General features: G+C 43.1%; 3 protein-coding genes across 6 annotated transcripts; all 3 read left to right on the plus strand.

Moving 5' to 3' along the window:
* Positions 1 to 10,430: 10,430 nt before the first annotated feature.
* lrrn1 (leucine rich repeat neuronal 1) lies at positions 10,431 to 22,606 on the plus strand. The gene is made up of 2 exons (XM_034533207.1): positions 10,431 to 10,901; positions 19,365 to 22,606. Exon 2 carries the CDS (start codon positions 19,536 to 19,538, stop codon positions 21,687 to 21,689), a length of 2,154 nt encoding a protein of 717 aa, XP_034389098.1. The 5' UTR covers positions 10,431 to 10,901; positions 19,365 to 19,535; the 3' UTR covers positions 21,690 to 22,606.
* A 14,359-nt stretch (positions 22,607 to 36,965) lies between these two features.
* setmar (SET domain and mariner transposase fusion gene) lies at positions 36,966 to 39,045 on the plus strand. The gene is made up of 2 exons (XM_034533946.1): positions 36,966 to 37,138; positions 38,143 to 39,045. Exons 1-2 carry the CDS (start codon positions 37,040 to 37,042, stop codon positions 38,944 to 38,946), a joined length of 903 nt encoding a protein of 300 aa, XP_034389837.1. The 5' UTR covers positions 36,966 to 37,039; the 3' UTR covers positions 38,947 to 39,045.
* Positions 39,046 to 46,427: 7,382 nt separating this feature from the next.
* On the plus strand, positions 46,428 to 121,570 carry itpr1b (inositol 1,4,5-trisphosphate receptor, type 1b). Of its 4 annotated transcripts, XM_034531915.1 has the most exons (62): positions 46,428 to 46,623; positions 48,004 to 48,117; positions 51,567 to 51,637; positions 59,164 to 59,279; positions 59,447 to 59,533; positions 60,382 to 60,540; positions 61,641 to 61,739; positions 61,835 to 61,918; positions 62,104 to 62,250; positions 62,496 to 62,600; positions 62,806 to 62,850; positions 62,961 to 62,990; positions 63,542 to 63,696; positions 66,126 to 66,225; positions 66,292 to 66,452; positions 66,572 to 66,713; positions 66,823 to 66,981; positions 67,071 to 67,243; positions 67,939 to 68,058; positions 68,153 to 68,344; positions 68,483 to 68,734; positions 68,816 to 68,957; positions 69,050 to 69,203; positions 70,366 to 70,559; positions 70,663 to 70,789; positions 70,995 to 71,049; positions 71,147 to 71,312; positions 71,407 to 71,574; positions 71,711 to 71,782; positions 71,875 to 72,012; positions 72,549 to 72,674; positions 72,834 to 73,034; positions 73,155 to 73,406; positions 74,225 to 74,350; positions 74,567 to 74,695; positions 75,710 to 75,830; positions 75,948 to 76,132; positions 77,879 to 78,027; positions 78,991 to 79,102; positions 80,696 to 80,731; positions 85,901 to 85,936; positions 86,871 to 86,918; positions 87,617 to 87,746; positions 89,800 to 89,984; positions 96,080 to 96,263; positions 96,456 to 96,712; positions 97,339 to 97,539; positions 98,644 to 98,754; positions 99,226 to 99,321; positions 99,393 to 99,527; positions 99,906 to 100,013; positions 100,462 to 100,693; positions 103,984 to 104,106; positions 108,025 to 108,200; positions 108,622 to 108,786; positions 109,030 to 109,219; positions 109,475 to 109,567; positions 110,423 to 110,571; positions 111,547 to 111,712; positions 112,706 to 112,866; positions 118,939 to 119,100; positions 120,228 to 121,570. In XM_034531915.1, exons 2-62 carry the CDS (start codon positions 48,026 to 48,028, stop codon positions 120,312 to 120,314), a joined length of 8,337 nt encoding a protein of 2,778 aa, XP_034387806.1. In that variant the 5' UTR covers positions 46,428 to 46,623; positions 48,004 to 48,025; the 3' UTR covers positions 120,315 to 121,570. The 4 variants fall into 4 exon arrangements, with proteins under 4 accessions (XP_034387806.1, XP_034387807.1, XP_034387804.1 ...); XM_034531913.1 differs by lacking the exons at positions 80,696 to 80,731; positions 85,901 to 85,936; positions 86,871 to 86,918 and adding an exon at positions 75,354 to 75,380 and having other exon boundaries at positions 46,457 to 46,623; XM_034531914.1 differs by lacking the exons at positions 80,696 to 80,731; positions 85,901 to 85,936; positions 86,871 to 86,918 and having other exon boundaries at positions 46,457 to 46,623.
* The last annotated feature ends 1,075 nt before the right edge of the window (positions 121,571 to 122,645 follow it).

The raw sequence follows: 122,645 nt of genomic DNA on the forward strand, positions 1-122,645 counted from the left end.
AGGCTGGAGCACAAATGCTCTTTTCCAGGAACACTCTGCTACACACTCACACTTGGCGACCGCCCAGCACACCCAATATCTGATTTGTTTGCTGCTGAGCAGCTAGGCTGGAGTATTTGGAGGTTAAGTGCCTTGCTCGATGGCGAGTCGAGCAAGGCACTTAACCCCCCCCTCCCCCCCTCCCCCCTGGTATTCAACAGTGAAGACAATGGCTGCAATAAAGCTTCTAAAGCTAATTCTGTGTCAGACATTGTCAACTAATAAGGGGATCTTTAGTGAACCAGTATCTGCACCATATTTGCTTCAGATTGATATTATTGTCCACCAGCATGAAACTATTCCATAACTGCACATGTTTTTGTGAGTACCGTGTTTTTCTTTTTTTTTTTCTTTTTTTTTTAACCATTTATCTCAATCAGCCGGTCGTTTTTTTCCTCTGACTGAGATTATAGAATGGATACCATAAGGCTTCATAGAGGCATTCGTGAGATTCATTCATCTAGTAAAATATAATAATCTAGCATGATAACGCACTTTACTAAGAGGCTGAACATGGTTAACATCTGTTAGCATCTTTATTGTGAGCATTTAGCTCGACACACTACAGCCTTTGTAGATATATAGAGCATTTAGCTTTAGACGTTTAGCCTTGTTATTGAGCGAAGAATTATAAACTACACTGATACAACTGTAAGTTCATTTCTTTTCAAATTGATTGTTTGACACAATGTAAAGAGCCAAGAATCAACAACAAAAGTGAGAGTAGGGAAAATAGGGAACATATATTGAAGTACTGTGCCAACGTATTTGACCTTTTAGCTCTGCCAAAAAACTCAATATTAATTGCCTGATTGTTAATTGATGATTTCGTGGCCATCCAATTACAGTATTAGAGTGTTCAGATGCCCTTTAAGGAATTAACAGCTAATCAACTGTTAATTAATCTGTTATGTTTACTTTGTTATGCGGTTGAAATCAGATCGGTGTTAGCAGATCAGCATTAATAATCATCAGCAGGTCATATTTCCAATAACATATTATGCATATAGACACAAATAAAAAAAAGAGCAAGAAAGGGTGATGGTGTGTATTTGAGAGCAGTATGACGGTATTGTTAATGAAGAGCCTTTTAATGGCCTGCCGGGTGACGGGAGCCAATCTCCCTGCGCCCATGGTGAGATCTCATGCTGTTAGACAGGCTGCTACTCGGTCCATAGACTCTATGTTTGATCCCCATGAGGTCGGCCTTTAAGCTCCTTCTGTCTGTGCCAGTCATGGGGTGGGGGGAGAGGGGGTGGGAGGCTGAGCATTTACTCAATCCTCTTTTGAAAATGTGTTTAAAAGAGCCACATTGTGCCCTGCCCACCGAGGGGCCAGCAGGTGTAATAACCACTTTTGTGTAGCCTTTACAGCCTGCTTAATGGCAGCAGGCGCTGGCTATTTATCGAATACAATACGCAACCTCAGGCGCCTTTGAGCCGCTATACCGCACATGGCTGAGCGCTTGTTTTCATACGAGATCCGGTGGAGAGTTGACATTTAGTTTTTCTTGTCTTGGCAGGTGGCGGTGGGGAGGAGTAAAGACACTCAGCCACGAGTATGGATTCGGCGGTGGTATTTCAGCCTGAACGATTCTGTCTCGTCTTAACTCGAAAAACGTTTCATTAAAGCGTCGATTCTGTAATGACGATGTCCGATTGCTCGTTGCTCAGTGGAGGAGAAAACACACTCTCCAGCACTGAATAAAAAGCGCCCACAGTCAGGCTCAGGACAGGGAGATCGAGGCCCAGAGAAGGACAACAAAGCCTCAGAGAGCCACTCTGCATGACCTTGAGAAAACCTGAATGTCACTTTGACCTGCTGAGTCAGAGTTGGAAAGTTATTTTTGCAGTCTCATACAGCTACTATTTACATGCTTTAGGTAGTGAGGATGAATATACTGTACGCGTATAGAATAGGGGCAGAATGGATCGAGTTCTGTGGTTATTTTTTACTAGTAAGAACTATTGTTTTAGTTGTTATGGTGACCGCTCTGACCGTCATGCTACATTGATTTGAATGGGAACGTCTGTTCGACACCTTTTCTCTTTCTCTGACTTTGTCTTATCTCCTTCTATTTAGCACTTGTACGCAGTATATAAACGCTTACAGTTGTAAATTGAAACATTTACATATTGAATATAGCCGCTTTAATGACTTTCAAAGAAGTCGCCACCGCAGCAGCTGATGTAATTCTGATTTGAGAAATTGAGAGGTCTATTATTGGAATAAAGTCCATAATATGGGTGTGGCAGCGGGGTGTGGCTAAGGCTGAGCTGCAGAGTGGGTGGAGCGGGGGTGTGGTTCAGGGAACGGTGTCGTGATGTGTAAATCAGCCTCAGCTGGGATCAATTGTGTGTGTGTTTTGTTTTCCATATAAGAGCAGGAGTAGCTGGAGAGGAGAGAAGAGCGGGTAGCGGATGCCTGGATCGTTCGCCAGCAGAAGCGTAATCAACACAAATAAAACCTGTTACTGCCCTCACGATTGTGTGTGTTGCCCTCTTTGGTGCCTGCCCGAGACTCAAACCTGTCAATGGGACATCAAGATCGGACATTTACAGCAGTTAGTCATTTTATTGCCTTTAGATTCTGTGGGACTCAAATTGCAAATCCTGTCGGTGCAGATTGTTGAGTGTTAATTGAAGTAGATCACACTTGATATCAGCATTCAAACTTGATTTGTATTTCCTTTGCTATATATATATATATATATATATATATATATATATATATTGTCAAGTTCAACAAAGTAGAAGGACAGTGACACAATAATGTCAAACAAAGCAATGTTTACAACTGGAGTCTGAGCAGCTCTAACATCACACTGATCAGATTATTCGGATTAACGTGTTTCCACGACATTTGGCTGCAAAAGAGGATTTGGGCTTAAATAACTACAATTGTATTTCTTTTTCAATTTCTTTTTTACATTTTTTTTTTAAGTATGCAATAATACTAACATACATAAACATACAAGTATAGCTGTGGCTTCGCAGAAACTTTTGAGTATTTTGTAACGATCAATGTAAATATCTACCGGAAATAATACATAAGCAGCAAACGGAAATTAAAAGATATTTCGAGTGAGAACACTTCCTCGAACTGGGAAGAGATTCTCATCTTTACAGCTGCAGCCCTGGTCGATCACCTCCCTGCTCTCTGGCTCCTGATTATGAATCTTAGAAGTGATTCACACGAGAGCGTCCCGGCACATTCACACGTCAGTTGTACTTCTAGCTTTACCTTGCATGTGCTCAGTGCTCAGGAGGATAGCCACTACTACAGTAATTATAAAAGCCTATTATGTATTAGATTGTGAGAATAAATAAATTGTCTACAATGTCCACCTCTGGAGTTCCCCTTCATAAATCCATCCGTTTGGGTGAACTGATGACCTCTCTCTCAGACGTCATATGTCTTCGCTGCTCTGTGGGAAACAGCGGCTGAGCATCCCACGGAGAGCTGATATTTGGTTACCAGGCAGATGCTATTAATATTTAAAGACAGTGTTCTTGTGCATGTTGCGGCGTAAATTCACTTCTTCAGTAATGCAAAGGCTGCACGCTCTCTTGGGATAAGACGGGGACTCCTCCTGAGTCAGGATTGTTCCTCTGCCGCTGTCACACACGGTTGACAGAGTACAGAGAAACCCTCTTACTATGTGTTTGCTTATTCATATTGCAAAGCTCAAGAATCCCCAAGAACAGATAGACAACTGCTTATTTGTCAGTGGAGTTTTTTCCTTCAACTGTGTGCCATATGTAGGAGTCTGAATGATTATTTACAGCTCGGTTTGGATGGGTGCATATGCATGACTTATTGCATGTGATGCGTGACTGATAGCCAGAAAGGGATGTGACTGAGTAATGAAACACCTCTCAAAATATGTTACACGGAGAACAGGCTGCTACAAGGGAGGGGAAGGAGGTGGGGAAAAAAAACGGACGAAAAAAGATAAAGTGCGAAAGTGATTGGGCTGTCAAGCCAATGTGAAGCAGCCAAATCTGCCCGGCAACCACAGTTAGTTTAGCAACCATCAGCTGACTAACCGGGAGCTCACAGCCGTTCCTCCCCCTGACCTTCTCACCCTCAAACCTGTAATGTCACGGTCTATGTCGCCGGTAAAAGTCGAGATGATGTCTTAGCTCCGGGAGCTGGTTGTAAACAGACTGTGCATGAGTGTAAGTCATATCGCTTGTGTATATTTATACAAGGCGGAGGAAAGAGGCCAGCGTGGGTGCTCATTTCTAGAACATGTCCGTGCATGCATATCTTGAGTTGTTGATTATTGACTGCAAAGATGTGCCGCATTGGCAGATAAGTAGATCACTAAATTACCTCCAGTGTGTCAGGGACGCAGAGCATATAAACACACACATGCAGCTGATTTAAGAGGCTTTCATAAAGAAAACTTTGGATGTGGGCTGCTATTAAATTTATTGCTGGCACCATTGTGACGGTATATTCAACATCTCACCAACTGCCTGCTATACTACTCCTGCTATAGATGAAAGTCTTTTCAACTGTTTGGTCGAGCTACATTTTTTAATTGTGGTATTCAGGCCCAAAATAATTCCCAGGATGCAGTGCAGCTTGTCATAAACCTCACAGGAAGTAAGCACTCTATGCATGGCATGGGCAGTCCATGCTTCTGGAGGAATTGTCAAGTAATCGTGTTGAGTTTCAGAGGATTATGTAAATTAATCATTTTTTTTGGGGGGGGGGGGGGGGGGGTATTATAAGTGTCTGACAACTTTGTAGAACGGACCCGACAGAGTAATAAAACATTTTGCTTTCTGTTTGTTGTTGTGTCATGTGACTTGTTGGCGGAAGAGGAGTGCCGGTGACTTTGTTGTGTTGGAGAACAGAAAGTGTATAGCTTTAAGTTATCTAAAAGATTCTCAGTGAATATCTAAATGATTTTGACACCGTGGAAGAGGCCTAACCCTCACATGAGACTCACATGTCCTCCAACCAATCGGTTAAGATGTCCACTAATGGGATTGCAAACTTTTTTCCTTTTTTTGTATAAAACTAGATAATACCACATCGTTATTCCATTTGGGGAAGTACGACCTCAACATGATTTGTCCCATTGTTTTTAGATTTAGTTTTATATCAAGATTCTTTTATATTAAGTTTTTTTGTGAATTATTTCATGTCTCTTTTTTTTAATGTCATTTTATGCATTACTCTTGTCTTTTATTTCCCTTGTTTCACATCCAAAGTGCACCCACACGGGTGTTTTAACTCTTCTCCAGCATGCGTACGCGTCCAACTGGTCTCGATTGACGTCAGTCGTTTGGTGACGTCACCTTATTCCCAGCGCAGCTCCGCCCACTTTACGCCTGACCAGAGGCCTAATTAGGCAGAGTGATTGAAAACACCTGTGTGGGTGTGCAGAGCCTCTCGTGAAGGAAAATGGAAACAGATTGTTGAAAGTCTACTTTAACTTTACATGGAGGCTAAAAGATAAATAATAACAATAAAAAGAGTTGAAAATTATTGATGTATTATTAACAGGAGGTGAAAGCTTGACAGCAGGGTGTCTGTGATTTGCACCAGCACAGCCTCCGGCAACCGATTAAAGGACAAATTGGTCCCCGCATCCTTCGGCGGCTCAGCCTCCTGCACTGTCTCGCTCCCCCGTCTGTCGTCTAAAAGTCAAATCAGAAGAGAAAAACTTTCAGCGATCGGCGAGGTGCATTCTCGGTGCATTATGGAGGCGAAAATCAATGCGAAGCAGAAGAACACACTTGAATAAGCGTAGCCTGGCTCGCCAGAGGAAATAGCAATGTGAAGCTCTAAGGCTAACTGGTGATAAACAGAACAGAGAGGGAGGCAGATGAAGAAATCATCATCTTGAGGCAAATGTTTTTATAAAAGAATTGAGCCTCGGGAACATGGTTGGGTAAAGGTTTGGTACACAATGCAAGCACCAAACTGTGAGCTCAAAATAAGCAGAAAAACAAACAGCAACAACAACTAAAAGACAATTTCATTCTGTTTTCACTTCCCTAACTGTGTACACATTTGGCCGGCGTGTGTGCCATTTCCTTCTTCCTCCCGCGTCCCCCAATGAGTCTCGCTAAATGAGAGTTGGGAGCGCGTGGTTCTGGCGAGCGAGCGTCTCCGTCTGCTCCTGCCTCCCCTCAGCACCATCACCTGGCTCGTGCTCAGCTGACTGTCAGCTCTTCTGACAGCCTGACCTCCCGGCGGCTCGCCGGCCAAATGCCACGTCACATCGGACTCGGCTTCGCCCCGCGTCTGGCCCTCAATCATCCTCACGCCCGCAACTCTAACAACACCCTCCCGCCTTCTGTTTGACACTACCTGAAAAAGAGAAGCATTTGTTTGTTTGCCTCTATTTATAGCCCTCTCTGCTTCTGCGGTGTAGGCTGGGGAGGACCAGTGCTGTAGTGTTGGAGGATTGAAATGCTAATATTAAACAATATACTGCCATTATTTTACACCCGGCCTCCACTGGGAGATTATCCTTATTTGTTATCCGCCTCGAAACAAGAACTTGTACTGCCTGCATAAGCATTCCCATCACACAGTCTAATTTCATCAATGTTTCTCCTCACTATGCTGCCATAAAACAAAGCTATCATTTGATTGCACCTGGCATGTCATGAGAGTGAAAGGTTTTTTTGTTCAATCCAGCTCCTGAGAGATTAAAGTTTTCCGGAAACTGAGAGACACACACACACACACACACACACACATATGCACGCACACACACACACACATGCACGCGCATGGAGCACAGAATGAGTTAGTTGCCGGCACTCGGAGGCTCTTTTAAAGCTGGTTATGTTATCTAAAGCTTAGCATGCACAGTGTCTCATCCTGTGAGGAGATGACAAGGCCTGATAAACCACTGTGTTCACTGCACAAGTTAACAGAGGCAATCAATGGCGGCGCTCGATACTCTGAATACAGAATGGCTGCGGAAATAATATCACCACCTGGGGGGACAAGGAGGAGGGGGACGTCTTCATAAATAATAAAGCACATGCCATGATAAAGTGTCAATAATGATAATGACCAGTAATAACAAGAGAGATATAGCAGCCCTAGATGGTCCCAACACAAGAGTAAGACAATCATTCACATTCAAATCAAAGTTAATGATTTACTCTCCCAAATAGATTTTCTTTGTTGTTGTTGTTGTTGTTGTTGTTGTTTTTGCCTGACTTCATTCAAAAAGTGACAGATGTGAAAAGAGCACAGCACACTGCTGATGGCTGAAAAGGACGACGGCGGCAACGTTTTACATCATGAAGGGAATGCAGAAAAAGACTGAGCAAGCATCTTATTTTAAACATGTGTCGCAAGGTTTATGAGGGATTGAAAGACTCGTTGGCTGACTCACAGCATGTTGTTTTTAGCGTTACATTCGCCACCATTGGAGCCCTATGTGGTAAGTTCAAAGGAGGGTAACTTTTTGAAGCTTAATGGGGGCGAACACGTGCTGATGCAAGCCCAGTGTCTGTCCAGCGTGTCGGTGCCTGCTCATAGACTAATTCAAAAGCATTCTCTGACACTCTTGAGATATTATGCAGGCTCTTGTTTTCCCAGCCATACAAATCTCAAGAGGAGTAGATCTAACAACTGGAAGAGGACTGAGAGAGAAAAGACTAATTGTAATACTGGGGGGATCTCCAGCATGCAAGTTAAGCGGGATTTGCTATTGGCCCAAAAAAAGTTTGAAATCAAGCTGTTGGTTTAGTTTTAGTTTAGTTTGTTAATGCAAAATAGCTCTGTGCACTTGAAACAGGTTATTCAGGGGACCACCACTTAATTGAATGCATGGTTGTAAGATACAAATAATTATTTATTGATTTAGATAAACCCTTTAAGTTACAAAGATTATTTTTGTGAGTTGTGTTGACATAATAATAGTGTTAATTAATCAACTTAATAATGTGGGTAGTCTAAACTCAAAGGGAATTTCCTGATCTCAATGTAATGAGATGTGATAACTCAGTTATTTCTCTATTTCTCTATTTTTAGTGCTAGAAGTGAACAACAAGCTTAACATGATAGACGCTGGCATGGAGCAGGTGAACGAGATAAGCTGATGGTATCATTTATTTGACTCATTGCCAACAAATCTGCAAATCAACAAGTCCCTCGCTTTATAGACTTTCTGACTTCCCCAGCCCATTTTTAGAACTAGTCACAAATATATACTTTCATTTTTAAAAAGAGTAAAGCAATGTCCTAAAACAGCTGGGTTTTTACAAATGTTACTCAAACAGGAGTACATTTTAGTTTGCTGCATGGGGACTATTTATCATGTATCAATACACATTGGGTGTTTGTGCATTGACTCAGATATGTTCAGATTTTTTATTTCTGAATATAGTGGACAGATATTTTTGTGTACTTTACGCCTCGATCCATGACATGTGAATGAGGAATTTCCAAATAAATTCAAACATTCTACATATGCAAGAGAGAGAGAGAGAGAGTGGGGGTATTGTGCTTGTCAGGTTGCCCATGAGGAAAATGGAGAAGAAAACTATCATGCATCATAGTTCAGTTCTCCCTCTGCAGCCTTGTATGGCAACACTGCCACAGGTGAGCTACTGTATGTGCGCTGTCCATGGTGCTGAACTAGCTGCCGGAATGGTGTGGTCTGAGAATAACACTTTACTCAAATGCAGACGTAGGGACCTGAAATCACAAAACCTAGAGCCCTTACCAATATGCCACTCTTAATCATTCGGGAAAACACTGTTTTGAGCTCATGCAAAAGCACAGTTGGCGTATCTCTTCTGGCTGATATTCCTCGATATGCTCGAGGCTCTGTGTCTGTAGGGGTCTGAGAATTTGTGTGCAACCTTGTGACTCTGACGGGGCCAGAGCGAGCCATTTGTCTTCATCTTTCTCAGAGACAAGGTGGTGTACAGATTAGAGTTTTACTCCCCACCTGCCTCATACCCACACACCCTACTCCTCACCTCACCAAGGGCGCCTTTGAAGCCAGCCATACGTACCTCCTGGTTGACAGCTCTGACTGTGTGAAAATTAACCCAACAAAACATTCCCTGCACCGCACGGTGTGGTCTGCTCGCATGGTAATGACCATTTGGCTGATGTGTCAAAAAGAGAAAGACAGAAGCCATGAGCAGATAAGAACACGCAGCTCGGTGAAGGAGCGCATTGAGACGATGGCGCTTCAAAGTGAAGGACACTCGTGGGACAAATACATTCCAGGGGACAGTGAATGCAGCTTTCCAACATGGGCTGTGTCAAGACAAAAGCAGGCATTCAATGGGAAAGGTGTGTTTTAATTGTACAAAAATACTTGTAAGACATTCCACCGCTTGTGTTCATGCCATACACTTTTTAAAAAGAGAGGTTCCATGGGAGGTGGATTTGAAGGGAGGATTTGGTTCGTAGGTTGTGGACTGGAGCGCAAATGTTTATTGGGTGTCTCTACTTCAAGCCCTTCACGTCTCATTTTTGCTTCGCTGCAGTTGCCATGCACTTTGGGATGCGGTAACATTGCAACGGGGAGCAGCACATTAGGCTGCGGCAAGTACTATAACGCCAACCACCGAGTTCATAATCTCCTCGTCTCAACTGTGAGCAAATGGATTCTTCAAATAGCGCTAATGCTCTACGGATGTCATAATACACGGTCGCACGAATGCTAACGGTGCCAGGTTGCTTTTCAGCCTGAGCTCCAGTTTAATGTAATCCTAGTATTCAGCTGAATATATATTTAAAGGTCACTGCATGATATTGCCTACCTTCATAGCCTATGCCTATTTCTCATGTGTGTTCTTATGCCATTTGATTATGGCATTTCCCTTTTAGTTCAACTGCCAGCTGGAGAAAGATGGACTCTTCTATCAAGTGGAAATATGTCATTGTGTTATATTGCCCTATAATGTTTAGAATGTTTATAATCTCTTTTAAAGATTTTTTTTCCCACCAGAGTTCAAAAGGAAGTCCTGATAAGGACTTGTGATGGTCAAGCCAATGCACGTGAACTTTGGGCCTCAAATAAGAGACAATGTTAGTTGTAACATGTGTGGAAACGTTATGTGGCAGAGTTTGCTAAACATCTATATGTTTCAAGGTAAACAGAAAATGGGAAATCTTTTTTTTTTTTTTTTTTTCAACAAGATTATAAGAGAAACAAACAATGGGAATGATTACAAAACAATATTAACACAGGGATCACAGAAGTCTCATTTATGATGTTTTCCTGACATAAAGTATATTATCCTTAAGGTTCATGCAAAGAGGAGGAGGTCTTATTTTTTTCAGCAGTAATGCCATGTACCACCCCCCAGTCCCCCCCTTCCCCCTTTCGCCCCATGCCCCGCCGCCCTCTCCTGCCTTTGTTCTCATCACAACAAGCCCGGAGCAGATGGTGCTCTGCTTTGCTTGGCCGACAGTGACAGACAGGCGCTCCCAGCCAATAGCCTGTTGGGGAATCAGCTGACTGGTCTGGACAGCGCCAGGTGTTTTTTTTTTCTTCTCTTCATCATTTTTTTCTTCTCCATCCGTTGGAGGAGCAGGCAGGCAGGCAGGCAGGCAGACGGCGGCGGCACAGCGGAGGAATATCTGGGAGACAAAACCGGTCGGTGGTGAGTTGCAGCAGGTCGGAGATCTCCGCTCAAGACCGCACCATGCCTCTCTCCGAGGCGCCTTGTGACTGATCGGGATACGCGGAGCGACACATCTGAACCCCCGCTAGGAGACAGGAATATGTGTTCTTACTCTGTTTGAGAACGCCGTGCACTCCGCACAATAACCTCGGTCTCATTTATCTCGTGTGTTCTGGATAAAAAAAAGACCCGTGCGCCTCGGGAACGTCGGACCGGAATGCCAACAAGGTGAGAGACCCCTCAGGAGACGAAAGGCATGCTTTACCACATGTCTGTTAGTTTCTTTACAAGCTGCATTTTTGTTGTTTGTGTGATTTGTTTTCACGTGTAAAACATTGCACACTTTGTGAATATGTTCCCATTCATTACACATCTCCCTGCGATGGATACATTGAGGATGGAGACACAGTCAAGGGCATGATCAGTTTTTTTGGTGTTTTTTTTGGGTGTTTTTCTGAATGTATCACTTGAAGGCTTGAAACCCCTTCTGGTTTCACAGGAGAACATTTAGGTCCCCGTTTGGGTCCCAAATGCATCAAACCGGTTCAATGCGTCAAAACGGGGAAACAAAAACTTTGATCTCGTTGCGGTATACTTGGCGCGCCATGCCGCGGGAGCTGCGTGCGCGACGTTCGTCCAATTATGTGTGATTTGCATATTAATGCTTTAAGTGTGTCGGCAGATGTCTCGATCCCTGCGAGCAAAAAGAAGACAAAAAAAGTCTCCGTGTTCTTGAGACAGACACAAGGCCCCTCTGTCGGAGATGCCGCGGTGAGAATGGGGCTCATTGGCAGGGGGTCTATTGTGGTTCTCCGACGCTGCAGCTGTTGCGCTTTTGTGATGTGGAGACTGCTGACTTGCATCACTCAACTTCAGGCACGAGGGCACACACTGTGGAAAGGTCAGGAAGAAAAAGGGATTTGTTCTTAATGTGCGTTTTTTTCTTATTTGTTTTGCTTGCCCTGCTCAGTGTCCGTGCCCACTGGACCTCTTTTAACAACAAAAGTGCTGAGAGTCCATATTTCCTCTGTGGACCCCATGGGTCAAATGAAATGCCTCGCAGTATAAAGAGCAGGAAAAAGAAAACGGCTTCAGTGGCAGCGTGTGCGGCTGTTTCTCACATCAAGACTTTCTTGAGGTTTTGCATTCTGCCAAAATCATCGGATCATCATCGGATCAAAAGCTGTCTAGTTAATTAATTCTCTATTTATTTAATTCTCTCACACTTGGTCTCTGTTGGTGCTGCATGCTGTCTGAGCACATCTGTAAGCGAGCAGCAGACGGAATCACTCTTTAAAAGTGACTGAATAAGAAAGAGCACCTTGATTGGTTTCTTTTTTTTTCTTCTCAAGAGGGCATCCTGCCTCACATGGACAAAGCAGGCCAACACACACACACACACACACACACACACACACACACGGCATGCACACACTCAGGCACACCACTCAATGTCTATTTTCTTTGGAACTTGATCATGACGATTTAGTGTGACAAATGGGCGTGTGTGTTGCAGGCAGGTGTCTGCGTATGTGTGGTGAGGGGGTTGTTAGGAGACAGAAGGGCTCAGGGGAGAGGGGGGAGGGGTAAAGGGCTTCACCCCCACCACCACCAACATTTAGGTCCCGAGGGTATAAGGCATGGCGTGGAGGGGGCGGGTGGGTTATTGAGCTCAGGCCTCGCACCATTATTCCTATAGAAGAAGGGCTGAGGCATTAACCCTTTGTCCTCTGTGGGCTTCCAGACAGACACAGCAACAGCTCAGCTCACCCTGCTGTTATGACATTTTGACAGATATTTCAGAGACACACCTGTGTTTCACACACCTCCGGCTCTGGGGAACTGGGGGTTATGTGTTTGTGTGTGCGTGTGGTTACAGCAGGAGCCCACTGTGGGCAGGACTACGTGGACCTTAACACCCAGGCAGGTGAAGGAGTGGATCGGGCTCAGCCACCTGCATCGGAACCCTCAAGGACATTTACCTCATGTATAAACCATTATGCAATAAATACACAAGTAAACTTTATATGTAAATACTACAGGAACATTGGTAGTTTGAACCTGAAAAGCTCACAAGCGAAACCTAGTTAAGGCAGGATGGAAGCTGTATTTATGGAAAGCCCATAAGAGGACGTGTCAGGAGATTAAGTAGAAGATGCATTTGGCCATTTATTGTTGCTGGTTGGTAGTAATTTCTGATGATTCATTCCCCAATTCCTCCTGCCCACAAGTGTCCTTGACCAAGACACTGGGCCCTGAAGTACTCCCCCGATCTATATTGTTTTAATCTAAATGCACGAAGCCTCATTTATGAAAAAAGCTGCTATACCCATTCCCATTTAATCTGGTTCAGTTCCACCCTTGTTTTAGGCACAAAAAAAAAACTCCTGTTATGGTCCTCGCCATTAAAAGTGAATGGCTTTACCATGAAATCTATGACGAATTACTTACATTTTGTTGTTGTGTTATTTTGAGCTTTAAAAGCCCTCTGTCTGTGATCTTTTAGGAGTGATAGCAGGTTGCACTCGAATACATTTACACTGCAGTTTGACGTTCTCACCATAAAACGGTTGTTCCTCCAAGGCGTCGTGGTATAATTCCGTTGATACGTATGCTTCCCAGTTGAACTAGTTTGAGAGGTGCGGCAAACGAGCAACTGTAGAACCAATGCCACGGCATGTCGCCGATGACCAAGAGGCCCAGCTCCTCCAACCAAGGGAAGACCTAACGTGAATCATTCAATTTGAAAGCAGCCAGCATGCACACCTCACTCTTGCTCATACCCGCACAAGAAAGACAAGAGGGTTAGAGGCAGGTGTGAGCACAAGCGGGGAAAAAAAGGATCGCGACAACCTATTTTGGGCACACCGAAGTCCTGATTACCTCATCGCCCATAGGAGGAAAAGAAATATGGCTTACATGACTAGAGTCCCCGAGCGAGGTGTAACGAGGTGTAATGTGTCTGACTGGATACATGGTTTCCCAAGAGGCTGTAATATGAAGGTTTCTCTATTCATGCTGGTGTTCAGATGGACACCGATAAAGAAATAAGAGAGACAGTTGTGTTTTCACTTCATTTAGCCTTCTTGTCCCAGCACCGGTCTGTCTCTGTTCTCCGTATTCCCCTTCGTTGAGCCGTTGTCAGGTTCTGTCAACTAATTCAGGAGTGTTTTTTTAATATCTTTTTTTATCACCTCCATTTTGTTCAATTTGTGACAAGATGTGTTGATAGGCTCTCTGGGGTTGTTTATCTCACTCGCGCCACCTGTAATCTGTTTTCCCTCATTTATGTTTTTATCTTTTCTTTTTTTATAAATGTGTGTTCAGACGAGGAGACTAAAGCTCGAAGGCAAACCAGGGCCGGCGGAGTTATACACGCGTCTCCCGAGGGAGCCCTAATGCAAGACTCTTGTTATCCAGTTGAAATCAAGTTTTCATTTTCTCATGTCACTCTCAGTTCTTATTACATTTGAGGGAGGATTTCCTTGACGATGAGCTTGAGTGTCCTCAGACTGACATTGAGAAGTATTGGACTTCATATGGTGACTTAAAGGCACATCTACCATCCCTCACACATCAATGGATTATTCAAAGTTTGATACGTAGGAGAACATGATGACTGTCCTCTCATTAGTAATCATTACAGATGTGTTTTCTATAGTTCAGAAGAAAACTGTATGTTCAATTCCTCTCTCTCTGGTAAAGATGGTAACCATTATCATATACTGGCACAACGGCAGGTTATATTATAAGCTGTTGTTCTGGCAAGTAATAAGAACAGGTCTGATCACCAACCTGATTGGATATTTTTAGGCCATGTCTTGATGAAGTGACATCTTTTGAACTTTTGCCAGGATGCCAATTAACAAGCTGGATCACTATAAGTGGCAGTTTCTCAAGTGGACACGACAGGAATCCGGCATGCGACAAAAGTGGCTACATGGCTGCCAGGTTTGTTCAGGGCTGCTGTCCATGTGTATGTGCGATCACCTTAACGTTATCCATTCATTCCAGGAAAAGTTTCCCAGCTAAGGCCTAAATCAAGGCTGTTTTAATGCTGTTGCTTTGGGAGAAAAATATATTTTCTAAATCTACTACCGTGAATAAAAATGTTGACTTTTAATTCAGGAAAAGCATGGTCTCCTTACAGCACTGTGTGTGCAGCACCTGCAGCCATGAAACGCCATGCCATTACACAATGGATGATAGGTGGTGGTTCTTCAGTAGTCAATACTTCACCTACCTCTAGATTATCAAGACTAATCTTGGCTTGTGTGAGAATAGTATTCATCAACGGCTCACTGATAGATCGTCCGCCCTGTTTTTCTGTCACCACCAACATCCAGTGTGATACTTCACAAGGGTTGCATCTATTAACTATGGATTTTCAATGGAAACATAATGGAACTGTTGGTGTTTATTTCAAGTATCCCATGTACAGGTTCAGGCCGTGGTGACAACCTCTGGGTTGTTTCCTGTTTCCTGCCTTTGGTGTTGTGTTCAGTGTTTTTCCACCACCTGCTGTGTGTTTTAAGCTCTCCTGTTGCTCTGGGACTCCGATCACAATGGACCTGTGAAGCCCATGTCAGGGTGTCTCAGACAGCTTTTAGTGGTTCAAATCAACCAGTGTCAAGAGGATGTTGACACAAGGTTTTTTTTAGCTCTTTTAAGTGCTCATAGTTACATCAGAGCAGCATTCTTTTGTTATTTTTCACTTTAAAAAGTGTGTCATAATTTGTGTGTTTAGTATTAAATGGGATCAGAAATGGTTTAATCTTACCCTGAAATAAGGGGAGCACAGACAAAGCTGTTAGCATTTACCGAATGGGGAGAATCTAAGATTAACCCCATTTGTGGTAAATAGTGTGCTGCAGAAATGAGTCCTAAAACACGGAAATGTGTTGGCACTTTGACACTTCTTTATCCCTCGTCCCAAAGTCAATGGTTTTTTGGTTAGATGCCTGAAATAAGGTCTGTGGTTAAAACAAGCTTAAGAGATTTTAATGTTTTGATCTACGATATAAGTAAATACCCCTCTGGGGAATTTTAAAGCTTTTATGTGTCCTAGAAAAGGCGGTTGCCACCTTTTAGCTTAGTGGTGAGGTAAAGTCACGTGACCGAAAAATACTAAAGTGGTGCTCATTTATGAAAATTAACAAAATGTGTAAGTAACATAACTTTTGCAATAATTCAAAACCTAATGGAAAAATCCCATTTTTGTTATGAGAACCTCATACTTCCAGGTTGGCCTATACAAATATGTCGTCCCTACAGCACTCTTTGGATGAGGAAGATTGCGAGAGCAGAATAATTGTGTATTTATATATCCGACTCATAATCTTAATGCATTGTATATTTTTAAAGCCAATTGAACCAACAATGTAAGAACAAGTCTCAATTAAAACAATAATGTTGTTATAGTACATTGATTCAATTCTGTTAATCATTTACTTCCTGAATCTGCCTTTTTGTTTGACTTCAGTCAGCTAAAAATAGGTAAATTATCATCAATGAAAATGCAGTCACTTTATCAGTCCAAAAGAAAGCCAATAAAAGACATTCTTTTAAAAGTAAATTATGCAAAGTTTTAGAAAAGTTGTTTCATTTGCTTTGTATTTTTTTCCATTATTATTTTGAAAACGATGTCAGAAATGTGGTTAATTTGTACGGGATGACTGTGGTGCACTGACAGATCACTGATTACAATAATTTTGAAACGTTTTTGTCAACACTGTAACAAAATTAAATTATTTTATATTATATTATTTTGTAATGGGAGAGAATATTTAGTCATTGATACAAATTACATACAAGTGCATAAGGAATTATTTTCATAATGAGATTACCAATGAATTAACACTCCATCTCTATGCTGTATTTGCCTCAGATTGCACTGATATGTTGCTTTTAATTAAAGTGCTAAGTGACCCGTTTCTTTCCTCTGGGTTTAAATCCAGTACACCGCCTCAAGCTAATCTCCACTTCAGTATCGGCATCCACTAATCCTGACTGGCACAGCGATCATCACAATATACAGTGCTTTACCTTAAAGACAAGGTACTGTGCTATCCCTGTTTCACCCATGCTCCGCCCTGTCCCATAGGGAATCCCCAATATAGGAGGAGCAGAAACATCTCCCTGGTGCTGTTGCCAGGCAGTTTGCATTGAGATGAATTAGTCAGTCTCTTGTTTGAAAGCCTCTTAAGTGCTATCTTCCTAAGCTGGTGTGGTCCATATAAAGCTGTGTGGTGGAGAAGGCCGTGGTACTGTGGTGTTGCCGTATGGCTCTGCAGAGGGTGGGTTGCCTCCTTAAGTAAATAGACCTAATTGAGTATTGGGATCTATGTGGCTATAGGACACTGAGTGCACAGGCTTGTTAAAGACATGCTGGCAACCTAATCATGTTAATAAACAATGGCAAGGGATAAAACTGTTGCATGGAAACAGTATGTCTAAATACAGTATGTGCACGTGAATAGAATTATTGACTGACTGAAACCCATATCTCATGCAAATGAGATAAAAGGCATATAAAAGGAACATCCAGAGTTCTGAGTTTGTACTCATGGTTGAATGCACTTATTGTAAGTCACTTTGTATAAAAGCGTCAGCTAAATTATATGTAATGTTATGTAATGCATATGAAAAGCATGGGTTACTTCAAATCCTCCTAACAGGATGGAGAATGAAGCACTGTAAAGGGGTTTGGGCACAGTGGTTCTTCGAGCAAAATTCTAATGTAAGCGTGCTAAAATGCTTATAATAACGATGCCGACATGCTGATGTTTAGCGGGTATAATGTTTACTATGTTCACCATCTTAGTTTTATCATGCAAACATGCCAACATTAGCATATTAGCACTAGAACAAAGTACAGCTGAGGGTGATGGCAATGTTAATAGTTTTGCAGATATTAGTCGGAATCCAAAGTGGACAAGGTGAGATTTTGACTTGATGATAAAAATAGTTAAACGATTGCCAAATATATTACAATTCATCCTAAGCAAAGTTAATAGCAATCCATCAAGTGGTTGTTGAGATATTTCACTTCAAATGTAGAGTTAGAAATCAGGAGGCTTCGTCGTCTGGGGTCCATGACTGTCTGTGAATTATCGATGTGAAGAGTAAAAGCTGCACACTGACACCAAACCACACAGTAATTTACAGTAAATGTCTCAATCCCAGACAGATCTTCTTAAAATCAAAATGTTTAAAAGTGGTCACAGGCACTATGATGACAGCTGTGGTTAACTGTCAAACCAATAAACATATCCAAAATAATTAGAAATTCAAGTACACAAAGACAACCCTCTCAAAAACACATAAATCCCAAATTGTGGTAGTGCAGAGACAATAATACACCCAAGTGTGGTAGTGCAGAGACAATAATACACCCAAAGTAAACCAGAACATATCATGAATATATGAAAGGAAACATTCAAATAGTTGACAAACTATCTTGAAAAAGTTACATGGCAATCCGTCCAATAGTTGCTGTGGTATTTCAGTCTGGACCAAAGGAGTGGACTGACAGACCTACTGCCAACCCTAAAAGAATATATGACTGTGATGATTTTCTAGACGGTTAAGAGTGTTTGAGAGTAGCAGTGGCATTGAGTACAAGCTGTCTTCCAGAATGAATGCTTCATCTTCCTTGTCACTCCAGTAAGGAGGGCAAACAGATGCCTGTTGTACCTCTCAGGAGTTTGCGTATGATGAACTAGACCAGAGTCTCTTGTCCTTCCACAGCCCTCTCCTGAAATCCCGCTTTGCTGTCACAAGTACTAGAGTTAAAGAATGCTGCTCAAAGTTTTGACACTTTTCCTTCAGTTCCCAATCATCCCAGAAAAAAATCTCAGGCCTGCTGAAAACTTCTTTTTCATGTTTGCCCTAAATTCAGAATGCTGAAGACGTTGCATTAAAAATGAAGAAGTGCATCTTTTTTCTTTGCTTTCTCTGAGGCATGGCACACACAAATATCTCATAGTGTTTAATGATGTTCGGGAAGCTAATGATCAAGTCCTTATGGGCCTGTTGGATAGATGAAAGCCCTCAATGGAATCTGATTTCTTTCCAAGTCGTTCAGAGCAGTGTGTTGTGCAAGCATTGTAATGAGCTGAACTTGCATTTTCTCAAAACTGTTGATGTTGCACATAACTCAGTCTCTCAAGGATAGTGGAGAAGCAATTGTCGTTCTTAGACAGTTTGTTGTCTTACATAATTGCTTCATTTACAAGAAACATGAAAGATTATGTTATAATCCAGTAATTGTTACACACATAAATACTAAGAGTCTACACTCATGCTAGCTGCTTTGTAAGGCTGTACTTAGAAGTCAACATGCGAACATGTTCACAATAACAGCGGTAGCATTCTGATGTTAGGCAGGTATTTGATGATAAGCTAAAGTATGAGACAAATTAGCATTGTGAAACAATGGTCGTGATAAATGGCAATACATTCAATAGTTGCTGAGAGATAAACCACAAATGTCAAGCTGAAGCTGACACAAGAGGAAAAGTAAGGGGACCACCACAGTTCTGAGGATTTATTCTCTAAAAACCACGACTGTCTATAGAATTTCAAGGCAATCCATCCAAAAATAATTACGTATTATATACACTTGTTATTATAAATATGGGGCAAACGCTTTTTGTATAATGACATTTATGTTTTGTCTTTCTTTTCCAGATTACTCTGGCGCTCCAATATCTTGAACTCTCCAAGAAAAATTCTACCCTCTGCTTCAACCCCCGACTGGACTTCACTGGACTGAAAGATCTAATAAGCAGAAAGTCTGGTTGATGAATGTAACGCATTCTCTCCCAAATTCATCTGCCCCTCCTCCTGTTCTACCCCAGCATGGCTAGACGGAGGTTAGACTGCTTGCTTCTGGGCCAGGTGTTTGCTAGCCTGATGCTGGTATCGATAGGACTATCCTACGTCCAGAGCAATGATTGTCCCCAGCTATGTGTATGTGAGATCCGGCCCTGGTTTACCCCCCAGTCCACCTACAGAGAGGCCATCACTGTGGACTGCAATGACCTTCGCTTAACACGTATCCCGGGAAACCTCTCCAGTGACACTCAGGTTCTCCTCCTACAAAGCAACTACATTGCCAGGACCAATGATGAGCTTGAACAGCTCTTCAACCTGACTGAGCTGGACTTGTCCCAGAACAATTTCAGTATTATTCGAGATGTTGGCCTTTTCAATATGTCCCAGCTCACCACGCTTCATCTGGAGGAGAACCAGATCACGGAAATGCCAGATTACTGTTTGCAGGACCTCAGTAACCTGCAGGAGCTCTACATCAATCACAATCAGATCAACACAATCTCTGCCAATGCCTTCTTTGGGCTCCACAACCTACTCAGGCTTCACCTCAACTCCAACAAAATTAAGACCATCAGCAGCCAGTGGTTTGAATCCACACCCAACCTGGAAATCCTCATGATTGGGGAGAATCCTGTTGTTGGAATAATGGACTTTAACTTTAAGCCACTGGGCAATCTTAGAAGTCTGGTTTTGGCTGGGATGGATTTGACAGACGTCCCTGGAAATGCCTTTGTGGGACTTGACAATCTTGAAAGCCTCTCTTTCTATGACAATAAGCTGGTCCGAATTCCCCAGAGAGCCCTCCAGAAACTACCGAACCTCAAGTTCTTGGATTTGAACAAAAACCCAGTGCACAAGATTCAGGAAGGAGATTTCAAGAACATGGTGAGACTGAAGGAGTTGGGTATAAACAACATGGGAGAGCTGGTTTCTGTCGACCGGTACGCGCTGGACAATCTTCCTGAGCTCACAAAGCTGGAGGCAACAAACAATCCCAAGTTCTCTTACATCAACCGTCAGGCTTTTCGGGATGTCCCGGCCTTGGAGAGTCTAATGCTGAACAACAACGCCCTGAATGCCCTCTATGAGTCCACGGTGGACTCTCTCCCCAACTTGCGTGAGATCAGTATCCACAGCAATCCTCTGCGCTGTGACTGCGTCATTCAGTGGATGAGCTCCAACAAAACCACTGTCCGTTTCATGGAGCCTCTGTCCATGTTTTGTGCCATGCCAACAGAAGTAAGGGGTTTGCATGTGCGGGAGGTGCTGCAGAATAATTTAGCAAACCAGTGCCTGCCCCTGATTTCCCATGATACATTTCCTAGCCACCTCAACCTTGACATCGGCATGACCTTGGACTTGGACTGCAGAGCCATGTCTCAGCCTGAACCTGAAATCTACTGGGTGACACCAATGGGGAACAAGGTAATGATGGACACCCTATCTGACAAGTATAGCCTCAGCAATGAAGGGACATTGAGAATTTCTCATATTCAAGTTGAAGACTCTGGCAGATACACCTGTGTGGCTCAAAACTCAGAGGGAGCTGACACAAGAGTGACAGCTATACGGGTGAACGGCACTCTGTTAGACAGCACTCAGCTAATAAAGATCTACGTCAAACAAACACAATCTCACTCTATCCTTGTCTCCTGGAAAATAAATTCCAATGTGATGACCTCTAACCTCAAGTGGTCCTCTGCCATCATGAAAATAGACAACCCACATATTACTTACACTGCCAGGGTACCCGTTGATGTCCATGAGTACAACCTTACACATTTACAACCAGCAACTGAGTACGAGGTGTGCCTCACCGTCTCCAACATCCACCAACAAACACAGAAGTCGTGCGTGAATGTGACGACGAAGCAGGCAACCTTCGCTGTGGAAATATCCGACCAGGGGACCAACACTGCTCTGGCAGCAGTCATGGGAACGATGTTTGCCATCATCAGTCTGGCCTCTCTGGGAGTGTACATTGCCAAAAGGTGGAAGAGGAAAAACTATCACCATTCCCTGAAAAAATACATGCAGAAAACCTCGTCAATACCGCTAAACGAGTTGTACCCTCCTCTTATCAACTTGTGGGAGGCCGACAGTGAGAAGGAGAAAGAGGGCTCAGCCGAGACCAAAGCCAGTCAGGTGGACACCACACGCAGCTATTACATGTGGTGAGAGCTACAACCCATCGGGAGATACAGAGACATGTTTCTTTCGGGAGCACAACTATACATACTTGCTTCTTTGTGTAATTGAACAAATTTCTTTCATGTTTCTTATTTGTTTTCTTCGGTTCTCTGAGACTTGCTCTTTAAAGCGACTGACGAACCGAGATCTTCACATCTTTAGTTTAGCATATTGCCTTTTTACCTCTCGCTCATTTCGACACACAATATGGCAGTTTTGGCTAGCTTCCTCGACTTAGTAGTCACTGTACTTTATTTTTAGTACTTGTTTTAATAAACACAGCATGAGCATTGTCACGGATTCAGCATACAGTAGCAACGGAAAAGCTGAAAATCAACCTGTTTTTGACATCTTTCTTTGGCAGAACTGTTAGATACTGCCTTTTTCTTTCTCTTGTAAAACAGTTTCACTGTTGACTATTGTGCACTGAAATATATATATATACTAATTTGTCTATCAACTCAAATATAAGCTGACAAAGTATGTTTAGACTTGATATACTGTCTATTGAATAATGTTAGCAATTCCTCTGTAATGTTCTATCAGCGATGACTTAATTTACTTTTTGTACATTAAATAATTATAATAACATAATAAGTATGTTTGATTTAGACTTTAAGTTTGCAGATCAGCTACTGTAAACCAGCAATAGAAATATGAATGTTATGAACTAGGTCAATAGATGTAAAGCTTTTTCAATTTCTTAAATATTTCTTTTCTTATTTTGCTATAATATGTCTACAATCACTGGTTTTGTTGTGGTTTACACACACAAACATGTTGTTTATTGGGGAGCAAGTTAAATACAATCTTCTTTCCTCATATTTTCTAAACCATGATTTTAACACTAAGTGTCATTTCTATAAAGAAAGTGTATTCTGTATATTCAATAAATTTTCTTTGGCAAAAACAGACATTTAGAGGTTGAAAGTAAAGCTTTGAATTGTTGTTGCAGGGAAAACCCATCATCTCATATTAATTTTCTTAATTCCAGTGTGATGAGCGTAGCTGTAGGTGTTTGGTTACAACCTTACTGAAGATAAAGAGAGAATGGAAGATGCAGACTGCAGTGTCCTGGCCTATGCAAAAGCAATTATCAAAGAATAATTAAAATTCTAGTCCCTGTACAATATAGTCTCTGCACAACATGCCTCATGCCTCAGAACTCACATACAGTAACTTCAAAAACAAAGAATGTTGTCACTCAAAACCAAAAGAGTGGATGTGTCACTGTCTGTTTAATTATTGCAGACATACCTCTGTATCTCCGAAGCTGTAGAAAGGGAGCAACACGGGGAGTATAATTCAGCTGAGACATGATTGAAGGATATGGTGATTACAGACAATACAGTTACAGCAAGTACAGACTGCAGCGATATTTGGCACCAAGCAACAACGCTATAATCCGCCAAATGTTTCAAATTCTCATAATTTTTGTGGAATGGAATTCATAGTAGTATTCCCGTCTAATGACATGACACAACCGTCGGCTTTCTCTTTAATATCTACTGAGACAGTAATATGTTGAGTCCGCCACAATGCAAATCCCAATCCCAGTGGCTCAGTGTCTGGAAAAGTGGATCTCCAGCGGTGGCCCAGATGTTGACGGACAGATCTGGGCTTTGCGGTGCAATCAAACGATGTCCGTTTAGTCTCGCCTGACAACATGGTTATTCTCGTGCATGATGTCTCCTGTGAAGTAACGGCAGTATAAGCAGTTAATAAATGATTATCGATATAATATACAAATAATACAACACACTGGTAATGGCATCTTTTGTTCACGTACCCATTTTTAAACCCAACCACATAATCTGTTGACAAATTCTAAACATTTTAAAAGTCAGCTTAAAGCTGCATAATAGTGTGTTATAAACAACGAATGTTGTTCATAAATGCTTATAAATGATATGCTAATTAGGTGGTACATTTAAATGCGGTACTGATACACATTACACAAACTGATAAGGCTTTGTGTGCATTGTGCATAAAGAAACGCTGTCTCATTGCTACTGCTTTTCATCGCGTATAGTGATGTCAGGAGATGCTGCAATAAAAATGCCAGTGGATGTCATGCACCCCTGTGTCCTGTGCTGAGAATGATGGACAGCGAGGGACAATACAGCAGTAGGCTGGCCTTTGTTGGACATTGAAACCGCCACTTTGAAAAGTCCGCTGCCGTCCTTTCATCTGCACAGAGCGGACGAGCATTCACACGGTCTCAGTGGGTAGCCTAGTAACAGACCGGAAATCAGCTCATTGGGACAGCTATCAATGAAAGCTTTTCAAAGCGTGTGCTGGAGCCTGCACCGTGTACCATCCCAGTGGCCTGTTTCCATGACAACCCCTCCCTCCATCCTCCTGCAGGTGCTTGCAGCCAAGTGAGAGAAGTCCCCAGAGCCTGAAATAACACTGACAAGGTCAACACCCCGCAGGGTGGAAACCACTAAGACATCATGTCCGCTTTCAAAGGTGTGGAGCGAGAAAAGCTGCATCTTTGCATTAAAAGGTGAAGTAGAACGGCACAGAGAGCTTCTCAGCTGGACTTTACACCTTTCTTTTCTTCCGCCATGCTAAAGGTGAACTATGTTAAAACGGTGGCTGAAGAGGATGGATACTGTACGAGAGGGGAGACGCCGTATTTGCACTTTCTCTCAATATTCCGCTGATTTCCAACAAACCTAATGCAGTCGCTGGCAGAAAATTAATCGCAATTTAATCTCTGCCCAGTGAGAAGGATGGAGGCAAGTCTGAGCCAGAAAGATTGAGCGCCCACTTTAAGAGCAGAAGATAAAACCAGACAGAGGGTGAAGGAGTAGTTGAACATTGAGCACAGGAGAATGAATTCAAATGAAATCCATCACTGTTAACCTGCATACACTGCTAGCAGCACAGCTCTTCTGCTCCTGACACTCAGTGCAGTGGGAAGTTCCTAATGTGATTGTTAGTGACCATTTGCTGAGCTCTGACCCCCTTAGTTACTGTTGCTATGCCTGTTAAGCGTTCCTTTCTCAAACAGCAAACAACAAACCATGCAATTTACAGATGTAATTACCACTCAGTTCTCAATGAGGTCCTTGACATCAGGAAGGTGCAGAAAAAAGCGGCTCCTTATTTCTAGCTGATGAGTTTTTTTTGCTGTTGCCAGCTATGACTTGGTTTTAAAACGCAGACATTTTTTAAAATATTTCAAGCTGAACGCATTTGATGAAAATGGGTCTTGAATATGCACTATATGACTATACGTGCAACACATTGTGACGCCAACGCGCCAAATGATGCAGCTTGGCCAGTTGCCTTTAGCTTCAAACTATGACGCTCTATGACGCTCTCGCTACCCCTCTAGCGTCAGTTTTGCCCCCCCCCCGTCAGGGATAGCGTTTCCATATCCAGTCATTACATGCGTTGCATTTCAAGAAACTTCCATCTTCACAGGAAGTTCGGTTGAGGCAACAAAACCACTTGGTTGACATAGTGACTTGTGTGACTACCGAGTGACGAACAACACATGTGACTCCAGCGACTGTTTTAACCAATCCTTGTATTTCACTAAAAAAGTTTTTGACAGGCCCGCTGTGCCTCGTTAGTCAGTTAGAAAGACAACATCCTGCTCGGGTGAATATTGACAGTCAGTGAAACACTGTTGTTGCCAGCAGGGGAATACATGGTGCCTGCTGGGACCGTACTTAAAATGATCTGGTAGGCAAAGAAAAAAAGGCTATACTGACAATCCCAAAAATATGTGATTAATACGTCTTGTTATTAGATCCACAGGCATGCACATGCACCTTCATGTGATGCAGTCAGCAGCTGAGTAAATCCCACGCACTGGAATCCGCTTTTAAAATCAGATATCTATAAGAATTTAACTAATACCAGCCCCTGTAAGTGAAACCCAAATAGCCACTCTGCGTGACTCCTACTCAAAGGAGAGGGAAACATCCTCTGATAAATACACCAATGACTTGCATCAAGGTCACTTTTGAAAGCAAAGCTGGTGACATATTCCTCTCCCTAATTGACAGGTGCTTCTTCTCTGTCTGGGGCGGGGTGGAAAGTGAAGTGATGATGATGATGATGATGATGATGATGTGATGACACCACTCTAGGTATTGGGGAGACTTCTAATGCAGGTTGACGATCCAGTATTCGCAATTTGTCTATCGTGTTTAAGGCTAAACATCTTGCTGAGGTTCACAGTTACAAGGAAGTATACACTGTGCCGAAAGCATTGTTGTGAATGTATTTCTTCAGCACCGTACGCCCTCGCATGAATAGATCTGCCGTAACCATAGAAGTTGAAATTGTAATCTTACATAAAAAGAGCCTCCTCCAAAGCTGAGTGCCGCTATAGTCGGCTAAGTACGTGAGTCGGCAAGTGAGAAAAGCAGAAAGCATTCCCCTGCCTCTGGTAATCCACACGGCACTCAGCTTCTGATGGCTCAGAGTGCCCCGGCTTCTCGCTCCCCGTGTTTGGATGAGGTGCACCTCTGAAAGAAGAGGCGATCACCAACACGGTTCAACAGCAGGGTCGTCTCACGTAGATGTTTTTTTTTTACGAGACAGCGAGGAAGCATGCATAACCCAAGTTATCTTAGCTCGTTGGTGGCTGCGACGATCACGCCAGCCCTGCCCCGGTTATTTTCGTCGTTGTGGGGGGGGGAGAGTGTGGGTGTGACCTCACACCTCTTCCTGAGGAGCTACCGGCCAACCCCGCAGAGACCGTAGGCCCGTTCTGTTATTATTGACTCTCACGCAAAGACAAATTGAAAGACTCACAAACAGTGCTTGTTACCCAGCGAGCATTTGACGGTTGACGCTGTGTTGACGGTGGTGAAGTTAAAGCTACTGAGTTCTCTTGACATCAGGACCACAACCTTTCATGGTGAACCCTAAGCATGAAATCAAGGGTTTTCTTACCGTATATATATATATATATATCCCAATCTCCACATTAACGGACTTTTCATAAATCGCACCCCAAAGTCCTTGAGGGTTTAGGGTGGCCGCGCTGTCAAATCATCAAGTGTTTGAAGGCTCTCTCGCAGACATATTGAGCCCTTAATGAAGACTTTCCATGAGTTTGCATTTTCTGCAGACTGCCTGAAGGGAATGAATCAAAATTCATAGCATTGTGACGTTAAACACGGGTTTACCAGCAGGAAGCCCGGCGAGCATGAAAAAAAAAAAGGGCTAATAAAGAAAGATTAAGGCACATGTGTGTCCAGCCTGGCATATTGAATCCACACAGAAACATCGACACTAAGGGTTTAAGATGGAACATAAAAACACATGGAAGCAGAGGAATGCAAGCAGAGACTACATTGGTAATTCAGTAATTTTGTTATAAGACCTGTTCTGACATTAAGTCACTAACTAGATTATTTAACACGGCTGACTGTTCGCCTGCTGCGTCGGACTTTAGCAGATTAATTACGTGTACATGGGTTCTCACCATTGGTGCAGACCAATGTCTCAAAATGTTTGATGCTTCTGGGAGAAGTACTTTCCTGGCACAGTTTGATGGCATGGAAATCATTTCCCTGGGTTGGTAAACACCAATCGAGACAAAGATATGTGCACATTAGTTTTTCTATCAGAATGCAATCAGTGTATTCCAGGAATGGTGACCGAACAGTGGAAACGATCATGAAAATGGTGAGGAGGAGAAAAAAAAGCAGTTTCTGCAGCACCGGGGCAATGAGGCAATGAGTTCCACCAGTGTGTCAACAAGACATACCTCATTGGAGAGTGGTGGGACGTCTCTCTTCCGCCTGGAGAATCTGATCCAGAATCGGAGCTGGTTGGGGCGTGCGACGCCGTTGCTTATTTTTGGCCTTGACTAACACAAGAATTCAGCCCGGGTAATGGAGAAGATGCTTGTTTTACTTGTTGTTGTGTGTCTCTTTCACTTGCAGGACTTTATTGTGGTAAGATAATTGCTTCTATACTATCTGAATAATGGAGGCGTAATGCATAATGCATTTCGGTAATCTCAATCATCTGTTAAGTGTGTGATGAATTGTTGTACCGATTGTTCTGGTGTATTCTCCCAGGGCCCAATTAAACAGCTTCGCTTTTTTGCCTGCAGCATACTGTAAATGTGAATGTGTGTTAAGTCTCACTTGTGACACAACGGCTCGGCGTTCATTTCCATCTCCTACTGTCAGGGCTGTCTAAAGGAAGTCACATGGCAAAGATATACGAGACTATTCAAGTCTGCGGAATAAACAAAAGACTATTACAATAAGCAAGCTTGTTCTGGTTTCGATTGGGAAAAACAACTTTACCCGACAACGCTCCATTTAGTCTGTCATGAAGGTTGAAACAATAACGGGACAATTCAATCAGAGGTGGCCTCGCTCCATTCCTTTATTGATTGCCCAGCTATCAAAATACGACATGTTGTCTACGTGTGTGTGTGTGTGTATGTACGTGTGTGTGTGTGTGTGTGTGTGTGGCAATATTAAGGGGCCACACACATGCATGTGCTATGTTTGTATTTCTGCCTTGCATAGCAATATTTTCAACATACCCGACCTTCTGATGCCTCTGACTTTTCCTCCAGCACAACGGTGACATTAGAAAGCAGTGCAGAAAAGGTCGACCATCTGTTGACTTAAGAAATCCCAAACGGGTCTCGTTCCTCATTTACAATAAAACATGAGTTTATTCTATTAGGCAGACCATGTGCAACTTTTATGACGCGACGAAGTATCGTGTACGTCTCAAGTTCTGAGACAAAAAGGCCTCGATTTATGGTATCTCAACAACTATTGGATGAATTGAAAGAGCACTTAGTGCAGACACACGTGGTGCCCAGGGGATGAATCCTCATGACTTCAGTGAGCCCATGAGTTTCTGTCTAGCGCCACCGGATGGTCAAAGTTTGAACTTTCCCAGTCAAATATATCAACATGTAATATGGAATGGCTCAGGCACTTGAACAAACCTAGAGTCCAGACAGAATCCTAATGACTTGGTGAACCCCGGACCTTTTTCTGGAGTGCCACCTCAGGTCAAAATGTACATTGTTTTCCAATACAATGGTTATATTATGTGGTACGGCTGCATTCACTAACCCTACACTTGATACTGTATTCACTTGCAGAATATGGCAGCATTCCCCACCACATTAACAAGATAATGGCTTTAGACTCTTATCTTGTTTACTTGTGGAGGAACATGCAACCATTCAGATTAACTATTTTAAGTAGAATGTACAGTATATTGAATGGTGAAATGTGGCTTCATATATCTTTATTATAATACATTTCTTTCTGACTATATGGCCTTTCCAATAGCAAATATTTGCACGAATGATCACATTAACTAGGTTACATTTTATGTGCGGAACAAAATAAAGTTGCCATCCATTGTTAAAAAGTATTCTTTTCCATTTTCCATGATGATGTCACGCCATTAAAAGACGCTCATTGCCTGCGTGTTGTAATCATTTTATATTGTTGCCGGTTGGGACAAATAGACTTCTTATTGACAGCCCATTTCAATGCATGCTGAAGGCAGAATGTAGCAACCGCTCGCTAAAATATGCAAGCCAGTTTGGTTGCATGATCATTACTGATGACGGGGCTCGAAAAAGGGCAGTGAACAGTGAGTGCACACACAGCGTTTGCTATTACCACTGCTAACAGTTACAGATGATGTGACATCTGTGCCTTTCGTACCTCAGTGATCCAAAGGGTATGCAGTGCTGTTCATAACCCACGACTGACAGGTTGTCCTGCTACTAGACCTGAACTCACCAGCAAGATTTTAAATGAAAACGACGTTTAACACTGATTTAATTTAAGTTCCAGCCGAGTTTGACAAGGCGCAGCGAACGTGCCTTTGGAACAAAGCTGAATGCAACCCGATTGTGCGAGACTCGAGGAGAGACTCTTTAGTCTCTCTACAGCACGACGGGTCCCGTGTTATTATTACACCTCATTTGAAACACACAGACACTGACCCACAGCTGGCTAATTGGGAACAGACAATTGGTATTGATTGGATCGGGAGAGCAGAACCTCTTGAGAGATTCAACATCTTTACGGGGAACACGTCTGGATGACTTGATACGCAAAAGCTGTGCATTGATCGCTGGAGATTAATGCGCTGCTGTTATTCCCTTTTTAGTCCGTAAAACCTTGCAAGACTTTTGTTTCTGCACGTCGTAATTGTGAGAGCAAATAGGAGAGTGAAGCAGGAAATGTGATACGGTATTAAACAAGTCCTGAATTTGACCTGGCCATTTGTAATCTTGTTTGTCATTTTGTGCTAGTCATTTGATTTTAGCAAAATTCATCAAAATAACTGTCTTTCGACGCTTATTTCTGCGATGTTACGTAATGACACCTTATAGATTTAAAAAAGGGACAGTAGTTGGCGCCATCTAGCGGTGTGGTTTCAGACTGCAACGACCTGAATACCCCTCCAGTCACGCCTACCTTTCCAAGACTGGTAACGTGAGCCAGTAAATGCAAAAACGGGGTAACGCCGTTCGACCTCGATCCGACGCCATCCTTACCATGATAACACTACTTCAGGAGCAATGGAAGTCAGGTGGCGGCCGACGGTACCGTGGTTTTTGGACTCCGCGACTTACGTTACCGTAATTTTACAAGCCCGTCAGAGAACTATGGTGGCCTACAGGTAATGTAAAGATGTGAAAGACTCTATCCAGGGCCAGTGTTATATTTGTCCGTTCTGGGCTACTGTGGCAGTATGGGGCAAAACATAGTAAAGAGGACCCGACCCGTTCCATACTGGATACCAGTGTAATGTTAAGTCTGCCACATGCTAATCATGTTGTCACCTTCATGTTCCTTTGAAAATCTTCCATATGTGTACATGTTTTGTGGTGGGGAGTGTGAAATACTGTTTGACACAAACCAAGTCCAGTTGCCTCGAACTAATAATTATGGCGTCATATAAAGATCGACTGTGGTTCAGGGGATAAAGAGTGGAATCAGAAGCTCCTCCAGTACACATGTCGAAGTGTCCTTGGGCAAGAAATTCACCCCCAAATTTCTCCTGAACGCTGTGCTATCGGAGTGTGAGAGTGAGTGTGAGTGTGTGTGTGCATTAGATTAGATCCTGATGAGCAGGTGGCAGCCTCATGCCATCAGTGGTTAGGATGTGTGTGTAGATTGATGAATGTTGACATGTACTGTAAAGCACGACATGAAATCCATTTAGCAATACAATTTTAGGCTTTTAATAATAATATCCACAAATAATCTCAAATGACACAAAGACAGAGTGTCAAATTTCAAGATATCATTCGATATTTTTTGGGTAGTGAACCAGCATCCTGTGGTGCCCTGTTATAGTATATATAGTTGCCTTTTTTCATTTTAAAAAAGGAACTTCACACTAAATGATCAGTTTTTCCCCCACTGTACTCATACTCACATAGATTATTGTTGGCATATGATTATATCACAGGTGTTGTGTTAAGTGTCACTGCTGCGGAATAGATAGAAGTTAATTTTGAACAGAAAAGCAGTTTGTTACCCACAATGGGTTTTGCAGGAAAGATCATCTGTATTAAAATCATATTCCAACAAGAATCTATGCGATCACACCGGTGCTTTTGTTTGTGTCCTTTTAAAAGTTTCAAAAAAGAAATAAAAAAAAAAAAATCGTAATATCTGTTTACGGCTATTTTCCATCAAACTTCATTCATTCTTCAAACTCGTAGTGAAGAGCTAAATATGTTGCTTTGCCTCAGGAGGCTCGAGTCCGCGCCTAATTGCTTCGCGAGCTCTAGTCATGTGAGTGAATCACACTGTCACTGCAGTTGCCTGGCAGCAAAAGGAAGGCACCCAGGGGAGTCTCATGGGATGACTGCTGCAGGGGGGGGGGGGCGCGTCCCGTTTTCACTCAAAAGTTTTGAACGCAGTGAAATCTTGTCTCTTTGTGTATTTGAATCTTTCTCTCTCGTGTTTTCTCACCTTGATTTTCAAAATGCAAATCGCTTGAGTTTTTCCGATCCTCTCCGTCTCCCTGTTTGTTTTTTCGCCGCCTTTGATGGCCTTTGATGAACCCAGTGGAGTTGTCAGAATAAAGAGCTCCTTGGAAACCTCTGGGGTCAACTCATTATAATCATGCCTACTCAGGCTGACGAAGGCAGAGGAGGGAAACCTTTGAAATTCCCTTTGTTCCCCGCTGTCAGACCAGGCACGAGTGCATCCGCTAGGCCGCGGCGCAGTTCTCCTCACAAGCTGTGTGAGGCATCGCAGCCAATTTGAGGCCAAGTCAATCAGCACAGTAGCAGAGGGAGTGCTGGACTGTTGTTGATAATCTCCCCCGAGAACTTGCTCTATCACGCCTCTGGTTCATTAACTCCCCAACCAGCAACTTCAGCTCCTTTCTTTCTGTGTACGTGTGTGTGTGTGTGTGTGTGTGTGTGTGTGTGTGTGTGTGTGAGTGTTCTCTCATTAAAGCCAGAGGATCCCTGACAACGGGGCCGAGTAAAGACCCCCCAACAACCTGCCTTCGTGTGGAGCAAGGGGAAGCTGTTTCACCCCATTGTCAGGCGACACAAGGGGAACCACGACGTCAAGTCACACTGTATACACCAGGAGAGGCCATTTTAAAAGACCACATGAAAACAAGTGGACATCTGTTAGATCATTCAATTAAGGGACTCGCTCGAAATTAACGTTGCATCTTCAAAAAGCTGTTAAAAATCACATCCTGAGTGTTTAGCTAGAGCAATGGAAAATACAGTGTGTTATCACTGCTCTAAAATAGGGGGGCACACGAGGCAGATTATGCAACTCTTTCACCAAATCCTTTAGAATGCACTCATCAGAATTAGCATTTAGGCCTTAATTAAAGGCCCAGAGAAATTAATGAACACAATAATTTGTGGGTGGAATGGTTTCATGCTCTGAGCCCATTTGAAAATGTGTTTTTTTGTAAGTTTCTTTAAAATTAGGTTTCACAAAAAATCTCAATAGATGTATTTTTCAATATTTACTACTACTACAATACTATAAATTGGAGCATGTATGAACTAAAGTCTGATTAGGCGACAACCTCCGGGTCGGCAATGTGAAACCAATGTGGGAGTGCCTTAAACTTGCATTTCTTTCTAACGGCCATCGAGGGTCGATTCCTCTGGTTGCAAAAAGAAGTCACATTGCATTGAAGTCTATAAGAAAATTACTTTAATTCTCACTTGATTTATTACCTCACTAAACATTGTGAACATGAGTTTTGGTCTCAATTGCTAGTTACAAGTCTTCTTTACTGCAGCATGATGTTCATTTACTAAATTATGATCTCATTCAGAGTAAAATAGATAATAAAGGGCAGTGATTCTCAACGGGTGTGCCTGGGCAAAAACTATTTAATTAAATAAAAGAAACAAGCTAAAAAATGCAGCAGAGTATCGTCTATTCACACTTCTATTCACACAGCTCTGGTTTCGACTAGTTTTGCACTTGTTTTCAGCAACATTGCTGCTACGTTTCAGCCACTCATTGTTTGAGTTTTTCAAGGCGGCAGTGATTGACAGGTGACGACAGGTGGCGTGTGCCAGGTTGGGTCAAACCATCCTGATATGGGGGAGACTCTGGGTTTTTTAGGATAATGAAATTGAATATAAAATTCAGCTTATGAACTGATATTTTATTGAAAATGTATTAAATAAATATTTTTAAAGGATTTTTTAATCAATGCTAATTTTAAATATATATATATTTTTAATCTTAACGCACCCCCGCCATTTTACAGCATAGAAGAACACCGTCACCCGCATAAAAATAGTTTTCTAATCAAACATGGCGAAAAGTCAGTATGAAACATAAGATATGGGGTTTCTTATATTGAGGACAAAAGAGGACACAAACCTCAGTGTGTTTTGTGCAGCGAGGTTCTGGCACAAGCAAGCAGGAAGCTGTCAAATGACACTAGAAAAGGCGAATTGAAGACATGACATCAAAGAACAGACCACAGCTCGAATTAAGGCAAATGGTCATTTTGCATTACAAATGGACGAATCTACAGACATAACAAATAAAGCAGTGTTACTCGTTTACGTGAAACATGTGTGGGACGGGGACTTACAGGAACAAGAGAGCTCCCAAGGACATGTTCAGCTCCGTGGACTTGTACTTGGGCCTCAGCTGGGACATGTGCGTCGGTATCACAACTGATGGCGCTGCCTGCATGACGGGAAAAAATTCGGGGGGGTCGTGAGGAGAATTCTTTAGAAAGCTCCGAATGCAACTTGGCACCATTGTTTTTTTTGGCGAGGCCCTGGCAGCAAAGGATATGGTCCCAGTGCTTTATGGAACATTAAAAGATGTCATCCGAGTGAAGTGCAAAGAACACCCAATGTTTTTCAAAAACCGTGCCAAGATCTTGGTAGTGAGCATGTACAGGTGTTTTATCATGCCGAGGTACGCTGGAAAGGTACTGTCCTGTTTTTATGAACTACGAGCTGAAATCGCAGCCTTTCTTGTCCAGAACAAGTCACCTTTTGCAGACATCGCTGATGTGTTTGAACAATTAAACACATTAAATCTGTCTATGCAGAGCAGGGGGAACAACATTTTTGAACAGCATGACAAAAAAAAAGAGTAATGTTTCCCAATGCCTGTCAAGAATGTAATGGAGAAAAGAATCACGACGCATCTGAATAATCCTCTGGAGCGGTTTAATGATTACTTTCCCGAGAAGCAGAGGGATGACGACTGGATACGTGACCCGTTTTGGAATCGACATAGAAAGCGTCACGTTGCCAAGCAACGAAGAGAGTCAGCTGGTGGAGCTGTCATGTGACCGCAAGCTGAAAAAGAAATTCCCGGGAGGTAAGCCTCTCCCAGTTGTGGTGAAGCAGCGTGATCAGCGAGTATCCTTCCCAGTAAAAGCCCTGCTAGCTCTGGTTCAGCTGAAGACTAAAAACGGAAATAGACTGGACATTGAGCATGACCTCACTACTCACTACTATGACCTCAGAGTGGCCTTATCAAGTCCAGACTTTGAGAGTCTTGCCAAGAGCAAAAAAAACATTCTCCCATTAGAAATTCCTCCAGACTCAGGTGCTGCGTAACTTTCTGTAAAGCACAATGTTTTTCAGTATTACTGATAAGGTAATCACAAGAAAAGTTAATTTTGTAAATGAATCCTTTTGAATTGCACTTTTTGTTTAATTTCTTTTGAGTTTGCGGAAAAGCTGCTCCTCAAGACACTGACTTTTTCCATAGTGAAGTGTTTGTCATAGATTCAGTGAGTGAGTATTCTCAGTTAAAGTTAGGTCATTTGAGTCTTTTTAAAAACTACTTGAGTCTGTTTAAAAAAAGTGTATTATGTATGTTGTAATACCTTGTGTCCTGAAGATGCACTTTAATTTTTTTATTAAAATGCAGCTAATTGAGCGTAAAAGGGAACAGTTCCCTCTCTAGCGTCGCCACCAGCTGGTCGTTTTGGTTTATCATTAAACTTGTTTTTGTGTCGGCATACATATTCTGTACCATCTCAGGTTCAAACTGCACCATCTGTTCATTAAATAAATTTGAGAAGTTGAAAATGTTCCTCGATTTGGGTCGCGGCTCTTCATTTATTGGTGATGGTGGGTCTCACAGCCAGACCAGTTGAGAACCATTGCTTTAGGGCATTTGTGAATGGCAGGTCGCTACCACGCCATTGTCCGTTCTGGGAGTTGTCTTAGAATCTTTTGTGTGTGTTGATTGTTTTAAATCATGAAAGTTAATTGGAATAGGTCATTCCCTGACTTTTCCTCTATAGCAGCAACATGAGATTGACACTTGTGGGTGCGATTGCTATGAAATCTGGTATAAGATAAGTAATAATTTTGACGATCCCCTGAGTTATCAACTAACGCCACCATTAGGTCAACATTTGAATTATTCCACTACTCTTTGATTAGATAAAACAAACACATTCCTGTCAGCCTCAGCAGTACCTCACATTATACATTTGTGCAATCTCTTTAGTGTATTAGCATTCAAACTAATTTGCACTGTCGTGTATTTTGAAAGCTTTTTTTCTTCTTTGTATATCTCATAATGGAGCACAACAGTTGAGTAATGAAGCCCACATTCCTTCCAGCAACAACCTCTGTTGTTGTCAAATCTGTCGAGCGAACTGTCAATCAAGCTCTTTGTCAAATACTCGTATCATTTTCTTGAGCTTGAGATTCAGTATGCATAAGGAGAAACTCAGCCGCAGGACAAACAACTGACAGCGCTAATGTTGCCCAAGGACAAAGATGAGGGATGCTTATCAAAGGAAAATCCTTGGTCACTTGTGTGCAGCCTGAAAAATGCCAGCTGACAATGTGACCTCCCCTACATCTGCCTCAGATGGCCACCAGAGAATAAACACCATAGAAAGGTTACATGGAAACACACTCGACATAGCGTTCAGTGTCTCCCTGTGAAGAATAAAAAGTGACGAGATGACTATTCATTCTCCACTCTGGAGAACATTCAGCGCTCAAATAACTGAACACCAGTCAGGAGTCATCTGACCGTATAGACGCCACAGTTCAACACACACAGCTGAATTGTGGAACTGAACTTCAGTGTGAAAAGGACTTGAATCTTCACTTTTCATGTCTTTGTTTTTTAGTCTGGGTTTCTATGAATCCACAGCATCACATGGCCAATGTTTCAATTTTGTTTGCCCATGTGGGTTGTCGGAATATGCTCTCTGGCATTTAATGTGCTCCTTCTTGAGAAAAGAAGCGTGAAAGAGGGCTTCGTCAATAAGGAAGACTTAGGTATAGCCTTCTAAGAGGATACCACATTGCATCCACTTTAATGCAATTTCAAGTGTTTGCCATTTGTTTTAAATGATACTGTCTATTGATCAAAACGATCTATCTCTCTCTCATTTCAATTGTGTCTTCACAGGAGGAGTACCAGCGTTTTGCCTAACTAGTCCTGCCATCTTCAGGCCGCATGATGCAGTTGTCTGAATACCCTTTTGAATGCTGTAACGCTGCTCGGGCCTATAAAAGAAAACAGAATAAAGTTACTGTGAGATCACTCGTATCGTTTCGAATGCTCTCCAGCTTCGTCCTCCCAGTAGTCGAGATGAAACAAGCATCTCGTGCTGGGCTGTATTTGTCTTTAATGAGCTGCTGCTGCCCATTTTGTCCTGAGTGACACCAGATGGCCAGACCACGCGGTTCATAATTAGAGGGGTGTAATAACACAGACGCGCCTCTAGAGGGAGCTAGCGTGACGTTAAACTACCGGAAGTTACAGCTTCTTGGTGTGTTTTTCTTCTTTTTTTTGTTGCACATCCCAGTTGACCAGCCGCTGTTTCATGTAAACAAAACAGTAACTTCGGATATGAGTATCGACAGACGTGTGGATTTGAGCAACTGCCTCGAGGATGTTCCGGTTTTAATTGAGCCCACTTCCGCCGCCACGACGTTTCCCAAATTTCAGGTAATATTTAGTTCCGTGTAGCATGTCTCTCTCTCTCTCTCTCTCTCTCTCTCTCTCTCTCTCTCTCTCTCTCTCTCTCTCTCTCTCTCTCTCTCTCTCTCTCTCTCTCTCTCTCTCTCTGGATGAATTATCTTGCTGCAATTCAAATGACCTACGTCTGTGTATAACACATTTCAAACAACAAGCCAAGTTGACGCTGACAGTTCTTCTCACAGGTGTTACATGTGCATGTGTAATAACAGCAACCAGAAACTGTAGCAAAGGGGAATCCAGCCATAGTTCATTGTAGTAATATTATTAGTAATATTGTTATTGTCACTATAGCCTCAGTGTTGTAGCCTAGGATTGTCATAAATGCATTGCAATTAAAGACATAATTGACTAGTGTGTGTGTGTGTGGAAACATATGATATAATATAACAGGTGACCATGTTGAAATAATAATCTCCTGTTTAGGCTTTGTCCCAGAAAACCTCTGGTTATGGCAATAACAAACCAACCTGCAGGCGATGAAATTCTATCAAATGAAATGCACTGTTTTACCAGCAGATGACAGCAAATCATTACAGACACATCCTCTGACGACAATACAGATCAAATAAAATAAGATAGTCCTTTATTAGTCCTGCAGTTCTGTCCTAGTTAACACTTTTTGCTCACGATGCTCTATAAGACTGTTCTGACTGCTTTAAAAAGAATGTTAATGGTCCGTTAAAATGTTAAACTTCCCATGCACATGGACTTTATCTTCACCGCTAAAAGTGTGAGTAGAAACTTGCATGTGGTGATGTGGTTGTTTAAGTTGGTTTTGTTTTACCTGGAAAACATTCCACAACTATGACACAAGAAAAATAAACAAGTAGCAGAACCTCACAATGTAGAAGCTGGAGCCTGCAAAATTGACTTAATGATTGTCAGAAACTTTTGATATTTGATAGACATTTTTTTGTTATTTCCCAGTTCCAAAATGTAAACTTTAACTGCTCTTTGTTGTCACTCTTCAGTATTCCCCAGATAACATTCAGGGACCAGGGTGCACCACTGACCCCAGTGAAGTCACCCTTCCTGGATGCTCCTGCCGTTCCCACTCCTGCTGCACTGAGAACTGCCCCTGCCCGCGGACACGTGGCCCTGCGTACGATGGCGCTGGCGCGCTGCTGAACCTCAGCCCGACGGATTCTGGTTACTGCTCGCCTGTGTTCGAGTGCAACGCCCTCTGCGCCTGCAGCGAGGCCTGCTCCAACCGGGTGGTGCAGGGAGGGTTAAGGCTCCGGCTGGAGGTGTACAGCACCGGGAACAAGGGCTGGGGAGTGCGAGCGCTGGAGGCAATCCCACATGGGACGTTTGTGTGCGAGTACGCCGGAGAGGTGATCGGCCTCGAGGAGGCCAGGCGGCGACAGCTCGCCCAGAGAGCCGGGGAAAACAACTACATCATCGCCGTGAGGGAGCACGCGGGCGCAGGCCCCGTCGCCGAGACATTCGTGGACCCCGCCGCGGTGGGGAACGTAGGCCGCTTCCTCAACCACTCCTGCCAGCCCAACCTGTTCATGCAGCCGGTCCGCGTGCACTCCGTGGTTCCTCGGCTGGCGCTGTTTGCCGGGCGGAACATTGACGCGCAGGAGGAGCTGACGTTTGACTACACGGGGGGATACAGTAACCAACTCCCCGTCGAGCTGCTGTCCACCCAAAGGGACGCCGACATACAGGCCAGTCGGACAGATGGACTCCAGAGGAAAGAGTGCCACTGCGGTGCCACCAACTGTATTCAGTTTCTTCCATTGGATTTATCTATTATCAACCGGGAATGAACGACACTCCATCTTACATCACGTTTTTAGGTTTTTATCTGAATGTCAAGAGGTGGATGTGTCCAAAAAATACTTTCTATTAAAACTATCTCCACTTAATTCTGTCTGTTTTTCAGTTTCCACAATGCAACTGGTTGATGGCTCCGTTAACACAATGAGTCGTGTCATGAGCCCGTCAGCGCGTCCTGTTTGGTCCCGCCGGTGTCTCCCGATGCGTCGCTGTCTCCCACTCAATGTAAGGCGATGCGGGGAAATCTAAAACAGGGGTTTTAAAGTAAACCTTCCTGTCTGTTTTTGTACAGTTCTTTCCATCCACCAGGGGATGTTTGCTCTGTGTAAGACGTTTCCCACCATATTTACAGTCTTGCGGCTGTCATCGTGTCCTGGCACATTTTAAATCCCGTTTCTCACACCAAATCCAGAAGGAGCCCGAAATATCATTTGCACTGACGGAGATCGAAGGAGGGATGTTCAATAGGTGTCTTTCAAAAGCTACACACATGGCTACAGAATTGATCACGACACCTTCACAGTTGCCGAAGCGTTTTGCAATAAGAAGATGACACTGAAATGCTCAGTTAAAGAAATGACTTTAATATGTTTCCATCAACTTGACATTTCTCGTCTATCTTCAATCAATGCAGCTTCTTCTTGTAGATATTCTCAGCTTCTCATTTCTCTCAAACCTCAAGAGAGGTGGGACCAATTAAAAAGGGCCGCGGGGTATTTTTTAAATATAGAAACTTGACGAAGGAGGGGCGAAGGTGTCCCACTTCAGTGTGACCATTCTGAAACCAGGACTTGCTCCGCTCAATCTGCCCCGTTTCTAGTCTAGACCTGCTTTCATCTTATTAATACCCACATCTGGGTTAATGAGGATGGAGACCGTGTTTCATCCAGAATTGGGACCAGTGCTGCAGCCACAGTGGGCCTGAGAGAGACCCGAATCGGAGACTACTGTCAAGTTTATTGTTTTTTTTTGTGTCATCTGGTGTGGAGGCGAATGGCGCAGGTTGTTATTTTGGCCTACTTTTCTTGCCTCCACGAGGGTTACCTGAGTTTTTTTGTTGTTGTTTTTTTTTCTTTTTAAATGGGCTCTTCTATGCATTGTACATGATGAGTTCTACGCTCAGGAATTCAACAACTCTATTGAAATGGAATAGTATGACAAATGCACTTATTCTCTGTCTTGCCGAGAGTTCGATGACTAGACTGATCCAATTCTCATGTTTGTACTTTTTAATCGGAGAGAAAGAACAGCCAGAGCATCTGTAGGAAATATATATTTAGAATAGATGAAATTATCAGGGGAAAAAAAGGATGTTCTCTGTGGCTTTGGGGAAAACTAGGGCAACACCTAGGCTTTTCTCAAACCAAAGTATAGAATGTTCTGGGTCACGGTTTCTCTCTCCGCCATCATCTAAATCTTGTGTGCAAGGGTACCTACAGATCTATCAATTGAAAACAAGAGGCAACCATGAATCCTTTCAATGTGTGGCCCCGGTTGTTTTGCCTTTGGTCACAAATCAGATCGCGCGGTCCTACTACGAGTGTGAGAAAACGCACGACTCGTGGCAATTGTGAGTCAGATGTCCCTGAGATCCCTATGGCAACCGACTATGCGTGCAGGAGGTGATTTGGACAGCAGCGGTTGGTTCGGAGGTGCAACGAAGGCTGTTCTCAGATCCTGACTGTCGGAGAGAGCCGGGCTGTAAATGAATGGCTCCTTTCCAGGATGGTCACCTAGCAACCGGTAGTTAATCACATGAGGTGTGCCTCCCCGTCGAACCCGCTCCGCGGTCCCTCCGCACAAAAACAAGCAAGTGTCAGTGATGCCTTGAAGTGCCTGAGCGTCGTATTTTGAGAGTCTTGCATCTCAGAAAAAGACATCCTGGTGGTTTCAATTGCAGCTTAAATGAACACCCAGAAATATTGCCACATGGTGTTTCATGCAAAAAATTTTTTAATTCTGGCCTCCTTTTGACAGACCTCATTGCAATCTTGGAACTCATCGGCATATCTGGTCTGACAACCATTTAGCCTCTGTGGGCAACGGACGTTATTTCCAACACGTTTGTAGTTTAATGCTTGAGGTCTCACTCTACTGGTTGCCTCAGGATGATTAGATGAGAGGATTGATACCGCTCTCATGTCTGTCTGTCAAATTTGAGGCGAAAGCCATCATTCCTTTAGCTTATCTGAGCATGTTAAAGACTGGAAACGGCTAACCTGACATCGTCCAAAGGTCAGCACCTTTTTTTAAAGCTCACAAATTGACTCCTTTTATATATTGTTTGTTTAATCCGGGCCCCACTTTGATTTCGGCTCATAAGACTTCTGCCTGAATGTCTCGCCAAGTGAAGCTTGAAAGGACAAAAGATACAAAGATACACTTTCATGAGAAGCATCACATCGATAAAGGAGCCACTATTTCAGGATGAGTGACCGGTGGAGAAATTACAACCGGCGGTCCATTTGTTCAGAAATAGAGCAGCTCTCTGATGAGGGAGCAGATGTGTCTTGAATCCTGCAGCCAAGTCGAGAAAAAAAAATAGAAATTGAAAAAACGGCAGCTATCTGCTGGGTCTCAGTTGGCAAAGCATTTTAAAGTCCTATTTGACTTTGTTGTGAATGTATAAAATGTTTTTTTGGGGGGGTTTTACCAAGCAGTACTTGCTGTTTTGAATGACCTATTCCTGTTTCTGTTGTATTGAACAGATTAAACAGCACATTTTTAATTGGTCTTGGAACCTGTAGTTACTGAAACCTATCCTGTTCCGACAGGCTTTCTCATGGAGTAGTTGCATTTTGCAACTTCACTTCAGTGTTAGAGGAAGGGGATGTCAATGGGTTTTATGGGGGTGGGGGGGAGGGATCAAACTGGCTCCTCCCATCACAGATGTTTAGTTATATTTGGCCCATAACATCTGCAGCGGGCTCAGCAGGAAGTTCTGGAGCCCAAGAAGCATCCACCTCCACAGCTGCCCTCACCACCGATCAGACACACAAACACACACACACACACACGCACACACACTACATGCATATCCTTCTATGTACAGCACACTTATTCTTAACTAAGCAGTTTTGGAGTGCACAGTAGCAGTCTGCAGTGTGCTTGAAAGTGGCAGAGTGGAATTAAGAAGGTGTCAATAAAAGGGAAACACAGGTAAGAATGAGTATACGCTATAATTTTCTTCAGAACCTGGTAATGATGGGTGCAAAAAAAGTTAATCAAGACAATTATGCATATTCAGTTTCTTCACGTTGTATATGTCCTATTTCGTACTTGTCTGCAAAAAAAAGTGATTTAGATAACCAGGTAGGTTATGGTGAAGTGTAGTGAAAGTGAGACGAGGAGTCCAACCCTGCTGATCCTAATGGATTACGTGCCGTTCAAGCAGCTTACAGATCATGTTCTGCAGGTTAAACAGGTGACCTCCAACAACCACAGTCACTCTCCTTCGGTGGGATTAGCTCAAACGGGAAGTCTACTAGCTTCTAGTTCCCCCCTCTCTCATTTGTATATGGTCTGGCATGTTGATTATGCCGTAACCAAGAGGATATGCGATGGAGTGATCCTCCTCCTTGTGCACAGTGCTTATGAATAGTGCACACACGAAATGTCACCATTAACACTTATTATCAATAAACTTCTTCACGCAGAGTGGCATACACGGTCCAATTGGAACTTGTATTATTTCTACACTGGTAACAAGTTCTACCATAAAACCACAAGGCCTAATTAGAATATTTCTGCAGCTGGTCTAATCATACTATTTCCATTGGGAATACGCAGGCCATTACGCCAGCATAATTGTCTTTTATTTTTAGGGAGGTAGATTTCTACCTTATACCAGGGTACTGTTCCAATATCTGTTGCAGGCAAGTTAAAGTAAAAAAAAAAGGAGGAACACAAAAAAAGCCTTAACTGTTTTCTTATCTCATCGTTGCCTGCAGTCTGCAAAAGGAGAAGATACCTGATGTATGGTAAACCGCTTTAAGCTTGCGACTGACCCGGCCCTCCAGGGAGGTGATGTGCAGTCTGCGCTTACGTCACAGGCTCAAACAGGGCTGGCAGACACAGAGAGAGAAAGAGGGCGAGAGGGGATAATAGACTGTTGTTTTCAAGCCTTGAGTCATTCTTCCTTTTGTCGGAGCGCCAATAATAGAGCCTAAATTGCCAAGTGGAACAATCTGTGTCGAATATATGTGGCTATCGGTTGAAAGATATTCCACATTTAGCTTGAAATCGCTAATAAGCCATTATCTATGGCGCTCCCTCCCAGTGGCATAATTGTCTTCGGTGGTTCACTGTCCCAGATCCAGAGCCACAGTTTAAGGGCCGCCATGTTGTTCATAGAGTTACAGAGCCGCCCCACACCCATCTCTCCTCTTAACAAAGTCATGATGGGAAATCGAGACTTTAATATTGCTTCCAAAGGGGAATAAAGAAAACACAGAAGACTCTGTGTTCCTGATGGATGCTCTTGACATTTCTGATGAATGCCAGGATTAAATGGCCCACACACAGGACGATGGGAGCCTCAGACAAGAGAACTACCAACCATTGTGCCCACTCATCGGCGCTCTGGGAAGGCCTGGATCTGCACACGACAATACTCTAACACATGCACAATGACGAATCTCGCAATCTGTGCACCCACGCGGGATGGCAGCTGCATTGTTGTCGTCCGTCCGCCGCTGGTTCATTTCCGGGCGTGCAGATGGCGTATTCACTCGTTCGTTAGTTATGCGTTAATTCAGTGCAGAAAAGCCGGCCCTTGCCTTTTAAGTCAGTCGGCCTTTTCATGACCCTTGCTGTATTTCTTTGGGGGAAGAAAACGAAGCAACCAATCTGTCGCGGTCACGCATTGTGTTGGGGAAGCCTTCTGGCAGCAGACAAGCTCTTCACGTTCGGTGAAGGTGCTGTAACGACCCGAAATATTTTGGGGCGGGGAGCGTTGTGTTTTCTTCAAGCCACAGCTGCAATCCACAGACACAGCAGTAGTTGTGTATAGTTGTATTTATGTATACAAACCATTTTTTTATGTTTTGCTCCTTGGTAGAATGGTAGCCAGTCATCTGTACACTGTATCCATGACAACTGAGTACTCAGTGATCTGCATTCAACTTCACTTCAATTTATCCAAAGCCTGGAAATACTTTCAGTGGAGTAAAAGGTTATTCTCGTAGACATCGTGATGTTGTGACTTTGACATCATCGCATTTAGAATGATGCTCCGAGACGGAGCGCTTTTCCTTCATTCTTCTCTTCACAACAATAATGACTCGAAAAAAAGAGAGTGGCTTATCGTATGTTTGTTTTACTTATTTTAATGCTCTTTTGATATAATTTGTTGACAGATTGCAGAACCCTTTAGAGGCAGGCAGAACGGAGAGTGGTGTCGCATGAATAATATTTTTTCCCCTTCATCATATTAGAGCCGTGGTTTTATGTCAACACCGGGAATGTAGCACATTAAAGTGTTTTTTTGTTTAGCCTCAGACTATATATAACATAGCAATCTGCAATAATTTACATCTCAAAGACCTTGCTATGCCCGATGACAAGCAGATGTGGAATGTGGAAAAAGGGGAGAAGCACTTTTATGGTAAGGAACACTTTTGTAGGCTTCACTTACTCCCCTCTTATCGGCCCTCTTAGAGTCTGTAGCTAAGAAACCAAATTAACAGCTCATAATGCCACTCAGCCCATTTTAGGGATGAAAGTGCTCTTTCTCTTCCTTTACCCTCCCCCATCTCTCTCTCATTCAGCTTGCAATTAGGAATGATTAGGAATAATTAAGCTTTTACACAATTTCAAATGCAACCTCCTACCATGTGCAGGCTTTAAATTGGAGGTGAGCCTCGTCCATGTTTTAGAAGAACTACTCTTGGATTCCTGTAAGGGCGGTCAGCCTACACTTTGTCTTCAGCACATGGCAAGTTATTTATGAGTTCATAGTATCGTACAATGATAATTCTGAATTTTTCCTTCCACCAGTGTGTTCCAATTCTAGTAGCTGAAGATGTCACTGTGGGATTTTAATGGGTCAACTCCGAATAAACCAGATCACTCAAAGTTGTGAGGCTGAGGTTTCCAAACGCTTATGATACAAACTTGGAAACCTGGTGCTCCATTAGCAATACTCTGTAAGAGTATGGTAAAAAAAAAAGAAAAGAAGGTAAACAAAAGCAGAAAAAATATACAACAAACATGGCCTCAACTAAACAAACAGGCTTGTCCTCGTCACAAACCGGCAAATCTGACCGCCGTTGGTCAAGTCAGTGTTTTTTGACAGGAGGCTGCACACAAACAACTGATGTCTTTATCTCACGTCCTTTCACACTTTGACACGCACAGCACGAGTTCCCTATTTGTATGGGCAGTATGTGTGCTTCTGTATTTGACATTCTATATAAGTGAACAACTGCAGACATTGACAACAAAAAAATACTCCAGTCACACAGATTCGATCATTCAGAGGCAGCTTCACAGCAGTCTGCAACATGTGATGCGCCTCAAGGAGATGGTAGCGGACATGATGGTCTCGATCTAACGGAGCTGGGGAGTTTTCTATTTGATCAGTCAAGTATCAGCTACTGGGGGTTCAAACAAGACCAAGAGCTGACAGCCACACTAAATGCTCTGAACTTAGGCACAGTGTTGCGTTGATGTATGCTATCTTCCACAGGCTAACATGGTCACAATGGATGACAAACATCTTAGTTTGTGTGTCTAGGTGCACAATTTAAATCGGTACCATACTGATTGATCATAAATAAATTACAATGACGATAAAGTATTATGACCCATGGAAACTTTGAGCTGATGATGGCAATATAAAGATCCCTGCAGTCACAGCACGATAAAGCAGTATTTTGTGACAATCAATCTAGGTGATGTAGAGATATCCATCAGAATACATGGAACCGACGTTAGTGCATCGCCTTAGACAATGGGACTCGTCCTCTGGGGAGCATGATTATCTGTATACATAATTTCATGGCAATCCATAGTTGTCAAAATCTGTCTGTATGAGTACACCACTGTGGTTATTGCTTATAGTACTATGACTATTCCTAGTTACTAGTTTTGTAATGATACTAGTCACCTGAGAAGAACAAAACGCAATTTATATTGTATAATTTTGTCACATGTGTTTTATTGAGATGTGTGCTCTGTCAGGGAAGAAGAAAGTATGCTAATTGAATTGATTTGAATTGAATAAGGCCAGCAGTCAAGATAAAATAAATAAATAAATATATATATTTTTTAATTAAAATTGTAAATGATCAAATAAAGCAAGCTCATTTATATCAAGTTGGAGTATCAGATACCAGTTGAAAGCGCTGCATGTGAAAGCCTTTTCTTTAAAAAAAAAAAAAAAAACCCTGAAGAACGACATTACCCAGAAAGCTGCGCTGCAATATAAATAGTAACGAAAAGGGGCGTTTCCACTGTGACATGTGGAGGAGGTAAGAAGCGGATTGTTGCCGAGGACGCATTCAGCTGTCAGAGATAACGCCGCTCAGCCTGCTCTTACCTGGAGTTTCACCACCATGGACTTAACCGAGGATAGCGCTGTGGAAATTATCCTGTGCTGACCCACTTCGTTCACGCACTTCTCTCTCTCCCTCTCTGTCGTTGACGCCTGCTTTAATTTCTGCCAGGTAAAAGTCCTCATCCGTCTGTAGTTTTGCGGCTCGAGCGTTGTTCATTGTCTCAACTGAGCTGTAAGCATCCCTGTCAAGGAAGTAGCCCACGCGCGTATTTGTTGCTGTTGTTTTGCTGCAGCTCGTGCGTTGAAAAGTGAAGGCGCCTTGACATATTTAGTTTAGCTAGCTGAAGATGTGTGTGGTGTGTGTGTGTGTGCGTGCGTGCGTGTGTGTGTGTGTGTGTGTGTGTGTGTGTGTGTGTGCGCGCGCGCGCCCGTGTGCGTGTGTCACAAGACGGGTCACTTCACTTCCCATGTGGCAACGGGCTCTAAATTGAACAAAACGCACACTTCGTGTCGCAGTAAAGCACGGAGTGGCGTGGGGACATCTCAACCTGGGTAAATATGACCTTCAACTTCACGCGGACCAATCTATATTTTGTGAAAACGAACGTCAAATGCAGTGTGACACATGTGTCATATTGTGTGCTTTCCTCCTTTTCAAGACATTAGTTTTTTTGTTTTTTTTTTGTCGTTCCAAAGCTGCACACTGTATGCTTGTACCAAGTTTTAAGCTAAAAACTAAAAGAAAACATGTTGCCCGCCCCTCTAACTTCGTTCAGTGCATGCTCTCAAGCTGGACACAGACTGAAGAAAAGGTGACCTACATTTAAGATGCTCATGTGCAGGCTGTTGGCGTGACACGGCTAACGATAGCACGGTGCACAGAGACATTTTAGCTTAGGGTTCCTGGCAGGTTGATTGTTTTTCTCTCTCCATTGTTTCAGTCCTAAATAATTATATGCATTATAATAATAATGCATAGAATTAGTTATTATAATTAATATAATAACACGCACACACACACACACACACACACACACACACACGTGTCCACACTTTTTAAGCTGTAATTCTTGAGCAGTTTATCAACTCATACAACTCTGTCATGGTATTTGTCTTCTCAATGTAGGCATCGAACCCATGCTTACACAAACACACAGGCCACATCCATACAAGAACAAATCTTTATAGCCTCATGTCCAATGTTGATGTGATTTGAATGTCACTTCTCTACTTGCAAATCGTCACTCATGATCTGACAGCAGTATGGTGCTCTGAGGACGAGCAACAACAAAACAATTATACTTTGGCCCCAAACTAATCACCCACTGCAGCAGAAGCAAAGTGTGTGTGTCTTAAAACTAACTCAACTTATTCAGCGATGGCTAGACACCCTGCGTGTGCAGGAATGTGGAGCTGCAAGATGCATTACTGTGAATTCACTTTTCTGGTAATCGCTTAATTGACAAGCTGAGTGAAACGTGTGGTTTGATTGAGCTCTGCAGTATGTGGGCGACTGCTCTAAAAGCCCTTTGGTGTCAATCTTTTGCAGGTGGAGTCGACCCTGAGGAGCCATGTCGGACAAGATGTCCAGTTTCCTCCACATCGGGGATGTTTGTTCCCTGTATGCGGAGGGCTCCACCAATGGATTTATTAGCACTTTAGGGTAAGTCTGTTTTTTAATGTTTTCTCCACCTCCACGCCACAGGGTTCCAGGTGAGCTGGGTTATATTGCCCCTTGTGCAGAATACACATCTATAAAATGGCATGGGCTGCAAAGTACACACAGTTAGTCATGTAATGATCCATATGATTGCCGTTATTGAGTTGATGGGCTGAGTATAATGGATGGATTTAATGCCCCTGTTTGGTTGGTGGCAGTTAGTGTCAACATAAGAGTTACCCATTTGTTCCTCCCCACTTGATGGTGAATAATAAGTGATATGAATTCTGTGGCAACAAAGAAATAAAGGGAAACAAAAGTTGTATTAATAGTTAAACTAGACAGGGAAATGAAGGTTTGTCACCTCCTCACTCAAGCTTATTTTGACCATAGTAAAAAAATGACACATTCAGCGCATATGAATCATTTATATCAAATGCACTGAATGTGTTGTAACTTGTTATGTTGGTCATTCTTTTCACATGGCGTCTATTGCACTTCTGACTTTCTTTTTTTTTTGGAGGTGGGGGGTTCAACATTGAAATGAAAGGCCAAGCCAATTTTCTCTGCTGTAATTTGTCCCAGTAATTAAATTTAAAAACATTCTTGGCCCTGTCTTGTGTATTTTATTAGTAAGAAGGTCATATTTAACGCAGATGACTGCTCCATACCGTACGCAAGTGTTGTAAAATAGCAGTGTCTTGTAATCCCATGTGGGTCAGATGTTTGGCATGACACAGAAGTAGGAAAAATACTTAACTGCTGTACAGAGTATAGAAGAAGAAGAAGAAGAAGAATTGGAGCCTTTCACAGCTGAACCGGATGAACCGTGTTTCTTTTCAACTTTAAGTTTCAAGTTAATGAATCCCACATACATGTGCTTCTTGCCGTTGCGCTCCGCTAATAAATGGGAAAATTGGATCTAGTCAAATGTCCATTTTCCTAATAACCTTATGGTTATGTCTTTATCTAGGAGCAGAATACCGATTCGCCCTAGAAAACATTGTCTGACAAATCTAGATACCTTGAGAAGTGGTGGATCCTGTTTAAGTCATTGCTCTCGTATTCTCGTTTTTTTTTTTAAACTTCCTCGATGTTCTGTGCTCAGTTGGTAGTCTGGCCTCAGATTTCCCCGTCTACTCTCTTCCTGCTGCACGCTGAGCACAATTTACTAAGGTGCTTGATTTCTTCCCTCCTCCCTAACGTGCATGTCGTTATGAGCAATTTTAGCAAATCTTGACATGCTATCGACAGTCACAGTATCGAGGGAGAGGGGGAGAGAGAAAGGGAGGGGAGAGGGAGAGAGAGAATATCTGACATGTCAGACTCAGTTTTCCTGCGTCAAGCTTGTCTTTTTCCTTGCTGTTTTCCAGCCACACGCTGTTTGTGTTTTGTTCTTTTTTTGAAGTGCTACAATCTTCCTCCTCTCGCCATGTCATTCCTCTACTTGTCACTCACCACAGGCCGTGCAGAGCCCTCCTCCTCGCCCAGTTCTCAGAAAACCACGCTCTCTCACAGTCCAGTGTTCCGCATCATCCGCCATGGCAACAAATGCGTGCGCGTCATTGAAGACTGCCACTATGACGGAACTCGTTTGTCACAATTTCCCGTCAAGCGTTGTTATGCCTAGTAATCATTCCCCCCCCCCCCCCACCCACTCGCCGTTATAGAGAAGAGCTTAGATGACGCGGCTATAAATAGCTTTGTTGTATTAGGTGTTTCTTTAGCTTCCAGCACGCTGAATGTGACCCTGAGAGGCAGCTGCAGCCCCATGGACCACGGCCGCCTCAGAGAGGATGGAACGTCCCCTTGATGCTGGGGAGACGGGATACGGCCGCGTTGCAGTGTCCCAGAATGCAAGAGGAGGTTTCTTCTTGACCTTGGAGACGGATGAGCCTTTAAACTCATGTTCTTTTTGGACCTTGGCCAATCGTTGTGATACAGGTTCCTATAGAGGAGCACTCTCACACCATGTGCTTTTCTTCCTTCATCACCAGTGCTCCTGCAGTGTAGAGTGTACCGCATGAGCTATAAAAAGATGTAACTGACTGGACTCACGAGAGCCTCCCACTGAATTGCATTACATGTGCTGCTCTACTATCCGCTAGTATTCCCATGGGGTTGCTCAGAGTTCTTGAGTATGATGGAGCTATTAATTTTAAAAAACAAAACTTGTTTTACCAACATAATTTGTATATTAATTGGAGTAACACAGTGGTTGCACCTTTTTGTTTCTAAAGGTACTAGTGCTGTGTATTGGCAATACGATACGTACCATGATAGAGTCGTCGCGATTGCTATTAATATTCTAGTGTTATAATCAAAATGTTCTTACACCCCTAACAGGTGCCAGTCCAGAAATCGTTATCCTCATCCTCTCAGTCCTTGATTTACATTGTCTCCCATCATGCATACTTCCTTTCATAATCTTTAAAATATTAATTGCCGGGCAGAGGGAACCTGTTAATCCCCGCTCCACTCACTTTAAGCACCAGATAGCCTTATTTTTGCAGGATGCATTCAGCACCAGCGGCGAGTCCGCTTCGTGTGATAAACAAAATAAATGCACAAAATGCTAATGAAGGAGATATACTTACTGTATACCTTTTTTGAATTCAAGTTTCTCTTTACGCTGAACTAAGACAGGCTTAACTGCCTTTTTAACTAAAACACACTGACAGAAACAAAGTAAAACTCATCAAAACCGGCCTCTTGATACTGTGCTGCAGCAACTCATTGGCGGGTCTTGCTAACGTCTTTAAGTGCACACTATTAAATTAGCAAATTACAATGACAAAAATAGCCCTAAATCACTGTGCTGGTGTTAAATGTCTTTTCCAGTTTATCTTTGGGATCCTGGAAAAGGTCTGCAGCACTCCGCTTTCACAATGAGAAGGAAAAATTCAATTTACTGCACAAAACGACTTACACGTTCCCTTTTTAAATGGCGAAGTGTGTCTCCAAATGTTCATCGTTCACGAAACGTGTCTTAATCCTGCTATTCATGTGCTACGAATGAGCTGACAATCCTCATCAAATCAAGCAGGTGCTATGTCCAGTTGAACTTTTTCACAGCTGACATTTTGACTTGAGGAAAAGCACGAGTGTTAATAATGGCTCTGTTCCATTTAGATGTCCCAGTAAGCGAGGGCCAACACCAGGACCCTGGAACTGACCCACTTACATGAAAAGCAGCCGTTAATGTTTCATACACCTGTGATCTTCATGCCTATGACACGTCAAACATCTGTGTACGATTTATGGGTACATAGTGATCATAATGGTTTATCAATGTTTTATTTTGATACATTGTTGTGAACAAAGTTACTTGAAATGAACGTGATAGAAACTCAATGCCTTACTGACATTGTCTTCCTAAAATCAGTTTATAATGTTAATGTCTATTAAAGCTGCATGTGATTGACTCATCACAATGGTGGCTGTGTTCCCAGGCTTGTGGATGACCGCTGTGTGGTACAACCAGACACAGGTGACCTCAACAACCCCCCCAAGAAATTCAGAGGTAAGGCCTCAAAATCACTTGTTTCTCACTTGATGATATTTGAATGAAGTCAGTAATTCCAGCAGCTTAAGTGTATTATGTTAAACATCATTTGTATTTTGTCACTGCAGTAGTTACTCAGTTTGGGTAAAACATTTTGTTTTGTTGTCTTTACCGGTACTTATTTTAAATTCCCTACATTTCAAAAGGTCTCCATCAAGTGGCTGCTGTATGATTCCCAACTGTTTTGGCCATTGCTAACTATTGCAACAAAGACACTTTTGAAATGCATATTTTAAAGTATTTTGTATTCGATAAATCAAGGCTACATACAGGGTTTGTGTCTATGATAGGATAGCCACGAACAACACACCACTGGCTTGTGCCAGGTGTAGCTGGTGTAGTCGCCAGCAAGTGTTTAAAATTGGCTGCCATTTCCAAGCAAATTAGTTAAGAGGGAAATGACTTGCTTGGATCAGTGCTCTGTCCAAATTGATTGAATTAAATCAATCTTTTGTATGCATGGTAAGCCCTGCAGTAGTTTATTAACTATATCATCATTTATGCTTTCTTGAGTTTCGTCCATGAGTGAGTATATCAAAGAAGAGGATACTACATAAACGGATAGATCCATTTGAACATTGTTTGATTTGTCTCCGAATCAGAATTCTGTTGTATGCAGCAATTCATGACTGGAAATGCAGATAATACTAAAAGCTTTTGTCTATTTGACTTGAGGCCAAAAAAGAGAGTGACTTGGAAGTCCTTTTGCATAGTTGGTTAATATCAGTGGGATATACTTGAGAAAAGGCTCTAAATGTGTGTGTGTGTGTGTGTGTGTGTGTGTGTGTGTGTGTGTGTATATGTATGTATGTATGTATGTATATATATGTATATATATATATATATATATATGTGTATATATATGTGTATATATATATATATATATATATATATATATATATATATATATATATATATATATATATATATATATATATATATATATATATTGTTTGTAGTTTCAGGCAGAATGCCAGGCGTTTCAGAGATGAGTATAAGACCCATGACGGCAACCTTCCATTACGTCTCAACATCTAATAACAGGCTTGAACCTGACGGCGTGAACATTTACACAGATTAGCTAGCAGCGATGTGGCTAAAAATAGTCTTTTGTGAAGTTTGTTGATTTGCTCTCCTTACCCCCTTTAAACTAGCGAACTCCACGACAAGCATGTATTGCATTGCATACGGGCTGCTTAGAAGAATGTCTTCCTTGGGCTTGGTGACCCAATAATGTGATAGCTGGTCATGAAAAAAGGTCAACATTTGTATGAGGGCGTGGAGCTGGGGAGGGATGCGCATTGCTGCCTCCTCTATCCTGACAGGTCGCCATGGTGGGAACTTGGTCATAAGGTGCCCCAAATCCACATCCTGCCTCAATTGTCTATTTTACTCTAAATGGGACCATACAGAATGAACATTATGCCGTATTGAAGAAGACTTGAAACTAGAGATTGAGACCATAAACTCATGTTTGCAACGTTTACTTAGGGATTAAATCTAGTGAGAAGAGAAAAAAAAATGTCATAGACTTCTATACAATCAGACTTCATTTTGTATGGTAGAATTCATGGTGTGATCATCAAGCTACATCCTGGGTGCTCGCACTGTAAGCATAAAATAGAAAAACAAATAACCCGTCGCTAATGACAATTGTCAATAAAGATTTGAAAAACTTGGTAGGTAGGGAGAAGTTGGTTTGCCAGCGGAGGTCTGTAATGTAACACCAGTACGGTTCACAATAGTACTGGGCGGTATGACCTTAACGGTATATTCGTTTTTCCTAAAAAGTAAATATAACTGCCTCTGAAGGGGGTAGAGCATCATAATGTCCACCATTCCGAAGTCAATGTAAAGCAATTAAATTATACAAATTCAAATTTATTGCCAAAAAATACATTTCATAAGATTACATCATGTGAGTTATAATTTATCTTTGCCCAATACTCATTTTTATTAAGTAGAGCTTGAACGCAGCGTGTAAGTCAACGCAACTTCGGTTAGCTGTTTAGCTCCGCGGTGTCGGCAGGAGATTCGGGCGCAGTTATAACTCGGAGCAGCATGCATGGGAATGAATTACAAAATGTCAAGTTAGCTGTTCCAAATGTTTCTATGGTTGTTCCACAGCTTATTTTGGACTTGCCGTTGTCTTCTTCACTCACCGATACATGTGGTGTGTGTGGATGCGACGTCACTGTCTGGGCCGCGCTGTGCAGACGTAAAACAATCATGGGGCGGCAGCACAACTGTGTAAATGTGACCGGGCAAAATCTAAGAAATATGAAACTGATCAGCTGAAAACCCACCCCCATTGTTATTCATACGCGGAGAGGGGAAAAAAAGGAACCGAATCCAATCCTGGCTCTGCTACAATAGTGCAAGAGCCGGAGACTGGTGACTCAAATGTTTCATATATCAGAAATCCAAAATGTCTGCCGGTCGGTCTGGAGCATTTTTCCAGGCCATGATTGGTCCTCGCTCGGCCCTCCACTGCATGGCAATCGCAGCCCTACGAGGCTGAACATCTGTTCAATAAGCGGTATTACATTGTACAGTGTATTTTACAGCTTTTACGGTACTGGTTCTACACAGGACCCACTCAAGGACCCCCTTGTAACAAGTTGCAAAAGGTCTCGAGCTGTGACCAATTATCCAATGATTCCTGGGTGGTTTCATTTGTAGAGCGTCAGAGGCCCAAAGAGGTCAAACTCTTAATATATCTGAAGAAAAAAGATACTACTTTATTAGGCAGAACTTTGTTTTTCTTCTTCTGTCCCATATAACCCTTCAGGTTGGGAACCGGCATTTAAAGATAAACATCAGCCAAGAACTAACATTAATACAGCTTTCAAGACAGACATGTCGTGATGGATGATAAGTGTCCCCTGTATAAACAGACACTGCCTTAACATAGGTGAAGCAGGAAGATAGCAAGAGTGGTGGAATAAAATGCAACCGTTTGTCAGACTGTAGAAGTCCTAACAGAACATGAAAAAGTCCTGAATGAAGTGCTAATTGTTGATGCTTTTATTTTGTGTTTTTTATTATATTTCTTCGTTAATACACTTTTTAACACCACCTCGGCACAAACAGCCTCGGCACAAACCGCAGAACTGACTGTAGCGCATCAAATCGCCGTTCACGCCATGTTCCATCTGGAATTTGTTATTTACCAGAGCAGCTGTTGTGCTGATTGGTCTGTTGTGACAGTATGTCAGCGCGTGTCCCGTTCGTACGATCTTTGCTGCTCGCCGGTTCACAGCAGGTGCAGAGCGCGCGGCTTATTATCGGTAGCGGGATTTGTACTTTTCTTAGAACTGAGACGGACGCTTGCACAGAGCAGAAGACACCGTTGGTGTTTGAACAGCACGATGTGCTGTGGCCGGAGGGCTCGACCAACACAGGTGTAAACAACATTATTTTCAACAATCTCGGGAGTGTTCTCTGAAGTGAGAAGCATTTCTTTGTTCAGTCAAATTGCTGTTGCACCTCACAGATTTTGTTCAACTCATCCAGACATGTTAACGTAGCCTTTTTTTATTTAATTTTCTTTTAACAACAACAAGTCAACAAATTAAATCAAGAGCAAAAGAAAGATCATTTGAAGCACACTCCAGCAAGAGGGGATTGTTCTATAATACACAATAAACATGACTTCCTGGTCTAAACCTTTTGAGAAAGGGACTTGTTGGCTATGATACAAATCATTATCTTTTAATCGGATTGATTTAATGTCATGGGAATGAGTGGGGCGATTCTATTTTCTCTGATTTTTAAATTTGTACGTTGAAATTGAGACAAGGATTCAATACTGAGACGCATTCATGACTTCAGGCCTGATAATTGTGAAATCTGAATTTTAAGACATTGACCCCTAAAGACATCCAAGATAATTCATTCAGAATTTGTTTTTGGACCGATGCCCCTGTGCGCCAGTCTTCAAGCACAGCTGATATGACCTATTGAACCTATTGGATGTCCATATCATATTATTATTTACCACAAATTGATGCTCTAGGCACAAATGCAAACTATAAAACGATAAACTGTCATCTCCTGCTAGTTGTACAGGCAGAGGCCTACGCACCGATTCTTCTTACCAAGACGAGTTCTATATATCGGGTGAACCGTAGATACTTCTGCATGGGTTTAAACAAAACGAAACAAAATGCTGCCTTTCTATTTGGGGATGCAAAGAAACGACTTCACTTGTCCGTTTCTAACTGAACTATTCAAATCATATTCAAAGCAGAGTAACTCATGGCCATGCAAAAGTAGAACATGTCAGATATGAAAGTAATAATAAAAGCGTGCTGCCACATGTTGCACTGTTTCTATTATTATTGCTTGTGTTTATTATGATAGACACTTTTATTCAAGGGCATTATGCCACATTTAGTACAGAATGTTAAACAGAAGCCAAGTGTACGAGGACTAAATCCTAACATCCTTGTTGATTATTAATAGCACACTTAAGCGGGTGCGTGTGCGCGTGTGCGTGTGTGTATACAGGTTGATTGCATGTCGACTGCTTTTTTTTTTCCCCGGCTGCACACAAAGCTCTGAGAGATCAAGTGAGACTAAATATGCAGGAGTCTGTTGCACGTCTCTGTGCTCAACATAAACTCATCCAGAAATCGATAGCTATTCTAGAGTACCCTGTTAGCAAAGAAATTGCATTTTTAAGCTGTGATGCAAGTTGTGTGTGTGGCACTGCATTTTGGGACCTTTGCTGCAATGCTGTCTGAGTAAAAAGGACTATTTTCTTTAGTTTATTTTGTGCCGCCGATACTCATTGCCTATCGTCGATTCCCTCATTTTATAATGCTGTCAAAACATCTCCTTCAAACGGCTGCACTTATTCAGGTTTCTCGTTAAGTAAATTTTAAATGATCAAATTTGAACACATCACGATACGCTATGATTTACCTTTCGCCCAATACTCATTCTGCTGAATGGCGTGCTTGACTCAATGCAGCTTCTGTGAACGCTGTTAGCTGTTAGCTCCGTTATTTTAGCCAAGCGGAACTGTGTGCTGCACACCGGCGTGTTTCGTTTTGGTGGCGTGTCTCATGCCTGAGCGACCACATGTGCAGCTCCTGCACGATAACGATCGGCGGCCGATCAATAAGGGCATCCAATACTTTCTACAGTAACAAAGATGTTGTTTCTTGTAAAAGACATGGTTGCTGAGTTGTACTCTGCATGGTGGTGGCAGAAAACTCACAGACGGAGCTCTAAAAAACACAAAACAATCGGCATGGCTACATACCACTATACTACACGTCATTTCTTTTAGTCAAGCAACCCTGTATTTATTAGATGTTTGAACTACCCGAAATGTAGATAAAAATCAATACAAATAATTTGATGACATTTGTCATCGTTTGAACAAAACATAATTGTGGCATCACTCAGAGATACCGCTCCAGCATCCGCTCATTATTGAATGATAAAGGCTAAACAGAATACAAAGGGTTAAACCGATTAATTATTCACAGCGGGTTCTTCTGGAGGACACAAATGACTGAACAAAGCAGGGCACTTTAAAAAATAAATTAAAAAAAATAGCTCATCCCAGTCTTGTATCAACAGAAAGGAATCTACTCATCAATTAGAAAAAAACTAAATACATTTTTGTTTCAGAATACGAGCTTAATCTCTGCAGTTGATGAATTTTGGGAGATCAGTTACGCAAGAGTTAGCGCCACTGACACACTGGTTTTGCTTACTGACTCTTTAGTGGAATGTGGCCATCTTTGATGTTATTAAATCGACCTGTGCTTTTTCCCAGTTTACATAAGTCCCAATGACGCCAAATACAGTTACGGTCGCTTCAAAATGTTAATCCCTTAAATTCCAACTAGGTGTGCAGAAAGAGCACAAATAGATGGGTCAGATGTGTAGGTCGGGTAAGAAATAAATGGGATTTGTGCAAATTCAACGCAATATGTTCCGGAATTGTCAGCAGAAAGCATTGTACTTCCTTGTAAAGTGTGTTTAGGCAGATCAAACTAAGCTATATTTGACCACAGAACTACATTTTTCACTGTTGACCGCCAAATACCTCCCTGTGCATGAAATTCACATGCATACCCGGTTTATTTTCTTCTTTGTGCCATCACCCCAATTGCTCATCCCGGTCAGACAGATGTTCTCCGTCGGTCCTTGGCCTCCTCTCTGCCTGTCCTCCACCCCCATCCATGATGGCTAACCGCTGGAGACACTTGTGTTGGCCACAATTTGAAAGGATGCAGCCACCGTGGCTGTTTTTAGCCTGGTTATGGCTCATCAGAATTGGAGTTGGCTGTAGCTCATGGGGGAGAAGAGTGGTCGTCCCGTAACCACAAGGTACCCGGTTCGATCCCCGCTCTCGCCATAGTTTCATGTTGAAGTGTCCTGGAGCAAGACACTGAACCCCAGTTGTTCCCCGGGCACTTCACTGCAGCCTACTGCTCCTTAATAACTAAGGATGCAGAGATGAATTTCCCCACTGTGGGATTGATAAAGTGTTTATTATTATTATTATTATTATTATTATTATTATTATTATTATTATTATTATTAATAATAAACGTCATTAAAGCTGTCGCCATCTTTACCATTCTATAGTGTCTCCATTCAGTAGGCAACAAATTATTGAGAAGGAAACATTTTGATATATTCATGAATAAATATAATTCAGAAAAAAGCTACTTGGCTGTGCTATTTGCCCTTTGGTGGTCCAGCTCCTTTGTCCCCCCCAAAGAGCAGACGCTGCTCAGCCCAGCAGGTAGTCTATCCCTGGTGCCCTTTGATCTGCAACATTTCATTGACAATTTTCATAGGGTCAAGTAGAACAATGCATTTTACACTGTTTTTAGTGAGAAAGAAGCACAAGAGAGGAGAGGCCACAAATGTTGATGTTTCTTCCGGTCGGGATAATGGCTCCATTAGAATTTTGATATTTTGTGTGTAGGTGGATATTTTTGTTCAGTAGTGCCTAGGAGGAAGAGGGACAACGTTTTTATAATCCCTACCCCTAATATAGATACGCTATTGTATAAAGTAAATCGTGTAGAACCCCGGGAGAATATGAGGCAGTACCATTTGTCCAGATAGTCATGAGCCGATACTTTTTATCATTACTCTAAAGCCAGGTCCGAGGGTAAATGGGGTCTGACTGGTTCCAATTTTTCTAATCTTGTTGTTGTTGAATTTGTGCAGGATGTACTGCTTTCTGTTGCCAACTGAATCACACATGCGTTACATTGACAGAGTGGCGAGCTAACACAGATGGACATAGTGCATGACCGCTAAAGTACTGTAAAGTTTTAGTGTCTATTTTCCCGTTAATATATAAATAATATTACCAGGGGACCAATTCCACCAAATTGATGTACTCTTTTATTTTTCTGATGAGGTGAGGCAGCCTCGTATTTTGTCAAAAAGAACACATTCTAAATGATGATGTTTGGCTCTTCCTGTCTTTTCTTTCCCCCTAGACTGCCTTTTCAAACTGTGCCCTATGAACAGATACTCCGCACAGAAACAGTTCTGGAAGGCGGCAAAACCTGGCGGCAACAGCACCACTGACACACTCCTCCTCACTAAACTTCATGTAAGTGTCCTCCTCACCTCAGTGTGGCTTTTGTCGTGGTGAATACGACGGACTGGTGTATTCGTGACACACAGCTACAGTCTTGTATTCAAGTGAAATGTCAATGCAACATCACTTCTCCCATAAATAGCAGTGTTTCCCTCTGTCTTCCCTCATCTGTGTTTTAGCATGCCGCTGACCTGGAGAAGAAGCAGAATGATTCTGAAAACCGCAAGCTGCTGGGATCCGTCATCCAGTATGGAAATGTCATTCAGGTGTGTTCAGGAACCTATGAGATAAGGCGCTTTGGTTAAACAGATCTGCAGCAACATTCCACACTAGATACGACACTGTGTGCTTGGTGATAATGACTACAAGTCTGTTGTAATCGTGGGACCAGTTTTAAATAATTGCTACAGCACAAAGGCGCGCTTCAGTGTTGTCCGTTGTACCGTCTTATCGTGCTTCGCTCGTTGCACAGGAGTGGTTCGCTCACAGGTATGAGATCATCTGAAACCAAGGATCCAATATCACGCATTCCTGCTCAGTGACACACGCGAGGGACATTCTGTACAATGTAGGATGTCCTAGTTCGAGTAATAATGACCACTAATTGGTTCCTGGTCTTGTCATTGGAAATAGTTTTTTTTTTTTAAATCAACAATTATCTAACACTGAGAGGCGCAGTAGGCATTTTGCGTCGTCGGGCCGACGCCTCTGCGGGGCCTACCCTGCGGTGCCAACTCACCGGTTCTAACACAATGCATCACGCTGTAGGATTAAGTTGGGCTTTTAGCTAAATCTGCCGTGGGCCCCAATAACTACACAGAGCTTATATGATGCTGGTCTCGTCAGTAATAGATTATTTTTGACAGGGTGGGAACTGTTTGGTAAAACAGGTGAACCAACAGAGGTCATGAGAAACATTTAAGGAGAAGAGGTTTCAAGTAGTAAGAAATGTAGAAACTAAACACATATTTTCAACGTTCCCTTGACACCAGTTGTACCAGACTGACATCTTTCTATCTCTGTTCCAACCCTTAATGGTGTCCCCTTTTTGCATTGTGTTTTCGAAGGTAGCCATGTGTCTTAATGCTGTTTTTTGTTTTGTTTTTGCCAACAGTTGCTGCACTTGAAAAGCAATAAATACCTGACAGTGAACAAGCGGCTACCCGCACTGTTGGAGAAGAACGCCATGAGAGTGACTCTGGACTCCGCGGGAAACGAGGGATCCTGGTTCTACATCCAGCCCTTCTACAAGCTGCGATCCCTGGGCGACAGTGTGGGTAGAGCGGGGTGCGGGAAATTAAGGATGCATTTTAAAGCTTTTCATTGGGTTTGAAAAACGGAAATCGGTAAGCTCACATGAAGCTTGTTTTTAGGAGACAGAATTCATTCAAGGATGACAATTAGTCCAATCTGAGCACCAGGTCAGGAAATAGCACACACTTTCTGCTAGTGGCTGACGAAAGTTGAAAGTCCCACTTTATTAATCCCCTCGGGGAAATGTGTCATCTGCGTTTCACACATCTTAACCTTTTTAATTACAAGGGCAGTCCAATGTCCACGGGCCGGGGACCACTTCCAGTGTTGAGGCCAGTGGCTTAGACAAGGTCAATAGAGAGAGATGCTAACGTGCTAGGTAATGATTTAGTGAGAACACAAAGGTTAATGTGCACTTTCTCTTGCCATCGGTGGCAATCGCCTCGCATGCACGTTGATCGATGAGGTCACTGGACTGAAACAAGTGTTTGGACGAAACCCTCAGTTGCTTGCCAGCACACTGGATCTCTTTTATAGAGTTTCTCATAAAGCGTGCACTCTCAAAGGAAAGTAATTTACTGATGCTCTCTGAGGCTAATTTGGGGATTTTGAGTCTTCAAAAGAAATTGAATTGAATTGATGATTAGATTCAGAACCAAACTTATTTTTTCTCGCTGCTTGAGTGATTCATCATTCATTGAGTGACGCTCGGTGTCGGGCCTGCACCTCAGTGACTCTCACCTTGACCCCGGGGTCGTTTCACTCACAATATGGTCCAGGGTCCACGACTCCCCCTAGTGCTTATCTGGAGGCGTGCATGACCTCCCATTGGTGTTCACCTTGTGAAGAAAAGGAATTGAGGAATGATGGCTGATATCTTGGGACGTGACATACTTTTGGTCTGTAAAAATAAATTGTGCTCAGTCAGTGTCTCTTAGAGCTCCAGTTTAATCTTGTTCAAAGATTTTCTTTTGCACTTTTAGAGATGGAGTCTGTATTTAAGGATGTTAATTGACACTTAATTTCTAGTCCATACTGCACCATGGTTACGTATTCCTTTTGATTTTTTGTTGAATGCATGCAGTGTGTTCTGTGTATTTATTTGTTCTGCTCCTGCAGGTGGTGATTGGAGATAAAGTGGTTCTTAACCCTGTGAATGCAGGCCAGCCTCTTCACGCCAGCAGCCACCAGCTAGTCGACAACCCCGGATGCAATGAGGTCAATAAGACACTTCATTAAAGTGGAAACAGAAGCTCAGGTTTGAAAGCCATTATTATGTGTCTGAGACATTCACACACTCCTCTGCCTGGCAGGTTAATTCCGTTAATTGCAACACGAGTTGGAAAGTTGTTCTGTTCATGAAATGGAGTGACAACAAGGAAACAATACTCAAAGGGGTAGGTACCTCCAGGTTTTTGTGCAACATTAAATTACAATAATTCTGAAATGCATCTTCTAAGCCAACATGTTAAAACACATTGTCAAAATAAAAATTAAAAACTAAAACATTGACATACGTGAGAAAAAATTAACTTTTTAATCCTTCACACACTTTGCGTGTGTGTTTTGTATGTAACGGCAGGGAGATGTCGTCCGGTTGTTCCATGCAGAGCAAGAGAAGTTCCTCACTTGTGACGACCACAGGAAGAAGCAGTATGTTTTCCTTCGCACAACCGGCCGGCAGTCGGCCACTTCTGCCACCAGCAGCAAAGCACTGTGGGAAGTAGAGGTTAGCGCAACACGTTCTCCGGGATAAAACGCTGCTTCACTCTTTGGTGTTTTATTAACTAGATAACTTAAATGCCTATTTTTTAGAAGCACAGTGCCCTTACATTCCATAACATAATGTAACAAAACAGACAGTTGTTTATGTTTCTGTTTGTAGAAACAAGATGACACTAGTAATGCAGCATTATAGGAATTTGGCAGGCGACTTATTAATGTCTTCTTTTCCATGTCTTTTGCCATTTCCAGGTGGTCCACCATGACCCATGTAGGGGAGGTGCAGGCTACTGGAACAGCCTGTTCAGGTTTAAACACTTGGCCACAGGGTGTTATATGGCTGCTGAGATGGGTGAGGTGTGTGTCAACCTTTTTATCTCTGTACCCATGCATACGATTATTTGCCTTTTCATATACTGTGTTTCTAACATGGCAGCATAAAGGCCAGTTATAAACGGCAAAGTACATCAGCTAGAGCCATGTAGCGTTAGACGGGTAAATTGGATGCCTAGCTGCAGTGACTACAATTTTGAAATGACTGAAGCCCGAGTGTGTTTCCCAGGTGAATGCCGAATTTGAGGAGGAGAGCGCTGAGCTGCGGTCCTCGGTAAGACTTCCCTTCTGCTCCTGAGTGCTTAGCAACTTCACACCGGTTGCCCCCGCTTCTATTAATCTAACCCGTTCAATTATGTGCTGAATCTTTGCTCTCTGCTCCAGGTGGTGGACTTTACACCCTTTAATTTCCAGGTACTGTCACAAAAATCTTTACTTGGCTGCTGCGCAAAGAAAAGTAATTGGCATGTCTGCACACGCTGTCTCCTGCCGTCCAGTTTCTCTCTCGCCACCCTCAGGCATCACAACGCCGCTTGTGCCTTCAGTTTAGTGGCAGTAGATAACCACTGGGTGTCACTGAGGCGTCATCCCTCAGCTGATGTGTGTCTCCATGAAATTCACCATAAGGCGGCAGCGTTGTACAAACCACTCTGAACCCAACAGGGACGTGGTGTCCGCCTGTTGCTCTCGACGACACGCGCCAACAAGGCCCAACAGTCTTCATTGATGACTGAAGGGCAGCTCACTGGTTTGCTCTCCTTCAGTTAAGAGTGTGAAATCAGCTTCAGTGGTGACTTGTAGCTCAAAGTGAAAACATGCACCCTGCTTGGCCTCATAGTGGTTCAGGATTGATAGCGTGGCTTTATATACGTGTAAACATCACTCTTTGTATCCAGTGCTTTGCCCTATCGCTCTATCTCTCTTTCTCTCTTTTTCCTCTCTCACTGCGTGTTTTCTCGCTCTAGCTGGATGCAGATAATGAAGCTTTACGAGCCCGTCTGCGAGCTCCGCAGGAGAAGATCATGTACACTTTGGTGCCAGTTCCCGACGGCATGGACATCTCCTCCATCTTTGAGCTGGACCCCACCACTCTGAGAGGCGGAGACTCCATGGTGCCCAGGTATAATGCAGAGTATACCCACACACCAAGGAGTACTTCTTCTGAGGGGGCAAAACCCCATTTGTTTTTTTAATGTAAATTGTAATTGTATTGCTGTATATAGTGTTACCCAAGGCTCTTTAATACCCGGACCAGTGTACAAACATGCCCAGGAAGTGATACTTGAGACAAAGTCAGAGAAGCTCTCAGGGGAAACCATGTTTCTGCCCGTTAGTGGAAAAAAAAAATAATATCAGCGATGCTGGAACATATGGGAGGGAAATGGGTGGAATGACAAACAACACCTCACAACCACAGTGATGTCAAAACTACAACAAATCAGAGGTAATGATTTGACGAAGGGGGAATTTTGAGCATTACTAGGAAGGCAGTTTCTGTGGCGATGAGTTTGTTTGCTTTTGCAACTATGGACATGGACACTGTGTGTGTGTGTGTGTGTGGTGTGTGTGTGTTGTCTAGGTTGTCTAGGTTACCAACATTTTTTTATTGTCAATTATTGACTTGACATTCAAGATCGTTCTTCTTTTTTTGGTTGAATCACAGACAACAGTATAATACACTGTTAGTGGCCTATGGGTTTTCTTTATTTAAATTTTTTTACAGGGATCAAAAGTGAATTACTGTTGTGTGTCTTTATTGGGTATATTGTTTGGCTTTTATGTAGACTTTGCCCAGTGTTAGGTCAGATTAGTGTTGCTTTTCTTAAGATATAATGTGACTGAAGTGGAAAGTCTGTGGGCTTGTGTTATCACGTGTGTGCGTGAGAATGTACTGGTCACCTTGTTTTTGGGATGTTGTGATACCAGCCACAGAGGTCAAGGAAAATCCCCAGCACTGAGTCATACTTGGTTATATATTTGATTGTTAAAACAAAGCCCTCTGTCTGTTCCTTTTTATATTTGTGTTGGCATTACAATGGTACGCTTGTCCCTGTCACCGCTCATTGGATGAAAGCGGAGGCTCTCCGCCTCGTGTCAAAGCCTCATTTGTTTCACATAGTCAGGTGCGTGCCTGCGTGCTGCAGGCTACGACTGCTGGCTCCTCCCATTCCTACCTTTTTAGCCAGGGGGCTAATCAAACTGTAAGCCTGTTAGCTTCAGTAGGTGTTAACGTAGTGCCTGCCAAGGATATGACTACGGTCTGCTGTCTGTCCTAAAGGGCTAACAAGCTTCACACACACACCTACTTTTCCACACGTGCAGCAGTTATGAATGACGTCAGTGGCTCAGACTTTACTATGTGTTAAGGTTTAGTGCTTAATGGAGGGGAGATGATACTGTACGGGTCAATGCTGGCTAATCTGTAATGCCACACACTTGAGGAAGCCTTTGTAAGCAGCCTCTTCCCTACCATGGAAGTCTGATTGTATACCGGCTACCTCTGAGTAACAACAATAAAAACTTATATACCAATATACACATCCCACTTTATTAGTTGCACCAATGCAAACATGCAATAAATAACCGTCTGTTTTTATAGCCACTGTTTCTCAGAGGTGTTGCTTTGCAATCATACTATCATCGTTTATGAAACCCTAGAATATTGGACACTCAAGCACCCTTTTCTGTTTCATTCATCAATGTTTGTGGGGATATTCATCATGTTCTAGGGAATTATGTTGAATCAAGTCCACCAAATCAAGTCTGTTACTCGTGACACTGTTTAAACCAAGTGGAGACTATAGGTATCGTCATTTCTTTGTCCTTGCTGCTCGTTCTTGTTGTGCTCCATGAATACAATCAATCCTGTCAAACTTGTAGCTGCTGACCTTTGAGACACAGATATTGGTGTTTCTTTACTGTTTGAAGACCAGCAGATGGTTTAGTGGGCCTGGACTCTAAACTGGGGGTTTTCAGAGTCTGTGACTGTGTGCCTTGCCTCAGACAAAGCTTTGAAAAAAAGACGCCACCTTGCTACCCCTTGCTTAGTTTTGCCCAGTACGCTTATGGGATCATGATTACGTTATTTGATCCCATAGCTGCTAAATAATTGAGCCAAAATAGCTGTTGACATAATTCAGACTACACTAAATATGTAAAAAAATAAATAAATACAACGGTCTGTCCGAAGGCATGTATTAATTTCTGACTGGGGAATCTGGGGAAAACGGTAACATTTCCCAAAAGGATTTGATCTCTTTACCAAATCCCACACATTTAGGCTATTCTATATGATCTTATTTTCAAAGCTAATTAGGTAGGACCTAATATTTTTTCACGTCCATTCCCTGAGGTGGACAGTGGCCCTCAAAAACAATATCAACCCTCCCATGGAGGTACCCTTCTTCATGAGCCTGTCTGAATGTGCCTTCTGAAAAGTAGCGCACACACACGGGAATGGTGCTAAAACTATGCTCTGATAAGACAAACCTGCACGTTGATTTATTTTTGTAATCATCTCCGCCAATCTCCTCTGTCCCTCTATTGTAGGAGCTCCTATGTGAGGCTAAGACACTTGTGCACCAACACGTGGGTTCACAGCACCAACAACCCCATCGACCAAGAGGAGGAGAAACCGGTTATGTTACGGGTGAGTGCAGCTCATGCCGCGGTGAAGACGTTTCCTGAACAGATATACTTATACTGAATTTTCCAGATTGGAACATCAGCGGTAAAAGAGGACAAGGAAGCGTTTGCCATCGTACCAGTGCCACCAGCAGAAGTGCGTGATTTAGACTTTGCCAATGATGCGAGTAAAGTGTTGGCGTCCATCGCTGGCAAGCTTGAAAAGGGCACCATTACCCAAAATGAAAGAAGGTACAGTATGTGTATATTCGGAAATATTTGATGAAAGGACGACCACCAAGTGGCTGCTGAAATTCTTCAAAGTTTTCAAAGTGGTCCGTAAAGTGTTTGACTTGTACACTCACACTCAGGTTTGTGACCAAGCTCCTGGAGGATCTAGTATTCTTTGTGGTGGACATCCCCAACAGTGGGCAGGATGTTTTGGAGATCATGGTGAACAAACCCAACAGAGAGAGACAGAAACTCATGAGAGAGCAGAATATCCTGAAGCAGGTTGGCATTAAACCTCTGAGACTGTAACTGCACTGATTTTGTTAGAGCGTACGATTTAACTACTTTTTTTTTTTCTTTCCGGTATTCAAATTCTCTATTTCTGTTTCAGATTTTCAAACTTCTCCAAGCCCCGTTCACAGACAGTGGCGATGGTCCTATGCTGCGACTGGAGGAGCTTGGAGACCAGCGCCACGCTCCATTTAGACATATTTGCAGGCTGTGCTATAGGGTGTTGAGGCATTCCCAGCAGGATTACAGGAAGAACCAGGTTTGGTTTACTCAACAACTCCACTCCGGCCCCTTTATACTCCGGCCTTATCTTGGCAGTAATCATCCCCTCTTCCCTTGTCGCCACAGGAATACATAGCCAAGCAATTCCGCTTCATGCAAAAGCAGATCGGGTATGATGTGCTGGCAGAAGACACAATAACGGCTCTGCTCCACAACAACCGCAAGCTGCTGGAGAAACACATCACTGCTGCTGAGATAGACACATTTGTGACCCTAGTGAGGAAGAACCGGGAGCCGAGGTGAGGCTCACAGGAAGGGGACGGGCCCTGGCTGGTATCAGAAACTGGCATCGAAGTGTCTGGGCAATTTTGGTCAGACGTGTTTGTATAACGACCCCTGAGGAATGTAAATCTATGTAAATGTATTCAAATGTGTGCAGAGGAGTATGAGTGGAACTGCTTGTGCATGACCTTGGCACAGCAAGTAATTTGCTGACAGTTAGTGTGTGCATGTGTTGTGTTAAAAGTCCTCAAGTTCTGTAAAGGATATCTGAATCGGGTCGATCCAGAAGTTTGGACAAAGGACGGCCTCACAGTTTGAAATGTTATAGAACTGAAAAAGTGGGGGCAAAAATGCATTGATATTTCCTGTACTTCCTGTAATATAATCTGAATTGACCATGCATACCTCTTAAAGATGGAAGCCCATTTCTGCTTATTATCTCAAAAATAATGACTTAGGACCTCAAAATAATAACCTAGTATTGAAAAAGAATGACTTAATATCTCAAAATAATGACTTAATATCTCAAAATAATGACTTATCTAAAAATAAGTTTCTTTATTGTTGCAATACTAAGTCATTATTTTGAGAATGCTTCTCAATATTTGAGATGCGATGTCATTGTTTTTTGGGTCTTTTTTTTAAAAATATATTTTTTTACCTTAAATCCCCCAAGTGCCAAAAAATGTAATTGATTGTGTTCTGTACACAGGTTTCTGGACTACCTCTCAGATCTTTGTGTGTCCATGCAAAAGTCCATCCCTGTGACACAGGAGCTCATCTGCAACTCAGTGCTGGACCCTACCAATGCCGACATCCTCATCGAAACCAAGTTAGCCGCTCATTTATATTCGTTTTATTTTTTATTGTATTTTATTCTTAAACTGAAATGAGCTTTTAGAAATGACAGCTGTGCCTTTCACCAGATTGGTCCTGTCGAGGTTTGAAATTGAGACGACGGCGAATGGGGATAGTCCAGTGGAGCCGGAGGATGAAGAGGAGGTCTGGCTGTTCTGGAAAGACAATTGTAAGGAGATCCGGAGTAAGAGCGTCAGGGAGTTGGCTCAGGACGCCAAGGAGGGCCAGAAGGAGGACCAGGAGGTGGTCAGCTACTATAGGTGAGATTTCTTAGGTTTTGAACATGAGAAAACGTATACTATTTTGTTAAACAGACATGGAATATGACAAAAACTAAATTCTCATGAACAAAAAAGACAAAGCTAATAATTCCCAACTCGCATGATATTGCCTCACAGGTGCCAGCTGAACCTCTTTGCCCGGATGTGTCTGGACCGTCAGTACCTGGCCATCAACAAGATCTCTTGTCAGCTGGATGTGGATTTGATCCTGCGCTGTATGTCGGATGAGGACCTGCCCTTTGACTTGCGGGCGTCCTTCTGCCGTCTGATGCTGCACATGCACGTGGACCGTGACCCTCAGGAGCAGGTCACACCCGTCAAATACGCCCGCCTTTGGTCTGAGATTCCCTCTAAGATCGCTATTGATGAGTGAGTTCGTCCCATCTTTCAATTGACTTTTGCTACCATTCCAACTACGTCCCCTTGCTCATTTCTCCTCTAATTATCCAGCTATGACAACGATGGAACCACCAGAGATGAGATCAAAGAGCGGTTCTGCCTCACAATGGATTTTGTGGAGAACTACCTGAGAGAGGTGGTGTCACAGAACATCCCCTTCTCTGACAGGGAGAAAAACAAGCTTACCTTTGAGGTACTGTCTCTTTGTGGATGGTGTGAACAGATGAGTGGTCACATTGGTTTAATTCAGCTCTAAATCATGGTTCTAAATGTTCTTGTCCATAGGTGGTGAACCTGGCACGGAACCTCATATACTTTGGTTTCTACAACTTCAGCGACCTGCTTCGACTGACGAAGATCTTACTTAACATTTTAGACTGTGTCCATGTCAACACCATTTATCCAATCAACAAGATAGAGAAGGGAGAGGAAAACAAAGGTGAGCATCCAGCTCTTTTTGGCTATTTTATGGTGCATCACCGTACAAAGAGAGCCAATATTGTCATTTGTACTTTTAGCTTTTAGTTCCCTTTCTCTTTGTCAAACACATTATTCAAGCACCAGTTTAGTTAGTTAAATCATCTGATCATTTAACTTCTCAACTAATTTATAGGGATAGTTTTTGTGTTTTAATTGTGGTATATGAGGTACTTATCCAGAGTCAGTGTATTACCTTTGCGATTGAAACGTCACCCTATTGGAGAAATTATTATTAATAATTCCCCATCAGACATCCCTTTCTGATGGGGAATTAAAGCAGTTATATGTGCCTCCTTCAAAGCCACCAGACTCCTTCTTGACAGAAACAGTAATTCAACAAACTAACTAACTAACCAAGCGAGACACTGACATTTAGCAGAAACCTGCACGGAACATTGTAATCATGTTGCACAGCAGTGCACCGTTTACAATAAAGTCAGCACACCTAGTGGTGAAAGAAATATGATTGCAGTGCGTTTGACAAAGTCCTGGCCAAATGCAGAAAGGTTGTGGGCCACTTAAACCCACTGTGGGTAATTGCTCAACCTGCATGTATTTTTCTTTGACTGAGATTCTCCAAAAAGAAATCCACAGGCTGTACAGACTAAAAGGTCCCCTGCACAGTAAATTACAGCTGTGTGCTAGCCCACTTTACTTCACTCTAACAGGGACCCGTACTACTGAACATGCACTGTAATGCTGTTAACTTGCTATTGCTCTGAGAGTGCCTGTTATATTTCTGATAACATTACTTTAAAATAAAAGCATGTAATACACTAGTTTTTAATTAATTATTGAATTTTGAGCATAATGTGATTAATCGCTGTTAATCACACAAAAATAATGCGATTAATCGATTTACATTTGTTCATCTTTGCCCAGCACTGTATATGTATATGTGTATATGTGTATGTGTGTGTATATATATATATATATATATATATATATATATATATATATATATATATATATATATATATATATACACAAATACAAAATCTCATTTCTTTTACTGTTATTTCACCGGGTCTCTTATCCAAATGTAAGACCAATTCACACAAATAGTCATAATTTGTGTGGATTTGAATGTCCTCATCGCTCTGTTGTTGCATGTACTGCAGCTGGCAGTAATGTGATGAAGTCCATTCACGGAGTCGGGGAGTTGATGACCCAGGTAGTGCTGCGAGGAGGCGGCTTGTTGCCCACCACACCAACTCATCAGCCAGAGGGAGATGTGGCTAAGACACAGATTGAACCGGAGAGAGAAGACATCATGGTCATGGACACAAAGCTCAAGGTCATTGAGATCCTGCAGGTAGGACATCAGGATAACTGGTTCTTCTTTGTCAGAAAACACTTTTTTAAATCTGTATCGTGATTTTTTTTTTATTTTATTTTTTTTAAATGTTTTCCTTCAGTTCATTTTGAATGTGCGGCTAGACTACAGGATCTCCTGCCTGCTTTGCATTTTCAAACGAGAGTTTGATGAGATCAACCCACAAGCGGACAATGCTGCCAGTCAGAATGGAAGCAATAACATGCCAGGTATGATGCCACTTGATTTAATGCACTTATTCTTATTTATAGCAGACATGGTGGTATTGTGCGTGCTGACTCATCGCTTACTGGGACACTGAATGGGACAGAGCCATCGTATTTTATATTACTTTCACCTTTCACCTTCATTTCATTGTTATTTACAAGTTTGCCTCATACAAATGTTGAAATTGGTTTCTTTTAATAACACTAGGAAATCTTGACTTTGAGAACATCGAGGAGCAGGCAGAGGGGATTTTTGGAGGAAGGTAATCCGTAGCTTGCTGGACTTTCCTGAGCTATTTTGAGGTGAAAGCTTTAAGATGAAGCAATAATAATGAAATTTCTGCTCCAATGACTTTGTAGTGAGGAGAACACTCCGCTAGACCTGGATGACCACGGTGGTCGTACATTCCTGAGGGTCCTGCTGCACCTGACCATGCACGATTACCCTCCTCTCGTGTCTGGAGCGCTTCACCTGCTCTTCAGACACTTTAGCCAGAGGCAGGAGGTCCTCATGGCCTTCAAACAAGTAGGCCTCACCACATAATAATCTGAATATGACAATGCACACCTCCCGGCTTCACAAGTGATGCAAATCTACACCCCTCTTCACCTAAATTCAGGTCCAGCTGCTGGTGACCAGTCAGGATGTGGACAACTACAAGCAGATCAAGTCAGATTTGGACCAGCTGCGTTCCATTGTAGAGAAGTCTGAACTGTGGGTTTATAAGAGGCAAGGGGAAGATGGGATGGACGGAGATGGGCCTTCAGAGTCTGAGAGCAAAAACAAGGTAGGAGATGATGATAACATGAAACATTTCTTGAACTGACTAAGACGGAGAATTCAATAAATGCCTAATTTGCCTCAATATAGAGTTATGCTACAACACTTAATGGACATTTTCTCCTATATTGCTTGTTTAACAGGGAGACTCGCCTGCTTCAGACAAGAAGAAGTCAGAAAGCACCAGCAGTTACAACTACAGGGTTGTAAAAGAGGTATGCCCCTTTGAAAAAAATAATCTTGTATTTTCAGGTTTGTGATTTGTTGCCTGCAAATAAAATCCTCCTGCTTTGTGTGTTTTTTTCAGGTTCTTCTGCGTCTCAGTAGGCTTTGTGTCCAGGAGGGGAGCTCAGGGAAGAAGAGTAGGAAACAGCAGCAGAGGCTGCTGAGGAACATGGGAGCTCACAGTGTAGTCCTGGAGCTCCTACAGATCCCCTATGAGAAGGTGCAACATTGCAAATGAATATTGTATAACTGTAGAATAATTAGGAATATGTAAAGCTCTCTACAGCGTTCACACGTTGCACTGCAAGTTCCCCATTAAAGGAATAGTCTGGATGGTTTGAAGTGGTTGTATGAGGTACTTCTCCATATTCGGTGTATCATCTACAGTAGACGGCAGTCAGCACTGCCCCAGTTGGGAGTACCAGCACAGGAGAAAAGCAATTTGCTGCTGTGGACGGGGGGAAAGCAGCAAAAAGTGTACGCTGTATTGAGAATAATTTCCACGCTTTACCTTGCCAACAGATGGCCCTTCCCTGATGGGGGAACTGAAGCTGTTATATCCATCTAAGCTCTTTTCAAAACCACCAAACTCCTTTTTGAGGGAACATTTTGAAATTAAATTGAGCTCACATTACCCCTGTGGGACATACACTGATGATGGATGCATATCTTGCACAATCCCACTTAAAAAAATAAACAAGCTATCCCTTTTAATGTACCGGAAATAAAAAGTCTCATGAATGTTATCTGCATTAGGGTGAGGATGTCCGAATGCAGGAGATCATGAAACTGGCTCACGAGTTCCTGCAGAATTTCTGCGCGGGGAATCAGCAGAATCAGGTTCTTCTTCACAAGCATATCAACTTGTTCCTCAACCCAGGGGTGAGTAGTACAGGCACCCCATGTTTACTCACACGCAACAAAATTCTACAGTTGACATTTTTTGGGGGGCGGAGGGGAAACAAATCCAAAGTTCACACGTGACTTTATTCATTTTCACCGATTGCTCTTCTTGTTTCCTTTTCTCCCCAACTCTTTCAGATTCTAGAGGCAGTCACCATGCAGCACATCTTCATGAATAACTTCCAGCTGTGCAGTGAGATCAACGAGCGAGTGGTTCAGCACTTTGTTCACTGCACCGAGACTCATGGTCGACATGTCCAATATCTCAAGTTCCTTCAAACCATCGTGAAGGCCGAGAACAAGTTCATAAAGAAGTGTCAGGACATCGTCATGGCTGAGGTCTGTTCTGTGATCTTTATACAGACAAAATAACTTTTTTCTAACGCTGGTAGTTCCTACTACAGAGGAGAGACAGACTAAAGCAGAAACACAAATATTGTGTAATCTTCTCCACTCCAGATGGTGAACTCGGGCGAGGACATCCTGGTCTTCTACAACGACCGCTCCTCCTTCCAGACCCTCATCCAGATGATGCGTTCAGAGCGGGACCGCATGGATGAGAACAGCCCCCTAATGTACCACATCCACCTGGTAGAACTGCTGGCTGTCTGCACTGAGGGCAAGAACGTCTACACTGAGATCAAGTGTAACTCCCTGCTGCCCCTGGATGATATCGTACGGGTCGTCACCCATGAAGACTGCATCCCTGAGGTACGAGTAGGATTTTTATCAGCCGGAACATTGTGCGGTTGGCTTTGTTTTCACTTTGTGAATCTGTGTGTCTCAATCGTGCAATACTTTACGGGTGTGTAACCAAGATCAAAATGAAGTCCGTTTGAAGATGGGTGTAGTCAGAGCAAGGGCGTCGGAAGTTTGGGCCAGTCCCCCCCCCCCCATGCACGCACACACTTTACGCTCCTGCCCCATTTTGTGATCCCATCGCAAGACGGCTTATAGTAATTATTTTCAGTTGAAATGTGTCTTATTTAGTATTCGGAATCTTTGTGCAGTGAACAAACTGATAGCGATGAGAGGCAAGGTTAATGTGTGTCTATGTGTGTGTACTTTAGCTCACTAAAGCTGGGGGGAAATGGCTTCCTGCTTCCTACATCTTCACTTTGATCTCAACTACATACCCTTTTCGAAGTTTCATGACTTTCATGTTGTGATGCTATTGCGGTGACAAAATCTGTCCACAGACCGACATACTCTATGAACACATGGCAATGTACTCAAAACCGCTTCTGTGGTAGTTCCTGTTACAGTAGGTGAAAATAAGTCGCAGCTGCTAATAAGATAGGGGTTCCAGATGTCCAATACATTAAGGTATTGGTATATACAAGGACACAGCGTGTGTAACTTTTGTAGGTTCTGACCCCGTTATTAAAATTCTGAGGAACACATGTTGCTGCACACACTCCGGACATGCATGCTTACACTAGGTGTTTGAGGGCTAGTTCCAATCCGCGGATCCCCAGTTCACCCATCACGAAGTTCCTTATTAAGTTTGTTTGTTTGGGCCTCAATAGGTGAAGATTGCCTACATCAACTTCCTAAACCACTGCTACGTCGACACAGAGGTGGAGATGAAGGAGATTTACACCTCCAACCATATGTGGAAGCTGTTTGAGAACTTCCTGGTGGACATCTGTAGGGTAAGCCCCGATGTATTCGGCATTAAAGGCACTATGGCCAACTGTTATCAGACAATGCAATCAATAGAGGTGCTTTTCTGCTTTATTTTATGTCATGGGTCTGGGTGATTAAGTCAACACAGCATGCAGTGAATATATGACACCTGTTGCCCACATGTAGGAGTGTGATCCAGTGGCTTCTGCGTTATGCTAATATCTTTTCTGTTCCTTGCCTAGGTGTGCAACAACACCAGTGACAGGAAGCATGCGGATACCATCCTGGAGCGTTATGTAACTGAGACAGTCATGAGCATTGTCACGTGTTTCTTTAGCTCTCCTTTCTCTGATCAGAGCACAAGTCTGCAGGTAATCTGGAGTAGAGCATTTGAAGTACAATGATGATACAAGCAGTCCTGCAATTGCAATTTAAAGCCTATAAATCATGTACATGCCAAACTGTAGTTGTCTGACATGATTCTTCCTTTTGCATAGATGGCTCGGCGTATGTATGTAAGTAATGGTAACCCTCCCCCCCGTTTTGTTTCTCAACCCTTTGGGTGTTGGGAATCGGGCTCTGAATTTTAAGGAGTATCTCCACTGCGTGGGTTTTCACGTTCTCATAGCTTAGTCAGCAGTCAGCACACAGACTCTGTTGTTCCCAGATCTGTGGGTGTGTTGCACAAGATTTTGCCGGGACGAGGTGCAGATGATGCATCAATGCAACGCTGACACTCCGTTTCTTAGACCTTGATGTTTTGGTGTCCCGTCGCCCACAACTCTCCCAGTAAATCATGACCATTACCTCCATAGAGCCAATCCCTGGTGCAGTAACGTTGTGGTGTTGTATTACAGTTGCCCTCTTGACCCCCCTGGGTTATTTTCATGTAGAATTGTTTTGCTCCAAGTTGGCCGCAGTAGAAATGATTGATTTACTTTTGTGTAACTCGTTGCACATTCTGAGAATTCTGCTCGCTGAGGTTTACCAATATATAATGACGTCACAACCCTCTTTCTCTCGCAACAGGCCGCCATTTTTGGAAAGATATCTGAGGTATTTATTGTACTCTAGGGGGGTGTGGCCAGCTGATAGATGAACACCGCTAAACTGATCTGGTGATCATAATCAGCTGGCCAACTGACCCCAAAGCTGTAGACTCTTCCACAATAGGTGCTCTAGTATCCTCACACTAACATCTCTAGCACAAATTGGACTGTGGGTTCAACCTAATCAGGGATCACAATAGGCACTTTATTGGTTATTAAATTATTATTTACAGTTTTTTTTTCTCCTCCATATATCCTATGCAGTATGTGCTCTGCTTTACTCTCCCTTCATTGTGTTTATTTGTATTCTTTTAACTTGCTCTCTCTGTCTTCCAGACTCGTCAGCCAGTTTTTGTACAACTGCTCCAGGGAGTGTTCAGGGTGTACCACTGTAACTGGCTTAACCCGGTTCAGAAGGCCTCAGTGGAGGCTTGCATTAAAGTACTCTCAGACGTGGGTAAGATACTGGGCTAAGAACACCGACCACCAATCTCTGTTATTGTTTTCGAAATGGCATTGTGGCACATGATAAAGGCATTAAATATAAATATCCAAACTTTTTCCCTCTACCCAGCTAAAAGCAGAGCCATTGCCATTCCAGTGGACTTGGACAGTCAGGTGAACAACTTGTTTGTCAAGTCCAATAATGTTGTGCAGAAGAGCATCCTCAGCTGGAGACTGTCTGCTAAGAACACTTTCAGGCGAGACTCCGGCCTGACCTCCTCCAAAGACTACCGAAACATCATTGAGAGGCTACAGGTTGGTAGCATAACATGCTGAATCGTTTTCTTACAATTTCAGTCAAACTTATTTAATTACATTATTGTATGTGCTATTATTACAGTGGAGGAAAAATAAATAAAACATTAGTAAAATAATTTAACTGCTTGGAGAGCAACTGTTCTTGATGTTTTTGTGATATATCCGTCAGCTGTGTGTGTTTTTTTTTTTTAAAGCAGGCCAGTTTATTGAGGAGAACAGAAAGTAGCTATGGCTTTCATGAATTGCATTAGCGGCAGAGATGTACAGGACATCAAGTTCTTTCAGTCGTGGTAAGATGGTCATGTGTGCCATTAGTCAGTCTGGCAGAGATGAGCTTGAATTGCAATAAAGAAGGTGCGAGTACTTTAAAACAGCCACCTGCACAGTATGCACATGCAGCTGTTGTTGTTGTTGTTGTTGTTGTTGTTGTTGCTGTGGTTTTGATTTGATAGCTGACCAGCTAGTAGCCACTTTTCTTTTAAATACTCAAAAAATGAATAATCTCTCTTCTCAATCCGTATTCTAAAAATAAAATAGATATTTTCTACAAATTAATAATATAAGACATTATAATTTCTATCTTATTCTAATATATATTCTAATATATTAAATGGAATATATAGTGTACGTTTATATATATATATATATATATATATATATATATATATATATATATATATATATATAGTTTAAGTATCTACTTACAATTATAATGTTTACAATTTACAAAACATTTTGACTTGCACATGTACGGTATGTTGTTCGTTGTTGCTTTTTCATTTATATGTATACACTTTTTTCTTTTACCCACTTCTATGTACATTATACATTAAGTAGTTTACTTTTTACTTTTTTCATCCTTGTCATTAGCAGTATGTTTATTTCTGTCTTCCTGAAAATTGTTGGAACCGTGTGTAATGAGTCAAATTCCTTATATGTGTACACACACATACTTGTTTCAGATTGTGACTCTGAATTTGTAAACAATGATTAGTGTCTGCTCAGACTTCCTTTACATTGTGTGTGTGTGTGTGTGTGTGTGTGTGTGTGTGTGTGTGTGCGTTTCCCCTAATTGCCATCATAGGCCTAGCTGCTACACCCTATTTTCTTGTAATGGTGACTCAGTATTCACTGGCAGTCTCTGACATGTCTGGTTCAGTTCAGCTGTTATCTTTCTACTTTCACAGGGTATTAGTAAGGGTGCGGCTGAAAAGTTCACGTTATGTTTAATTTTTGCTTTTATTTAGGGAACAGCATTCATGAGACTGCGTGCTTCAATGCTGTTCTTTGTATATTGTGTTTTTTCATCTCCTAATAGCCCCTTTTTTATTCTGCCACTCACTAGACAGCCCACACAATACTAATCCACACCAGACCAGCAGTATTCATGATGCACCTTCACTTATTTGCATATTTTCACACTAATCATCACCAGATGTGACAGGAAGTGGGACGTATGGATTGCTTTGTTTAAGTATAGTATGAAGTGTCATGGTGCTTTCAGTTTCTCTTACATTAATTCATAAAGCAATGTCACAGATATGTTTAGGTTTGTGGTAACTGGATTTCTTGCATGAAATATGTGATGCGGTCATGATTTCCCTTATAATATATAGATATAATGTCATAAATCATTCATAAAAGCTGTGTTGAGTCTACAGTCAGTAAGGATTACTTTTTTCTGGTAAAGCTGCAGTTTCTGTTCATGTCCCAGCTCTGTTTGTATGTCCCTATTTCCTGTAGGACATAGTATCGGCGCTGGAGGATCGACTGAGGCCGCTGGTCCAAGCTGAGCTCTCAGTGCTGGTGGATGTCCTGCATCGTCCAGAGCTGCTCTTCCCTGAGAACACAGAAGCTCGCAAGAAATGTGAAAGTGGAGGATTCATATCAAAGTAAGCCTAAATTTGGCCCACTGAAGTTTTATTCTGCCGCTTAATGTGGGCTGTATGCAGTGTTTGAGACCTGTATTCCCCGTAATGGATACATAGATAACATAGATTTGCCTCCCCTACAGTGCCGAAAGTGGGTGATAAAGTAGCTTTATAACATTCATCCAGCCTCTCGGGAGATCTTGCTGGTAAATTGGGCTGCCGAAATGTAACATAAGCTTAGCTACGGTGAGCCAGTTAGATGTGACTTAGCTACTCTGCATGGATCTGGTGTAGGTTGCTTTGTAACGTTAGCTAATGAAGTAATGCTAGCAAGCATGCTAGCAAGTGTCATGGAGACAATGGTCTAAATAAAGTAAAGGAAGATAACAGATAATAGGCTATTAATCTAGTTATATATTTTGTGGAATTTCTTTGGAAATCCTCAATAATAATGACAATAACAAATTATGCAAGAGAGATGCTGTTCAGAAACATATAATGATATGATACATATTCTTGCACATGATTTTAAACAATTATTATTTAATGGACAATGTATTTTATGGTGTGTTTTTTGTGCTTGATAAAAGCTCTTTGATTAAAGGAACCTCTCCGGATACAAAGAGCTGTTGTTGCAGGGATTATCCCACTTATGGCTGCCATTGTGAAGTACAGTAGTTTGTGGAGTGTGTCAACTCTCCCCAGCTATGGTATTCAGTGGGCCCACAATAGGTCTGAGAGCAAAACATATATATATTTTTTTAAAGCCCTTCTTTCCTAAATGCATTCTGAAGAACCAATTGCTTTGTGGTTTTCTGTCATTGTCACTCATTTAAGTGTGCGGCCAAGCCCTGATCGTCCAAAACCTGTAGTTCTTGGCTAAAAGAGGACCATTGTGTGACGGAAATTAGCCAACATAATATGTTGTGATTGTTGAGGTGTGTTCAGTGGTGCACTCACTTTTCTTTCTCTTTTCGTGACCAGGCTGATCAAACACACCAAGCAGCTGCTGGAAGAGAACGAGGAGCGTCTCTGCATCAAAGTGCTGCAGACACTGAGGGAAATGATGACAAAAGACCGGGGCTATGGGGAGAAGGTACAATACCCTCTGCGTTCCTGTTTTTCATCATATGCTTGTTGTCGCGCCCGAGAGTCACCCACACATGAGATAAAACACTTCACTGACATCTCGGGGATACAGTGTCCCTGTGTCCCACTGCACCAAACAAACTGGAAGACATGAGATTGAAAAACGGAGAGGCTGAGCTCTCTTCGGTTGTCACTGGAGGCTGTACATATAGCACGATTAACAAAAAAGACCCATCTATCACTGCATCCAGGGTAGTTCATGAATTCTCTGTCATGGCTGGTTTTATGTTTGGAAAATGCTGATTTTATTATTCCCAAAGAACCTTATAAACAATAAGTTCAAATGATTTGAAGGAACGTACATCAACATTATTAACACTATTAACATCACACATGCTTCGACTATCACATTCATCGGTTACCAATGACCTCATTGGCTACTAATGAAACTAATCTTTAGTTGATTGCTTCAACACTGTCAGTTTGCAGCTTGCAACAAGATCGGTGTATTATGGTTCACTGGTAGGAACAAAGTGAACCCACAACTGGAATTAGGATTTTAATTCATGCAATTGAAGGCATTATCTTCCTATTTTGTTGCAATAGGTGTTGTTTTTTTGTATCTTATGCACATGTAAGATGATGCGGGCACTACCGGAATTTGGTGATGGTTAAAAGTCAAAAGAAAGGATAGAAGAAGGAAACGGCTATAGTAGACATGGTTGTTGTTCCAAAAAACACCTTCTCTGTGTAAGACCGCAGATGGCTAATGCATCTACAGTAAAAGTAATATGTAACCCATTCATAAGCTGAACGCACACAATTCCCTCCAAGAGTTTTTATATTCTCAATTTGGATCAATGGAATAAGATAAGATAAGATAAGATAATCCTTTATTAGTCCCTCAGTGGGGAAATTACAGGATTACAGCAGCATTGCTCACAGTAATAAGTAAAAAACAAGTAGTATAATAACAGAATTAAGATAAAAGAGTAAAAAACAAGAAGAATATTATATATACAGATGGAGTAGAAATAGAATAAAGTGGATAAAGTGTATAAAATAAATTTTAAAAAAGTACTTAAACGTACTAGTATTGCACAACTGGGCAACTGGGCTAAAGTGCTGTTCAGTGCGAAGTCCAAAGTGTTCAAGTATAGTATAGTATAGTATAAGAATAGTATGTATTACTCCAATCAATATAACTTCTCTACAACATATAACAATCTAATCTTGATTAAAAGATATGTGTTACACACATTTAAAACGTATGTTTCCTTAATTTTGGAAAAACAATTTGTGGACCGTGAAAACAAGATGTTCATGATGCCCTTGACCAAAACAGGCTGTCCTCTAAATCGGCACAAATGAGAAAGTTCTATTTTAAAAAGACACAAAGATGGGATTTACAGGTCATCTGTGTATTGTTGAATGAATATGAGTGGGTTTTTAAAATTATTAACATGCTATCTCACAGATTTTTATTTTTGAAACTGCGTCTGCGCGTGACAAGCTTTACATGTGCACACTTGTGACGGAGCTCTAACTCATTAATCTGGCTCTACTAACCCTCTGCCCCTATACTTTTTTTCTCTTGCAGCTGATTGCCTTTGATGATGAAATGGATGTGGCTGAGGTTAATCATTTTATTTCCTATTGTGATGTTACACCTGATTTGTCTCCCACTAGCAACATAGACGTGCTTGTGCTGCTTGTAGTCTTTCTGGCCCTCCCATCCGGGACACCTGTCAGTAGCTCAGTCCATCCCTCCCTGTTTTGTGTCTGTCATCTCCACGGTGTAACGTAGCATACTGCTAGCATGTGTGCAATGTGCTTGCGTGTTCTGCCTGTATATGGTCATGTACTGACTTTCTGTACTGGAGTGCACTCTTTAGGGAAGAAATTAGTTGAAGTTTTCTATTTTACTGAAAACATTCTGGATAATGCAGGGATACAGCTTCTTACCAACCAATTTTACTATTGTTTATCCCTTTTTAAGTCTTTATTAAGTCTGTTGTAACAAACGTTCTACAGCATGGCCATTGCAGCGACTGTGCGGCTAAGATTGCTGGTCACAAATTCTGTGGGACCTTTGGGCCCCAACATTTCCATTGAAGGGACAGAGAGGGATTTATTTATTTCCCAAACTTTGCTCATGCTGTAACAACCAGTTGGAGTATTTTCTCTTCATACTCGTGTACCATTAGGAGACGTAAACCATCTCAATCACGGCATCTGATTTTTCATGATTGAAGTACTTGTAGTTCAGGGAACCGAACTCGACATGAGGCTTGTGCTCCCGACAATGTAACGATTGATGTCATCCTCCTGAGTACAGTTCCTTCCGTGTGGTGATACGGTTGCCAAAGGTAGTTCCGTAGAAAGAAAATAGTTCCTACACAAAACTCCTCACAGCGAGGTCTGTGGATTATCTTGAGTAACCAGGTCGTGACTTCTGGAAAGAGCCCCTGCTGTTGAGTTTCAAACCACAAGCTGATATAGCACTCCATGTAAGAGAGAAGATTATATATATTTTAGATTTTGGGGTAAATTGTCCCTTTTTTAATCTTGAGTTGATAATGATTCTAAGTATTGATCAACATCAATGTCACTTCCTCTACATGCCGCACAGCCCCCTTATGATGGATGGTGGTGAGAGATCGAGTTCTAAGCCCTTTGCCACGATTGCAAGAGCAGGTGTGAGTGTATCTATATATACATTTATATATAGCTGGAGATACTTCATCTCAGATAGTTCATAACACATGGGGGCTGGGCTGCGTGCGGAGCGGTGTGCATGTCATGCGTGTGCATTGCAAAAATATGTGTGTGATTGTGACCTGTGGCCTTAAGGAAGTGGATAAAACAGGTTTGTCCTTTCTGTTTGTGATGGTGAGTCGATGTCACGGGGGTTATGGGTGTCACTAATGAGGAACTATATCTGATACTGTATGTGGGAGAGGTCCTATCACAGGATAGGACCTCTCCCACACACATCTATTCATAACTTGTAGGAGGTTTGTTTGAGAAACATTTAGTGAAGCAATTTGTTTGCTTTTGTTGTTGTTTTAGGTTTATTCTGTTTGGAATAATATTTTCAAAGGACTATAAATTCTAGTTTTGGTCAAAGTTATAGGGCAAAGAAATCATCTTGGAAAAAGTAACTTGTAGTACTTCAGTTTCCTCATTTTGACTGCGGCAGCTCTCTTTATTCAGACCAGAGGTCAATCCACTCACCTTTGAACCTACTTAAGATAAACACTTGTACACTTGGAGGACATCGCATCCTTTCTTGACCTTTTGAATTGTGACAACTATTTCCAAGTCCAATTTCTAGCTCTTTTTTTCTTTCTGGAGCCTTTCTTGATGAGTCATAAAAGTGCTGTGGAGACAGCTGCTGTAAGCTCATCCCAATGACGACCGAGCGAACTCCGTCCACTGATGACGACTGTATATTGTACACTGAAAGTGCTGGCGAAAAGCTTATATATTAATGTGTACCGAAACACGTTGTCCGAGCGGGAGGAATCTGTGCCTGCTGGAAAATAACACTTGAGACGCTAGACTAGTCACTTAATCAAGAGGCGGTGAGTGCAAGGGAAGTGAACATAATGTCAGCAGGGGGAAATGGCGAAATTGAAAAGGGTCTTTCCAGAATTGTCAGGAAGCGATATGCTCTCAGTTTCCCTGTTATGTCTCTCCGTCTCATGTTCCCTCCTTCCCTCTCTCCTTGTGCGTGCCGCCCGGTGCTGTCGCACTGGAAATCCCCGGCTTCCAAACAAAAAACAAACAGGGCTGCTCTCAGAGGCCAGCCCTTTTGTCTCGTCAACTCCTCAAGAATGTACACGCACTCCCTTAACCCCCAGCACATGCGCCGTGTCACTCATTCACGCACACACTCGTGTCAACAACAGCGCTCAGTGCCCTGACTGACGCCTGGCAGCATGTGTGCGGATATCACTCATAAGGGAGACATGCAGGCCAAAAAAACCTCAACTTGAGCAGAGATAAACTGCCATGATGGATGTTATGTAACCCCAGCGTTTAGCTCTCTGACCTACCCTAACACGCACGACACCCACCCCAAGGTCTCTAGGAATGAGTGCAGCTGTCAGTTTCACTACAGTTTGACAGACTCACATCATACCTAGTTGTTGCACGCTCAGAGTGTGTGCGTGCAGGGAGAGTGATTTTAGAGAGATCACGATAAAGCGGAGTGACGGGTTTTGCCCATTAGCAGAGGTTATCTTATTCTTCCAGAAATAGAAACGTGACCAAATGCGAGCCCCTGGGAGGAGAGGGGGAGGAGGGGCGCGCGCAACAGGACATGATCGACCTGCAGCCCTCGTCGTCATGGCCCCACGATCGTATCATTTACTGTGTGTGTTTGTCTTTCCCTCCGCATGCACGTGAGCGTCTTTTGTTTGTCGAGACTGTGGGAGGTCCGATGGAGATGATGTCTCGTGTAGAGAGGGTTATATAAGGGACTATTTCTACGTGTGTGTTTCTCAAGCTCTCATCTATCTATGTTTATCTCCCCATTATCCTTGTCCGTTACTGTCTGTTTAGCTCGAGATTTCTCTAATGGTTTCTTCTTGTCACCTCATGCTTCTTTTTTTATTTGCATTTTTTCCCGACCGCATCCGTGACAAATATTGTTTTGTCCTTTTCACTTTTCTCCGCCGTGCTTTGTGTTCTCTACCTATCCAGCTGCCACTCCCGTCACTGACTCTTCCCTCAGATAGACTCCAGCTTGTCCTGGTTTGTCCTGCTGCCTGCGACTGAGGGTGAAGTCAGGAGACTCTGGGCTGTTGTTTGTGTGTGTGTGTGTGTGTGTGTGCGTTTTTTTTTTTTTAAATCGGTCAACAGGGGGAGCTGCAGACGTGCCGCGGCAGCACGCAGCAGCTGTCCCAGTTTCCTGAACTTAATGCTGCACGATTCTTGGGATCCAGCCAGCTCTCAGGAAGCAGTTACATAAGGGACAACAATTTTCTTTCCCTTTTTTTTTTTTTTTTCTTTTCCTCCATTTCCCTGGAATTTATGTCCCCCTCCACTGATGTGTGACCTTTGCTGGTAATTGGCATTAAAAGTTCAGCAGAGATGTCTTCAAGGAGACTGTAGCATTGGTGCAGGGGCAGGGAGGGGTTTGACTTTAGGCAGTGAGTGGTTGCACTTAAGCCATGGCTGTACGAAGCCATCATTCTGGCCTTTTTCGCTGAAGACTTGTTTTCTTTGATTATGAACAGCCAATTTCCTTCATGACTTGCCATTGAGGTGAGGTAAAGAAATGCTCACTGGGTCCGCTTCTTGTTACGTTATTGTAAACAGAGGGATGGTTTGACCACTGGAGGAGTGAAGATCATCTGACTTTAACTGCCTTTTGTTTCCGCAAAGCTCCGAATCTCATTGTGTTTATTTGTCTGTGGAGTTTTTTTATCACGCCTTTTTTGAGGCAAAGAGAAAGAAAGAGAAACCGGTGCTGACAACAAGTGGCGTCAAGCTGACCAGCTGATGCCTATTTTATAACCCAGAAAGTGTGTGTGTGTCTGTCTGTCTGAATTAGAAGAAGTTAGCAGCGGTGTTGAATGTTACTTCGGCGTGACAAGTCACCGTTTTTCTGTGGAAATCAGTGCGTGACGTACCAAGGAGGCTTGATGGAGGGAAATTCCTGTTCAGTTGCACAATGAATCAGCATAAACCAGCATGTCTTGGTTACAGAGGGTTCCATAATGTATGCCCATGTCAGGTTGCATGTTTGTTGTTTAGTATGTGTGTGTGTGTGTATTTAGGTATACGCTTTGTCACTTAAATAAGTAGTTAACTTTCTTGAACAACTGGAATTTGGATGCCCAAGGCTATCATCAAATTTAAGATTATACTATTTTATTAATTTTAAATAAAATGTTTTTAATTTAGGGACTTGTGATATTATGTGTTATTTAATCATTTTTATTTTACTTTTCTGACTACATAACTGACATCCAACCCACAAAATTAAATGTTAATGCTTTTACTCATTTGTATTTATTTTTTTGGTTGGACCTGTTTTGTTGGCAGAAAATATTTTTTATTCATTTATTTTTTACATTTACTCTGAGAAGATAAGTTTAGCTTCTTAATCAGAAAAGGAACATTTGGTATAATTTTTTTCATCTTTACCACTGTCATATCACTTTGTCATTGTCAAAAGTGTCAGTAGAAATCTTCTGCACCACAAATAAATTCCTTTTTATAACAACCAATATGCACACTGAGATGTGTGTGCTTATTTATTTCTCTCTTCTCCCGACATTTCTTGTTGTTTGGAGTGACAGGAAGCAACACTTTGCAAAAGGAGGTTAACAGCGAACCACAGAATACTAAACGCACCACAGCGCAGCATTGCATAAGGTCTCCGCTGTGGTGAAGGTCGAAACACAGAGGTCCTGCTTTCTCGCTGCAAGAGGCCGATGCTGCTTATCATCCGTGCTGTCCCATTGTCCCCGCTCCATGAAAACACGAGACACACTGACATTTCCCACATACTGTAAGCAATCCATTGTCACCAAGGTCTCCAGGAGCAATTTGGGTCCACATTCTCTCTGCCCCTGGCTCTTTTTAAGTCACGCACATGTATGATGCGCGGTTGTGCATGTGACTGGCAATCATAGTGAGCAGAAGAAGGCTAGATACGGAAGAAAAACTAAACGTGAGCGAATGGCAAACTATAGGGACGAGGAGTTTTTAGGTGCTACTCTTTGCGGGCAGCGTAACTAATTCAACATCTTCAAACTCTGACTAACATCATCCTTTTATTTCCAATCAGCTGGCACCTCCACCCGAGCCGGAAGTCCCTGCAGAGGTGTGTTTAAGACCGCTATTGGCTCGCTGCCTGCTGATATGGGTCACACTGTCCTATTTATACACTAACTTCATCCCATTACAGTTGTCCTCAGTCTTAAGCATCTCTTTATTGAAATAGATAAGAAGGGACACATCCCATCCCTTTGTTAAATCGCCTGCTGTATATTGTCCCCCCCACCACCACCACCACGTGTAACGTGCTACATATCCGCCCGTGTATGTATGAGCGCCGTGCCCGCTCATCCATTTTTCCCTCTCTCCTTCCCTCCTTTCATTCATCTTTCCTTCCACCTCTTGGTTTTTGAGCAAAGTCCAGTCTCCTGATCTTCCCTCAGTGGGCGGGGGTGAGAGGGGTTAAAGTCATGGGTGAGGTGTTTTTCCATGCTAGATTGATGCTTTACAGTGTGTGTCAGTAGCTCACAGCTCAATTATGTAACCTGGACAGTTTTTTTTTCTTCTTATTGTTATCATGGCTTGTATTAACCCCCCTCTGGCAGCTTTTCATTCTCTTATGTAAATAATTGATCTCTGTGCCTATAATGATATGTAAGGCACCGGAGGCCAAAGGTAAAACGTTTGAGAAATCCCCCACCGGACTGTGGGCATAAATAAGATTTGAATTTGACTCGGTTTTTTTTTCTTTTTTTTTCTGGAATGATTAACTCGTAGGTCTGTTTTAGAATGAACATCAGTCCCTCCTTGCACGAAGCCTTGCATGACTTTGCTCAACCTCACATCTTCCCTGACACAACCACTTCCCTCTTAACTGCATGATCTAATTGGCACCCAATTCCCTGCATGCAAGTAAAGTAACTAATTTGCACTGGATCAACAACATATTTTGTTTTCTAATTTCCTTTCCGAACTTTTTTTTTTCTTCTTTTTCTTTTTCTATTTTATTGCTTTCTGCTAACTCGCCTCACCTTTTTAAGGAGCTTGATCCCAACGAGCCGCAGAAGCAACTGGAGGATCAGAGGAGGGTAGGTACTGAGTTTGGTTTCCTCCTCCATCTTAGTGATGGTCGACAACTGACCGGCCGTTGGGATGCCCTCACAGTCACACTGCTTCCACTGCATGGCACTCACTCACTCCCCTGTCAGTTATACAATATGCAACACGTGAGGCACATCAACAGATGGACATTACCTTTGGGGTCTTCCTCTCTTCTGTGACATGTTTGGCCCAGAGGGGTCGTGTAGGGGACTGCGCCGCACTGATTTACATCAAACCACCGAATGTCAGCATATGTTGAGATGGGAGAGGACACAGCGTCGCCTTTTAAACATCATCGACTGAGGTCGGAGGGTAAAGATGCTGTGTGTTGAGTTCTTCTAAGGGATATGTTATTATGGTTAGCATTCAATGCTTTGGCATTCTTACTCTTCTTCTTTCCTTATTTCTTTGTATTTTTTTTTTTTTTATTGCTTTGAGCGTCTTTAAAAGGAATTCAGAATCCGTCTTATAACTGTCTTTTACCAAGAGGTGGCCATGTAAACTTTTAACTTTTCACAGCTTTATATCTTAGGTTTCAAACCCTTGGTGTGATTTAAGTTATTGCATTAATGTTCTGATCTTGCTACATTAGCACAGTAACACTGAATTTAGGTATCAGGTCCCCTTCTGTGATTTGAAAAGCTTAATTGGACCTTATCTCCTAACATCCATTTTGCAATGATAGGGCGAAGCTCTGCGGCAGATCCTTGTCAATCGATACTATGGGAACGTCAAACCTGGCCTGAGGAGAGAGAGCCTCACGGCCTTCAGCACCGGGCCACTCGCTCCTGGAACGCAGGGGAAATCACCTACAGGTGTGTGTGTGTGTGTGTGTGTGTGTGTACGTGTAACAATACCCTATCTGTGTGTGTCTGTATAGTTATGCTCATAGAGATAAGATGAAATGATTTACTTTGGGACACTGGGTCCGTGCTGCAACAAGCTCAACACAAAACAAACAAGCGAGTCAACGATTTTAAATGGTTCATTTCACAGCTGGAATATGTTACAAACAAAGAAGAAGAAAACATGAAACTGTTCAGCTTCAGTTGCACAATTTAAACTTTTACTTAACTAAAATGAAATATTATTTAGTTTTTTTTTGATCAATCAGATGATTTACGCATGAATAAAACCCGTTATCCAAAATATCTGTGTATTTCTTAGTGAAGAAAAAGTGATTTAAGCAGGTGGTGCGTAACATTCGGTCAAAAGGTGAACTTTCAGAATAATTTCAAATCATTGTATGAATTTCACAGGCACGTGTTAACAGAGGACGTGGAAGTTCCTCTCGTGTCGTAAATGTTTCCTACACAGATTATAAAGAATAGTGACAGTGGGGAGCTGTAAACAAAAGATCGCTTTCATGTGGACGCCCACCTGGACCACACGATGTAAATCCACATTTGGGCATACGTGCTTTGAGTTCAAAACGATACATTCACAGAGGGCCATTCATATGTAGCGAAAACAGTTGTTATTACAAACTAAAGCCGTCTCTTCATCTATTTGTCCCCGAATCTTTGCTCAATCTGACATTCCCAAATGTAATAGATTGTTCGTAAACTGACTTGTATTCATTCCAGCAAGTGGCACCGTGTCTGTCATCACAGCTGTGACTCATCGTTCATCTCTAATGCTTTAGGGTGAAGGGAGGGGGAGAAGAAAAGAAAATGGTATTCACAGCCATGGCCTTGTACTCCTTTAAGCCCTTGGACCTCGACTCTGCTACTGAGCATACTGGCTCTCTCCTCAGCATAACGTGGGCCGTGTTGTTGCCAGGCGACCAGCGAGCCAAGCGCCGTCTAGAATGGGATGTGTTGTTGATTCAGTGGCTCGCCCAGCCAGAGATGGCTCTGATGGGTGCTGTTATCTCACCACTGCTCCCCTGGCTGGCTGGTTGTGGTAGCCAGCAGCAGCAGCAGCAGTAGGAGTTAAAGGATCTCCACGGATTACAGACACATCTGATCTTATTTGTGCACTATGGATGGAAATGAAAACCTGTGGGTTCACTGCACGCAGCACAAACTCTCTTTACCAAATGGCCTCCTCTATGAACCTCATTTAAATATCCTCTGGACTCTTTTATTAAAGCCACTATACATAGAAAGAAATTAGGAGTCTAAAGGTTTTTGCTTTGTGAATGAAATAGTCTGAGTCCTTCATCTCAGTGTCACTGGGTACTCTCCGTGGAGGGCGGGTGACCGCTTGTATTGCGGTCTAATGCAGTTGTTTTGATTTTAGATGGAATCCACAAGTTAGAAATGTTAAGATTCTGCACATGGTGGGCTTTGAAGTGCCTTTTTATTCCTTACACTGCTCATTTGATTAGATTGCCCTTATACTCAAAGATCTAATCTGTATAACAACCATCTTGTTATCTTATTTATTTATTTTTGTCAGTGAAGCAAGAAGGAACGTGGTGCGTGCGTGCGTGCGTGTGGTCTTCATTTTAAAATGTTTTAAATATGCTGCTTTGTAGCAGAGGTTTCCCTGAGGGTTGTTTGGAGATCGTATCTCTTTGTTAGCTGCACTAGTTTAGCATTCTCCTGAAATGTAATAACTATACTTGTGTATTACATTTATTTATTGATATTGGTAAGTTATAACTGGCAATAACACTTAATTAATTTAATTATTTAATTAATTAACTTAATTAAACTCAATTCGCAAGTTAGATAATAATGCAGTGACTTCTGGATGAAGACATCCATCAAACTGCGTAAAGCCTGCAGTATAATGGAAATTGCATTCAGTAATCAAATATGATAATAGATTGTGACCCGTGTTCTTTTATGTAACCTGTCTGAATTCAGAATGCTTCAGCATTAACATAGGTGATAATCAGTTTCCCCTCCGCGTCCACAGTTGTCAGCTCCGGGGTCGGCGGTCGCGGCGAGCTGAGTTTGGCGGAGGTGCAGTGCCATCTGGACAAAGAAGGGGCTTCCGACCTGGTTATTGACCTCATCATGAATGCTACCAGTGACCGCATCTTCCAGGAGAGCATCCTGTTGGCCATCGCTTTGCTGGAGGGTGGAAACACGGTCATCCAGGTAAGAGTTTGCTCCTGGGTGTGGGAGTGCAAGGCGTGAGCCGTGCAGAGGACGGGCGGATGTGAAGCGTTAATAAGGTCCAACACGCGCACATGTCTCCTCTAAATACATGGGACCGCAAGGAGCATTCGCCTCAGAGGCGTGAGCAGAATCTCAACAAGGAGATGTCATCTGGAAGAGTTCAAAGCCGTGGCGGGAAGATTTCAAGTCACTCAACCTCAGCAAACTTGAATTCACAGTCGGGTGCAGGAAGCATCCTGACACGTTTGAACTTACTGACATGTTGAATTGAAGTTGACTTGATTTTTAGAGAAAAAGGAAGAAGAAAGAAAAAAAGAAAGGGAAAGGGAGTTTGAGCCATGTAGAGGACAAAGGGAAGTCTGAAGGGAAGAGGAACATTAGTCTACTGCGAGAGGTCAAAGCCGTGCAGCCAAACGCGTCATCCTCCCCCCCCCCCCCCCCAGCCAACCAGCCATGGGTTGCTAAGGCAACGCTAACTCTTTGCAAACCTCACAGCAAGCAGGTTGAGAGGGGGGATAGAGAGAGAGATGCGGTGTTTGCAACTGCATAATTACAGCGTGCGCATGTCTTGATAGAGTGCACGGAGTACAGAACGCGTGTACTTGTATTAGTGACCAGGTGTGCTGCTCGAAAGCTGTCTATCAGTGTCTTCTGGTTTTTCTGTTTTTTGCATGTGGGCTCCTTTTGTGTTCTCTTGCATAAACAGGCCTGTTGCAAAATAGACACCCTTTTTTGCATAGTGTTGTCACAAAGGGTGGGATCGATTCGATTCCCATTATCGCTGTCAACCATTGTCATTGTCCCGATTTGTATAAATAGAAACCGGTGCACTATTTTCAGGCTCTTACTCTGATGAAATGTGATCAGGTCAGGATGACGGGGCCCTTTCTGATTTGAAAACACAAAGAAAAGTATGCAGCTTTTAACTTCACAAGGTTTGGAAGGAGGTCACAGTCGGTACTTCACTGAACCACTTCTCTGGTTGAACGTCTCTGCACACAAAGGCTCTTGCATGGCTCCCGTTACATGAGCCGCTGCCTGCCTCTCTGCCCGGGTGAATGACGGCCAGAACAACGGGCCTCTTCACATTCCGACTGCACTCGCAGCTGAGACGTGCACTGCTGGTGGAAAGATGGCAGGAAAAGGCTCAAACCCTCAGGAAGGCCTCCTGAGAGATCCTAGATTTTAGGAGCTCTCTGGTGCTACCTCAGTAGAAGCCGCTCCCTACGGTCTCCCTTAGGGGACATCAACTCAGCTGGCTCGTCCACTTAGCTGTCGTTTCATGTGCTGGCTTGCCTTTTCTAGGTCACGGCATAATGAAGAAGCTCAGTGTCCATTGCTGAAAGTAGCCCGTGGCATGCATATTGAACAGGGTGTGGAACTGTTTTGTCTGTGTTGTGCACCCCAGGCCGCCGTGAACATTTGCGAAGCCCGTTTTGAGCACCAATTTATTTGCATGAACTGCAAAGAATCTACAGTAAATATGTACATTTCTACCTCCGGCTGTAACAAGGAAGTTTTCCTACTTTGCCTTTGCTGATAGAAAATAACCTCAGGGTGAACTTGATACGCATTGCAGTTTAATGGCTTAAAGAAGGAGGAGACACAATTATAAAGAAGCAGCTTGTTTCAGAATTTAAGTTGGCCGGTCTAGTTTTTTTTTATCGTTGTTTGGCATGGTCCGGGGACAAGTGAGCTTTGTTGAGCAATCATGTTTGGTCCAGAGTGACTTTACAACATATCAGCAGATGCACCACATTTCCCTGTGTTACATAACGATGGGTCGCCTGCCTCTCTTTAGGACAGAAGGGTTCTTGTATTCTCAATGAAAAGCAGGACAAAAACATGCCCACTGATTGCTCCAAGCAGTCTGTTTATTTGTTTTTTAGCGAGGTAAACCAGGGACGTAGCCTAGCCAACAAACTTTCTGGTGCGGGAGGGGGGAGCATAAGAGAGAAAGATGGAAAGATGTTGGTTTGCTTCAGAATGAATTCACCCATGGCCCAGAGCTGTGTGCTAGCTGGACTTGATATGGCAGCTGTGAAGGACAGACTAAGTGTCCCAAGTGCCCCCCCCCTCCCCACACACACACACACACACGAACACGAACACACACACACACACACACACACACACACACAATACACAGGCTGCTGCTGCTTCCTCAGAGCTGCTTAACAGCAATTAGACACCTTTCTTATCTACTCTTTTATTTATCTGTATAATTGAATGTGTTGGGTTGTCTGGTGACATCCTTTACAAACACAAACATGTTGCTTAGAGACTTCCATTGGGCTGTGATAGCAGACTACAGCTTGGGCTCACACATTCGCCAAAACCATGGGTTGATGCAGTCTCGGGTACTTGGTTTAAACTCCAGGGTTTTGGTAAATTCTCACCTGCCGATTCAGCCGTCGTCATGTTGAGAGCTGTGGAGAGGCAAGTAAAATCTTGTATTTAGTGCCTTTTTAGAATACATAAAGATCAGCAGAAACATAAGTGAAGTGAGCAATTGGTGACTGTTTTAACTGACATGTACTGACTTATTGGCACATTTTGGCTTTGAAGAAATTTGGCAATGCATGAATTAGTGAACTGATGTGACTTTCCATAAATAGCCTAAGTCTGTATAGATCGTCATGAACAAAGATAACATGTTGAATGACACATAAGCTCACACCCTCCGGGTTGTTGTTCAGCAGCAAACACCGTGAGACTAATAGTGAAACTCAAGCTGACATGGCGCACACAGGCTGTATCAAATGCATCAAACTACACTCTTGCATACTCATCTGTGCACCCCATTAGCACACGCACACACTCGTGTGTGTGTGTGTGTGTGTGTGTGTGTGTGTGTGTGTGTGTGTGTGTGTGTGTGTGTGTGTGTGTGTGTGTGTGTGTGTGTGTGTGTGTGTGTGTGTGTGTGTGTGTGTGTGTGTGTGTGTGTGTGTGTGTGTGTGTGTGTGTGTGTGTGTGTGTGTGTGTGTGTGTGTGTGTGTGTGTGTGTGTGTGTGTGTGTGTGTGTGTGTGTGTGTGTGTGTGTGTGTGTGTGTGTGTGTGTGTGTGTGTGTGTGTGTGTGTGTGTGTGTGTGTGTGTGTGTGTGTGTGTGTGTGTGTGTGTGTGTGTGTGTGTGTGTGTGAGAGAGAGAAGTGCAGCTCTCCTCCTCCCAGCCCACTATCCATCGACTCAACACTGCCTTTGTGACCTCAGATCCGTAACTGTTACAGGACCCAACAGGTGCCACCACTCTTACACAATAGGCTTGTTGTGGCACGCAGACACCCTCGCCTCCCCCACCCCGCACCCCACACCACCCACACCACCACCTCTGCACGGTTCACATGACAGCTAGCTCTTGGAAAGCTTTAAAAAGCTTTTGCACAGTGAGTTTCCAGGCATCAGTGTCATTAACATACCAGCTCTCTTTTAACTATGGAGTGGGCCAGGGATTCTCCTCTTGAGAGCACGCCTGCATTTCACTTTAATTTCAACCTCCTGTCTGGAGCTCTTCGTCGCAGCTTCAAAGAGCAGATCTCCGTGGTTACCAGCTGGGCGGTGGCAGAGTATGCCACCGACGATCCCTCCAATGAGCACAGGGATGGCTTTGTCGCTCACCAAAGGTGCCAGCGGGAAAGGCGGGAGACGGCATAAAAAAGAAGGGGAAAGCTGGTGGTATAAACAGGCATTGCATAACTGGCCCGTGTTGATGCCAGGAGCAGGGGTGGTAGCTGACAGAGGGAGAAGTAGGCGGGCGGGCGTAATCATCAGGAGGCCACGCCGCGCCACCGCGTTGAATCTGTAGAATCGGGCAGTGAGTCGTCCCAAGCCTGATGTGCTGAACATGTGAGTGACAGCCACAGGATCAGCAGGGCTCCCAGGAGGCTTAATGGCTCTGCAGTGAGACACGTAAAAGGCAAAGCCCCCTCGGGGAGAAAAGTCGTTGGTGATTGGCGAAGTGACCAATTTCTTTAATGAGTGACTCAGCAGTTCGCGGGACGAAGTGGGTGGGATGAATCCGGAAAATTCCGAAACAGTTTCCGTATAAAAGTCTTGAGTCTCATTCCGCACAACCATCCATGCAATGCCATGCAATAACTCTGAGTGATCTACGGTCGGTTTGATTGTAAAAACCTGTGTGAAAAGTGTACGAGGAGTAACGATCTGGGCAAGCATTTCATGCCAACTTTTAGCATTTGATTTTTCAGACGCCCAAAAAGTTTGATACCCTGCCCTTCTTTAACCGACTCTGATGGCAGAGCACGGGGCAACGGCGGTTGCACGCTGTTGCTGTTGCCCACGGCATGAGTGACCGACAAGTGTCGACAAAATGATTCTCTTCACATCGGTGAAGAAATTGAATTTTTATGGCCGTAGTCATGAGGTCCATTTAATATGGTAATCTTGTAAAGCTGCTACCCTGGAGCTGTTGTTTCTGTCTGGAGGAGTGCTTGCGTAAGTCTTCGGCTGACTACTAATCAGATCACTATGGGTGGATGACCCGATCTCGTAAACAACACGATGTTAAGGCTCAAAAAACAAGCAAGGACAAACTGTTGCAAAGAGAGAGGACAACCACTCGTATTTGCTTCGCAACATTAGGTGTTCTGCATCCCCTTTAGGACTGGACTCGGGTGATTCTGCAGACGTTACCTCACAGATTATCGGCTAGGTTTCATATTTTTCAGAGATTTTCCATGCAGGTGAAAGTCACTTGCATTTTGTTTCCACGGATGCCCTTCCCCTCTTTTGGAAACCCAGCTGGGTTGAGCTAAACCTGGAAAGAGTCTTATGTAATAGGCTTTCAAAACTGCCCCAGAATCCATGTATGCGATAACCGACCACCACCACCAGCACCGCCACCTCGCCACCCATTTTCGGACCCTCCCTCCTCGCTCTCCCACCACACGCTCACTTCATGCCGTTCTGGCACCGAAAAGTAGGGCAGGGTTTTCCTCTCTCCACTGCTCGCCCTCAGTGGGCTGATGTAACAGTGTTAGAGCTGAGGCGCTGTGTGCCCTCACTGTAACCACTCAGCTGATTACAGGTCTTATGTAAGAAGGGATTGTGGAGAGGAAAAAAATTGGGACGGAACATATGAGCCCGTAGCAAAAAACAATAGCCCCATGCATTCAAGGTTGCCCGCCCTGTGTAGTTCGGCAGAACCCAACCTCAACTTCACGAAATCTCTTACTGTGAGGTATTACGCAATCGAATGAGGCCAATTCTATGAGTGTTTCCACAGCTGTGTTCTTTTACCTGCATGTGCCATGCTGGCACACCTTTTGTTTGTGTGTTTGCACATGCACACTGGACAGCCCTGTGTCCTCAGCTGGGCGTGTAGCTGTATTTTTGTGTGCAAGCATGTATTTGAGTATATGACTATTCCAAATCTCGTCTTTGTCTTATTTTTTTATTTTTTTGCCCTGGCCTGCCTGTGTGTGTTACCGTCCAGCGCTAGTGCTAAGAGTGCCAGAGCCATGTTACTCTGAAGGGGGCAGATGGTGTGAAATCAGGTGCACAAGGTGAGGCCTTGCAGCATGTCTTGCACTGTGGGAGGGGGTTATGTAACTGCTTCTAACAGAACTACTGTCCGTCTGTGTTGCGTAGATGCTATGGGAGAGGCAATGATAAGAAGTGGAGTTTATTAAATAGAAAATGTCCTCTGACCTTGAAGACCCTGTTCTCACACTGCCAGCGACATTTCGATGTTGGAAGCCAGCCACCTGCATTTTGGCATAACATTAGGTGTTATGTTCCCTGACTGAGGTCTAGGGGAGGCGGGGAGCAACAATAAATGTAGCACAACAAAGGGATGAACAAAAAGGTGCTTTATCAATCAAAGGTAAAATAAGGACTACTTCCTCAAAGTGAGGAAGCGACGATACTCAGAAAACAGTTACAATTGTATGGCCACACGCAACAGCACAAAGGTTGTATCCGTCTCTGATACTGCTCACTGGCCCTCTGGCTGGCTTCCCAAACTTCCTATATCACAGCTGCTCCAATCAGCCAATCGTCATCAGCTGTTACAAATAACATGCACCGGGTTTTTTTTTGGTTTTTTTTCCTCCAGCGGTCGTTCTTCGAGCGTTTGACTGGGGACAACAAGTCCGAAAAATTCTTCAAGGTGTTTTATGAGCGCATGAAGCTGGCCCAGCAGGAGATCAAAGCCACCGTGACGGTCAACACTAGTGACCTAGGAAGCAAGAAGAAGGACGAGGAGCCACCTGACAAAGACACGCCAGCGCGCAAGAAAGGTGACTGAGCCGGAGACTATAAGTTGCCAACTGGCAAAATACACCTGTCAATTACCCAGTCCCTAAATGTCCTGACTCCTGTGTTAAAACAGAAACTGCCACATCTATTTAGTTTATTCCCACCTTTTTTTTGTTTTAGGAATTTCATACACATCCAAGTAACAAAACCTTATTTTCCCTGACTTATGAAAGACGTGCTGGTGGTGGCAGTGGTGACCGAGGAGGTGAAGGAGCAGCTAGTGGAGGCCGCCATTGTCACCAAGAAGGCCTTCACGACCTACCGCCGCGAGGCCGAAGCCGAAGAGCACCAGGCGGCTGCCGACGGCGCTCCCGCCGCGACTCCTGATAAGGGCCAGGAGGAAGGCGAGATGAGCGTCATCATCACCATCATGCAGCCCATCTTGCGCCTCATGCAGCTTCTCTGCGAGAACCACAACAGAGAGCTGCAGGTGAGCCTTCACACCAGTTTGTGTATTGCCCAAACCCCCCACCCCCCTGCCCTCTGTTCCCACTTTCTATCACCACACTCGGTTATACAGAAACGAAACTGCGTAGAAAATAGGCACCATTTGCAGAACTTCCTGATGCAGCTGTTCCCATATCTTGTGTGTCTTGGTCTGGTTTCACTATGAGGGGTGCGGTGATGTTTGGTAATGGCTAGCTCCTGCAGCCCAGACAGACGGCTTCCTTTTTGCACTGATTCTGTTTGCACCTCAAACCTTTTTGCTGGCCTTCGTTAAATGGTAGTTGGCTCAGCGCTGAATCACTCTGTCTCATCCATTGTGACCCAGCGTGTGTGCAAGATATTGATTTACTGCTAGCCGCGCAGCACAGATGATCAATTCATTGAGATGTTTCTGTTCCCTACAAAGAGATGGAGTAATTGTGTGACATATTTTCGATACCTTTAGGAGTTGAAAGAGGGTTTCTTCAGACCCTGAGACCGTGATGCTCAACATCAAATCCCACAGTTTGGGCTTTCGTATTTGTAGACTGTCTCGATGACAAAGACTGCACCGCCCAAAACCGGGGGAATAACATGGGTCCTGACATGCTTTTTATCTCCCATCTCCAGAACTTTCTGCGCAACCAGAACAACAAGAACAACTACAATCTGGTGTGCGAGACTCTTCAGTTCTTGGACTGCATCTGTGGCAGCACCACGGGCGGACTGGGGCTGCTGGGACTCTACATCAATGAGAAGAATGTAGGACTCATCAATCAGACTGTGGAGAGCCTGACGGAGTACTGCCAAGGCCCCTGTCATGAGAACCAGGTGATGCATGCACACAGAAACATGCAAAGAAACACACTGCAGTTGTCCTTTTTTTTATATTTATTTGCTTTATTTGGATGTCTAAATGTTGTTTTCTAATCAAATACTTTGCTCATGTCAGAGTGACCTTTTCATTTGTTTGGTAAGTACTATAGTTAGTCTTGAGCATCTTCTCATGCTCAGCACTCAGCTGCCCGGTCTTTCCTCGACGACAGCAGCAGCAGCAGACTGGGCAGCGTGCCTGTGTTTGTCCTCTGGTATGGATCAGCATTGCTTGGTCGCCTCACATGATGGTGGCATCCCCTGTTCAAGCCGCTGTAGGGTCAGTTCATGGCATGTGTGAAACTGGCATGAGTAAACGAAGCAACTGGCTAAATGCAGTCGCCATTTTAGTGCTGGAACTATTTTTATTTGTGTGGTATGTTAGAGGGAGTTTGTCTATTTTGCAGTGGGGTTGTACGAGGTAGTTCACCATAGTTGGTGGTCAGCACGCCCCCGGTTTGGAGAAAACCGTAAAGGCATGGGGGAAAGCAATGTACCACTGTGGATGGGGGCACTAGCAAAACTAATTTTATCCACCGTAAAAAAATATCTGTATATTTAGAATATGTTCACCGCTTCTATACAGTCAGACAGCCCTCGCTATGGTAAACTGAAGTTATATCCATCTATACTCTCTTCAAAGCCACCAGATCACATTAGAAAAAAAACAGTAATCTTACCTTGAAGAACACAGAAGTTGCAGGTCTACTGCCTCGATCGGTTACTTTGTGTTATTGAGTGACTTTGGTCAATCTTAATAGTTAGGAACCCATTTCATCAGCACATAACTTTGCCAGGGCTGGTAAGTGAGGGTTTTGAAAAGAAATACATAATTGAAGAGCTCTAGATAGATGTGCAGATTGTGTTGTGTTATCTGATCTTAACTGAACAACAAAACACCAGCAGCATTTGAAAACATTCAATAATATATGTAATTGTTGTTGCTTTTCACTATATATTATAGTTATTATAATAATTATAATAATAATAATAATAACTTTGCTACTACTTAATACCGGTAACTCTCCTGTTCCTGTCTAAACTTTCATCTACGTTCATCAGAACTGCATCGCCACTCATGAATGCAATGGAATTGACATCATCATCGCTCTCATCCTCAATGACATCAACCCCCTCGGCAAGAAGAGGATGGACCTTGTGCTGGAACTCAAAGTGAGTGATTATTGATAAAAAGGGAGCGAAATAAACACTTCAAAACACTTTTAGTGTTGCACAATAGGCGTGTTCGTCCTCGTTTTTGCCTCTGGATGGTACATCTTTTATTGCCGTTTCAAAAATGATATTTTAGTTGGATTGATTAAAATCAGTTAGATTTTTGAAACACTAGTGTCATATTTGACAGGCAAATGCTACAAAACAAGTGTAATGATCACAGTCACATTCCGGTGTTATGAACTACTTGGCTCCCTTTATTCTCTTGAGGCAATCAAGTCATTATAGGAAACCACGGACTGAAGAATATCCTGAAACTATTACATTTATTTATTAATATTCCAAAATATGTAATATCATTAAGTACCCCAACACAAATGACAGTTGGATTTCCTCTTTAATGTCCCTGTGTATAGTTTAGAATGCCAAAATAACAGCCTGAGTCAATTCTGTGCTCTCATCTCTCCGTAGAATAATGCCTCAAAGCTTCTTCTTGCGATTATGGAGAGTCGCCATGACAGCGAGAACGCCGAGAGGATACTGTACAACATGAGACCTAAGGAGCTGGTGCGTGTCACATCAGGCAAATCATCTGGCGGCATTGAGTGGATTTTTTGTGACGGCCTGTATTCCCGCAGGTGGAAGTGATCAAAAAGGCCTACATGCAGGGCGAGATCGAGGTGGAGGAGCCGCAGGAGGGCGAAGGTGCCGAGGAGGAGCACTCTGCGTCCCCACTCAACGTTGGTCACAATATCTACATCTTGGCACATCAAGTAAGCGGCCAACTGTCTGTCCGTAGGGTCTGAGCTGAAGACATGTTCTACCTGCCATTCTGCACTCATGTCCTCTTTTCCGGCCCTTGGGCTGTGCGTCGCTCAATAGCGAGGTGTAATTTACTAACGAATTAAATTACAGTTGTGCAACACCCACTGTCAATCCACACCCTGCAGACTCATTGTGGTTGAATGGTCGGAACATTGTGCATTCACATGAAAGAATAAATGGCATGTATGTACTGTACCCAGTTGTTAAGTACCAACAATGTTGGCTCAGAAATCCCCAAAGCACATGCCAAATTAACACGTAGGACAAAGAAACATCTCTCTGTCTCCTTTGATGATTCATTAATCTGATGCCGTTTGTCATTTCAGTTGGCCCGTCACAACAAGGAACTACAGGCTATGTTGAAGCCGGGGGGGACATATGGAGAGGGTGATGAGGCCCTGGAGTTCTACGCCAAACACACAGCTCAGATCGAGGTCGGTGTCCGGACTAAACTGTGCCATATTGAATCTGCCATCTACATATTTTATTATTATTCATAAAGTTTTACTGAGAAATTATCCCCAACAGTCTTCCTTGTATTTTAAGCAGTGTGTGTGTGTGTGTGTGTGTGTGTGTGTGTGTGTGTGTGTGTGTGTGTGTGTGTGTGTGTGTGTGTGTGTGTGTGTGTGTGTGTGTGTGTGTGTGTGTGTGTGTGTGTGTGTGTGTGTGTGTGTGTGTGTGTGTGTGTGTGTGTGTGTGTGTGTGTGTGTGTGTGTGTGTGTGTGTGTGTGTGTGTGTGTGTTGTGTGTGTGTGTGTGTGTGTGTGTGTGTGTGTGTGTGTGTGTGTGTGTGTGTGTGTGTGTGTGTGTGTGTGTGTGTGTGTGTGTGTGTGTGTGTGAGTGTGAGAGAGAGATTGGTGACCGCGTCTGTTGTTGTGTCCAGATCGTACGGCTAGATCGCACCATGGAGCAGATAGTCTTCCCCGTGCCCAACATCTGCGAGTTCCTCACCCAGGAGTCCAAGCTGCGTGTCTACTACACCACAGAGCGGGATGAGCAAGGCAGTAAGATCAATGACTTCTTCCTGAGCTCTGAGGACCTTTTCAATGAGATGAATTGGCAGAAGAAGCTGCGAGGTACCCAAGAGGATACTGGTAACACAAACACGGTTCCCTGTGCGTCTTTTTCCTCAACTCTTTATCTCCTAGTTCCTGGTTTACACGCTCTCCTTTTGCATCCCTCCAGGCCTCCTCTCCCCCCCAGACACTGCATAAATGTTAGGTTAATTCAACATGTTGGCACTATGTGTGAGAAGTAACTGGAGACCAGGTTCCACTGTTGGAAGTTTGTCAACGCAAGATCAAGAAAGATTTGCCGAACTCTTCCACCACGCCTTCTGCATATTTAAAAGCCAATTCCTCTCTTTCAAAGCCAGAAACCAGAGCAGCAAGTCCCAAAGATGTGATGTCATCAAGTATATGTCATCCGTAAGTGAATAGGAGATTGATTTGGTGGTTTGGGGATTTTGTTTCTCTTTTATACCAACAAGAGTTTTATTCTTTTGTAGCGTTCTCGGATAAACGTACCCATATACACATAACATCCTTCTGGGTGCTCTCACTGTCATCTACAACATCTTTCCCAAGTCATTGTCTATGCAGAAGCACAACCCTTTATACTTGATGATATCACAAATTTGAGTTTTAGCATCTACGTTTTTAGATTTGGGAGGGAGTTGCTCATGTTTACTAATATTCATTGGAGTGTCTAAGACCAGAGAGATAACATGTATACAATTTGAAAATGGGCATCGTTCCCTTTTTTTAAAATGCTAGAACAGAAAATGTAGAGCATTGCACATCTACTTCTAATTCTGTGGCGTCTTGACATGTTGGCAACACTAAAAGCATCATGGAAGCTGAGAGACGCTTAGTGCTGGGCACGCCAGAGGTGTGTACCACGAAGCGAGACTTGTGGGTTAGCGGGGTTTGTTGAGCCTAAAGTCAGATTTTCAATGTCACAACGGTTGCTCTTTTTTTTTTTTTACCTGTCTAGATCGCCATGGTAACTTATGCCGTACACTCATTGAAATCAGCTATAAACAAAATCGCTAAGCAACACACAAACTCGTTGAGCCGCACGTCAGTAAGCAGTGCACTTGTATGCATTGCCACAGGAACTTACCTGCGTTCAGTTGGTGATGCAGAAAATCGGAGCGAGAATACCGTTTCATTGTATTTGCAGGGTTGTTATCGCTCTTACTGAATCTACATCTAATTATACTTATGGTCTCTCGTGGTACTCGTTTTCTGTGGGTTTTAGGGCAAAGAAATGCCTGGCTCTGTCAAACTTGCCTCAAGGTACACACCTATGGTATTTTGTCCTTATAGCAAATCCTAATCTACCTGTAATGGTCACGCATGTCTGCAAACATGCTCGACACATATTCTGTTTATATATCATAATGAATTGTAAACAAAGACCACTAACCGACTGAACCCAGCAATGTTGCAGGTTTCATGTGTAAAAAGGGGCTTCACTCTGCCCCCCTGAACTCTGAGGCCTGGAGGAATGGAGGTGGAGAGAGCATGTAAACCTGGATAAGAATCATATTTATATAAATCACAATAGTAACTGTACAAGTGAATTAAAGACTAAGATATGTTTTCTAGCCAGGAGTGAGTGAGTGAGTGATGTCAGCTCTGTAAGTGTGATGTGATGCACGGTCAACGCAAATGTTCTGGTCAGTACACAAATTGTTGCACATTGCGAGTCCATTCACAAAAACAATGCATGTTATAAGGAGATTAGGGTGTCAGGTTCCTGGATTTAGTTTTGCTGCAAACAGAAAATCAGAGAGGCGAATGCAAAACAAAAAAAAAGGTTCTTGCAGGATTTAGTAGTACAGATTAACCTTTCGACTGTCCCTCCTTTTTAGTAGAGTGAATTTAGAGCTTAAACTGTGACCTTGTGTTTAAGCGGTCACAAGAGTGTCAACTGTTTTGTCTGGGGTAAGAAAAGCAAAAAAACTACGGATGGAGCATGAAGCCTGTCCCCAGTCTATAATTCATGGAGGTATTTTGTGGTATTCCTGCTTCATTATAAGCAACATTAGGACAGGAAAAACAGACAAGAAAAATAGCAGTGAAGATCGAAATCTAGTTGGCTGAAAAGATCCTGAGTTAGCAGGATGTTTTAAGCCTGTACCATCTTAATGGGATTAATGGCTCGGCCTGTTTCATCTACCTGCCAGTTTGAGGTCATGCTCGTTCACACATTCTTTACCTCTGACAACCGCAATGAGAAAAATGAAGGCACGGTAGTGAACGCAGGATATTCCCCTGGATCGGCAGGTGGCAGATCAGGAACTGCAAGCCGAGACGAGAGAAGCTGAAATAAGATCGTGTGTGAAGCTTAAGTCTTCATTCTTTAACAGTAAGCAATTATTTTCACTCCTCTTAAATACCGTAGTGATTGCCTGAAATGCCTGAGCGGTACGTTGAGTTCCCCTTTTGAGCAGGGCAGGTCCTGGGCAGGGGTGACTGTCAGCTGTGTTGTGGCCTGTCCCATGGTCAGGCCCGAGTGAGGTTGGCTTGTCTATGATGCGACAACACGCGACAACACGCGACAACACGCAACAACACGTGACGACAGCCACCGCTCTCTGTGAAATGAATCAGCGCAGCACGGCGAGACCAGATTGTTCCGCGGGTGCTAACCACTTGTCATGATGAATAGAGTGACTTCTGGTGCTTAAAGTCCCCACCGGCAGTTCTTCTTTTCAAATAAACAGGCTCAAAATAGCGATAGCACCATGCTGATCTCCTGACTGTGTGTGTGTGTGTGTGTGTGCGCGTGTGTGTGTGTGTGGGGGGGGGTATAATGCACATGACAATTGGTTTTGTGTGCTAATGGCTTTAAGTTGTTCCTGTTTTGACCCTTCAAAGTGAATCCTTTGGTAACAGTTGTGGTGCTGACAATGTCACTACACAGACCCCATCGGATTTGGTTTGATGAATGTGTTTCACCCCAAATTTGATACGTTTCTCAAAAAGACTGAAATGACTCCCCGCTCAACTTTGGAGTGATTCAAATTGAAGTCTAATTGATAAAAGCATGGCAAAAAAAGTGGTTTTGCAGTGGAGGAACCTGATGACCGTTTGCCAGTGAGATGATTGATGTCTTGTTAAGCGCAACAACAAAAATCATCACCAAAGGGTAACTCCATAGCGTAGGAAATTATCCCCATCTTTATCTTAGCTTTAGCTACAATTCATTGGAAATAAACTAACGGCACAAATTCTACGTGTTTTGCTTCTCCTTGGTGTGAAACACTGATCTGCCATTGTGTGTTTTACTGTAAACCTCATTAGATACATTGTGCTTGATGATTCGATGTCACGATGGCTGTAGGATCTCGCTGCAGTGCAATGACCTGTGTGAATTTGAATACCCTGTCCTGCAGCTCAGCCCATCCTGTACTGGTGCTCCAGGAACATGTCATTCTGGAGCAGCATCTCCTTCAACCTGGCTGTGCTCATGAACCTGCTGGTGGCCTTCTTCTACCCTCTGGAGGGACGCCGCGGAGGTCAGTCTGCTAAAGTCCTCACCTTTTTGAAGCTTTCTCTGTCCTTGACGTCGTGAACTCTTGGAGAACTATCGGCTGATGTGATCGCGTGTTTGTTTGTGCATACACTGTGTTTAACAGAATGAGTGTGACTATTAGCACACAGGAAATAGAAATGGGTGCCACCAACATTAGCTGGCCAGGGGTGTGGCGGAAGGCATACAATACATGTTGTGCTTGTTGAGAAACCTGTATGGCTAAAATCTTCAGAGAAAAGAATCTGGGTCACGACTTGTCGAGCACTTTATTTTACGGACTGGAACGATAGTGTTGCATCCGTACAGCTAGATAACAAAACATCTGGCTCAGTGTGTCCTCGACGACCTTAGTGACAGGCAACGTAGGGCCAATGTGCATTCTCGCGGGAATTCCCAGGAAACACGTTCTTGATATTTGGAGAGTAAAGGGTGCTCACCAGACCTCTGCAGCCCGCTCCCCATCTCTGCTTGAAGCTAGTGGCCTGATTTCTACTCGTGCGGCTGTGCGCCTTATGAGCTCCCGGCGGGGCTGCTGCATGGGCACCTCTTGCACACGCCAGACATGCATAGCTAGAGGATTGCACTTAGTGTGTCATTTCTTTCTGATTTGGACCAGTGTTTTTCAGATCCTTTCTGTCCTTGATTTGATGAGAACATTTGCTCCCCCCTGGACACAAGGACTCTCGAACACTTCCTGATGTGATGTATAAAAATCCTACCGTACATGTATTTATAGCAGTTGTCATGTGATCAGATCTCACACGTAAGATGCATTATTAGTGTTCGGTATGCAGAGGACTTTACGGTACAATGTGTGTTCTCGTGCCTGTGGTTTGGGTGTAGCCTCACACCTCCCAAAGTGAGTTTCACCACAAATGGAGGTGTGATGAGAATGTAATCCCGGCAGAAGCTTTGCATCGTGAATTGTTGTGCCGTCACAAAAGTTTTGTTCTTGATTTACGTCCTGTCCCGTTGATTGTTACTGTATGTTTTCTGGGCTCGAGACACACATGACATACGATGTGTCCCTTCTGGTATTCAGTTGTGTGCGTTTGTTTGTGCAAACATGCGTGAATACTGTGGTCTCCCCGTAAGGTCAGAAACTCGAGCAGGAAACATAATACCGTGCTACTGGCAGTGTAGAATATACCACTGAAAGTGACACCTAACTGATAGAAGGTAGGCACGCACACACGCACACACGCATACAGCGACAACAAAAAGTCAGACCTCTTATTTTACATAATCTGCGACATTGAATCCTTTTTGATTGATTTGTTAATCTGCGTCAAAGCTGCTGAAAATCATGTCACAGATTCAAAATTTGATTTTCTTTATGCATCCAAGTTTTCCGCCCGTTGCGTTGGTGTAGAAGAAGGTTATGATACAAGCATTTCAAGGTGGCCACCACTGGGGAAACAACACCAGGCGACCGCTGCTAGACACACGGACGTCTGTGAGGGAAAAGAGAGAACCAAAACCCACACGACAAACATTTACGAAACAACCTTAATGAGTGTGTGTAAAGAACATAGAGTTAAGCAGCTGTCCAGCACTGTGCACGATAGAAAACAAACCAAAATCTTTGTTTTAAATAAGCTATTTCACCGGGAATTACAAAAACAAGAGGTAATTCCGTTCCTTTTGTGGGAGCCACATATTTGACCTTTTTCGCACACACCATATTAACTCCTGATCAGTCAGGCTCTGTCATGTGGCCCAAATGTCTAGATTTAGGTTGGGGAAAATCTGGTCTGGTGTTGGGTCACAAGGTGTGACAGGCTTCTAAAATACAACTTCAAGAGGGACTTTTCTTCACAAACCAAAGCACTGAGGGGCAATCTTGACTGTTTTTTTTCCTAACGTGCGGTTTCAGTTTTCGGTCTGTTTCGCTGTCTCTTATTCCTTTTTTTTCTTTCTTTTTTTCTCCATTCTCCTCGAGGGCAGTATTTGTGGGGATGTTAAAAGCCGCAGGCGTTAAGGCCGGCATTGTTCCAGTGCAGCGTAGCAGAGAGAAGACGCACATTGTGATTCGCATAAACTTTCAATTGTTCTGTCTGGGGTCAAACGGCGAGCTCTCTTTTGTTTGAACTTCCTCACAGTGGTGGAGAAGAGACAAAAAAAGACGTTGTTAGCTTAGCTTTAGAAACTCCATGGGGTTTTTCAGTGTCAAAGGTCCTCTGGGAGCTTAATGGTTCATTCCAGGACAGGCCAATGTTTGCTTCAACCTGTTATCAAGTGGAAAAAAAAGGAAAGTCTTATTCACTGTTGCGTAAACTGTTAAGTGTCTCCGCGCACATATGCTCACACTGTTTCCTGGATTTAATATGAGCTCAGATGGTCCTCATGTTTCCTTCTTGTAATAAACCAGTGAACTTCATTTGTTAAAAAGTTTGACACTTTTATTTCTTAACGCGTCTGTTCAAAGGACCTTTTGCTTTGTAAAGATACAGTGGCATATTGTCTTACCTGGGCAGAGAATGAAGTCGCTGTGTGTTGTTACCCGAGCTTCTTTGTTCTGTGTTGACATAGCTGTGCATGTGAGCATGTCCCACTGGTTAGCTCACGGCTCTCATGCAGCGCTTACAGCTGATAACAACGTCCCGATCAATCCAGTTGCCACGGAAGCGTAGCACCTCACTCTCCTGTGCCCCCTCAGGTACTTACACACTGTCGGCTCTGTCCGCACTTTCGCCGTAGTTTGCGTTCATCAGCGCCATTGGCACCATTTGCCTTGACCAGTCGTGGTCAAAGTGCCAACGTCTCCACCCTGTCGCAGGCACTGCTCGATTATGCAACCAGTAGACACTGGAGCTAAGGCGCTTCTTTATTTTCATGTCGCGAACGTCACGTCATGTGTAGAATTCACTTGTGGGGAAGTCTAGTGGTGTCGCTTATAGGTCAGTCTCTCCATCTTCTTATAGCTGCAGAGGAAGCTACTGTAGGTGAGTGTGTTTGTGTGTGTGTGTGTGTGTGTGTGTGTGTGTGACGTCCAAGCTGCTGTGTCTGGATCGGCTGCAGTGCCAAGTCCAAGCACCCCCGGGATCGTCCACGATGAATTGAGCTGGAACCGAGCGTATTTTTAGCCAACCGGAGGTTATCTAACAAGTACCTGTCATGTGATCTGTACACAGAGAGGTGTGAAAAAGGAGGCCTCGGCAGGGGAGGGAGACGCTCGGCATGGCCGGTCTTGGTGCCGCAGTGAAAAGAGAACCTGATTTAACCTTTTCAACTTGATAAATGTATTTGTGTGCCAACACTGAGGAATTAGATTCACACTGAGTCAGTATCTGGTGAGCTCATGGTAACGCTTTACTAACTGCCATGTAAGGGCCAACATACACACGCACAGAGAGAGGCAAAGAGCTCTGGGATACCTTGGTTCCGGTAACGCTCCATTCACAAACGGACAGACAAGTCCGCTTCAGTTTGGCCACATCGCTTCTTCACGATGGCATGTTCTGTAATGACACAAATGTGTTTTTGTAGTCGTGGTGCCAGAAAAATAGAAGGCGGGGGGGCGGGGGGCGGGGGGGGGGGGGGGGGGGGAGCACGAGTACTCAAAACAAAACAAACAGATCGTGCCGCTTCTCTGGTAAACTTTCTTGTCACGGAAAAGAAAGTATGTGAAGTAAATCTGAACGAAGGCCGTGCTGGAAATAGCACGCACGCACCACATGCAACCCCCACTGCAGCTATGCACATGTTGACGTCACAATTCGTTCTAAATATGCGGGGAGGATGAGTTGGAGGGAAGCTGTCGAGATTTATGGTTACGTTTTCAGGCACGAGTGTTGTACAAATGCAGAGGAACGGCATGAGTCACTGAGGCTGGCGAGGTCAAAAGAGATCAATGCACTCATTTCACACCTCTCCCAAATGTGACCTCCTTTATCCTCAGGTACCCTGGAGCCCCATCTGTCTGCCCTGCTGTGGATGGCCATGCTGGTTTCCCTGGCGATCGTTATCGTCTTGCCTCAGCCTCACGGTATCCGGGCGCTCATTGCTTCCACCATCCTGCGTCTGATCTTCTCCGTCGGCCTGGAGCCCACGTTGCTTCTGCTGGGGGGTTTCAACGTAAGTGTGTATGCGTGTGTTCAGGAAGCGATGAGCAATTGTTCAGGCCTCGCACGCGCCCAGCATCCCATTTAGATTCCGCTTTATTGCACAGTGAACGCTCGACTGGAGTCCCAACGCCGCAGTCACGTGCCAAACATTAAACGTATTGATGCAGGACTTGCTGTGTGTGTGCACAGTGCAGGAACACACATCTCCTAATAGCGTGGCACAGCATCAAGCATAGATTCCACTATCGAGTGGACGCACTGGCTTCACAGTTGAGGGAGCATTACAGCTGCTAATAGAAATGTCACTTATAGCTGTTGGGTGTGGAGCCCCGAGCAATACGTTTAAAACATTTTTTTTTAAATCCTACCCGAAGCTGCTGTAAACCTTCCCGTCTCATGCCATGGCTACTGTCTCTGTGGTGTCCCTCCAGTTGTGTAACAAGGTGATCTTCCTGACGAGTTTCGTCGGCAACCGCGGAACCTTCACACGTGGCTACATAGCCATGATCATGGACGTGGAGTTCCTGTACCACCTGCTGTACCTGATCATCTGCAGCCTGGGGGTCTTCGTCCATGTCTTCTTTTACAGCCTGCTAGTACGTGAGCTCACACAAGACACATCATATGAACCATGTTTCCACGTGTACACACGTTTACAAAGACACCCAAGGTCATGGTGTACAAATTGGATTTAGATGCCTTTTGATTGGTCAAAAAGGTTCACTATTCTCCACCAACATCATTTCACCATGAAATGTTTGCAAGGAGATTCATGTAAAGGCAGTGATCCAAACCCCAAAAATGTCCTTCCTCTTTCCAAAACCCTTTCCTCTTTCCAGCTTTTTGATCTGGTTTACCGAGAAGAGACCTTGCTCAACGTGATAAAGAGTGTGACTCGCAATGGCCGCTCCATTGTTCTGACAGCCGTGCTGGCTCTCATCCTCGTCTACCTCTTCTCCATTGTCGGCTACATCTTCTTCAAAGACGATTTCATTTTGGCTGTCGACAGGATACCCAACAAAACTCTCGGTATGTTGAAATGCACATTAATTCTCACTTTATATAAATAGCCCAGACAGTCAAGAGACTGAAACACACACACACAGGTTGTGTATGAAAACACATGGTCAATATGAAGCTAAAGAAATCCAAAAAGTTTGTCCAGTTTAATGTAGATGCATTTACTTTCATGTCCCTACTTGCTTTTAGCATTACCAACAAGCATATGTCCCCATTAATACACATTGTGGAAATAACATTGTCTTGTCTCCGCCAATTGAAAAGAGCACGGGGCCAGCATGGTGGGAGAGTTCTTCTCTGGAGGAGTGTGCCAGAAAGAAAACGGGGAGAACTGTTCCACAGAGGCCGTAACGGATGGTAGGTGGACAAAAGTGAACTGTGTGTGTGTGTGTGTGTGTGTGTGTGTGTGTGTGTGTGTGTCAGGGTCGGAGGGTTCTTTTAAATGTGAAACAATGTGTTTCAGCATGCGTGTCTCTCAAGAGATTCCCAACTGTGTGCTTCGGTGCAAGCCTGTATGTGTGAATATGTGATGGTCTTTATTTCCTCACGGACGACTCCATGACTCAGCCAGAGGAGATTCATTCCACAGAGATGCAAGACCCGGCGGCTGGGTGGTCACGGGTTTAAACCTGGTCGGGCCAAGTGGGGGGCTTTCAGGGAGCAGGGGGAAGGGGTTTGGACTTGTCTAAGACCTGATGTAGGGGCTCAGGGTTAAGAGGTCAGGGATTAATTACCACTAGGTACAAAGCAGGTCGATGGGTGCACCCAGTGATGGCGCAGGGAGCTTTTTACAGCAAACAACGAGTTCCTCCAAACCTACTGACCTTGATGGGGGGAAAAGCCTCCAGTCAAAGAGGAACACACGCACCAACTTAACATCGATCAGCCAACCATGTCGAATGCTGACACTGGTGCAACTTTGTCGAGGCCTCCCCTATCCGTCATCACCAGGCTGCCTAATTACAATAGTCTGGTGACTTGTTTCTGTTTGGATAGAAAATTCCCAGAATTCTTATGTCCTCAGAGACCTCCTTCGCTGAGGCTGATAATAGTAAATATATAGAAGTATTTTTATTTTTAGTGTATCTATCTTAGTGGCCTCTCTTCTTTATGGGTCTAGTTGTAAAGGCATCGTTGCCTGCTAGTAGCAATGCAGCTGACGGTGCAGACAGAGAATGACTATCTGACGGGTATCTGTGCGTCTCCATTCAGCTCCGCTTACCGTCCAGCCGTCGGCGGTGGTGATCGAGGACAAGGAGCGATCGTGTGACTCCCTGCTCATGTGCATTGTCACAGTACTGAGTCACGGCCTCAGGAGTGGAGGAGGTGTTGGAGACGTCCTGCGGAAGCCATCCAAAGAGGTACAAAGCACAGGAACACAACAACAATGAAGACATCACACCCAAGCTGAGTTTAGATTACGACTTTACAACGGTATCATTAAATTACATTCCCCCACCTTCAAATAGTTGTCCACAATCTACAACATGCTTCACTCTCATGCTTGCACAATCCCTTGCCACACACAGATTACCTTAAATTGAAGGCAATTAAAGTGGATGGAGGAAACTGATATTTGATCTTGAAATGTGATAAACTCCATATATAAATGTAAACTATTTGACCCAATAATAAAAACATTGAGTGGTTGGCTAATCAAAGGATGAGTTGGTTTCTTAGAAGTAAAAGCTACAGTATTGCTCTTGACTTGAGACTTGCTCCGCTCGCAGGCCAGAGAGGTTGCGTGGAGGACTTTCATAACTTCAAACATGCCAGAAAAAGCATTAATGGTACTTATCCAAGATAAAGACAAGCTTGTGCTCTACCATAACATGTGTTAGATCTGCAGCTTGTCGCCTAGAATGAGGGCATGACTCATACCTCAGTTAGCTTAACGCTCATGTGTATTCGACACACAAGCATGGCCTATGTACATGGTACTGTATGCCAAGAGGGTCCTGTGAGTCACTCCGATCTGTCATCCAAGTGACATTTGACATAAAAGGTCAACTCATCTTTATTTGTTTACATGAAAACAGAAGGCAGCCTCACTGCTAATGTTGTGGGACGACGTGCAGCCTTGTTGGCATATCTGCAAATGAGTTAAATCCATTTTGCTCTTAGTCTGTAATGAGAAAATAAATACTATAAGTTGTTCTTAGTCAAATCAGACGGGAAACGGCATATCCACGATGATGAATATTTGAGAAACAGTTGAATAGGGTGGCAGTTCAAGCTCTGTGCAACCCACTGTACATTGAATTTCTAAACTGGGCCCCTTGTTCCCAGTGTGACATTGACATTCCTCAACTTTTCTCCCGTTTTGGCTTCAACAGGAGCCCCTTTTCGCAGCCAGGGTGATCTACGACATGCTCTTCTTCTTCATGGTCATCATTATTGTCCTCAACCTCATCTTTGGTGTCATCATCGACACGTTTGCCGACCTGAGGAGCGAGAAGCAGAAAAAAGAGGAAATCCTGAAGACGACATGTTTTATTTGCGGTGAGGAATATAAATAAATAAATAAAGACTGCGTTTTTAATGTTGCTCTGCATGGCGATATTGTACGAGTAAAAAATAAATAAAACAGTGCCTCGCCATTAAAGGCATTTGGCTGAGCCAGCAGTTAAGGCCGGCAGCAGAAAATGTCTTACAGTTCGAGTCGAAGCTGCAAGCGATACTCGACAAAATGCTGAACAGCATTTTGTCGCGCTGTACAATCGGCAGGTGTCAACGTCGAGGTCTGACGATGACGAAATCAAGACACGTCAAATGAGTGGTCTGGACTGCACCGCGCCTGCTCGTGTGTGTGTGAGCGTGTGACTTCTGCATTGCGTCTCTGCTTTGGGCCTCTGTGCAAAATGGGGGCTGTTTTTCTGGGTAGTGTAAACAACGAAACGCCTCCTCTTCCCAGAATGAATGGTTAGTCATGGCAGGTGCTGCTGTGGAGGAGGAGTGTTTCTTCCTGTTGCCACATGGGTCTTGACCATGTTAGACTGTACACTCACTCACTCAGACTCACTGTGACTTTGTTCGTCACGAAACAGTCTCGAGCAATCATTGGTCAGCCGCGGCCAATCTTTCTGCTTTTCTGTCGGAAAATGCGATTAACTGGTTGCGCCTCTTTTTTGCAAATGCAACTGCAAGAATGTATTGAATGTATTTCAGGGATTTGGTGCAGCAAACGGTACGTGAACAGTTTTAGCAGATCTCACCTGACCTGTTTTGTCTGCCCATTCCCTCGTGACCCCATTTCCTCTTTGGTCTTTTTTTTTTTTTTTTTTTCGGCCGAATTTGGGTCACAAGAATGATTAAGTCATGTTTCCACACAAAGCGTATTTCTTCACTCTTCCAAAGAAATGAAAGCACCTTATTTATTTGGAAGGTGGATGTGTGTGTGTGTGTGTGTGTGTGTGTGTGTGTGTGTGTGTGTGTGTGTGTGTGTGTGTGTGTGTGTGTGTGGTATATTTGGGGTTGTATCCTTTTAATTTGTAGGTTTGGAGAGAGACAAGTTTGACAATAAGACAGTTACCTTCGAAGAGCACATCAAAGTCGAGCACAACATGTGGCACTACTTGTTCTTCATCGTCCTGGTGAAGGTGAAGGATTCCACAGAGTACACCGGCCCAGAGAGCTACGTGGCCGAAATGATCAGGGTAAGTATGTCATCATCATGCACATGCATTCAAATCTACACTGCAAGGCCTACTTTTAATGGGGCATGTTTGGAATAAATAAGCTCCACCTGCTGTGAACTAATCGATTATTCAAGCTCCCCTCCTTTCAAAATACATCGTGTTTGCTACTGCAGATAACAATTCATGTACCTCAGATGCAAAAGTACCGTGCGACACTGTTATTGGCTGCCGTTAAACTTCCCTCTGAAGCGACAGTCTAGGCGCTGAGACTCCAGCTATCGGGTTTTTATGGGTTTGGACAGAGCTGATTGCTGCAGTCTTTTTGTCCCTCAGCACCAACAATGGGCGATATTTGTACCTCATCTGTCCCAGAGTCCCAGGACTGCATTATGTAATCCCTTCCTCCGTGACCTTGAATCCTTCCAAAGTATTATCACATCAGTCAGCTTTGTGAACGGAGAATTAACATTCAGACAAAGTCCTTCATTAGCATAAAATGTGTTAATCCCCCAAAGCAGCCATGCCTTGCTTTAATCATTAAACGCACTCGGGTCTCACCCTGCATATAACCTCATGATAGGCAGGCCGGGGCATAAAGTCATGGTTTTTTTTCAAGCAGCAGTGTGATGATGTCTCCTTTTATTAAATATCAAAAAAGTGTAGTTATTTAACCGTCAAAAAACACTTCTAAAACTGTGTTTTATTTATTTTCTGTTATTTATATATATATATATATATATATATATATATATATATATATATATATATATATATATATATATATTAATGCTGCTCACATTGACCGAGAATATGGAGAAAGGCACTTTTAAATAGACATTTTCATTTTAAATCTCTACCAGACGGCGTAGTTGTTGGAGTTATCGTATCACCGGAGTACCACGAGCATGAAGTAAGTCTTAAAGGCGTTACACAGCATTGATGCCAACTAGCTAACCAAACAACCAGTGAAGCGAAACTTAGGCAGACTACTTTGGATGCGGTGTGCGGGAGAACTGTCGATAAACCAACGCAAGAAAAATGAACAAATGCTTTAGCCAAGTGGAGAGCAGCGGACTGCAGGCCGATTCCTGTCGTGGAAGATGTCGGTCTGAGGAGCGTCCTTAGAATCGCAACGAAAGACGGCGTGCATGAGCCTCAAGACGCAGCGTCGATTTGTATGAAACGGAGCGGACTACAATAATGGTGGTGCACCAACTGTTGCTCTCACTGGAGACAGTTATCTGTGAGTTACAGTTCATTATATTGATGAACTGGGAGCTGCATTCAAGTGCTTTGACTGTCATGGTAACAGAAGACAGACATGTTGCAGAAACCTGCACGGAACATTGTAATCATGTTGCACAGCAGTGCACCGTTTACAATAAAGTCAGCACACCTAGTGGTGAAAGAAATATGATTGCAGTGCTTTTGACAAATTCCTGGCCAAATGCAGAAAGGTTGTGGGCCACTTAAACCCACTGTGGGTAATTGCTCAACCTGCATGTATCTTTCTTTGACTGAGATTCTCCAAAAAGAAATCCACAGGCTGTACAGACTAAAAGGTCCCCTGCACAGTAAATTACAGCTGTGTGCTAGCCCACTTTACTTCACTCTAACAGGGACCCGTACTACTGAACATGCACTGTAATGCTGTTCCCTCATAAAAGACTAATGTTTCTTCTGGTACCTGTATGTGCAATACACTAGTTTTTAATTCATTATTGAATTTTGCACATAATGCCATTTAATCTCTGTTAATCACAGAAAAATCATGCGATTTAAAAATCATCGATTTAAATTAGTTCATCTTTGCCCAGCACTAATATTTATATACACCGTACACATATTTATATATACACACATTTGTACTGTGTATTATATTTAGAGTTTTATTTGTAGGTTATTTTACCATGTTTTTTTAAACAAACAGAATTTAGCCACACACACACACACACACACACACACACACACACACACACACACACACACACAGGCAACCACACCGCGTGCATAGAACTCAGCTTTTCATGTCACAACCGACTCAACCAGATAAACTCTGTGGAAATGTTTTCATTTGCGAAAAAAATAAAAACCAGAAAGACAATTGATTACACACGTAGCCTGTGAGCAATTAGAAAGTGTTTTTAAACTGCCACAGGAAAGCCCCTTCTTCTGAAGTGGTTGCTTTCCTGACGCACTTGTACTGCTGTCAGTTTCTCATTAAGTACCACTGAGCACACATTGCTTGCCTGTTGCCTTGATCTGCTGCACTCGGGTCTTGTGAGCAACCACGTGATTTGGGATTAACCCCCATCCTCTCTGCCATTAACCTTACACCCCACTGAGCCAAAATGAGATTGTTAAGGTTGCATTCTGACCGGCGGGCTTAAGGGGCAGGCAGAGCGGCGAGGGCACACATGGTGCGAAAGACCCCGATGACCCATCAGCTGACCCAGTCATCCTTCATATTAACTCTGAGCTTCACATGCAACCGTTTGATGTGTGGCCTCCTTGTTGTCTGAGCAGTCGACAAAGATCTTTGTTTCAGAGGTTGTTTCTTTTGGTTTAGTTTTATTTTCCTGTTTTAGCAGAGGTATCGAGAGGAGATGTATCCCAACTGTTTTTTGCTATTATTTGCTAAACGTTAAATACATATCCGTGTCTGTCTAAATTTAATTTAAGATTCCATAGGTCTGCAGACCTAATGAATCATACATACATCAAGTAAATGCAACCTTTTTAATCAGGTAACGCCTGCACACTACAAACATTTATTCATGTGTAGGTTTCTACGTATTTACGACCCTACTTCTTCGATTTCTTAGTCAGGGCTGTTTGAAAAAAGTAGAAACCACACCCGTATTTATGCATCATGCACGCTAACAGGCACACACGCTCTATGATGGCAGCTGTGGTTCATCAAAAAAAGAAGAAAAAAACATCCATGAGCAATTACAGATTCAATAAAGTAGATTTTAAGAAGTACATAATATCTCAATATTAAGACTCTTATTAAGCAGCAGCATGTGTGACACACATATCGATACTGTTTGTTTTAGATGGCCGTACACTCTCTCTATTGTTTATCTCATTTGAACTGCACGCCTGTTGTGTTCTATGGTTGTATTGGTTGCACCGTTTTTGTTGTGTTTTACTCATTGAAAATGTGTTATTTGACCCGCTCTATTTGTGTTGAGTTATGAGTAAAAAAACCATACAGAAAGGTTCACACAGCAGAAATCAACGCAGAAATCAATGTGTAAAAAAAAAAAAAAGGAATAAGAAATCTGATCTTGCGGCTGCATTCTACGCAGTCTACTGCAGATTCATGCAACGCTATTTATAGAACATGGTTTGCATAGGCCACATTCCTTCAATCTATGCCGCGTCTTGCCCACCGTGTTCCGATCCGTCCGATGCTGCAGTAACAGGACAGAAGGGGGTGGAGAAGTCAGATCACTCTGACAATGACTAGGACTGACGTCAATGTGAAGTGTCAAATCTAAGGTGTGTTTAAAAAAAAACAAGCGAGTGTATCGAGATATGCTGGAACCATATCTGTCTGCGTCTGTTTTGATGTGTGATATTCCTTTTGCGGGGCCTTTTTTTATTTTGCACATTTGTTGACTGAGTGGGCTGTCGGCTCTCGTCAGGTGGCTTGTGGCAGGACTCTGACGTTTTCTGTTGCCGTTTTAACCACACTGCATCCTGTTCCCCTCTCATAGCCGCGCAGTTTTAATACTAATGAAAATTCTACTTTCGTCATTTCCATCGAACCGGCGTGATGCAGAGTCTCGGGTTCGAGGCCCGTTTACTGGAAGCACTCACGATTGTAAACAGTGGGGACGGGAAGAGGGGGCCGGGGTGGCGGGTGACAATGTCGTCAAACACAAACGCACGTGAGTCTGTGGCGGCGCGGATGAGAGCCGAAATGAGGAAGTGACCTCTGTCGTGGTGACAGCGATACGAGCAGAACGGAGGGTGTGTGGGTGCCTTTTTTTTTATTGTTTGTTCTCAAACAGACAGACGTGTTAGCGGAGATTAAAGCTGTAATGATAATTAAAAAAACACCTTCTTTACTTATTTTAGCATGTGACAAACATAAGCCGGATTCTATTAGAAGTACGTTGAGAGAGAAGGGCAGTTGAACTAAACACAAGCTCCCTCTTCGCACTCAGGAAGTGGAACTTGCTCACAGCAGCCCTCTCCTCCTCTCAGAATGAGTGTGTGTGCTGCTCGGTATGTGTTGCGTGATTCCCCTTTTTGGGCGTCTGTCTGACCCACGACCGGTTTTGCGGTTTGGACGTCCACCTCACTCCCCCGCCGACGAAACCTACGGGACTTTTCCAGACCAGTTCTTCAGCACCGCGGCGTTTCCATCCGGGGATCTCGCCGTCCGCGCAGCATCCTCGCCTCTTCAGTCCTGCTGCATCAGGACCGACGGTCATGCTTACGGAGGAGACATGAGGGCGAGACGGGGGACGTGTTTGCGTCGCGGTGAATGAAACATGATTGTGTTCTCGGGCTTATTTTGTAAGCGGGTTCCACAATAACGCACAATAACAATGGCATGTGGCATTCAAGTGCCGGAGGAGGCGGAAGCATGAAAGAATGCAGCCGAGTGGCCCCTGAAGTCCTGTTTGAACTCGTCAACCATCCCCAACCCCGTGTGTTTGTTGCTGGGTGTCATGCCTCTGCCATGTTTGCATGTTATGTATGCAAGCTAAGTGCATTCAAGTTGCAAGAAATAGATTTTTCCACATCTTATCATGTTTGCGCAAACATTTGTTGAGCAGCTTTGATCGCGTCAACCTCTGTGACAATTAAATTGTGCTTCCTCTGACTGTCACAATAAAACACACCGTGTGCAGGAATGGCGGAACCCGCCACAAACTATTAAAACTACTGTAGAGAAACATTAAATTACTCATTTACCGCATTGAATATCAACATACATACCCAAATGATTATAACTTTTGAGGTTTTTGCTTCAGTACTTCATCATATAAAACACACGCACAATAATTAAATCTTTTAGAAATAATCCCACACCTCCAACTATGTGAAACTGCCTTGTTCTTAAATGTTGTAATCAGATTACACCCTCGGGCATACTGAGCCACTCTGTGCCCAAAGTATGCCAAACTCAACACCTCGACCTTCCAGCAGCATTCACATGGCAGCTAAAAGCTCCTTCAATTTGGAGTTTTGCAACAGTTACTTCGGAGTTAGGAAAGAACTGCTAAAAGAAATCTCCACATCAAACCGGGATGTTTCTTTGTTGCTGCTCACGCCGGCGTGCCAGTAGTAATTATAAAAGGTATCATTCGTTCTCAGTAGAAATCACCGCGGCAGCTAATATTTAAAAACTACCCTCTCCGGCCAGCATTTTAAATAAACCTCATGACGCACAAACTCCAACTGAAACGGCTCGGTTCCTCGCCTCCAGCTGCTGTTGCTAGTGAACCTGGTTTCAGCACTTAACACGGTTCTTGTCTTTTGCTCACAGGAGCAGTCTAACGCTGTGAGTTTGTCTCAGTGAGTGTATCATCGAATGAGGAAGTTTCTTCCTTCATCCCAGTTGTTGCAGCTTTTTATTATTAGTTTTTTTTATTTTTTTTTATTATTATTTCGCTGTGTGTGTGTAAGACTAGACGTTGCCAGCAACGTGTCACCGATGAGGGAACCGCCTGTTCCAGGTGATTTCAAGAATGCCCCCATATCCCTTGTGATTGTAATATGGAAAGTCCCTCGAGATTCGTTAGTTTGCTTGAACTCTCTGCTCACAGCCAAACGGGGCCTACGGTGAAAAACACTAATCGAATAGGACTCGGCAGTTTATTCACACATGATGTGTTGTTGTTGTGTGTTGTGACGCATTTCCAACTACCCTAAAAGATGGGAATCAGAAAAGTGCATTTGCAGAATTGGAATGTAAATTAAAACTATGTTTATTTCTAAATATACATTAAGAAAGGGCACTAATATTTTTCAAAGAAAATAGTCGAACTTAAAGCCGATTCGATGAAGCACCATGAAGATTACGATCGGTTTCCTCGGTCCCTCACCTCTCGGCTCTGTGTTTCCCAGGAGCACAACTTGGACTGGTTCCCCCGGATGCGGGCCATGTCCCTGGTCAGCAGCGATGCGGACGGGGAGCAGAATGAGATCCGAAACCTGCAGGAGAAACTGGAGTCCACCATGAAACTGGTGTCCAACCTGTCGGGCCAGCTGACGGAGCTCAAGGAACAGGTGGGTTGAACGACAGTGAAACGCTGACAGAAAACACGATCAGTGGGAGATTGGTTTCCCTCGAGACGCGGACTGCAGACGTTGCTCGAGGTTCGTTCGATTGTTCGCTGCTCTTTGCCCTTTTAGAGGGAGCGCTTACTAAAAATGCAAAAGTCAGTGAGTCATAATTCGCAAAACACTGCACAAGGCTCTTTGTATTGATGTACTGGATGAAGCCTTTTCTTAACAAACAAACAAACAAACAAACACTCCTACGTTGTGGTTAGAATACAATCTGCTGATGTTGTGTACAAATTGAGGCTTGAATTGCACAATCGCCGCAATCCACCCCTTCGAGGTAACAGAATTGTAAAAATGTCTTTGCCCTTGAAATGAGAACTATCTGTGAGGAAGTGAATGTTGCCGAGACATTCTGACCCAGACAGCGGCGGGGGGGGGGGGGGGGGAGAAATGATTGTTGTGTTGCTGCAAGCTGTGGAGGGCACAGGAGCATCGGTCACATTTTCAGTCCAAACTCAACATGTGTGCGGCCTTGTCGTGAAAAGAAAATATATATATATATATATATATATATATATATATATATATATTTATTAAGGAACGGCTCATGAAGTACGACTGCACATTAAATAAAGTGACAGTACATAAATTCTCGTCCTCCTCAGGAAGAAATTGGCATCCATCCAGAGTGGAGCACAAACAGGAAAATCGCCCCGCGAGCATTCTCTGTGAAATTGCCATAATTAAAGCGTGAGTGCGGGGGAAGGGGGAAGGGGCAGCGTTCTGCTGCTAACTGAGTTTAGACTGTCCACTTGATACGTCTTTATGGTATTTTTACTCTACGCAGAATTATTTCTCCTGGAACACTCATCACAAGACCACTTTGCCTTCTCACTTGTCACATTGTTGTGTCTCTTTTTGACTTTGTTTCGGTATTAGTCGTTTGTGTCTGTCCGCTTTCGTTAGTTCAGCGGAGTGCAAAGTTTGTGACGCGTTTGTTAGTTCCTGTTGCGTGTTGTGAGAGAATGAATCGATGAAGGCTAAAGACCAGAGAGGAGGAAGACGTGCGGGGCCAACCGAGCTACAGGTGACAGACGTACTCATTTAATGTCTTTTTATTTCTTCAGATGACAGAACAGAGGAAGCAGAAGCAGCGGATTGGCCTGCTGGGACACCCTCAGCACATGAACGTCAACCCCCAGCAGCCTGCATAGGGTCCGGTGACGCGGGGGCCCTTACGCAGCAGCTCACGGCATCGGCCGTGTGGACGGACGGCGTGACGGCGTGCACATTCCTCCCTCAGAGGTTGCACATCATGTATGCTGCCCTGAGTGTAATTCGTAACGGTAGGGAAACAATAGGTAGTCATAAGGCGACGTGTAGCTCTGCCCCCACGCACGCGTTACTCCGAACAGTGACGCTCACCCACCTTCTTTCTGTTCAGTCCGGTTTGGAATTGGTGCCAAATGTTTTCTACTTTAAAAAAAAAAACATAATAATAATAAATAAATTGGATTTCTTAACACATGGCCTTCACTGGTTGAACTTGAAACACGATGAAGCTGACTGGACAGGAGGATTTAGTCTCATTTGTTTTATTTGAATGTTTTCTATTTATATTTCTGGCATAACGAGCAGTATTAAATGTCTTATTCTTTTGTATGTTGTCGTGCAATATATTAACTTAAAGATGCAACCTCATTGGTGTGTGGATTTAAGTTCCATCGATCATGTCTTACTTAAAAGCGTGGGACAATTCTTCTGTTTGTACTTTATTGTCTCTGGATAAAATAGGGAGTAGTTGGTTGTCTTTACTTATGCAAATATAGAGATAATATTTAATAAGCTGGCCTTCTCAATTTTACTTTTTTTAAATTTCTCAATAGAGATAGTATATTGTGTGAGGGCAATATATACAGATAGTTTTCTTTCACCTGTGTAAATCTAATGGCGTCATGTCTCAGTTCTAACAACTTGTTTTATTATCAACCTGCTTTCTTATTTAATTGGGTTCTATAGGACGTTTGACTTGTCGGTCAAAGATACTGTGTAATTTATTCAGTATCACACTCTCTATTACAATTTGATCAGCAGTCTGTTATTGTAATAAACGTCATTCGCATAATTTCCTAATTAGCAGCAAACATGTTCCAATTGTGCCTGTTTTTTTTTTTGTCTTTGTTTAAAGTCTGATGCATGTTTGCTGCTTGTGCAGAGTCAATAACATTCATGTTCCCTTTTCCTGAAACGTATTAGTTGGTTTTCATGGTACTGTTAGAATGATCTCCTATTTGTTTTTTGGACTACTATGTTTACACAAAGTTTGTTGCATATTTTTGCTTTTGTATAGAAAAATGAGATGGTGGAAAAACAACTGTTACCCATGAATGTTAAGATTAACAAATCTAAGCACTGTCAATTTGTATATTAAAGTAGGATTATTTATTAAAATGTATGTAATTATCCTTTACATCAGGCTGTGTTTTTTTTTTTTATTGCTGGGGGGATTTTATCGGATGTTTATTGCCTTGTATTTTTACACAAAACTATAAATGCCACCTGTTGAAAATATACAACACTCTCTGCGAGTCAAATGGAGGAATTTTCAGGCAATGTTTTCCACTTTGGAAACAAAACTAGACCATGTCCTAAATGAATCTTTTTGGCTTTCAGAGAAACTACCTCTGTCAACCGGAAACATGCGTCAATGAAACCAGCAAATGTCAGCACTGCAAGTGGAATGTGTGTAAGCAGGTGGATTTAGCCTAGTTAGTTATGCCAAGTATTTATCGAGCTTAGCTCGTCTTTAGAAGGGCTGATGCTGATCTGCCTTAAAGATGGAGTCAAGGCACTGTTTTGTGTTGAGTCAGAGTCACACTGAAGTAGTACGCTGCTAATCACTGAGCCACCGAAGATCTGTTCATGACTCGATGACTCTTCAAACTTGTGTATATCATCCACGGTTTGACTTGTAAACAACACCATGTCAGATCAGATCTGCTCACACTAACTATAATGTCCCTCACAGACTTATTGCAGCTTGAAATGTAGCGTGAATCAGTGCAACAATGGAGCTCCACTCAAGGACTCGTGAGTTGGAGCTTCAGCAGAGAGCATTGCTTGGAGCCAGCGATGATTGACACGGGTTTGTAGTAGTATATTAAAAAGTAACCATTTACTATGTAGTACATAAGTAGGCCTTACTTTGAGGTAGGCCTACTACTTCACTTGAGTATTTCCATCATGGAAATCCTAATGCGACTTCATATTTCTACTCGTATGACGTAAACATTTCAGAGGAAAATATTAACCGTGTTCCTCAAGTACATTGATTTACTTTTTAAATTAAGATTTTACATACAAAGTATAATATAATGCAAAAAATATAAACTACCCAACAGCATATGAAGTAGTGTCAATCTTGACCAATTAATAAGAATAATATTAATAGTTATTTATATATATTAGTCATATATATATATATATATATATATGTCATATATTTTATATATATATATAATTATATATATATATCATTTTATTTA

This window comes from Cyclopterus lumpus, chromosome 5, assembly GCF_009769545.1.
Source record: "Cyclopterus lumpus isolate fCycLum1 chromosome 5, fCycLum1.pri, whole genome shotgun sequence".
In the NCBI taxonomy this organism is placed as follows: domain Eukaryota; kingdom Metazoa; phylum Chordata; class Actinopteri; order Perciformes; family Cyclopteridae; genus Cyclopterus; species Cyclopterus lumpus.

What these genes read in the sequence shown, in the direction of transcription:
- lrrn1 (XM_034533207.1), top strand. Translation starts at nt 19,536, where the DNA reads ATGGCTAGACGGAGGTTAGACTGCTTGCTTCTGGGCCAGGTGTTTGCT.
- setmar (XM_034533946.1), top strand. Translation starts at nt 37,040, where the DNA reads ATGAGTATCGACAGACGTGTGGATTTGAGCAACTGCCTCGAGGATGTT. An exon ending in CGACGTTTCCCAAATTTCAG is followed by an intron (nt 37,139 to 38,142) that starts GTAATATTTAGT and finishes GTCACTCTTCAG; the next exon opens with TATTCCCCAGATAACATTCA.
- itpr1b (XM_034531915.1), top strand. Translation starts at nt 48,026, where the DNA reads ATGTCGGACAAGATGTCCAGTTTCCTCCACATCGGGGATGTTTGTTCC. An exon ending in AGGAAACAATACTCAAAGGG is followed by an intron (nt 61,919 to 62,103) that starts GTAGGTACCTCC and finishes ATGTAACGGCAG; the next exon opens with GGAGATGTCGTCCGGTTGTT. An exon ending in TCTGGAGGGACGCCGCGGAG is followed by an intron (nt 104,107 to 108,024) that starts GTCAGTCTGCTA and finishes CTTTATCCTCAG; the next exon opens with GTACCCTGGAGCCCCATCTG.